General features: G+C 38.0%; 9 protein-coding genes across 14 annotated transcripts in view; 8 read left to right on the top strand and 1 right to left on the bottom strand.

Moving 5' to 3' along the window:
* The window catches only part of LOC116258161 (uncharacterized), an 8433-nt gene extending 4819 nt beyond the window's left edge, over positions 1-3614 (top strand). The window contains exons 7-14 of the mRNA XM_031635311.2: positions 1517-1606; positions 1699-1773; positions 1894-1926; positions 2020-2100; positions 2442-2507; positions 2593-2658; positions 2735-2779; positions 2926-3614. Coding sequence (XP_031491171.1) covers positions 1517-1606; positions 1699-1773; positions 1894-1926; positions 2020-2100; positions 2442-2507; positions 2593-2658; positions 2735-2779; positions 2926-3120 — 651 coding nt within the window. The 3' untranslated portion in view covers positions 3121-3614. The remainder of the gene's footprint in view (positions 1-1516; positions 1607-1698; positions 1774-1893; positions 1927-2019; positions 2101-2441; positions 2508-2592; positions 2659-2734; positions 2780-2925) is intronic.
* A 29082-nt stretch (positions 3615-32696) lies between these two features.
* LOC116257467 (squamosa promoter-binding-like protein 16) lies at positions 32697-37913 on the top strand. Of its 5 annotated transcripts, XM_031634242.2 has the most exons (5): positions 32697-33180; positions 33294-34070; positions 34698-34742; positions 36761-36888; positions 37069-37913. In XM_031634242.2, the coding sequence occupies exons 2-5, from the start codon at positions 33571-33573 to the stop codon at positions 37749-37751; spliced, it is 1356 nt and encodes a 451-aa protein (XP_031490102.1). In that variant the 5' UTR covers positions 32697-33180; positions 33294-33570; the 3' UTR covers positions 37752-37913. The 5 variants fall into 5 exon arrangements, with proteins under 5 accessions (XP_031490102.1, XP_031490100.1, XP_031490103.1 ...); XM_031634240.2 differs by having other exon boundaries at positions 32697-34070; XM_031634243.2 differs by having other exon boundaries at positions 32699-34070; positions 37072-37913.
* A 30995-nt stretch (positions 37914-68908) lies between these two features.
* LOC116257190 (AP2/ERF and B3 domain-containing transcription factor At1g51120-like) lies at positions 68909-69886 on the top strand. Its single transcript, XM_031633801.1, has one exon. The coding sequence runs from the start codon at positions 68909-68911 to the stop codon at positions 69884-69886; it is 978 nt and encodes a 325-aa protein (XP_031489661.1).
* Positions 69887-78519: 8633 nt separating this feature from the next.
* Positions 78520-117279, top strand: LOC116257985 (agamous-like MADS-box protein AGL9 homolog). Of its 2 annotated transcripts, none has more exons than XM_031635031.2 (3): positions 78520-78987; positions 114424-114496; positions 116869-117279. In XM_031635031.2, exons 1-3 carry the CDS (start codon positions 78803-78805, stop codon positions 116968-116970), a joined length of 360 nt encoding a protein of 119 aa, XP_031490891.1. In that variant the 5' UTR covers positions 78520-78802; the 3' UTR covers positions 116971-117279. The 2 variants fall into 2 exon arrangements, with proteins under 2 accessions (XP_031490891.1, XP_031490889.1); XM_031635029.2 differs by having other exon boundaries at positions 78683-78987; positions 116866-117279.
* Positions 117280-120509: 3230 nt separating this feature from the next.
* Positions 120510-126626, top strand: LOC116258156 (uncharacterized). Its single transcript, XM_031635305.2, has 2 exons — positions 120510-121368; positions 126225-126626. The coding sequence occupies exons 1-2, from the start codon at positions 120993-120995 to the stop codon at positions 126227-126229; spliced, it is 381 nt and encodes a 126-aa protein (XP_031491165.1). The 5' UTR covers positions 120510-120992; the 3' UTR covers positions 126230-126626.
* A 288-nt stretch (positions 126627-126914) lies between these two features.
* On the bottom strand, positions 126915-127571 carry LOC116257884 (uncharacterized). The gene has a single exon (XM_031634896.2). The coding sequence runs from the start codon at positions 127318-127320 to the stop codon at positions 127111-127113; it is 210 nt and encodes a 69-aa protein (XP_031490756.1). The 5' UTR covers positions 127321-127571; the 3' UTR covers positions 126915-127110.
* Positions 127572-130811: 3240 nt separating this feature from the next.
* Positions 130812-131409, top strand: LOC116257949 (uncharacterized). Its single transcript, XM_031634973.2, has one exon. It carries the CDS (start codon positions 130831-130833, stop codon positions 131041-131043), a length of 213 nt encoding a protein of 70 aa, XP_031490833.1. The 5' UTR covers positions 130812-130830; the 3' UTR covers positions 131044-131409.
* Positions 131410-136170: 4761 nt separating this feature from the next.
* LOC116258010 (uncharacterized) lies at positions 136171-136642 on the top strand. The gene has a single exon (XM_031635064.2). It carries the CDS (start codon positions 136339-136341, stop codon positions 136543-136545), a length of 207 nt encoding a protein of 68 aa, XP_031490924.1. The 5' UTR covers positions 136171-136338; the 3' UTR covers positions 136546-136642.
* A 3179-nt stretch (positions 136643-139821) lies between these two features.
* Positions 139822-140949, top strand: LOC116257747 (uncharacterized). The gene has a single exon (XM_031634718.2). It carries the CDS (start codon positions 140520-140522, stop codon positions 140727-140729), a length of 210 nt encoding a protein of 69 aa, XP_031490578.1. The 5' UTR covers positions 139822-140519; the 3' UTR covers positions 140730-140949.
* Positions 140950-144179: the final 3230 nt, after the last annotated feature.

The raw sequence follows: 144179 nt of genomic DNA, 5'->3' as shown, positions 1-144179 counted from the left end.
TATGGAAATTCAATGTGTAGATGCATTATGGCCTTGGGGACCACATAATGGCGGCACTCACTTGGTTGAATACGTTCTAAACACTGATGCTTTATTTTTTTGCTTTCATATCAGTAATCAGTTCCTTAGGGGGCATTTGATGGGTGAGGAAATTTCTGTGGGGTGTATTTGCTAGGCAATGTTTATCTCCACCATACACCCAAGCATCAAATCCAGAAGAAGTTTTCTTGAAGATTTTTTTATTTTTCATATTGTATATTCTACAGTTTTTCTGATTTTTTTGGTCTCCACACAATCTTCCAGCTTTTCCTTCTGGATTATTTAACCCATTCTGCAGAGAAAGTCCTTCCTTCCTTTTTTCCCAGCCTATTGGGTGCCCGTTTAGAGTACTCATTGTAAACTGTAGGAAATTCTTAAGGTAGTATTTGATAGCCTCGGATATCAGATCTGAGGCTGAATTAAAAGGTGTGGGTTGTAAGATCCTCAATTTAAACAAACAGAGGATTTTAGTAGCATGGATCTTAAATCCACATTACCTGTAAAAAACCATGGATTTAAGGTCAGATTTTGGGGTTTGGGGAGGAGGGTCTGACCTTAAATCCAATGATCTGAGATCCTAGTGATCTTAGATTACCGTGGGTCTTAGATCCACTGTGAAACAAACACACCCTAAATGGATTGACTTGCTGGCACATCCATAAGGATAGGTTGACCGAGTATTCTGAAGAAAGCACTTTGTTCCTATGTTAGGTTAGCCTGTCTCCACATACCATTAACAGCTGCTTCTAATAAGAGAGGCTGAGTGCCAGCTGAAAGATTCAAAAGCATTATAAAAGTATCCTATTCAGTTAAAGTTAGGATTGGTAAGATTTATATCCTGGCTTAGATGCTGCTTCTAATAAGAGAGACTAAGTGTAGTATGATGGAAGGTGATCAAGTGTTCTCCTTCACAGATGCAGTGAAGATCCATAATAAAGTGACAAATACATTGATTTTGCTCAACTATTTTATGTGGGGTTTGCTGGCATATAGCTATTACATACTAGAAGAGTATGCTATGTAAGATATTTATGTTAAATTGTCAGGACAGTATTTAGGAAAACCACATTCTTCCCAGGAGAAGTTTGAGTGTTGAAACTGATAAGTGTGGAATTAGAATTTTGTGAATCATAATCTGCTCTTTACCTAAAACTTTTGAACCTGCCATGTCGTAAGAAGAAGGGAAAAAAGAAAAGGGAACAAGTTGGGTAAGCCAAAAGAACATTTGTATTTTTCTTTTTCTGAGGGCAAGGGCACTACGTATTGTGAGAAACAGTTACAGGAGTTAATTTTGGCTTTTGACATGGAGCAGGCATTTTCATGTCAATGATTGGCCGTCTTTTATTCTATTTCAGTGGATTTCTCAAAGAATGAAAAACTGTTCAAAGTTTTTCTTTTTTGTTATTTAATTATTCACTTGCCATTTCCCACCAGAACTAGATAGCAGATTTAGTTTGCATGATGCATGTATCTGTAGGCAGCAAAGAGGCACTTATCCTCAAGAATCGATCGTGTTGATGCAAATTTGGATGAATGTACTGCATTGACTGCTGCTACAAAGGATGAGGTATGAATCATTCATTCATGCGCTTGAAACAAATGTCTGTTCTGCTTGTCAAATTGGTTGAATGCTAAAGGTTCATGAGTCCATGATGATAGGTTTCTCAGCTACGGGGAGATTTAAGCACTTTTGTTGTGGATATTGAGTCTGTTCATCATGCTGTCCAATGTCTGGTATGATGCTGTCTTCTTTTTGCACCTCTGATGCTGTCTTCTTGTTGCACATATACGTGAATGATTTGGTACTTTATGAGTAACTAACTGTGCCCATCATCTTTTCTGCCTGGTTGTCAGGAGACAAAGATTGGGAGGATAGAAGAGAAACAGGTAATTTCTGATTATTCTTGATTTTATTGAAGAATGCTAAGTTTTAGCAAAATTTAAGTTAATGCTTATAACTTTTGCTCAAATGTGCTCCAGGACTTCACAAATGACGGAGTACATCAATTATGTGTCTTTGTACAACAATTGGCAGAAGGAAGGCATGCAGGATCGACTCAGGTGTGCAATTTTCTTCTTGAGAAGAACTTTATGGAAGTTTCTCTTGGATGATTACTGGAAACTGTTAGAAATCTGCATTTACATGCAAATTGATGGGCATGCATATGCATGTGTACATGTGATTGACACATATAAGCACACATGGAAATGCATGCAAATTGATTTGTGTGTATGTGTGTATGTTTTTGCTCTGAGTTTACATATATTCTTACAATTGATGCTTGAGGCATTGGTGTTCTTAGTGGTCAGTGGTGGTGAACTAGAAATTTTTTGCTAATATGCCTGTTTTTCTTGATGCATTTTGCTGATTAGATTTCTTGTCCGTCCTTGCACCTCTGCAGGGATCCCCTTCAAGTTCCTCAAGGCCTGCCCTTGAATCTCCTTCTGTCCTCTTATCAACCTCTAGGGTAAAGCATGATTTCTTTTTTCACGTCTTCTTTGTTATGCATTCACTACTTTGGGTAATTTTGCTGTACGATTTTCTTGTTAAAGACTATATCATTGCCATCTCCAAGGCTTGCAATTGAACCAGCATGTACATCTCAGGAGACTCCAAAGGTAATTATGTGTTTGCCGCTTCTTCTAGACATTGTAACTTGTCCTGATCAAGGCTACTCACTCCATTCATTTTTAGATTTCTCGGTCTTCCCAAAATGCAGCTTTAGCAAGTGGTTTAAAGGTTAGTGTGAAGTGTGAACTGACAGTTCTAAAGGAACATTTCCAGAATATGCTCCACCTTACAGCACTTATTGCCATTTTTATCACTATTGCAGCTTGTATCTTTCAGCTCATGGCTGATAGCATCTCTTTTCTTTCCATGAGCAGGATCTACAGGAAATTTCAAATTTGACTATGTCATCAGAGTTGGAAGAAGCTCCCAATGGAGCCGTTGTTTCAGAATCACGGAGCAATGTGCCATCAAATTCATCTTCAAGCTCTGGTCTTTCAGGATGGAGGCTCCCTGTTCTGAACGCATCATTTATCACAAGAACTCGAAGCGCCACTTACTCCTTTAGATAACATACAGTCCGTTTGATCATCCTGGATACCTGCTGGAGCTTACCCAAACATCCTACATTCTCAGAGCAGGGTTGAATTTTGCAGAGTTATAGATTATTCAGGAATGATTATTTATGGTGTATAAATTGTTCCCGTTAGTTAGTTATTCGTAAATATGTATCTGGCATCAGAGAACATAAACAGGAAGAGCCTTCCGAGAAAGAAAACAAGAAGAGCAGAATGAAAATAAGATGAATATAGAAAGATTAGACAACTTCTGTACGTTCTTCACTTCCCCGCTTGCATAATGGCGTGGAGATCTGCAAAAAGCATTAACACGAATTTTGTCCAAGCTGTAAACTTTTATGCCATGGCATGAGGAAGGTTGGAAGTTGGAGTTTCATCATGAAATGGTGAAATTACCCATAATAGATCAAAACTTCTTTTTGTTGAACATTTCAAATGGGTTCACCCATTTTATTGCTTCGAATAAGAAATCAGTTATATTTTTTTTACACTTATTTTAGACTTTTCCTAGGATTTTTAGCTGGATTCTGGCACATTAGCTTTATGAGTCTTACTTTCATATCAACGAAGCAAAACTGAGCCGATGTCATTTGCAGCAGAAGTGGATGGCTGCCGTGGACCTATATTAAGACTTTTTTAAGATTCTAAAAGTTAAATTTCTTTGTTACCATTCATAGAAATTTTCTCATAAAAATTTAGGCGTCATAGGTTTTAAATTTCGATGAATTTTGCATGTCTAAAAATGCTATAGTCACTGATGGAAAACATGCTTCGACTGTCCATTGTTAGCAAATGGGCATCTAACAAATATTTCCATGCCGTTAGGGAGGCCAGCGGGATGCCGGATGCGGGCTTTCATGCCTGCCCCTGGAGGCCGTGACGCATGACCTGCTTCGGCTGTTACCTGTTAAATCTGACCGGAATTCGAAAAATTGAAGTACAAATATGAGATGGAGTCTGAATCCAATGAACAAGAACCCCACTAAGTTGAATTTAGTAAACAGTGAATCCAACTTGACCGAACCGGAAGGTTATATATATACATTCGATGGAAGCCATTCAGCTGTCCATTTTAAGGAGATGAAACCATGAACATCAAACTGCAAACATAGAAGTGAAATTGTTTTTCAAGTGTGTGGAATGCCCCTCAATGTTGACAAGGTTTTATTCAAGGAAACTCACTTATTTATTTTTTCTCTGCTCTTTTTTTTTTAAAAAAAAAAATTTGTCTCTTGAAAAAAATAGTTTGCTTTTTATATTTTTAATTTAATTTCCAACATACAACTTAGAATAAAAAACCTAGATGATTCTCACCAAAGTTTAATACATTATAGCATTCTAGTCGTGCAGCATTAAGTAAGAACCTTTTCCTCTTGTTTTTATTTCAACCATCATATGAAGACCAAAATGATTCTTTACAAGTCTAACACTTAAGTTTGGTGTATTGGTGTATATGTGTATATAGTATTAAGTATAAGACTCTTAAGTGCAAGTCCTATAATAGTTTATTTTGACCATTGACTTTTTTCAAGTTTGATGATTAAGAGGAAATAAAAAACAATTATTAAAATATCCTATCTTCTTTTTTCTTCTTTTATTAGTCTTTCATTCATCTTAGAAATATCCAACTGCAAAATTGATATATATATATATATATATATATATATATATATATATATATATATATATATATATATATATATATATATATATATATATATATATATATATATATATATATAATATATATATATATATAATGTGCAAAAAAACATAAAGACATAACGTACTATGCCTTGTCTTGTCAAGTGACATCAATCAACTGGTTTTTGTCCTGCATGTCCATTAAATACTTGCAACATGCACGTGGAGAAAAAAAAAAAAAGAACGGCCTATTTAATTTTTACTAATATTTATTTATTTATTATTTTATGTTTTTTTTTCCTCCTTTCACTTCCCACATGGATATGCTTTGGAAAACGTCTGTTGGATGAGTTCAAAATGTCGGTGCTGTTCTGTGTTGATCAAAACACTCATCCCACGTGTTCTCACTATTGTACTGGTTCCTTCTTCACTACGATTTTTCAGAATCACGTTCTTCTGCCACTGTCACTATTGGTGGAATAATATGTGAATTGAAATAATTTAAAGGATCGAATCCTTTGACCCCAAAAGGTATATCCTTAGCTGATTCTCATTTGACATAACAAGTGTATTGATTGTTTGGCGGGCCGAGTAATACTACTGTCAAACGATTCTAATGCCGAAGAATTTGCATTAGAAATGGTAAGTAAATCAGATATACTCAATGTACTGATTTAATTCCAAAGTTATTTTGCTAAACACGGTCCAATTGCCAATCAAACTGAGATTCAGTTTCATGGCTCAGTTCAAGTGTGCAGATCAATTGATCGCTGGATCTGAACCTGAGATTGGTTTTTGATTAAGTTCTGATTGTGATGCCGGTCCGAGTTGGAGACCAGATCTGCATCGTCGATTAAGAGTCTAAGTCAAGTTTGGTACCGATTGTTATTCACAAAGACGTATTATCAACTTAAACAGCAAGGCTTCGTCGATCGAACCCAGTTTCGGTGATCACAAGTAAATGTTTAGTAAGCAATGAAAGGCCATATAGAATCCATGGGTTGCTTGGTTCGATCATTTCCCAGCCTTAAGCCCATGGTTGCGTTGTAGGTGAACCATATGAGGATGATCGGAGACTTAGAGGCTGTTTGGCAACAATAACAAACTGTGAGTCTGTCGCAAAATTTAGAGACAGATTCATAGAAAAATGTGATGAAGTGTTGAATGAATCTGCTCCAATTTTTTGAGTAAATTCATTAGGTGGTAACAATCTGTTATTATTACAAAACAATTTCTTAGGAATTAGACTTCCTTAACAAGAACTTACATTCCTAAGCTTGTGAAAGTTCAAATTCACATTTAATGGATGCATATTTGAACTTCTTTGCACCCTTTTGTTCTAATTATTCAGTGTCTGCAGTATAGATACTAACACAGTGTTCCATGAATATCTTAAATGTTCAGGCAGATTCATGGAATACTACAACATGGTGTTGAAAGAGTACTGGACACGTTAATGTTCCTATAACCAAAAATCTCCACTGAGACCGGTTTATATACGCACTTTGTCCTGTCCATTCAATGTGAGATGCTACCAAGATGGAAATTACATCTGAATTTGGAGATTAATGATCCATTAGTAGCCCATAAGCCAACTTTTTATCTTGATAAGTTGTCCTTAAGTCTGCCTAATTACTTACATAAGATTTTGCACATTTTGTATGGCCGCTGTTATTCATAGCCTTTTAATAACGGCAACAGACAATCATGGGCATCGTTAATAATTTTCTTATTTGTTGTCAAAATTTTGCCATAATGGTGTGTTCACAAAGACTAAGTATTTTTTTTGTAGCCTGTAATAATTTGAAACTTGAAATATAAATTTTAATTATACGCATTTAAAAGAATTAGGATGCTCCTTCTAATTAGGGTTTCAAATAGCTAAAGGTGTTGTTTGATAGTTAGAAAATACGTCATTTAACTTACTCTCACCACCCAATTAAATCATAAAAAGAATTTAAAATATTTCACCATCTCATCAAGCTGTCGTTAGTCATTGGTTTACAAGTCATCATCCTTAATTAATCAATAAGGCGACACAACACATAGGGTTGTCACTGGATCATATTCACATTTGAATCAGATATATCCAGACATTCGATTTATCGGATATGCATATATTCAGATTTGGATGCAAATGAAGAAAATTTATACCATATACGGATTCAAACTAAATCCAACTTTTAAATTCACATCTGAAAATGAATACGACCTTTAAATACTCCAAACTGCATTATGACATGTTAAGAATGGAGTTTCGAAATGCATAGAAATGGGATATAAGATGTTTGCGTAAAACCGAATCCAAATATGAGCCCAAACATATATTTATTTAAAATCAAATCCAAATATGAGTGTGACAAAATGTCATTCTTTAAATCTGAATCTGATCCGATTTTGTTAAATGGATATTAATTTTTTTTTCCGTATCCAAAATTTTTAAAGCAATTTAGTCAGATGTCGCATCCGAATCTGATCCATTAACATCCTTATTCAAATCCCTATAAATAAAACATTGGGTTTGGATTCCCTTCAAGACAATCGGAATCCTTCACCCATACTTCTAAGACTTTCTAAGTACCTCCTGCTTGTTATGTTTGTATAGTTCAATTTGTTAATCTTTGGCAATAAAAGGCATAGGAGCCATCTCCCAGCAGCTTTGCATCGGAAATATGCTATACGCGGCAAAAGTTCTTAGAGTTCAAGACACTTCTTCGTTGAAATTTTACGCGGCCAATCGGACGGCCTGATCAACATAACAAGCTAAACCAGCATGGCCAGGTCTATAGCCCCATATAAAGGTTTCATCCCTCTCATAGAAAAACTGACAGTTTGTCAAAGTAGGAGGTTGGCTAACTAGACTCATGCAAAAGGAATGGGCCAGAGGAAGCTAAACCAAAACAATCACGAGGCAAAAGAGACTCTTCACATGCATGAAATAAGATCAAAGGGTCTAAACATGTTGCACATCATTTTCATAAGAAAGTGACCAGAAAAAGGTGCTCAACTTTCAGGGAAAATGATGCATTACACTAAGGAAAGCAATAAAAGTGAAAGTTAATTATTTGCTTGGCCCTTCTGTGGGGAGCAAGTTGGTCCTTGTATGAGATATTGCGAAAAGCTAGTTTGTCCCAAGCTTACTTATGGTGCTTTGAGGGACATAGTGTAGCTTGTTAGACTGGCAGAACGTGAAGGGTTGGACATAGGTTCGATTCCCATTGGTGTTAGTCCAATAAACTGCAAACGATGGTATCTGACATTTAGTTGATAGGTGTCTCACTCATCACTAGGTCCGAACTTAGCCAGGACCAGGACCCAGAAGCAGGAGAAAGGGAGAGGGCGTTCAGGCTCTTAATGTTATATGTCCAACTCACAACTAACTCAGCATTCACTTTTGTTTGCAAAGTACATGTAAAAAATTAAGTTGGCTATTCCAATATCCACAGTTTTTGAGTACCATTGAGGTACTAGTGCTCAATAAATGGGTGGTTATTATGTCCCGCAATCCCAATAAAAGAAATGCCCTTTTTCTTGAAAGTATCCTTGACTTTGATTATAGAGTTCAAGAATCTTACCATAGTACAGCAGTAATGAGAGTTTGTTTGTGTGCATCATATCATGTGAAACCTGACCAAGTTCCTGAATTGTACAGATCACCTTTATTATCCTACCAAAGTTGAATTTCCGAAACTGATGCGAGTCTTTCTTTCACAAGGCCATGTTTGTTTTAGTTACAGGAAATCATAAGTTCAGGAACTATTTAGAACTTTTGTTATCCTCTTCATGGGCATTTCATGAATATCTCGTTTCAGAAAAGGAAAGTTCTAAACAACTGGGACTTTTTTGGAGATTGGGTGGTGTTATTGATTCGTGTTCTGGCATGTCTAGAATGAGAACTCCATTATCAATTCTATAAGAAATTCTTGTGAAAGTGTTTCATTTGCTTCTTTTCAACCGAACTTATATGTTCCCAAAACATATCTTTAACCTCTAAAAGTCCCACTCCAAGGTTTTGAAATATTTGAAATCAAATCCTTCCTACCCCACTTTTCAAAATCTGACCTCTAGTATTTAGTTTTGGCCACATACAGAAGATCTCAAATCATCATTTTTTGCAAAATGGCAATCATGATGTTTGTTTACTCTATGCATGGGTTCCACATAAAATGAATTTCATATTTTAATGCATCTAATTAGTACTATATGTCAATTATCATCTGTTCTCGTCTGAGGGAGCAGAAGAGACCCACTACCTAACAAATAGCCGAAACTTTCACCTAACCCCTTGTCTCCTTAGAGAACAAGTTCTGCTTTCAATGTCCCCATGTGTAAAAAACAGCAATGATGTGAAGTCCAAAAGCTAGATCATGCCCCATATATACAGCAAAATGATCAAACTAACTTTTCTCTTTTTCGGGACCTAACCTCATAGATATATTTCTTAAGAATGATTTGACGGTAAAACATGAGTTAAGTCAATCATTTTTTAGTTAAACGTGTTTTCTGTTCATTAAAAAAACGTTATTTCTATTTTAACACTAAAATTTAATAATAAAACTTCAATAATTTTTATGACAACTTAATTAAATTACATTCTATATTTAAATAATATAATCATGTCTATAATTACCAAAACATTTTTTTTTATGAATAACCTAGGGGTGGGGTGCTAGGTTATTCACTCCCTTTGGAAACAGGTTTTGCCACGAGTCTTTCAAACGCAAATGACGTTGTGAAAGCAAAACCATTTTTCAACTTAATAGTTTTAGGGTGTCATCTAAATACCTAATAATATTTTGCATCAATGTAAACAACTAGTCTCACAAGAAACAAAAACATTAAAAATAGTATGTGAAAACTGATTGGAAACACTTTAAAAAGGACAAGTGAGAAAGTGGATGCTATGATTGGCTCTGCTTCACTGATGAAATGAGCTGGAGCTGAGCTTGAGCTCAGTGAGGAAAGGTCCTTGACCACTGAGCTCGAGGGTCCTGAGCTCCAACACACTTGCATGTGTTACCTTAAGAGAAGACAAAAGCAAGCTGTGAGCCTCTCTATAGTCGCTTTCAAGCATTGGATGTTGGCTCTGCCTCGACAACATGTGATCAACGCTCCTGGTCAGGTGGCTCGCTTAACTAAAAAGTCCGCCATTAAAGCTCCCCATGCAGCTTTCTGGTAAAAACCCATGACACCTTTTTCACCCAAAGTAAATCTTCCCCACTTTTCCTTTCTCTCTTTCTTCTGTCTTTTTTAACTTGGGTATCTTTCTTACTGCAAATACATGAAAAGAGAAAACGTTTATCTGAGAAAGAGAAAGGAACTGCAGCAAAACAGAAAGATGCAGATCTGAAATGGGTGCAGTTGGTACATCCTTTTCACTCCAGAGAGGGTGCATGCACTGCCCTTTCTTGTGGCTTCAGCACAGCAAGTTGCGCTTGTGACATCTGTTGGGTGTTAAATATGGAGAGAAAATTTTCATATGGATTGGAATATTCTTGGAAAGAGAGGGAAGAAAAAAAAAGAGGTGTTATCTATTGCAGTGCAATAATAGTATGGAAAAACTGTACCTGTTTCTGAAATTTATTTTCTCTGCAGTGAGCTCTTCTGCAACATGGTACAGAGCAATGCATGTGGGTGCCTCTGACAATTCATAATTCCGCCTTGTCCTCACCGCCCAAGAAAGAAAAACAGTAACTGTAGTATCTCCATCCTCTCTTATATGTGTGTGTGTGTGTGTGTGGATTGTGATCATGCAAGCACAAGTTTTTATGGAATGACGGGCTAATCCAACTGTCCCAATGAAGGCCGAAGCCCTTCTTCCCCTCATCCTCTTAGGTGTTTTATGGTGCTTTGAAAAATGTACCCCACTATGCACTGTTTAAACACCTCGGTGTCTACCATGCCCCTTCAAGATAGATAGTGGTCTTCTATAATATTCCAAGGAGAAAGAAGATTGGAGAGTTATGGCTGGATTGATTCCAAAGGAGGAACCGACTGCAACTGAGGACAGTTGATTTGTACAAAGCTTGAACATGGTTCTATTAACTTTCCCATTATGATTATCAAAGATTCCTTGTTTTTACTTGCAAAACTGTTGAAATATTATCTTCCTATCACACAAGGTACAAGATTCACTCATGTAACAGTTCTCCATAGATTTCCAAAGTACAGGGCCTAGATTTGCTCTTCTTGGTCTACGATTACTAGGAGGCATATCATATTGAAGTTATTAGCTTCTATTATCATACTTTAAGGTAAAAAAGTGGATAGATCGCTGGTCTTTTCTCCTTTTGAAGCTAGATAGCATTAGATTTTCTTATGATCTGCACTCCCACTCTAAAATACTTTCAAAATGTCATGATGGTAGCTTTGATTTTGTGTTGTGAATGACCGTTCATGTTGAAATTTCAGAGATTCTTCTCTTTTCTTTTGTCGAGAACCAGGACTTGACCGGTTAAGTGACGCGCTGTCTGTAAAAGTAGAAGATGGTTGAGGGCTTTTTTTCTCCACGAAAGTGAGCATAACCGTAGGAGAGGGGGCCAGGAGGGATAGCCGCTTTACCATGCATAAAGGTGTGATATATATATATATATATATATCACACTTATTTTTTGCTAGGGCCCTTGATCCGACGTATCTTGAAATTTTCAAAGGCAAATTGGTCTCTTGACAATGTTGAATAAATGAAGAAAACGATAGAATTTGTTACCATCTCTAAATCAAGCTCACCGGAACAAGTTAGGTTGTATTTGAATGACATCTTCCAAAAAATAGTGTCAACCGTTACCGATCTAAACCCTACCTCGAAGGAAAAACCAAAACGGTGTACTTCAAGGGGGCGTTTGATTATTCCAGATTTGAACTTCACAGATCTGCTGTGCTATGCATTTGCTCATGTCGCAAATTGAGGATCTTAACTCAAAATCCTTATTTTACATATTTGTGTGGAGAAAATATCAGATTTAAGATCGGATGAGAAAAAAAAGGTCAGATCTTAAATCCATGGTCCTCAAATTTTGAAGATTTTGAATCCTAGTCTATCAAACACCCCCTAAAGCTATCGCCTAAACACATCTTTAGGAGTTCTTTTAAGATCTGGTGAACTGGTAGGTATCTTTCTTACCTAATCTTCATTCTTCAGAAAAGAAAAGAATCGTTTACGAATTAAAAATTGCAGGCTGCTTTTTGAGATAACAGTAAAAGCTGAACCAAACTTAAATTCTTTACATTTTACCATTTGAATTAAGGTAAATTAAGCTTTTACATAAATTATTTTTTTGTTTAAATTTGTTCATGTTCATGTGCCAACATAAAATATTAGATGCCCTTTCACAAAATTTAAAAAAAAAAGTTGCAAATAAAGAAAAGAAAGTGTATAACCAACTCCCTGAATTAAGGATAAAATTCAGTAGTATTAATAATTCTTGAATAGCGTTCGTTCTATAATTTCAGGAGTGTTCCCCCTCCAGTTAATAAAATACAGGATAGAAAAATATTTTCCCTTTATTTTTGATATTGGAGAATCTAACATTTTGACGTTATGCTCACATATGCAATTATGCAATTGAGAAGTCATAGTCTCAAATGTGAAGCACATGAATGCCTGGAAGAAGCAGACAAGGTATTTCCTGGAAACCAGGGTAACTCTTAATAATTCATTTTCCTGCTTCTCACTGCTATCACATTCAACCTCCTCCCAGTTTAGGGTTTGGGCACATTAAATGTCCAATATACATACCAAAGGTCTATATTTAATGTCATTTAATTATATGCCATACACCAATGCATAAATTCCTCTGCAAGGAGGGAACATGACTAGTTTAATAGGATAATCCTGGTTTATCTGGGAAAAGAAACTACGTTTTCATATGTTAGAAAATAATTAACATGACTGATTATGAATATGCCAATATATATACCACCTTTTCACGTTAAGTTTAAATTTCAAACCAGCATGCATGTAAAAACTAAAATTAATAAAGTTTCTATACATAAACAACGTAAATTTTGTGAGGTGATGCAGGCAATTGCCCACACCAGCTATAACGTTGGTCCCAATATATACATATACTGGACATTTTGGATGGGATAATGACTTGTCGAGTCTCCGTAAGATCGAAATAGTAGGGATCCAATGTTCGAGGCCAATGCACACATGGAGTACAACACTAAACACGATATGCACAAGTTTACGAGATTGTAGAGATCCTAGGCTAGCGGATCAATTTCTCCATATGGATCCATTTTGGGTCGAAACGAAGAATTTGATGGCATCCAAGGCTGGTATGAGATCCGCACTGATAGATTCACAGTTCAAACAATATGTTATAGATGCATGGTTTTCAAATCTCTTTTACTTTAAAAAAAAAAAACACCATGAATTTAAGAACCAACATGAGGATCTTGTTGGATTTTTGATGTTCCGTCCACGATCTCAACGCTCAAGCACTTAATCCTGCACAACAACAAAACGGGAGAGAAATGAAGAAAAGGAACCAAGAGCAGAGATTTTCATGGGTTTGCTTGTACGATGCGCAGACTTGACTAATCTCATAGATTAACTCTAAGCAAAGGATAAGCTGGGCTTTTATAGACCGCCTCTTAGGTTTTTCCAATGCCCAGCAATGGATGGTTACGGCCAAAGAAAGTAATTTTCTCAATCAATGAATAGTTTTCTTATTTAATCATGTAACTGCAAGTGGGCCCTCTTGCAGTTACAAGATGTAGAGATAGCGCTACGATCTAATACATGATCTATAGTTTTCAAATCCATGGGGATCTCAGATCACCTGGAATGTTAGGTTTCAGGCAATTAAACACATTCGTGCATTCACAGTTAGTGTGTATCTATCGTTTTAAAAATGAACAACAGACACCCAGTTCTTTTTAAAAGGACATTTTGGCAGCTTATATGGCTTCCATTCCAAACTGAAAGCATATTTCATCCTTAACCTATATCAATAGCTCCTCTGCACTTATATAGGTTGTTAATAATAGTAAAGCTCATGCTAGCTCAAACCTCATTGTTCTCTGTTCAATGTAAAACTCTGCAAGGTTAAAAAGAAAAGGTTCACTTCAGATTTTTACGTTATTAAGCATGCAACTGCAGTTATTTTCTTCTGATATATAGAATATATATGAATTCAGATACGAAATAGTTGGCATTATTGAAACCAGCTGACTGCTGGATGTTGCCGGATGATAAAATATTTAAGAACCGTCGCCGTGCAACAGTTTATAGTATAGCGACAGTTGATGGTAGAGTTAGCAACAGTTTATGTTGCATTTAGTCCTAATTTTTAAACCTTTAACCCTCTGACAACATTCAGATTGTTAGATTGTTAGTTTGGTTGGTGAGATTGATAGAACAGAAGACGACGGCGACGATACAGGTCGGCAGATGGCACCAACGGAGGTGTAATAACTGCAATTTCTAGACGAAAGGGAGGCTTGCTTACAAACTTGCCGACTTCATGGGTGTAAACTTCGGCGTTGTCGTGATTTTCTTTGACAGGACAGAGTTGTGGCCCTACAGAAATTGTTATTTGCAGAGAAACGAACAGAACCCACTGTACCCTGGTCCATATACAACATGAATCATCAAAGAAGGCTTGAAAATTTCCTGCAGAGCCTACTGCTGTGTGGTCCTTTTCATTCTTGTAAGTATCGGTTTCCGGCTCGTGTATGAGAAACCTAGACGAACACGCCGTTTTGACTGAGAAATACGGCGCCGATACGATCAGATACGCGTCGATATTTGTAATACTGGTCCTCCTGTCCAGCCATGGCCGGCTCAAAATGCAGTATCCAACCATACACTTGAACCAATTAGGCCATCTTGCTTTCAAGGGAGTCACTGTCAATTAGCTAAGTGATGCCGCCTTCTGTTTCTTGCCCACTCTGTATAGCTTAGGCTGATCTTCTTCTGGGAAGACATACCAGATCATTTCTGTACTTCTCCAGGAACTTCTTGTGACAAATCTGGTTCTTCTTTTGCTTTTTCAAGTTATTAGGTCCGAGTTCCACTTAATCATGATTGTTTGATTACTTGATACAATGCATTGGACAGTGTGTTGTGAGAGGCCTATGATTTATCGCAGTCACATATCAAAATTAGGAATCGTTGGCTGTCGATTCTTGGTAGATGAGATGGTAGGGATTAAGTTCAAAACATATGGAAGGTAAACTACATTTTAATACATTTTAACAAACTGAGATACCCTTGACTAAGGACAATGAGAGAGACAAAAACAATGTCCTTAACCAAGCACATGGCAGAAATGGCCAACTATCATAAATATGGCCCGACATATATCATATTCACATTTATGCCGTTGTCACAAACTTTTTTTTTTTCATGTTTTTATGAGTGAGGAGTTTTCTTCGATATAAAACTTTTGTTGAGGAAGTCTCTCCTCTCTCTCTCTCTCTCTCTCTCTCTATATATATATATATATATATATATATATATATATATATATATATATATGCACAACGGTCAGCCTCTTCCAGTTTCTGTACAGAAAAAGGCAGGTAACTTTGAAATATCATGTTTGGCTTAAACAGCTCAATGTGAGGAAATGTAACTATGCACTTTGATGATCGGGTCTGGATGGACAAGTCCGGAACCATTCAAACTCGGCCTTCACTGAAGAGGAGAATGGATCCCACATTAGGACCTTGCCAGCATTCTCGGATCTAGACCAAAGATCCAAAATCTAAATAAATCATCAGTCCAAGTCACGTCCACAATTTGTTAATGAAATTTGTATAAAGAACATATATCCAATCTGGACCAATTCATGACAAACTAAAGACATAGAATGAGTAGTTATGGCAAAGTTCGCACTAAAAAGAGGCCTTAACGGCGATGGTAGCGGTATAACCTTCAACCTAGGTTCGACACTCCACTACCGTAAGATCCAGAGACATAACGTCTATGAGAATCGAACTAGAAACATGCCTTTTGTCATGTCCCAACCCAATGAGAATCGAACTAGAAACATGCCTTTTGTCATATCCCAACCCAATCAGCTTCACTATGCCCATTGAGTTCACAAAATTCACACCATCAAATTCGTTGGGTTCACAAATTTCACACCATCAACTTCAAAGCTTATGAATGATGTTCCTAGTTTTCTATATCTTCTGCGCACAATCTTCTGAAAATCGTAACAATGACAGAAAAGTGAACAGTAAAGCATTATAGGAGACAGTAGTTAGAAAAATAATAGCAAGACTTTTTGAAATTTATGAGAGAATGAATTAGTCCAGCACAGAGAAGGCCTCATGAACCTCAAGTGGTTGTGGATTTTTTTTTTTTTAAATCAAACTATTTTTATATTGGTACTTCATTTACTTCAATTTTTTTTTATATTATTTCCTTCAAAAGTAATAGCAGAGTGGCCTATTTACTGCTGAAAATGGCCAGAGAGAGAAAGTCTGGTAAAGAGGACACAATAATTGAATCCAATACCAAGTACTTTGTTCACTTTATAAAAAATTTGATAGGTTGGTGCTTCCACAGTACACTATCTGGTAAGTATAATCCCTTTCAGTAAAGATCAGCAAGATCTGGTTTTGGATACTGTGGACCAGAATTTCAATTGGGAATGTAGCATAGTCACAGAAAAATGATTTTTTTTTTTAAATACGAAAAAACGTGATAAATTAACTAGCCATTTAAAACTAAAAAAAACACGTTTTTTGAAAAAAAAAATATTAAAAACGAAAAAAATGTGTTCTTAACACGTTTTTAACCTGTTTTTCATGTTTTTTTTTTCAGTTTTTTCTTCTTTTTCAGTTTTTTTTTGTGTGAAACAGTTTTTTATTTTTTATTTATTGCAAATCTACTTATCTTTTATCTTTGTTTTACTAGTTTCTCATTTATTTTATTTTTAACCTTATTTTTAGTTTTTTAAATTTTTAAAAAAATTTACCATAATTTTCTTATTTTTTCAAGTTCACTGTATTATACCGGAAAAAAACCTCGCTATTTAAAACTCGAGATGTTATTTGTAACTATAGTATCAAACAATCATGATTAACTGAAACTCGGACCTAAGTCACTGGACTTTTTTATTTTACTAGTGCACCAAGTCGCATTGAGTCGGGTGCGCACCGGACATGGGCACACCCATCCCAATTAAAATGTTATATTACTAAATTACTTATGTAATATATATTGTTTTAATTATAAAGTACAATTATTCAAGTATGTTATATGCATTAATAACTAAATTGTAATAATAATATATATATATATATTTATTCTGTTATATATATATATAATAAATTAAAAATAATAATAATAAAATATATTTACCGCGCACTTAAATTTTTTGAAATATACGACTCCAACCGCACCCCCACTATGTAACATAAGCTCGACAGATCATGAGATACCGAATTACTTAATGCCTCTCACGGCACACTGTCCGATGCATTGTATGAGACAATCATGATTGAGGGGAACTCAGACCATGGGATACCGAATTACTTACCGCGGACGGTACGCTTTTGCTGTGAAGACAGACCGAGTACAGGGTGAAAATTAAGGTCAGATAAGGCTGATGCATGGCCCGTTCTGATCTGAATGGCAGCCTTTTTACTTCTCCGACCCACAGCCTTTCGAAACTCACGGGCGACACTGTTCCCTCGCAGCCAAGATAAAGGTTCGGTGTACCTTTCAGTCGGCCCAAGGGGTGTCAATGGGTCCGGACCCAATTCGAACCGGCTTACCCGAGTCTGATGAAAAAATGTAAGATCCGATTTGTAACCGTATCTGGTCTGGAATTTGACTTTGGATTTGAGCCTCAACCTCAACTAAAAACCACACCCATTTTGGTCGGGTTTGATTAAGTTGGACCTTTGTGTTTAACTAGGGGCGGAGGCAGGTGATTGCTTCGTGTAGGCAATTGCTCACACGGATCTTAAAAAAGTTTTTATTTCTATATTAATATTTTTTTTTCATTTTCATATTGGTGCATTTACATTTTATAATGATTCACATGATATCATCGTTACATGATACAAATATGTAATGGAAGCCATCGCTTATCAATTCATAATAGAATTGGCCTTTATATTAGAAATGGCATTCTTTGTTGTACGAAAGGAATAAAAAATGATTTGACAAAATATGGCTATATGGACCACCATCATATATTTGTAGTGAATTTTTACCATTAATGAATTTCGCACGATTCCGGTGAAGAAGAACAGGTACACATTTTTTCAAAGGGTTTCCGGCAACCTGAAACGTGATCAAAAGATTCTTGGATGCGTCTTATTGGCGCTTCCGGTATGAGGGAATTCCGGTGGGCTGTCTGGCGGCATGGTTGGTGTGGGAAAGGGGGGGGGACCGAGGATGGAGACATGGCCGGTGGTGAGGGCGGTGGCCGTTGATGCTTTTCAATGGCGGCCATGACTGAGGACAAATTTCGAGAAGCCGCCAGCTTTAGTTGATGGCGACCATGGACTGAACTCGGTGGGAAGACGAAGAAGAAGGTGGTGGGGGCGGGGCTGTGAGTTGCAGACTGTCGTGAGCAAGAGCGTGGGGGTTCGATGGCGACCTTCGATTGAATTGAGGCCCATGGAATGCAGAGGAAGATATGAGATCAATTTCAGCAGCTCCTTTTTGTTTTTGTTTCTTTTTTCACCTCGGTATTAGTGGCTGTGGGTAGTGTGTTATCAATCTTCCCCCTCTGGCAATCTCCTCTATCGTTGTCTTCCTCTCTCTAAAAATAAACATACCGCTCTTCTCTTTCCCCAGTGCTTATCTTTCTCTAAAGTTTTCTTTCTTTCCTCAAGAGCAAATATCTCTCTCTCTAACAAGCAGTCTTCTCCATGGCCTCTGTTGCTATCTTTCCTTAAATTTTCTTCCTCTTCCAAAACATAAATATATCTCTTGTTCCCCTATTGCAATCTTTCTCTCTCTAAAGTTTCTTTCTTTTACCAAAAGCAAACTTCTCTCTCTCTCTCTCTCTCTCTCTCTCTCTCTCTCTCTCTCTAAGTTAAATATTCTTCTCTCTAAAATGGGTAGGTGTGCCATAAATTTTAGTGCGCCCTAGATTGAAGAATCTATGTTGAAACCTGCATCCACACTCAGTAATCTACTAAAGCGGTCATTTCATTGGTCCGATGCATTTAAAAGAAAGTAAGAAAAAAACGCCATGCTGTTTAGATTTATTAAATCGGTGTGTAATTTGAGGTCAGTGCATTGAGTAAATGAATTCAGTTCTCACTCTAATCATAACTTTCTTTTGGAAAGCTGCAGACTACAATACTGAACACGGTTAAGGCACTATATTAAGTCATGAAAGTATGCGATCCAACTTACTTTTCATAAAATAATTTCAATGTGCATGACAACACGTGAGGCATTACATTTCTTAATATAAATTATTTTATGAGTTGTATATTTTCTTATATATATATATAGATGTTTCTTGTAGATCGCAACCTTTTAGGCATGATCTACGTGCATTTCTCTAGTAGTTTTAAGTATTAGAACATGTGATTTTAGCAGCACTTGTTAATAAGTTAAATCCAACGATATGTGCTTTTCTATAGCTTAAAAATTATTTATGCTTTTATATCTAAATAACATGATCTATTGTACATGTCTGACACTTGGATCCTAGATAAATAAAAAACAATTTCAGCACTTCATCTTTTCCATATTGACCATTGAAAGAAAACAAAAAGAAAAAAAAGTGTGAACTATAATACTAAATGATGAAAATGATTAGTAGAAAATATCAAGGACTAAAATTGTTATATATATATATGACTTAGTTGATACTTTCTGAATGACCCTATCAAGTACCACGATGAAAAAATGTATTAAAAACTAGTGCTTCTCTTAAGTGAAAATTTTGACCACAACATACCCTAGCTCCCATCCCAAAAAGTTTGGCATAGTTGGTTGGATCGATGAGTCTCTAGTTTGATTCTCGTGAACATCAACTTCATGCATAAGCCGATGCGGCCCTAAACCCTACAAGCATAGAGAACTAAAACCCTTGCTTGCCAAACCTGCCATAGGTCTCTTCGAACCGAAAAGAGTCGACAAGCAAAATTTGATGGTAACTCAACATGTAAAAAGGATCATCTTAACATCATTTTTGCATGAAGGGGAGAAAAGCGTACCGCCCTAATGGGAGTTGAAACCATCCCACTTCTCTCCAAGGGTCCAGGCTACGTCAGAGCCAAGTGTGAAGAAGGTACACCTTCAGCTCAGTGATCGGCTCCATCCCATACAGCTTAGCGCCCACAAATCGAAAGATCTTCCACCTTTTTGAAGCCCTTTGCTCACATTTACATGTACCAAAAAGTTCTAGCCTGACCCAAAAAATACACACCAATGGTTTGCCAACTACAAAAGTGAACCCAATTATGGGATTCAATGCTTTGTTGGTAGGAGGGGAGGAGGGAGCTCAAGCCCACTAGCTCACTTTGTCCACTAGAAGTCTATTTCTTGGCCATGAGTTGGTTCACATGTATCAAGAAAGAAAGAAACTCCCTTCTCTTTTGGGGAATGCACTGTTGATTGATCAAGAAAGAAAGAAACTCCCTTCTCACATGTAAAAAGTATGTGCCATGGTCCCTTCAAAAGCAAGGAGCAAGGAATAGTCTCACTTTATCATGGCCCAAGAAAGCGACCACTCCACATGCACACCCTCTTCTTTCACTCCCACTTTTTTTTTCTCCCCAAGCCCCTCAAAAAAGTGAAATTTAATATCAAAGCCAGTTGCCTTTTTCCTCTTTTTCACAAACTTTATATTTCCTTTTCTTCCCCACTTTTTCCTATTAACACCTTTTCTTCCTCCCATCTTTGATCTATTTGGAGTGTGGAGAGGAAGGGGAGAAAAGGAGGGAAAAGAAACCCAACATTTTTCAAAATCATGTGTTTTGCAAAAAGAAAAATTACAAAAAGCAGCTTAAAACTTACTCCTTTTAATCAAAGTGATGGTTTTTTTTTTTAAAGATAATTTTGATTCAGAAGGGTAATGGCTGCCATCCAGAAGCATTTTTCTGAAAGGTTACCTCAAAGGTTGAGTGTCTAACTATTTGATCTCTAAAACTGAGCAGTAATTTGCTATTCACTTAAAAGTCAAGGGCTATCGTGATATCCTTTGTATCAAAAGGAAGTTTGATACATTGAACATCATTGTAGCGTTAAAGGCACCTTTCTCTTGATAAGGACATCCTGTCTGTCCATCCATCTTTCCATGCTGCATTTTCCTATATATATATATATATATATAGAGAGAAAGAAAGAGAAAGAATAGCACTTAGAGAGAGAAAGAAAATAGCACTAGGGGGGACAACCAACAACCCTGTCTGAAAACTAGTGAATAACATCCCTCAGCCCAATTTTCAATGGGATCTAAGGTTTTTTTTTTTTTTTGAGCCAAAAAATTGTTCAAAGAATTTTCATGTCAAAAATATATTTCAAATTTTTTTTATGGGGACAAAATTAATCAACATATGAACTAGTAGATTTTTTTTTATTTCAAAATCCGGTGGCTTCCGGCAGCCTCCTTGGATCCACCCGTCTTCTGTGGCTTTTTCATCAAAATGTGCAGAAATATGCAAATCAACATAAAGATCACTTTTTTTGACATGTACAATTAAGTTTCAAATTTCAAAAAAGTTTATACTATTGATTGACAAATCCTAACTAGAGATTCACAAACATAATTTTGTTATTATGTTTGCTTTAAGGGTGTATTTCGGCCCCGGGCCCGAGTCCGGCCGGGTATCGGGTAACCACCAGCGGCCCAACCCGGTACCCAGCCTTATGTACCATCCACCCCTAGGGTTCGTAAAGCATATTTTGAAACTTATTAGGTTATGGTGTAGAGGAAAAACACACTATGACATGATAGTGACCACTCTAAGATTTGAACACAGGTTGTTTTAAGAGGAGAACCACCTTGTAGCCCGGTGCACTACAACCCCTTGGGAGCTATTATTGAACTATGTTTTAGACCGAAAATTACATTCATAAATTATATCTTAGCAAAATGAGTGAAAGTTGTTGATATATTTTTTTTAATGATAAATTACTTTTCCAAGAAAACTTTTCCTAAGGAAACATTGATCAAAGTCAAATCCCCTTTTTTGCACAGTGAAAGTGTTATCTGAGTGGGTTATTGAAAAGTGAAAATACAACTTCTTTCATTACAAAAGGCACTAGTGGCTCAATCATTCCAATGACCATAGAAACTGAGAGAGATTAAACTACTGACTTGAAAAGATAAAACTAGCTTTCATAATTAATGTTCTATTTATGCTTAGTTTCCACTGCTTGTGAGCTAAAATCACCCACTTTTTTAAGGCAATCTTTTACTGCTAGTTGCATAATAAGCCTTATAAATATGACTAATACAGCCTGACTTGCAAGAAACATATTTCAATTTTTAGAATAGAAAATACAAGTTGGTTTCACAAGATTTCAAGAGACTAATAGCATATTAGTTCGATGGCTCTCTGCTTGGATTTAATATTTTAACAGGGAAACTGTACCTGAGCTAAGAGACTTTGTTGTTTACCTCACGATATAAACTCTAATAATAGTACCCCAAGGCAATGTTGTAAAAAGCGTATCATAAGCCGTATTGGCCTGGCTTTAAGATAAGTTGTATTGTAAAATATCGTAATGTATCGTAACTGTATCATATTTTTTAAAAAAATAAAAATTAATCAGAAAAAATAAAACAAAAATTAGTGTATCGTATCGTACGTATCGTACCTGTATCATAATTGTATCATTCTATATCGTAGTTGTATCATACAATATGGTGCCTATATCGTAACTGTACGATATGGGTGGTGTATCGTATCGCATTTTTGAAACGTGGCGATATATATCGTACAATACGACCCATATTATATGATACATACAACACTGCCCCAAGGTCTATACAGGACGTTGACACCTAAGGGGTTGTTTGATAGCAAGGACACTCTGTGAGCGCCCCATGAATATGCACAAAAATTAAGGTAGATTCATGGTATATTAGAACTGATGGTCTATGAACCTAACCCAATCTTTAAGGCATATTTATGAAACACTCATATAGTGTCTATGCTGCCAAAATAACCCCTAAGAAAATAAAAAACATTGACTAGTATTTCATTGACCAGCCCAACCGACTATGCTGAACCCTTTGAGGTGGCTCTCAATTTGGTTTGAGTGATAAAAGTATTTTTATCAGAGTTTTCAATGTTTAGTGTGAGTCCAATGTATGTCAACCAGTATAACACTTCCATCTTATTGACAGAGAATGACGACAACATCAATTTGAGGCTCGTGAACTACAAACTATATAAATCCAAAAAGTAATAACGTGTAAACTTAAACCAAAAAGGCTTGAGAGCAAAAATTTAAATTTTAAATTGAATTTTGTGAATACCACGACTGCACCATGAAAACGTCATAAACCTATGCGTTTCTGCATTGGAAAGCAAGTGTTCTTAACCCATGATTTTGTGAAATGTTTCTTAAAGATTATATCATTATATGGTGTTTGTTATGTTAGCTAGACCAAATTATTCATTTTAATATATTTTGGCATTTTTGCGACCCGGTTCTGATATGAAGATGCTTTTCACATCTATGTGGTTGTGATGTTACATTTTAAATACTTAATCAAGGGTCTATTATGATCCAATATACAAAACAAACCAAATCTGTATGAATTGGATCTAACCCAAAAGAGATTTTTAAAAAGCATTGAAATTTTTGGAGCTATTTGTGCATATTTTTAAAATAAAAACTTTAATGGGTTCCAGATTGGAGGAAATGGGAATAATAATTTTTCTTTGTTTGCTTGCCATGCTTTTCTCATGGTCAAGCTGGTGGGGGGTCCTTGAGGTTGACATCAAAAGATTCTCCCTGAAAAATGTAAGCAATTGCTTATTCTATTGACAACACATTTTGCTATTTAATTTGCTAGTAGGCATCAGATAGCAACATATCACTTATTTATTGGATTGAGTATCTCTATTAGCTATCTATTCTTACTTTACATCCAAGTCTTACATCATCAATTTCTTGAGATAGTAGCTTGAGAAACACAGTTTACCAACCAATTCCCAACATATTTTTATAGTGACTTTCAGAGAGAAGTACTAAATTCAATTTGGAGTGACCTTCAATTTCCATGAAAAGTAGGTGAATGACAGATTAGATGAATTTTAAGCTTAAATCAGCATATTATACAACGGAAAGGTCCGGGGCATGCTTGCTCCCCGGAAAAAGGGTAGCGTACAGGCAAACGTGGATCGATTGGTAATCACTAGGAAATCCACCCCCAATATGCCCAATCCATTGCTTCCCTGTCCTGCTTTCGCTTCTTGTGAAAGTGCGGCCAGAGAATGGCATTTGGAGGTTTTACGGCCCAGGCAAGCAACAAAGTCTCTCAACCCACAGTGGTTTTCTCCAAGTAAAATAAGGTTTCCCGTGTTGAGGGGACTACATCGGCTTTCCTGGGAAAATTTTTTCCATATTTTCTCTACGAAATAAAACCTCAAATAATTTCATTGAAAATTGGGAAATGGAATCTCAACTAATGTTTCGAGGTATTGAGTTGTAAGCTTGTTCACCTAGAAAAGGTGCTGACCAGTGGCAGAGCCAGAAATTTTTAAGCTACGGGTACTCTAGTTTAAATTTCAAACTGTAAGTTGCATTCATACGTAAAAAACTGAAAATGATGAAATTTCTATATGTAAATAAAGTAAATTTTGTGGGTTGGTGTAAGCAATTGCCCACACCAGCTACAACATAGCTCCGCCACTAGAGAGTCATGACTGCTCCATAATTGAATAAAAGCTTTCGAGTCTAGTGAAGGACTAACATCATATCGCTTGACCTAGGCCCAACCGCATTATTAATTTAAAACCGGCATGGCCGTGCGGCAATTGCCGACATTTGCCCACATGTCACTCCACCACTTGGATCCCTTTTTTCAGTCATTCATATTTCCCACCTACTTCCAATATAAGCATGATCACCTAGAATCCCATAGGGTAGATTGAAATGACATATCAATGAGAATACATGATGTCAAAACCTTTCGCTCGCCCAATTTTTTGTTGTTTCTTTTATCCTCATTTTCAAAGAAGAATATACATTTGAGGGGGCATTCGATGAGGCCGGAATTGTTGAATTCTAGAATTATAATTCTCATTTTTTATGAAATGGGAATTGCGTTGTCAAACAAAGAATTTTGATTCTGAAATTACAAGCTCATTCTTGAATCAAAGTTTCAGAGTTGTGATTCTACCCAAAAGGCCCCGCTTGATGCACAGGAAGGAAGAATTTTTCTTCGTACGGATGGAAGAATTTTTCGTGGAAAAAAGTCAGACCTCTTTTGATTTCAATGAAAAAATCAAGGTAAAATTCTTTATGTTCGGCGTTGCAAGGAAAAACCGTATAAAGTTAAAAAAAAAATTTCACGTTGCACAGTATTTTTCTTGTGCATCAAATGGGGCCTAAGAGGTAGAATTATGATTCCAAAATTTTAGATTTTTTTTCACCTCTCTTCAAAACACCTGTCGTGACGGTTTTAGTTCATCAATTCTAGAATTTTAATTCATCTTTTACCACACACATCAGGCATCAGAATCAAATTTCTAGACTATCAAACACAAAGGTAAATCAGAACTGGGATTTTCATTCCAATTCCAAGTGAAATTTTGTTCAAGGAAAAACCGTACAAAGTTAGAAAAAAAAGTCTACGTTGCATAGTGTTTTTCTTGTGCATCAAATGGGGCCTAAGAGGTAGAATTATGATTCCAAAATTTTAGAATTTTTTTCACCTCTCTTTAATATACCTGTCGTGATGTTTTTAATTCATCAATTCTAGAATTTTAATTCATCTTTTACCACACACATCAGGCATCAGAATCAAATTTCTAGACTATCAAACACAAAGGTAAATCAGAACTGGGATTTTCGTTCCAATTCCAAGTGGAATTTTGTTCCTAGGATTTCAATTCTCGAATCAAAATTCAAGGCCGTGAAATGCCTCCTAAGGGAAGAAAAAAAAAATCATGTTTCTTAAAGAACCAAAATGGGGTCTACCATGCACAGTTGATCTAGACTAAGTACATGACAAAATCTTGTTCACTCAGTGTGTGAGACCCTACAAAGTAGGTGACCCATCACTTCCTACTCATCAACCATGGCCTCTATTGGACCAGCAATGGCCTAGTTGGACAAAAGAGAACAACTTGCTCTTTTGTTCAACATCTTTGTGTTGGCAAAGTTTGATGAGAAGAAAATTTTTTAATCAATAATCTTACTTAATCCAACTTCTTAAATAAGAAGGGAAACCACCAACCTTTTTTGCCATTTTCATTTTTCATTAACAAGTACTAATCCACTCATAATTGGGAAATTTGCTATAGTAATTTCGTCTTAGGGCGAATTGCACACGTCCCGAGAAAGTTTCTTTGAACGTGGCGGCTTCAAGTCAACCCACTTAGCTATCTGTGGAAGGAACAAATGATCGATTTCGAAGAGTATTTATATTTGTCATTAGCAATGTAAAGCTAGTTTTTTACGAGATAATTAAGAGAAGATTAACAAGGCTTGCTATTCAAGGCTTGTTTTATATAAAAAGTTGGGGGAGCCAATCAGCTCATTCTTTAAATTCACTTGGGAAAAGTGAAATGCCACAGTATTCGGAGCTGTGCCCGAGGTTCGCTTGGCTTGGCCCGATTAAAATAATTAATATATATAATAAATTATAACAAAATATCTATAATTGCATATATTTAAATAAATTAATATTGAAAATAAGTTATCTGGCCGTATCGGATTAACTCATGAGCCGGCCCAATGCCTCTTTCTAGGGCCTACGCCAGGTATGGTTTACTGGTCAGGTACGCGGTCTAATCGTGACAAATTAATTTGTGTTGTTTATATGGTTGAGTGTGGTGATCTCCATGGGCGGAGCTAGAGTTTTTTCATACAAGGGACCGCTATATAATTCTGATGAATTTTTTTTGTAAATTTTATATTGGTAGGTTTGTCATATTCTTGGGCCCTAACACGGGGTTGCATGTTAGGGCATACAATTGTAAGAATGCCCTTAGTAAAATGACAAAGGAGGACTTCCCTCTTTAGGGAAAAATCCCAAAAAAACTAAGTGTTACTTTTTATATAATAAGTGAAATATCTATTTCTTTTTCTAAAATGACAAAACTACCCCTTTCACCGGGTCTGTGTTGGCCACCAACCACGTCGTTGATCTTAATTGAAGGCTTTAAAATTTTGATATTATATATATAAATCTAAAAAAATTATGGATTTTCTTTCGACTCTCTCTGATATTTTTTCAAAATAAACGTGAGCCTCCCCATGAAAAAAAAAAAAGGTTCTTACTCTGCCTTGTTCATAGAAAAAAATTGCAAGTTGATTCATTTGAAAAAAAAAAAAAAGTCTTGGTTAAGATTAAAAAAGCTGGTCCAGTTGAGGATCTCGAGGGTCAATCGCATTTAGTGTTTGCACTCACATATCTTGTAATTTACTTAATATGGCAAATATATAACTTGGTTGCCCGATCCGATCCTGGTTTAAAAATTAAGAAAGAAACTAATTAAGCATAACCATATTAGTTGTGCCGATGGAGAAATATTTTTATGATGCAAAGAAAGTACCAAGCACTTAATTTTCCGCAATCTTTGCTTAAACAAGAGTAAATCGTCGACAACTAAGATTTCTTAGTGTGTGATTGTGATTCTTGGTCATACTAAGCGCATATTTTGCTTAATTAAACTGAGTTTACCTCAGATTTCACATTCCCTTCCAGTTGTTTAAACAATAAGAAATTGAATCACAGGTTATGCAAACGAGGACAATAAATAAAGAAGTAGTACTTGAGGAAGGGCCCTTGTGAAAAAAGCAAGCAGCCTTTCAACTTCTGGGTCTCAGTAAAAGTGAATCGCAGCCTGTGGTTCTTGAGCACGTGATCTCAGAATCGGCTGCTCAAAACAACGTGTGCTTTTGCATGCCTTTACCTTTTCTATCCAGGCTCGTTACAAGTCATTCAATTATTCGATTACAATGATAGATGGTTATTGCATAAGCATTATATATACATATATATTCAGTGGAGATTCAGTTAAAAAATGAAAGCCAAGTTATATTTTGAAGAGACTAAAATACCTTTCAGGCAAGGAAGCAAATGGGTATTTGAATCTTTTGAAAATATAACTAGGTTTTTATTTTTTTAAATTTATTTGTTATCATTTTGTCTTCTTATTAAAAATAATGGTTTAGAAAATTTCATCAAATCTGGTATATAAAGATCTGATAACTAGCTATATATATATATATAAAAGAGTGAATGAACAATGACTTTATTTATCTAGCTGAAGTCATTCATCTATATATATATATATATATATATATATATATATATATATATATATATATATATAAGTCAATGAATGATGATTCTATTTATCTAGTTTCATCCAGCTATCTAACTAAAGTCATTTATCTAAACTACATGAATGGTTATATAATCAAATATTAAATGACGAAAATACCTATCACTTTGTTTTTCTTTTAACTGTTCATCGTGTTAGAAAAAATTAGAGATGTCATTCAATTTTCTTTGATATATATATATATCCAACTAAAAAGTATTTGAATGGATGGACAACCGATGAATTTGGACGGTAAATTTTATGAGTTTTGTATAATATAAACATTAACAAACATGAATATGAATATGAATATGAAGGCTGGCGACGTCCAAAGGGAAAAAACAAGGTGGCTGCCAGCTCAAAACCTTTTTAAAACGTCACTTGACAAATATCCATCTACAAATTATCCGATCATGGGAGTGCATGTTACTTCTGACTGAAGCACGCTTCTTTCTCCATAAGTCAAATTTTGTTAGCAAACAAACTTAAGGTCATTAATTTTTTCAACTATTTTAAATATTGATTTATATTATTAAAAATTTATATTTTGCCACTTGCATATTTTTGTGCAATGTAAAATTCATTTGGTCAATTGGATTGGTCAAGTTTGGATGCCTATACATATATATATATATTTATGTATAAACATTGCCCTCCCTCCACCCTTTTCTTTACTGGCATAGTCAATATAAGGCCCGCCCACCTCAATATTTTTTTAATTTACATGTAAATATTAAAAAATTTCATTTGATTTATACAAAAATTTTGAAAAATGATATTTCGGTGCTGGTCAAAATTTAAAAACTTTAATTTGGCCTCCTCACCTTTACCTTTACTTTTCTTTCTATTCTGACCTCAGATATAATATTTTAGCCACATACATACAGGGAATACCAAATCCTCCTTTTCACACAGCAGTAAAATTTAATTACTAACAAGGTTGAATCCACATAAAAACGATTTCAAATCATCAAACACACTCTTAGTCCACATATTCAACATTGTAAAGCCTTGTGGCTTGTACCTATTTTCAAGATTCGCATTATATGCTTCGGCTTGTGCAAGGGGTTGACTACTATAAAACAAACTTTTTTCGGAGACTTTTAGGTTCCGCAACGTCAGAAAAAAAAAATAGTGACAAGTTTTATTTTTTTTCAAATAAAGGAATCTTAAGATTCTGCTCAACTCCACTTGCCATTAAAAATGAACTATTTGGCATATAAAAAAATTCAGCTTCCTCTATGTGTGTGTTTGTGTTATGGATTTATTTAGCTAGTTGACATGGAATGTAAATTAAATTAAGAGGTGTATGAAAGGGTTTTAACTTTTAACACTTGCATCAACAACACTGTCCTGAACCAGCATTGTCCGTATCCGAGTCAGAAGTAAATCGTTTTACAGAAAGGAACAAAGAATCAGCCGATTTCCTCGGTAAACCTGTACCTCAGATTTCAAAAAAAAAAAATTACACTTAAAAAATGCAAAAAAGTAATAATAAATTGTATAAAAGAGAGAGAGAGAGAGAGAGAGAGAGAGAGAGAGAGAGAAAACAGTTTTTTTTTTTTGAGGAGTTAGAGGGTAATAAAAAAATTTAGATTTCAGGGTCATTACCATGCAATAAATTAATTATATAGAGCACCAATATGTAAAAATATTGAATTAGGTGGTTCTACGAAAGCAACTACCCACACCAGCTTACCCAATTACACATACATGTCCAATCTTTTGAAGCAATGCCATCTGCAGTGGGGGAGCCAAAAATTTCTAAACGAAGGGCACCAATAATATGTAAGTAACTAAGTATTCATGAAGTATTAGTATATAAATGTGTAAATGTATATGGGTCTGTACAAGCCATTTTCCACACAAACACACATGTGCCTCCGCCACTGATCTTACCGCATCCGAGCCGAGCCGAGCCGAGCCAAGTCAAGCTTCAAATGACCTACATTGAGCTCGCTGAGATCTAGTTCAGTTACTTGAGCTCAGCTTGATTCAGCTTAAGCACAAAACACGAACCAGTATCTCAAGTTTGGCGCCAAAAAACAAAATTTTTGTACACTTAGAATGTTTTTGTGCATTAATATTTTGAAAAATCTAGCATATACATGTTTTATAAAAGGAGTTTAAGCGACTCCGAGCGAATCAGAACTCACCTCACTCAAGCTCGAAGAAAAAGTTGGGCTCTTAACTCAAACATCTGCGCCCGAGACTTTTTCCGGCCATTCGCCACCGTTGGTCATTTTCAGAAAAGTCAGGGGCAGAAACGGGGAAAGGGGCTGCCGGTAGAGAGGGAGTGAGAGGCTAATCATGCCTGCGTGCGCGCGTGTGACTTGACTGTGACCGTCGCCCTCAATTAAAGACTCGTCGGACGCGGCCACGGCCAAATTTTCTCCATCCCGAAAATGCCCTCCCATCGTTCTCCTCGTGCCCGTCTTGGGCCATCGAGGATCGTCCACGAAAAAGGCACTTCTGTCAGGTGCCATCATTAGTCCCTGCTTCTCCTCCTGCAACTAAATCTCCTTCTACTTTGAGAGGAGATTGAAGAATCGAGTAAAGGGGAGGGGGAAGGAGGCCTCAATTATGAGGATGGGTGCTTTTGGCAGATGGGGGGAGGAGCTCAGAGCCTCAGATGGCTTGCTATTCTTGGGTCGGATTTTCCAATGTACCGCTTTATCCAGAAAAGTAGGATAAGTTGGGATTCGAGCATAACTTACCAACTTGGCTTATTCTCTTTTCTCTCACTTTTTTTGGGACAAATTGGGGTGCTGCTGGCTGCTGCCCACTGCCTTGTCCTCAAATAAGGCTGGAACTTGGGAGGTGTGGTTTTTGCAGGCCCTTCTTAAACGTAAAGGACCATGAGAATATCTGGTTTCAAGGCAAAAGAAAAGAAACTCTTTTGACAGGCTTTGGTGCAGAGAAAAATTGCTGTTGGAAGCAAAACAATGCGATGCTCTGTTTGATATGTCTAAAACCCAACTTCTCGATCAGCCAACGTATGTGTGCATAGAAAGATATTGTTTCGGATCTTAAAATACAGTAAAGATGGCACAATGACCATAATATGATTCCTCTTTTCTGCTGGTTCGTTGTCATTGTTTAAGCATTCCTTTTTTTTATAGCTTGGAAGTTCCAACGGATTGGATTCCTCCATTTCCAACATAGCACCTGCGGGCATTAAGAGCAGAAATTTATTTCCCTTGTCGCAGGAACTCCATTGTGGCATCTAGAAATTAAATTCTGTGTTCTTGATGGCATCAGATGGACTACTATATAAAAGTGAAGCTCACGTACGTTTTTTTTTTAAGGTGGGGTTGTTATGGCGTAAAGGGCTGTATTCAATGAGCACTATAGCCTTGCAGGTTTCCTCTCGCTAGACAATAGGTTGAGAACTTGATTGCTGTTGCGGGTGCCCACATATGAGTGCTGAAGTGATTAAATGTAGGCGTCTCAGATTCCATAAAATACGTTCACAAGTTCAGATTCAGTGGGTGGGAATCTCGAGGAACTCGAAAGCACCCTGAAACAAGCAACAACAGTCTTTATTTTGACCTCTGTTTTGCGTCTCCTTGTGCAGGAATCGTGTTGGAAGCTTCACAGAGGTTGCAGATTATGCCGAAGGCCATTAATCTTCTCTAGAGGATTAAGCTGCAATCAGGAATAATGAGTGCCCATTTGCGTACAACTTGCAAATATTATCGCCCTTCTTCATCTGTCAATCGCTTACAGTCATGATAGTACATGCTTCGAAGGAGCAGATGGGTCCGCAGAAGGCCATCTGGAACATTAATGAGCGTGTTAATGGCTGCCGCATAAGAAATGATTCCACGAAAGCTATAACCCAGAAGGAAAGGTAAAATAAACAGAATCTTTTCAGGGAAACAGAAGATTGGAAAATTCTCACCAAGTTTTTGAGCTGGATAAAGAGAGAATGGTGGGCCCTAAGATGCGTGTGGCTCTGATCTCTCAGTTCCGAGGCCATCATCGTGCATCTGCGGAGGACCTAAAGTCAACAATGGTAGCTGCGGTGGACACTTTGGTCATTACTGAGACAATTATTGGGGGATGCATGTTGGGGGTTGATATTTTGGAGGTCATATTCCATTCATCTCCCTACCATTGAAGGGGGTGACAGGGTTGGGGCAGGTGAATGGGACACCAGTTAAGGGCCATGAATGAGGGACAGAGAGAGGTAAGGAAGAGAGCAATGTGGGGGTGGATTGGTTGGGTGTTTGGTCTGCCATTTGAGAAAAAAGAATAAATAGGGAAAGGGGAAGGGAGGGCTACAATGGCTGGGAATTTTTCTCTTCTGGTTGGTGTCTTGCCCTTTGGCACAGTAGTGGGCCGCTTCCAGAGGAAGCAAGCACAAAAAGTCACTGAACGTGAAAGATATATCACCTGTACTTTGCTTTCTCTCTCGTGTGTGTGAATGTATGCTTTAGAGGGAGAAAAACAAATGTTGCAATAAAATAAAAATAAAAACCCTAAGAGAGAGAGAGAATCCTTCTTCTGCTCTAGAAATTTACTGCCTACTCTTTGAAGCCTAAAAAAGGGAAACCCCAAACTCCCCGCCTTCCGAAACTCCGAACTGCATCAAGCCAGCTTGTTGGGTGTTGCATCTTTTACCAGATTTGGTTCCCCCACTTTTCAACATCATCCATTACTTCCACTGTTCATCCTCTCAATAATTTCACGGCCAACTGTTTTCACTGCTTTCTTTCTTGTAAGGGAGAAAATAATCGAGGAAAGCAACCGTTTTAACCCTTCAGCAGTCTCGCTCTCGCCCTCTATTCCTCCCCAACCAAGCTTCCTCTCCTCTGCGTTCTCGCTCTATATAGACAATTATTTCTTTAATGAGTGGGAACTGGAAAGACATGTAAAAAGGAGAAAAGGAAAAATCCACTCAGGATTTCTGGGTTTGTTTGAAGTTTCAACTATTCTTTGTCAGAGGAATGAATGGTCGTAAACCCCACTTCTGTCTGGTGCTTCTGTTTGCTACAGTTACTGTATGCTAAGAACGCCCTCCTTTTATTGTTATCTTATTTCTTTTCTTATATATGGGCTTTCTTCAGGAATGGCTGCACTTGGTGTATGAGTTTGTGTGAAAACAGAAAAAGAAAAAAAAAAAGCAAAACGAAAGAGAGGAGTAGAGTACCCTCTTTAATTCTTGTTTTGAGGTGCCTCCATACTTGAAGCCTGTCCAGCACTGGGAATTGGGTTGTGAAAGGAAAAGGATCCCCATTGTATCTTAGCGTTGATTTTGAAGGTGGGTTTTCCCTTTTCTGTGAAACAAGAGTTTGGGTGTTCCAGAAAGTTGGTTTCTTTTTTTGATCCTTTGTGGTTTCATGGATGTCAAATTCTTCCTTCTCCTTTGATTCTGGGCTTGCTGGGAGGAGGGTCTCAGGGACAATGGAGAAGGAAGGGGTTGTCATGAACTGGGACGTCAAGCCCCCATCCTGGGATGTCGAAAACTTGGTGTTCCTCTCAAGCGCTGGTGATGGTGAGAGTGTGAGGAGCCAGATCTCTACTATGGAAGGGAAGCAGCAGGGCAAGAGAAACTGCATGGTTGACTTGAAGCTTGGGAGGTTGGGTGATTTTGGTGATGGGTTTGGCGATCTCAAGACGCCTGTAGCAGCTGCTTCAATGGCCGTCTCCCCTGCTGCCTCAAGAAGGAGCAGGTCATCAAACAACAGCAACCAGGTAGCTGCCTGTATGGTCGATGACTGCAGTGCAGATCTCAGCGGGTGCAAGGATTACCACAAACGGCATAAAGTCTGTGAAGCTCATTCTAAGGCCGTTAAGGTTACCGTCGAAGGTGTTGAGAAGAGATTCTGCCAGCAGTGTAGCAAGTTCGGTGGCTCTTTTTTCCTTTCTCTGTTTGCCTTAATCTCTGGTTTTTGTTGGTTCCGTTGACGCATCAAAAGTCTCTTTCCTTCTCTTTGTTCTATCGGATGTCTTTGGTGAATTCTGACAGTAGCCTATTATTTTCATGGTTATGCTTGATTTAAAGAGTCCTACTTAAGATTCCAAGGGTATCGTGCATCATTTAAATTGAGTATCTGTTCGATATGATGCTTGGCTTGCTCGTATTTCTGCCGCTCATTTCATGAACTATGGTCGGTCGTTTGTTAAACTGGGAATTATGGATTTATGCTGAGGTTATCGTCTGGTTTTCCTGGGTACTTCCCTCGACTCTGTAACTTTTACCGAACTGTGTTAAAGAGTTTGCTTTGTTTTTATTGCTTTATCTTGTTTGTGTTAGGTGGAAGTACTGATGAACATCTGAAGTCTCCTTTTCCCCTATAGTTGTCGTTGTCATCATTAGCAGCAGGACCATTATGTCTATTATGGATAATGCCGTTCTCCTGTTGACAGATTCCTTTATGATGAAGTTGGTTAATTTGCTGCTAGCTTGATAACTGATGCATTTTAATTGTTTAACGTGTTGTGACGGAAAGTTCTCATAATGGATCTAGGCAGCAGAAGAGAAATAGGGGAGAAAAGGAAAAACTGTGGAGAAGGTACAACTTTATCTCACAGGACGCTGGCCTGCGCGCTCGTTTGTGTTTGAAAGCTTCTTCCCGTAGACTGAAGCCTCATTACTGGGTTGTGGATTTTTCACCAAGTTAACGAACCTCTCTCTCTCTCTCTCTCTTCCCCATCTGATAGGGAGAAACAACTTTTGGGCTCAGAAACCACTTTGTGAGTGGGATACCTGGTTGCGCTGATTTACCTGCTGAACCTATCGTTGCCTCTCAAGAGATTAAAACTGTGATGTGAAGGCATTTTAACCAGTACCTTCACCTGGTCTTGAAACCCATGACCACCCACCTCTCAAGTCTCTCCTCTCTCTCTCTCTCTCTCTCTCTCTCTCTCTGCCCAAAGAAAAAAACCAAACCCAGGGAAATTATTGTTGATATTAGTCCAGAATTTAACTCATAAAAGTTTAAAACATTTTACAACTCAATGATGGGTTCTTGTACTCACAAGCACTATTGGACTTTTTTTTTTGGCTGAATTTCTTGATTTATTGCTGTGTGCAACTGGTGAAACGAGCCTGAGAGAATCACATTGTTTTCAGAAAATAACATTTTTCTTAAGTATCTGTAGATATTTCTTCAATATTTTGGTTTATTGCTTTATGCAATCTTTCATGGAAGCCTGAATAAGTCTCGCTGTTCTCAAAATATCACTTTCTTTAAATACATGAGTTATTATAATTATAATACCTCGTGCATGTATATATTGGTTTTAAATTTTACCATTCTGGGTCTTCCAAAAATGTTCCAGAAAAGGATCGTGTATTTGGAGATTCTGTCTTGATTAGGAAACTCCTTGCTCTGTCTAGAGGTTTTGGATAGGGGGCTGTGGTGCTTATGACGTTCAAGTTAATGGTGGTCAAGCGTTCAGTACCTGGGGTGCATCTCTGGATATAAGTGCTTATTTCCTGTTGGAAGTCGGAACAGGAGCCTGAACACAAAAGTCTGATGTTATCTTTTATAGGAAGCTGTCATTTTAGTTTTATTTGTAATCATCTAGCATGTCGTGAATCTTTTGGATGGCACAGTTATGGTGTACAGAGAAGGCTATCTGGAAAGTAGAACGAATAGAGCCAGACCTAAGCTTGTGATGGGCATAGCATACGTTTTTAGATGCTGTGTTGATTTTTACACGATTAGCTAATGAATTTGATGTGGTAGTTAGGCCTTTTGTCTTTCTCTGCCTTCACCTAATCCCAAAATATGCTCTGTTTTAGTCTTTCTTTGGTCTTGGTTATTTGTCTGTCATGCTACTTATATGTTCCAGCAAAGCTATATCGCCAGGCACTTCTTGTTGTAAGTGTTTAGAAGTTTTGGTTGTTCATACAATGGATCTTTATGTTGTAGCTATGTGTATCATTTGCTATAAGTTGACAAGTACTTGGTATAACAATGATGGATGTAGTTATTCCATAATTGCTGTTATATATTTTGTTGATGAATTTTGTGCAGTTTGTTTGATGTTCATTTCACAGTTTCATCAACCAAATAGGATATGAGGAAAATTAAGTGCACCATTTTCTAGTTGATAAGTTACATGACCAGGTTCTCTGTTATCAAAGGTCAAACTTTGTGTGTATCCATGAAGGTCATATCTAAGCTTCAACATTCCCGAGTTTAGTTTTTTTATATTTTTTTCATTATTGGTTATTGTTTATTCCCAAAGTCATTTCTGCTCCTAGCCAATGGTTTAGATGGATTGTAAGTTGTAACTGCTTTTGGTGCCTATCTGTCCATCTCTATCATGCGCAATTATTTTGTGATCTTGTTGTCCTTTTCTGTTGACGGTCCTTTTGCTTGCAAAATTTTGTTCAAAATAATCTTTTAGTTGGCACATAAGTTTTTGAAGGATGTTCAATTAAATCTCTCGTTTTTCTTTTCATGTTTAGGATCTAATTTCTATTTCAAAATTTAAATCCTGTGATTAATGTTGATTGTCGTCTTCAAATCCAGTGAAAGTGTGTCCGGTAGCCACATTGTAAATGTATGCCATTTTGCAGATTTCATGCATTATCAGAGTTTGACGAGGTAAAACGAAGCTGTAGGAAGCGTCTGGATGGGCATAATAAGCGCCGCAGAAAGTCTCAGCCGGATATAACATCTGGGAATCCTGTTGCAAGTATCCAAGGTTTATAGTTTGAGATATACTGAATCTATGCTTGTTGAGTCAATATCAACTGTCAACCTGTCATATGTTGAAATGGATCTGTGAAATTGGGTCAAACAATTTTTTCATGGTCTGCTGGGTCTTTGGACCTTGCCACTAAAGGATTAACCTTTCCTGATGTCTTGGCTGTTTTTTCTTTAGCAGGTACAGGGTTCCAGTCATTTATGAATCAACACAACTTTCGGAACACCATCCGGGAGCATAGCTGGACCATGGGGTTTGTAAAATCTGAGGAAGACAATCTGTACAACCACCAGCCACAAATGCTGTCCATGAACAGGCAACAGTCGTTCCTTGGCCAATCCTCTAGTTACTATAAAGGAAGTAAACAGTTTCCTTTCTTGCAGAGTGGTGACATAAAAATTGGGAATAAACCTATTGAAACGTCTGTTTGTGAACCACTTGTTACCACAACAGCCGCACCAGGAAGCAGCAGCAGAATTTTTTCAGATAGTTTGATCAGAGTGATAGACTCTGATTGTGCTCTCTCTCTTCTGTCATCATCGACACAGTCATCTGGATTAAGTCTGAACAACATTGACCACCAAATTCCCATGGCTCTTCCTCTTGTCCAGGGTTTGCAATTCAATGGTATTGATCGTTTTCCCTCAGACAAGGTTTTAACAATCAGCTGCTGCTCCTCTGATGCAGTATCACACAGTGGTTTCACTTGTGCTGGAATGGTAGATGATCAGGTAGGACCCCTTCTAGTTTCTGATGCTGGTCATTCTGAATTCCATTCCCAGGGAATGCTGCAGCATGCTAATGATGTTGCAAGTTCGGGAAATGCGGTTGCCCAGCACCTCCACTTTTCTTGGCAGTAGGCTGACATGCAAGCATGGCAAATGCCTTCCATCTGAACCTTTCTTATTCTTGCTGGATTTTGTAATGTTTCTGATTTTGTTATCATCAAATTCTTTATTCTGCTGATGCCTTCTGTTTTTTTGAAACCTTTGGTTTGTCTATGGATAATGATTTTCTTCTTACTTGCCTTTGATCTGAATTTAACCTGTTACTTTTTGCATGCCTTTGCTTTTGGTTATATTTTGAGTTAGGCTTCTCTCGGTTTGTGGCTTATGGCGTTGAGCTCCATTACAATCTTTGCTTAATGTAATGATGGCCTTGGAATTCAGGGCTCATGTTTCTTCTGAAATGTGAGAATCAGCTGCTGTTTAGAGTTCATACATGTCTATCTGTGATACCAAAGTTAGGACACTGGATAGTAGAGTTATAATTCTATGGTAGCCATTATTTCCAATCCTAACCGGGAGTAATTTGCTAGAGCTAAGGTGGCATGCATCAAATGATAGTGAACCACATTATTGCATTTGGGGCTCTAAAGAAAATGTGGGTGTATTCATCGCCGTGGTGGTTCTCAATGTTTTCAAGTAGAGCTGTCTTCTGCCATACATCTAAGCAGATAACATAAGCTTTGAATTTGCGGATAGCCTGGTCAGATTAAATCTTTTGAATCTAATATCAGTTCGAGCTACAGTTGGGTAGATCCTTTACAGTCGGCAAGGGTTTAGCTGTGAAGTTTGAGGATTCTCAAAGTAGAAGAAAATTCTGTAATGGAGTGGATACTTCCCTTTTACCTCTTGGAATTTGAATAGCTTTTACATTGATGAACATGTGGTTGATGTCTGGTCCATGCTGTACTTTCCCATTGACATGGGACCTTCGTCTGCAATGTTGTAAAGTACTTTTCACCACCTATTAAAAGTTTGCTTACTTCCCAAGCTGGTGGTCTTGCCTGACTGCGGCCTGGTGTGTCGGCAAGAATTTTCAACTGCCACTGACTTAGAAAATTGTTTTTTGAAAACCTGATGATCTGCTAGTGGTGCAGCAGTTCGATGGCGGGCCACTGGTTGAACGCCTACGATTTGAGGGATTCTTGATGCGGCAAACTAGTATATGCCCGACTTTTTTTTTTCTTTGAAAATGGACCATGCCTTAAGATCGAAAGCGACATGGAATTTAGTAGCACCCACTTATTCTTTCTTGTCTGTGGAAACGAAAACCCTGATCAACGGATCTTGTTACTAAGAAGTCTGATAACGCCCATTAACAGACTATTCTGGTCAATTTTTTACGCTCATTTCCATGTTGGTAACATGCAGAACAGCGAGCATCACATGCTATTTGCTGAATAAGAAGTGATAGCGATCGATGGTTTTGATTATGGACAACAATTATTGCATGAGACAAGTGATAAGATAGATTGAGTGCGGGCGGGGGGTCCCATCTATGGAGCCGTTGAATTTGAGCTTCGTGGTCTGGTCGCCGTAATAAGAAGCTTGTCCTGCTTGTACAGTTTCGTGTCCTGTCCACACGTCGTTCTTGTCCAAACATGATGAGCCTCTTGATGCTGTGTCGTCATCGTGGTCTTCGCAGTCACTTTCTGGTTTATCAGTCTCCTTTTCATTGGCGTCTGCACTTGATGTGCTTTCCCATGTAGTGGAACTCATAATGAGAAACACTAATACGTCTCTTTGTCCTTATAGTCAAAGCATTGCTTGAACCCTAATGATATGTGAGAGAGAGAGAGAGAGATTGACAAGCTTTTCTGAGAGAGAGAGAGAGAGAGAAACTACCCTTTCCTTTTCCCTTGTTTGTTTTGTCTCATCTGGATCATTGTCTTATATATCAATCAATAATGGCGTGCTGCTTGGCCATGCAATACCGCTGGCTCGGAGACAACGCGACTTAGCATGCTCATGTACAACGTGATGAATCATCTCAATACCTTTCATCTTCTTCTCAGGCTCAAAAGTTTGTGCTCAATCATGTTATCTACCCGGTTGACTGCATAAGAATCATCCCTCTAGGCGTGCTTTTGATGACAAAATAGATTCCAAATCATCACATAGTGACACTTTCATTGTTTGCGCTGGATTATGTGATTCAGAGTTGATTCTCATCATATCAACAAGCATTCACCGCTAGAACCATTGCCCCCTACAGACTATGCTTGCTTTTGCTTGTTGATTGTGCAAACCTTTGTTCTCGTAGCATCGACAACGGTGAAAACCTTTCTTTCACTAATGGTTACATTTAATCATATTTTTAAAGATTGTCTGATAGCAGGAACACTAACACTCTATGAGTGTTTTATATTTTTGCCGCAAATTCATGAAATAATAGAACTAATGTTTCATGAATTTGACCACATTTTTAAGGCAACTTTATGAAACATTCACAAAGTGTCCTTGCTGCCAAATGACCTCTTAATAATATTATTGTTAGAGGGCAGGACCCTTAAGTATATGCTTGCTTTTGTTTGTGGAAGAGATTAGTGTCTATCTAGGATTCCAGTGCCAACTATTTGTATGATGGCGGAGGGCTTGCCCCACAACACCGACCACACCAGCGACAAATTTGACTAAAACTATGGTTTAGGGTCGCGTAAATATACATTTATAAACCATATGCCAATGAAGATTATGACTAAAGAGGATGTGTAACGTGCTACCTTACCCAACCGGTTGTCCTACATTTCATATGATCTAAATTTATAAATTTCGAGGTGTTAACATATGAATATAGAGTATAAACTATGCCAGTTCGCACCCAAAGAAATTAAGATCTTGCAAACTATTAAAACGAGAGAAAGAGAGAGAGAGAGAGCGCGCGAGAGAGAGAGTTCTGCATGTTAAAGATTCATGAGGTTAAAAACGCTTGATTTTGAAGTTTTACACGGTTAAGGAACTGACTACACATCATTAATCCTTAAATAAATGAGGAATGTCGCTTATATGCTGCTATCAAATTAAGAAGAATGAGTAAGTTGGGTGTTTTTATTGAAGGATAGAAAAAATAATTAAAAAATGATTTTTTTTTTTTTTTTTTTTAAAGGCTGATCAGCCACACGTCTCTACGATTCAATGGTTGAAAGCTAGTTGGCACAACAAACACATCAATTAAGAGGTTGTATATGTCATCCCTTGGGTGAAAGGTATGGAAACCCACCACCCAGAGAAAGGCTGAACGAACCCAACATCCATCTTCGGGTCCAGGGCTACGTTGGGATTTGAAGTGGAGGAGACAGTATACCTTGATCCACTTTCATACCTCATCCAACCTCATTGACTCGGGAGCATAATGACCATGGGAATTGAACTGGCCATTAGGTAATCACAATATGCATTTGATGGCATAATATCTGATGTTTTCCTATAAAATGATTAACAAGATAATATGTATGTTTTCTTTGCTTCTACTTGATTTCGCAAGACATGAAAAATATTGACAAAAGCTGCCAATTCAGTGATTCAACTGAATCCTTTTGAGATATGCAAACATGTTATTATTTTTATTTTTGCAATCCCATGATAAATAGATGTGATTAATTAAAAACAAAAAAAAAAAACTTTAAAGTATATAAAGAATAAAAATTGTAAATAGTATCTATAACACTGGGTGCCCCATATTGTTAGGTGGATCTTAAAAGAATGAAGGGAATCGAATTGCCATTGATTCAATTAGAAAATGACATGTTATGCTCCACTTCACCTAATTCTATATTTTATGGGGATTAGGTATTTTAACATGACGCATTCTTTTACATCCTATGGTCCATTAATTTACTAGAATTTTAATTTAAAACAAAAAAACGTTTAGGCATGAGTTGCTTTCAAGAAGGATCTTTATGTCTGGCATGTGTGGAAGCAAGTGGACATATGGTATCTCATGCAAATAATAATAATACTAATTTCATTAATAACATTATCGCTGATATTATTATTATTATAATAAAGCCCACCTTCCTACGCAACCAAGTCCTTGGAACATCATGAGTTTGGAGGACATCCCTTTCCATAAGATAAAAAGCTCGTACCTTTTTCAATGATATATATATATATATATATATATATATATATATATATATATATATATATATATATATATATATATATATATATCAGAGAGAGAGATTGGTAGAAATCAGACACCTAAAAACTAGACCCATGATTTTGATGATTACAATGTTTTTTTAACAATCTAACCTTATTGATATGATCGATACAAAACATGTATTATGTTGATTCTTTGTTAGACTTTAATAGTGTTTTATAATAAAAAAAAATTGAATGGCCCCCATAGTATAAACATTTTGCTAATAAAAAGATCCATATTTTTCATAAATAAACAACTTGAATCAAAACATGTTTTATACCCTAGTTATGATAAATATATTAAGATAATTGTATTTTATTCCTGTCTTAAGCGCCAGATTAATTTCTCTCTCTCTCTCTCTCACTATATATATATATATATATATATATATATATACATATATATATATATATATATATATATATTCTCTCTAAATGCATACCTTGAACTTGAACATAGAAGCTCTTTGATTGGGGCGTGTTAGGAAGCAAGAAAAATTTTTCCCTGTTCAAAATATAACCCATCTTTTAATTAAGGAGTTTTTGCACCTCAGTGAAAACAAAAGGTGACATCTTCAATCGTAGAAACATGTCTCTCTTGGTAATTGGATAAAACTCCGACGAAGAAACTCAATACTTTCTTTCATCTTTTTACCTTAAAATTGATTGGAGAAAGTCGGCGTATGAGGTTTCACTTTCTTCAGTTGTACCGTCTGGCATAGACGGCCTTGGGCTACAGGGATAAGTTATCCAATATAACTTGTCTTAGATAACCTGTTCGTAGAATCAAATTACAACTTTTTAAGAAGCCACAGGGCATAAAAATATTTACGTAATGTTCTACGAGAAAATAATATCGGTTGTAAAAAAATTAAAATCATTGTGCAACTTGTGGTCTCGTTTAACTTGCTTTCAAGCAATATTTATATGTTTGCCCAAAAAAAGCAGTTGGCCAACATCAGCCAGTTGGAAGGATATGACCCATGATCCGGGTGTTCAACCCTTCAGTGAGTATTTCTGTCCTTTTGAAAAAAATATTTGTTTTTCCTTTCATTTTTTTGTCTTTTAAGGCCCCGTTTGATGTACAAGAAGTTTTTTGCATGGTAAAATTATCAATGTACGAAAAGAAAGAATTTTTTGTGGAAAAAAATCGGACCTAGAGAAGTCGGACTTTTTTGAGGTGAAAGCTTTTCTGATTTCAATGGAAAAAAGCAGGGTAAAATTACTTATGTTTGACGCTATAAGGAAAAACCTTAAAAAGTTGAAAAAAAAAATCCATGTTGCAAAGTATTTTTCTTGGGTATCAAATGAAGCCTAAAAGTGACCATTCTAAGATGTTGACACAATGAACAGAGTGAAGAATAATAGGCAGCCAGTCTTCATTTTAAAATTATGTGGTTTCAATTTTTTGTGTTGTGAAATAGATACACCAATATGTAAGTTGAAGCATAAAAGGAAGGTTGCCCCAAAACACCGAAAGCAGTCTTGGACCTTAGTTTAGAAAGAAAGATGAAAACTTTGGTCTTTACTCGAGCGGTGAGATTAGCTTCCGGATCACTTGAAGATATATACCTAACCCTGCCCAAAATTTACAAAGGAACATCCACCCTTAGACCCATAACCAATAGACCCTCAACCTTTGAACTACCACAAATAAGCCCTCAACATTTTCATAAAACTCACAAAAAGCTTCATTTATGAAAGAAATATTAAAATCATAGTCATAAATAACGTCTTCGAGGTTTTAAATAGTGATGTTTTTGTAGAGTATAATACGATGAACTTAAAAAAAAAACGGAAAAAAGGAAAAAATAATGTAAATGTTTAAAATTTTTAAAAAACTAAAAATAACTAAAAAGTAAAATAAGTAAGAAACTAATAACACAGACATCAAAAGATAATTAGATTTGCAATAAATAAAAAATAAAAAATGCAAAAAAACTGTTTGACATTAAAAAAATAAAAAAAATGAAAAAACGAGATTTTTTCGTATTTAATGTTTTTTTTTTCAAAAACGCGTTTTTTTTACTTTTAAAAGACCAGTTAATTTATAGCGTTTTTCTCCCATTTTTTTCGAAAAAAACAAGTTTTCTATGACTATGACTATGATTAAATTATATGCCTAAATTATAAATTTACCCTTCAATGTCGACATTAATTTTCAGAAACATCAAAATGAAATAAATAAAAAATCATGATGTCTGCTGGTGGAGATGGAGCATCGACTCTGCCAAATGGGGAACATCGCACCGGGCAAGAGATGTCGGAGGAAAAAGGTTGAGAACGCTGTCATGTGAGAGATGTGCCTTGCTGTCCATAGAATGGGTAGACGAAGAGATTGTAGAAAAAGAAATTTCTGGACAAAATCAACTCAACACTCAAGAAACTTGGTTCTAAAATACTAGAGATCATACCTAAACAGAGATAAACCAACCAAGAATTGATCGATTTAATGTTAGAAATTTCAAGTTTTTTCCTGGATCTTGAGGAAAATCAAAATGGTGGTAACAGTGTTCGGTTTTGCCCCAAAATCTAATCAATTGTTGTTTTTTAATCAATTATTGATTAACATCATTCCAAACCTAATCCTAAAATGTCTTCAAGAAAAAGCACCTATTTAATCAAGTTGGAAACCCACATTCAAGAAAAAGCAAAGATTTTGATGAAAACCCAGTTGATTTCTCAACATTTTTTTGCTAAAACTCGTTTCTGAATCTTGTAAACCGTTCTAAGACTCTTCGAGTATGAGTTAAAAACCGACAGAAAGTCTTGAGCCTTTTGCTTTGGAATCGCCGTTGCACAATTTTCAGGCAGGTTTCTGGTTTATCCTACGCTTAGATCTGGTTTTCTGATAAACTTCCGAGGCAAACAAAACAAAAACTAAACATCTTGGTTCCCAATTGCTTAAGAAACGATCTTAAATTATAAGTCGATGCCCCTTGCTGCATAGGTTTCTTTTTTGTATTCTTTAAAAATTTTATTTTAAATTTAAAGGATTATATTTTTAAATTAATCTTATATTTTAATATTTCTTCATGCAAAAGGGCTGTTTGTGAGTTTCCTGAAAAACTTAAGTGCTTATTTGTGGTATTTGAATGGTTGAGGGCCTACTTGTTATTTGGCTCAAACGTTATGTCGACTTTTGTAAAATTCTCAAACAAATATAAGCCCAAAGGATTTCTTTATTTAAAAAGTCACATGACTCAGAATGATGAGACAATATAGTAAAACTCTTTTGCTAATAATTATATTTAAAACTTTTTTAAAACAAATAATAATCACACTTAGCAGTGTATTGATGAGAATACACCAACAAATCCAACTAAAATGGGCTTTTAGTCAAGGGCAGAGTCAGAAATTTTTCATAATTAGAGCCAAATTAAAGTTTCTAAATTTTCGAACAACTGAAATTTTCTACAATTAACATATAAATTTTAAAAAAAAAAATCTTTTGAGGTGGGCCTAAGGCCCAAGTAGACTCTACCTTGGCTCCGCCCCTACATCTAGAGACATATCGAAGAGAAAGGTGAGATGGGCGGTGATTTTGATTTTCATCCAATGCGGATCAAAAAGAAGATCTGTGACAACGTTAAACCTAAAAAAGTGGGTGGAATGAGACAAGTTGGGCTGACATATGGGCCATCATGGTTCAAATTTTTTCAAAAAATGTCTTGAAGTCATGACCAACTCTCATAAGATTCTTGCCTGCTTGTTTATAGGTTCGTCCCTGTGCATGCATAGGGTTGTACATGTAACGGGTTCGCGCTGTTACTTTTTTTTTTTAATAATGTTCGTTTAAGGGAAACCGCCTCGGCATAAAATCCTCCATGGCCATACTCTTATGCTTCCAAGGTTGTGGTTTTCTTCAAAGTCTACATGAACCTACGATACATCTTTCAACTCAGATATTGCATACTGCATAAACAAGAGAGGGAACAACTAGGGTTGTGCTGATGTAACTATTTCTAGGAGAGACTCTATGTCTTGTCTGCTCCAACTAAGAGCTAAGCTGAAATAAAATATGCCAAGATTCAAGCAAAGGAAAAAGTATCATTTCTCACCAACCACTACAACCCAAAAATGAAATTAAAATGCTTTTGTCATTCTTGGCTCTAAGTTGGTGTTCATGAAAGAAAGGGAACATGCAATTATTGGGATCTTTCCGTTGTTGAAGGAAGATTTGGACGTGCCAACCAATCCCTTTTCTGCTTGCTCTATTTCTATAGCAGTGGCAACAACTGTTTCTCTCGATCATCGAAACGCTTCATCGATCTTTTTCTGACCTTCTTCGTTGGGGTTTCAGATTAATGGGGGCATCAAGGTGATGTTGGGATGGCTCAATCAGACCAGAAGTCTCCAATCAAAGGCCGGAAAAATTGGATCTCGTGATCTGATTGAGCCGTGCCAATATCACGTGGCTCCGATCATTAGTGTCTATCTAGCTACAAGGCGCACGAGAGGTCATACGATAAGGGTAAGTCTCTCTCCCTCTCTCTCTCTTTAGATCTTGAATGGTAGAAATATGTGAGAAATTTACTCCCATTGCTAACTTTAAAGGACTTAAACAACCACTAGTTTGGTTTGATCTCTCTTTCTCTCTCTCTCTCTCTCTCTCTCTAGATCTTGAATGGTAGATATAATTGAGCAGTTGTCTAATTGCATGTTTTCACTGTTTTGCATTTATTAGGAGGACTAATTTGGCTTCATCTCTTTCTCTCACGGTTGGGCATGGCGGATCAATTATCACTGGCCATGGCTTTTGAGCAGTCTCTCTCTCTCTCTCTCTCGTGGCAGAAATACTGAAATAGTTGAGAATTGAGTTTAATTGCATATTTTACTGCTTTGCATGGTAATGAATTTATTACAACCAGTTGCTTGGTTTGATCTTGCATGGGGTGTTTGTTCCTTTTTCTAGCAATATTAGTTTTAAATGGTAAAAAAAGTACGTTCTACAAAGTTGCTGCCTGTACATGTGTATTTTCAGTGTTTCCATGGTTCTAAACTTACTGCAGCAACTTGTTTGGTGATTCAGATCATTGTTGGTGCTGGCTGTTCTTAGCTTTCAGGATTCTTGGTTTTAAATGATGAAATTTTTGATTGTTTTAGTTCTGTCTGATAATGAATGTTTTCCTCCCATTATATATCATGATGCTGGTAGTCGGCTCACTTAAAAACACTTGGTGCATCGCAATGACGGTTTTTAGAAACTCTTCGTGTGTCGTCAATGGTTCCCTTACAAATTTTCGAGATATTAAAATATGATATGTTAAACATTTCAAAATATAGGTAGACATCGAACCGAGCGTTCGACAGACATAAAATTGATGGTTGGACCCGGCTAGATAACTAAATGGGCCGAGCTTGGGTCATTGGTAAGGGCTTAAAGGCATGCCTAGCGTTATTCATGATGTCAATATTATGTCAATTGAATTGCAAATTTGTGGTATGCTATAATACAAGATTCTGTCTCATTTTGTTGTCTTGTTTCTACCAATCCATTTTGCTGCCTAATTACTTGATGTTACTATTATAATTGAATATCATTCTTGTCTGCATTTATCAAACCTTATCCTGTAGATTATGTAGGCGAGGCTCGTTTTTCTTCCAAGTTGATAGAAATCACAAGTTTTTAAACGTCTCGTAGCACTGGAGGGCCTAAGAGGTGCATGATTTTGATGCATTATTGTTGTATTTGTACTCTTGAATGCGACTGCGATAGATCTATCTCCTGACAAGAATTCACGTTGGAGTGTGACTTTGAAGACATTTTTGATTGGAGAAGGATGAAATGATGAAAAGTCGGACCCATTGAGGTAGAGATGTCATTGGATGGGATTCGAATCTTGCTTCAAAAAAATGATATTAAAAAAAACATTCAATTGAGAAATCGGATTAATTTGATATATGAAATGCTGCCCAATTGGATTAGGATTCAGATTCTATTTTGAATAAATTTCTGCCCATGAAATTCGAACTGGATTCAGTTTTAGGTAAATATCACCATATTCAACATTCATACATTCTGAAAAACAAGTTGTTAACATATCATAATGCATTTCGGGTTTGGTTGTGTATTTAAAAGTTGGATTTAGATTTCGAAGTGCGAATAAAAGTCAGAATATTAGATCAGTTTCACATTGAAAATTTTGAAATAAAATTTGAAGATGGTATAAGTTTTTCTTGGTTCGCACTTGAATCTGAATATAATCAAATAAAAGTCAGAGCATTCAGATCAATTTCGTATTGAAAATCTGAAAGTAAGTTTTGAAGATGGTATAAGCTTTTGCTGGGTCGTATTTGAATCTGAATACATGTACATATGATAAGCCGGATATGATAAAAGATGTTTCTAACACAAAAAAAAACTGCAGACTGCCGTAGTTATCGGTGTGTCGGTTGCGAATTCCAGCCGCATTTGATGGCCTCAGGGGGCTTTAAAGATGGCTTCTGTATAGCAGGGAAGTTTTTCAGGCAATTGCCCACACAGGCTTACGAAAAAGTTTCTTTTCATATAGCCATTTATGGCAGTTTTTTAAATGTATAAGTGCTTTTTAAAATTTTAAATTATATAACTAGTGCCTTTGAGTCAAAATTTTCTGGCTCCGCATTACTAAGTTCCACTTGAGGTCTTTTGCTAATATATATATATATATATATATATAGAGAGAGAGAGAGAGAGAGAGAGAAAGAGAGAGAATGATAAATGTTTAAAGATGCCCATTTAAATAATAACCTGATATTATTTAAATGATTAGCTTGGAAGTGATATCCTTGTAACAACCTGATCCACTGTGCTCGAGTCCCTGATCAGCGGATCCCAACCTGCTCTTTATAGTTTCAGTTCCAACCCAAAAAAGGTTAGAATCAGGACAACCAATCACTTAAAAACCCTCCTTTTATAAGCCGGCCCTTGAAGATTTTTTATAATTTTCAATACGAGATTAAACTTTGAAGGTGGGGCATTACAGCCCGAGGACTTCTAAAATCCTAACAGTCTGCATATGTGGCGCTTTGATTCCGCCAATGTAGAGATATCACATCTTATAAACGTTCAAAAATCTATGGTTTAACTTCAATATTAATCGGCTTAATTATAAAATCTTACGCAGATGCATTCAGAGAACGTACTTCTTATGCTTCTTGTCATTATTTTGACATGCTTTTATGAAAATCACGTTCTTATATGTATGAAAGACAACTGAGGTGTGCTCAATAAATGTGCGCCAACACAGCTTCCTCTTTCAATGAACAGTAAGTAGAAAAGGAAGGAAAAGGGGATTTTGATGCCACAAGCCATGACTTGTGGGTGGCATGCAGTTGACTGCCATATATGACCTGCTTTTTTCAAGGATAACTGGATTAGGGAATCCTTTTCCTCCAAAAAGCAACAACTGAGAAATGCAGGAACAGTAAACTGTTATGTTTAGAAATGGATTCTTTGCATCAAAACAAACAAAAGAAAGAGAAAGAGAAGGAGAAAGATCCAAAAACAGTGAATGGGTGACCCACTACGGAAATAAAGAGTAAAGATGCAGTATATTCCTTGTCTCCCACTTCTGGGAAAAGAAAAGTGGGCTTGGACATTTAAGTAACAGCAAGAGAGAGAAAAATTGTGTTTCATGAGATTTTCAAAGGTGGCAAGCACAATATTTTAAGATCATATCGAATAATGCAACTCCCAACAAACTGTTATTATTTTAATTTTTCATGAAATTGCTGAAACTAATCTTTATCTAGCTCCCTAGTTAGACAAAAGAAAGAACAATATGTGAGTGTCTCATAAATCTGCCTTAAAGATTGGTGTAGGTTCATGAAACAGTAGTTTTAGTATCCATAAACCTAGACCAATTTGGTAGCAAATTCATGGGAGTCATTAGGTGTCCCTACTGCCGAATAACCCCCAAATAAAACAAGGTTGGAGAGTCCAGTACCTATGACATCGCACCAATAGGGACCTACCTAATGCTAGCTTGCCTAAAGGCTCATTGACATTTCTGGTCTGAATGTCAAAAACTAAAAGTGTATTGCATGACTAGCTCACACAATTTATTATCTACCTAGTTCTCTTGGTGACTTACCCATCTCTCTCTCTCTCTCTTTCTCTCTCTCTCTCTCTCTCTCTCTCTCTCTCTATATATATATATATATATATATATATATATATATATATATATATATATATTAAAACAGATAAAGATCAATCTGAGTCTTTGATATTTTTTAGATAGGCGGTTTAGAAAAGAGAGAGAAAGGTTGTTTGCACTTTTGCCATTGCACACCATTTTATTATTATTTTTTCTCTCAACAAACTCTTGGTGGTCAAAAGAAAAATAAGGAAGAAAATGTATGAATTAATACTAATAACATCTATTAAATTTGTCTCTCACGGCACACCACTCAATGCATTGCATTGTGCGGCCGTGATTCGATGGAACTATATATATATATATATATATATATATATATATATATATATATATATATATATATATATATATATATATATATATATATATATATATATAGAGAGAGAGAGAGAGAGAGAGAGAGAGAGAGAGAGAGAGAAATTGAAGACGGGCAGCTATCTTTGTGGCTGGAAGGTTTTTTTTATTTGATGGTATTACTATTATTGGCAGTAACACTTGCTTTACCATGGTTTTTAGCAATGAAAGACACCTTTGTGACTGTTTTTAACAACGGAAAATGAAAAAAAAAAAACCATCCGGTTACAAAAGTAGCCGGCTGTTATATATACACACACACCCCACATAATATTTGCATAACCATCCAAAAGGGACATCTTATAGGAAAAGGTGACTCCCAGTTTGGGTTAGGTGTTTGGCAAGCAATTAGGCTATCCAATAAAAGAATTAGCAGATTTATTCTGTAATAATGGAATTGACTCCTCCGTTGGGATTATAAGTTCATCCCATACTGGATCAGACTGGAATAGGGCTATGTATATTCCATTTATGCTATTGAGGGGGTCTACCAACATTATTAAATAGATACAGGTAGGGATATATTCTCTCTCTAAATAGAATAATGTTCTCTTTCAGGTTTAACTTCACCTAAGATATGGAGGAATCTTCTTCATTTCCTTTTGTTTACTTGGCAAACTCTGGCTGCCCTATGAGTCTAGCTAGTTTAGTTTCTAGTTTCTACCAGCAAATCTACCTATTATATAGATCAAGATCATTTATATCTGCAAAGAATATGCTTGTCTTTGCTAAGCTGTGAATCGGTTTTCTTTGTTGTTAATTAGTAATTTGATTCAATTCCATCCAATTATTTTTCTGACTTGGATCTTCAGACTAGGAACTGAACATATATCTGGAATGGCCCGTTTTGGTTCCGGTCTGAGTTGGAAGTATATGCATAAAGTGAACCTTGTTTGATTCAGATGATACTGAATCCCAGTGCGTAAATTGACGGCCTGGATCGCAATTGTTGCTGGATTGGATGGTAGAACTTATATTTTTGTATTTTGGGATGGATACCTAAGAATGGATGTTAGAATTTCGGATTCAGATTCAGATTCAGATCTTCGGTAAGGATGCCCACCATGTATATAAATAGACTGGAAATATCCAAATCGGAATGTAATTTTGAATCCATTTTGGCAGCACCTGACAAGGAAATTTAAATCCTATTCATTTAGTTGCACCCGTAGTCACAAAATATGCTTCTTCTTCTTTTCGAAAAACATGTGTTAAAAATGCCAAAAATAAGTAAAACCAAAAACGGGGGAAATGCTGTTTAAAAAAAAAACGCCAAGATGAAAAAAATGCATTTTTATTTTTTCTTGTCATTTTAGACTCATGATTTTTAGTACAAACTGCTTATTTCCATTTTCTAATTTTTTATTTGTTACTTATCTACCTAGTTTTGTTATGTTGTCTTATTAGTTTTTCATTTATTTTATTGTTTTCTTAATTTTAATTGTTTTTAAATTTTAAAAATTTTACCATATTTTTCATATTTTTTTCTGTTGTTTTCAAGCTTTCTGTATTGTATCCAAGAAAAACAACTTTACTTAAACTGTGAAAACAATATTTGTAGCTACGGTTGTGCCAGACAAGGAAATTGAGATCCAATTGTGAACCAGATTCAGATACATATGATATCAAATATGTATATACCTGAGAACAAAATTATTTAGATATGAAACCTTTGCTAATTTATATGTGGTCGGCAAAGTTTCAGGAAGGTCAAGTCAATAAACGTAAGGAATATAGTCCAAAAGACCTAACTCCTTGCTCGTGTTGAAGAATATAGTTATTATCTTAATCTGTATCATCAAAATGGTCGACGATTTGAGAGGCAGAAGAACAATCCTGTTTGAAATTAGACTTCTCCGGTCAAATTTGGAAGGTCCAAAATTTTGTTAAAAATTTCGATATTTGTGTAGATTTCTGTTCACTTAGATTCATCTATTGATCGATGTCATTTAATACGCATTATGTGCGGTAATGTATGGATCTTTTGTGCCTTTAACTGGTTATAATTCCAAGTATAGCTTTATGTTTTGATTTTGCTAATATAAGCTGAGTTTTCTTGATCCCAATGAGTGCCAGGCTTTAGAATTATTGCATATAATTATTTAATTAATGAGTTATAAGCATTAAGAAACTGCGCTTGTGCTAAGAGACTTTCCCACTCATCCTCACCCTACCTCAATTTTTTTTTCCTCAATTTTTTTATTTTTATGTAAATTTTATAAAATTTTATTTGTCCTATATAAAAATTTTGAAAAATGATATTTGGGTTCATGTCCAAATTTAAAAACTTTAATTTGACCTCTCTCATGAAAAATTTCTAGCTCCGTCCCTGCTCACAGACTAATAGTTTTGTAAAATATTTCTTGCAATACAAAGTGTAAGGACAAAAAGCCTCAAGGGGTGTAGCACAGTAGTCAGTGGTAAGGCTGTTCGGGCCTAAAAGATCTGAGGTTTGAATCCGATGGTCGTCATCACTCTCCAGTATATTAGTAAGCGCAACATCTAAATTGAAAAATATACTATAGATCCACCCAGACTCCAAAGTAAGCCAAAACCTTCTAGGGACTTGAAGAAAATTGGAAAAACTTGCACTTTTTTTATGGAAAAGTAAATATCATAGAGAAAATTGGAAGAACTTGTACTTTTTTATGAAAAAGTAAATATCATTTTAAACTTAAAGTGGGCATTACTAACGCACGAGGTATCGTGATTTAACTTCAGGTCTTTTTATTTTGGCAATTGTCAGCATAAGTGAGGCCTATATCAGAAAATTTAAACAAGTGCTGCTCTTGTTTGACATTAGGGCCAAAGAGTAAGCCCCTAATGGAAATTTCCTTGTTCAGGAATCATATATATCCATTAAGTAAGTTGCCTGTGGTTGTCAGTACTTATCTTTCTCCGATCCTTGAAAATTATGTGGCATCTAGGAATAATAGTACTACTGATATTGATGTAATGTTCACAGTTGCATATATATATATAAATTTTGGTAATGTACATGAACATGATAATAATAGAATAAAGGAAAGCTAATTTGTTTTTAATCAAGAAAAATAATATTTAAAGAAAAAATGATAGGCAATTTGTGTAGATCACATACATTGGGATGAAAATGTACTTGAAATTCATGAACTCGGTCATGCCAAGCTTTTAAGTGACCATAACTTTTTTTTTCTTTTGAAAAAAGATATATATGATTCGAGGAGGTCCCGTTCTTAAGGCGTCGGTTCTCACCAAACATTGATAAACTATGGAAAAGTGAAAAAGAAAAAAGTGCATAATAGTGGGTGGGGATTCGGTGGTATTGTAATTGCAAAAAAAAAAAAAAAATGCAATTGTATATATGACCCAAGTTTCAATTTTTTTTTCCTAAAGCTGGAATTATGCAAGTCGTTGCATTTTCCAAATTTGTTGAAATTTTATAGCAGCCAGGGCAATATGAGCCTGACCCCACTTCAAAAAAAAAGATTAAAAACCTACATGTAAATTTAAAAAAAAAATCATGTATTTTATATAAAAATTTTGAAAAATGATATTTTAACTCTAGTTAAAATTTAAAAACTTTAATTTAGTTACCGAAGAAGTTATGTGTAATGTACATATTTTAAAAAAAATGAGGCTGATTAATAAAAGATTAATAAGTGTTCTATCAGGTGACAGTAAACTGCTATTACAAGTGCTCTAGAAAATGAAACAGATTCATAAAGGATTAGATTCATAAAGGATTAGTAAACATGTCATAAATTAGCTGTGCAGATTCATAGATAATAACATTTTGTTACTGTTGTTGTGTTGTTGCCAAGATATGAGTTGTCTATCAACAATTATTCGACCCGATGACACAACTATGTCATGTTATGAGACCGGCAACAAAAATATCGCGTTCTTAAGAGGTGGCAATCCATGGTTTTCACAAACCAGGGGCTAGAAAACCATGCATGGATCCGAGATCGCCTTTATGCCCCAAATTCATAAATCAAAACAGAGGGGACTGACTTGGATATCCATAGATTTCCATTGAAAGATCTTAAAAATTTCGAGGATTTAAGATGTTAAGATCTTAGAGAACCCTGGATCTGAGACACTCTTAATTACATTCCTCTTAGATGGGTGATGATATTTTTTAATTTTTTTGACCAGAAATCACACCTGTGCAGCTAGAATTCTGGGAGAAAAATTAAAACTTAAAAAGAACTCTAACTTAACTCGCAAAGGAGCAGAATAAAGCGATGATGCAAGAAAAAGAGCTAGAAGGCACATTTTTGTACCAAGAGATTTGCCCATCCCTCGCTTTACACATCAATTGGAAGCATACCACTTTGGAAGCCAAAAGGGCGATGAACAACACTGGTCCAGTCAATGCAGAAAATGGCTGTCGATTTCAGCAGCCAAACACATCTAGGAATCTTAAAGATCAACCCACTTGTTCTCTCACCTGATAAGAAGTAGAAACTATTCCCTCTTACCTCCATGGCTGAGACCATTCCAGAGTTTGGTGGTAATTGCCTGATTGGCATTACACCACTGTCAAGCATATCTTACTGCAGCAGCAGCAGCAGCAGAGAGAGAGAGAGAGAGAGTACTGGTCGTGGTGGATGGAAATGGAAAGAGACACGATTCTTATCTATCTTTTTCTATCTGTTTCTGCTGCTCTCTGTCTGAGCTGTGTATCTTTTCCTTCTTGCTTTTTCTTCTCCGAGGGACAAAAGGCCAGGAAAGGACGGACAATAGTAAAGATAGAGGGAGAGAATCCTTCAGTGCAGTGCAGATGACGAGAGAGACATGGATGACATATATGCCTTTTCCTTAATTTCTTTGTCATTTGAAAGTTAAGCACACTAAGAATGATAATGTATTAAACCCCCATTAATGTGTAGAAAGTCCTGGCAAAGAATGGAGGACTCTGGAATTAACATAGCATTAATAGACAAGTTTTGGTAATCTGAAATCCATTGCTTCTTCCAATAATAGTAGCTTGGTCATTCGGAGTATGGAGCGACTCCCTCTCTCTCTCTCTTTTATATATAGCTAGTTTTTTCTGGAGTATAATACGGCGTGCTTGAAAACAATGAAAAATATTGTAAATTTTTAAAAATTTTAAAAAACTAAAAATAAAGGAAAAATAAAGTGAGAAACTAATAACACAAACATCAAAGGATAAGTAGATTTGCAACAAATAAAAAATAAAAAAAAACTGTTGGCATTAAAAAAACTGAAAAAATTTGAAAAAAGTAAAAAAAAAAAGATTAAAAACGTCTTTTTTAGTTTTTAACATTTTTTTTCAAAAAAACACATTTGTTATAAGTTTTAAAGTGCCGTTTAATTTATTGCGTTTTTTTTTTTTTGAGAAAAAACTTTTATGTGACTACTAACTTTTCAAATATATATATGGAAAGATACGTATAGGCTATAGCCCAAGGGGTTTAGCACAGATGCATGGCTGGGCTAGGGCCATATGAGGCAGCAGTTGGTTTGTTTCCTGTGAGCGTCAATTCTATGTGTTTGTTACCTGTGAGCATCCAAGTCTTTTAGCTTCGGTTTGGTTTCTCTAATTAGAAAAAAAAGAAAGATATATGCAATTTTAACAAGTTTCCAAGAACGCAATTCATATTGTTTATCTTACTGCTGAAGAAATAAAGGAAAAGAATCTATGCCCTGCCCTTCATGCATGAGCATTTTTCTCCCAACTACGTAAATTGTTTAGTTTTTTGCGTTTTATTTTCTAGAATAATAATGCACCTCCAAACTTTACTCTATAATACAGGCGACCGTCTAGAGTTAGTTAAACCAGAGGGACTAGGAACTTATCCGGTAGTGCTTGAAATTATATAGAGATTGCTTCCACTGCTTACTAAGAAACAAATTTCCCCACTTGAGGAAAAAATTTCGATGAATATGTTAATAAGAATCAATATCAAACATACGGTTTCCCATTTCTCAGAGGGAAAAAAAAAAAAAAAAAAACTTTGTGTACATATGATGTAAGGATGTCAATTGATTGGATTTGAATCGGATATGCTATTAATTGTATCTGCTTTTCCAATATCCACATATTCGGATTCAAATACGAATAACAAAAAGTCATTTTAATCTGAATATGAGGATTTCACAATCTAAATCCGATCCGAATCTAATTTTTACATTCATGTCTAAGTCCGAATTTTCACCGAATCAATCTGAAACGGTTCGGAAACGGTTCGGTCAGATGTCTTAAAATCAGATATATTAACATCCCTAATATGATCTTGCCTACCTCCAGTTGGGAAACAAAGTAACATGCTTGTTATACTTAGGATGTGACAAAAAGAACTGGCAATAAAGATTGGGTCTTTACTAAAGCGAAAGGACAAGCGTCAGATACACTTTCTCTTAAATGATACGAGATAGGGAAATGTCTGTGAAGCTGTCTTATATATCCTTATAAGATGTACTAAACCCATTCATGCATATTGATTTCACTGAAATATATAAGCAACATTGAGTTTTTCTATTGGGTGCTTTTAGATTTTTTTTTCTTTTTTTTTTTCAAGTAATACTCTTGCCAAATTATGCAAATAGAATTGCAAGAAGTTATTGAATTGTTAAGGTGAAAATATCACATAGTGTGCTGAACTTATGCTATCAAGAAAAACCTATACTATTTGAATCTAAACTTTGGATTCACATCGAAATCCGAAACCAATTTTACGTCTAATACAAACGGCATTACGATATGTTTAGATTCAATTTTCAAAGTGTATGAACATTGGGTATAAAATGTTTATTTAAAACTATCTGATCCAAACCAGAATCCACTCGGATATTACTTAAACCAAGTACCATTTTCTAAAATCTGAATGCAATCTGATTTCTTAATTGGACATCGTAATTTTTTTCATGTCCAATCTTTTCAAGTGATTCGGTTGGATATCCAATGTAAATATCTGGAATATTTATTGAGATCGCTGTCTCTAATATTAAATTATTCGTATTTTTTTCAGTCCTTGACACTCCAAGTCGGATCACCCTATCAGTATATATTCGTCCTATATATGCACCCTATAGCCCAATTCTTTATTACTGCAACCTGAAGAACTAGGTCTTAAAATTGCAATAGAAAAATCCACCTTTGTTTGCATGCGAAGAATCATTCAGTATTAGACCGTGACTCGCACTTCTAGCAGCAGAAATTTTTTACCTTCGAGAAGTGGTGAGATATTTGGGTTTTGTTTGACAGAGCCAGAAATTTCTAATTGCTGGTGTGGGTAGCTTAAAAAAATTACATTATTTACATACAAAAATTTCATTAATTTTCAGTTTTTTTTTTTTTTTTACATATGAGTGCCCTTTAAGATTTAAAATTTAAATGTGGAGTGCCCCTCAATTAGAAATTTCTGGCTATGCCACTGCCGCCGAGATATTTGGGTTACGTTCGATAGATCCGGGGCTACATAAAATTGTGTGTTTTTGGAGATTTCCAGTTTAAACAAACTGAAATTCACATGCTATATGTTAAAAACCATGAATTATGTTAAAAACCATGAATTTATGGTTGGATGGAGGATGACATAAGCTTAAATCCATGGTTTTGAAATCTTAGGATCTCAGATCCCCATGGATCTCAAATCTGCGGTGAAACAAACACAACCTTAAGGATTTTAAAACCTGAGATCTCTAATCTGACATCCCTCTTCTCATAGGATTTCAATTCTATGGGTGTTTTTCAATGAAAAATGGATTCAAATCAAAATTGGTTATGTGCACAATCATGTATTTTAAAAAATATATATATGTACGGCAGCATGTGGTGACTAGAATTCCTCTAACCAGTAAAAAGGAGAGCCCTTTACAAAAACAAAAACAAAAAAGTATTAAAAAGGTTGAAGGTCAAAAAAAAAATATTTTTCTTTGAAAATTCTCAAAATACCCCAACTCCCTCTTTTTTTGGGTGCTGCATGTAAAATCTACTGTTTATTTAAACCGTAGATTTCTCTTAGTGTGAATTTCGTACCAGATCTTCAAATCTTAGTTCCAAAGCTATCAAACATGGCCACCATGGAATCTCAAGTTTGCAGTGACTTAAGTAAGATCTAGCAGGACATGAGGAACCCGGCTGTTCCCGATTCAATGGCTTAACACTGAAGCTTGCAGTAACTTGAGTGTTTGTAATTCGTACGATGGGACAAGTTGTTCCCTTACAGTATCGAATAACGAAATTAGGGATGTCAAAGCATCCTCCCATGTATTCAACTGCTCCAGATCCTGCCCATTTGAGCACTCAAAGTTTCTCACATGCAACAAAGCAAACAAAAATAATGGGCAGCCTAAAGCGGGATACCTAAGGCATAGGCATATAGTCTTTTCTCCCGCAAACTGGCATTTGGAATATCAAAGAACATAATTCTCGTTTCCATGATTAATTCATGAAACCAAGATAATCTAATCATAGGAATATTAAACAACACATCCATACGCCATAAAGCAGCGGCGATCTTGCAGATATCCAAAAAAGTGTTCTCATCGCAAGAATAAAATTTCCACGTTACATCAACTTCATCCCTCATGCATATCTTTCATGATCGCCTAAAGTTCTCTGTCTAAAGCGGTGGATGGACACAACTCCCCAACACGCCCTTCGAATCCGAGCGCCTCTCTTTCAGCAACAAGGGGAAAAAGGAGAGATATCTCCTCCCACTGCGTATCTGTGGAGGATAAGCCAAGGCCATGGCCCATTTGGAGCCCTCATCCCTATCCAACCAGGCCTTCTTCGCTATAAATACCCATTATTCACACTCCCCACAACCACAAGACCTCTTTCATTTCAACTTGACCTGCTTTTGTTTGGAGTTCGATCTTCTGTTTTCGGTTTAGTCATGGAAGCCCTGAACCACAAGCGCAAGGGGTTCATCAAGAGCAAGCTGGTGATGAACTTGTACCGGGCGGCCAGGCCGGCAGCCGCAGCTCCGATCAGCGGCAATATCAAGCCCCGCCCGGTTTCTTCGAACGCCGCCGTCGGCTACATAGTGGAGGCCAAGGCCGTCGCTCCCATGGCCAAGCAAGCGATGAAGAAGGGTGTTGATCATGAAGCTGGCGTTGAGGCAGTTGGGGAGGGAGAGGAGAGTGTCGACAAGAGGGCTGCGCTCTATATCTCTTATGTTCAGGAGCTTATCAGGTTGGAGAGGTGAATGAATTGCCATGGAGGAGCCAGCTGCTGCTTTGTGAAGAGAAATTAGTATGGTACTAACTAGCTGCTAGCTAGCTCCCATGGTCAGGCTTAATTTTGGGAGAATAAGATTAATAATTGGGTGTAGTTGAGTTAAAAACTTTTTCCTTCTTTGTTCTTTTGTTTGTCAAGTTAAAAATAGATTAACACTCTTCTTCTTCTTCTTTTCTAAAAGTGTGTTGCATTGATTCTCTATGATATATTGTACAAATTAACATGAATGCTTATCAAGTTAATAGCAAAAGCAGAATCTTATGAATTTGCACTCTTTTTTTGTTTTTTTTATGTATGTATACTCTCTCTCTCTCTCTCTTCTATGTTCACCACCCTCTCTTGAGCTATGCATCTTTAACTACTATCTGAGTGAAAGATTTGAGAAGAGCGCAACAATTGGATGTTCAGACCTCAAGGTCATCAAGTGGATTCTATGTACTACCTGTTAAAGAGTGACCTTCACTTTATTCTCTAGGTGAGGAGTCGAAGAGAAAAAAAAAAAATCAAATGGGTAGTGCGTGTACTGCTACTTACACGAACGTTGTACTGCCATAAAAGTGCAATCACAATCTAGAATTTTCAAATTTGTGATCGCAAAGATTAATCTGGATGAACCAACATGGTCCGATTAAATCCCAAAGTTCCTTCAAACAAGTTTCATTGCTCTGATGTTTAAATATGATTTTGCAAGAGCATATTAATATTCAACGATATAAAAAATAATATCTCCTAAATTTTTAAGTTACGAGTTTTTCTTCACATACGTGTAGAATCTATTTTAAAACATGAATTTAATCATGGAGTTTCTTATACGCGAAAACGTATGTGTTGACTCACTTGTCTCCTAGTTTCTTTCATTTGGAGACTCATTCTTTTGCAATGCATGGGAGTATGCACTGCCCGACTCAGCTTCGTATTGGCGGGTTATAAAGTTACGATATTATTCATAAAAACGTTTTTAAAAGTTTTAAAAGCAATTCAAAATGGCCAAGGTTTCTTAAATTGCAGAGTGATATATTCTGCAAGAATACTAGGTCGCCCGTAAAGTCTTGCAACTCTTGCGATACCAATGATACCATTGTTGAGTCTTGTGTTTCCCACAATGAAAGTCTTCTTGTACATTAGTCTGTAATTTTTTGATTCCTCATGCTCGACCCTCTATTAACATATTGGCGAATCCAATATGAATGATGACTTAGATCAAAGTGATTTTTTTTTAATATCTATACGTGCAATTCCTTCTAATATGGGCTGGTTGATACTGACAGTGAGAGAGAGTTGTATATATATATATATATATATATATATATAGATATATATATATATATATAAAACTTTTACATTGCCTTTTTTATCCTTATAAAAGGCTCTTCTTTACACTAGTCAGGGTGGTGCACAAGGGCGGAGGGAGGGGGGCCGCCTAGGCCGTGGCCCGCTCCGAATTAGCTGGAAAAAAAAATTACAATAGAAAAATAAAAAAAATTTTAGTTGTTCAATGTATTTTTTTTACTTAGGTTCAGTTTGGCCCTACCCAAATTTGAGGTTGGATTATTTGGCCCATCCCTAAACGAAATCCTAGCTCCGCCCTGCATATAACGAGCTTCACATCTAGCCTGAATCGATGCATGTTCGACAACACTGGCTCAATATGCTTAGAACTGGGTTAGACTTAAAGATAGATAAGGTGACGGAATATTGGGGTAACTTTATATTAATGTGCTTCACTTTTATTATGTTTCACGTTACTTTATTTACATACTGTTGTTGCTTACCGTTAAATATTTTACTTTTTCTATTATTTTGCATAATACTATTATTATAGACCAAATATATATCAGTACTAACAACCAAATATGTTTCTCGAAGTGCAATCGCTTGCCGGACTCATCTACTTCTCGTATCGCTTCGGGCATACGCGATCTTGTACAACTCTGCAACTATGAATCAAGCTCTTATGTGTTGTCTGTTATCGCCATGAATGTGCTTTCGGTATACCCCACTGATCAGCAGTGGTTCATATCTTTAAGATTGATGCTAAAAGGAAAAAGGAACGGTGGAGAATCTAAAAAAGGTTAGATGTCCTCCAAGGGTTATTTAGGAATAGTAACAAACTATTGTTGTCCTCTGAGCCGATGGGGCAGCTTTATAGAACACGATAAATATAATGCATTGTTTTATGAATCTACCTCATTTTTTGAAACAGGTTCATGTTAAATCGATAATGTGTTCCTGTAACCAAACAGTTCCTTGGTAGAGTGTGCGCTCTTGACTTAGCTCATACCTTGGTCATGCAAGTTGCCAAACTTGGTAGGGCAAGCCATTCTATCCCCATGAATGGCAGTAGTCTACTAATTGAGAGCAACACACTTTTGAATTTGTGACTGGTGAGGATGTTTCATTTCATGAAATATAGTTTTCAATTTGGACCTAAGAAAAATATTACATGAACACAATAATTAATTCCTATATGTGAGCAGCTTAAGCTATATATCATTTGTATGTTAACACTCGATCGATCATTGAAAATGGTTATAAATGGCATTAGTTTTTCCTTTTCGGTAAATCTTGCTAGTATCGTACTACACATTTGTCTCGAAGGGCGTAGCGTAGCTAGCTGGGGCAAGAGATTTTCAATTTCTGTGAGTACTATTCCTTTGGGCCATTAAAGGTAAGGTGCTGTTTGTTGAGTTAAGTTAAAGGCAGCGCAGCTCGCTGTCCACCCAAGCCTCGATGTAGCCCTAGACAGCAGAAGCATGAGGAATTGAAGGGAGGGAAGAAGCCTTTGAGCCTCATCCAGGCCGTGGATAACCTCTAGCTCACTGGAACATTGAACTACACATTGTACTTGTTAATTTTATCTTGCTTTGTGACTACATTCCGGTTGCCAGATTTTATATATATATATATATATGGATCAGTTCCTTAACCAAGGTCAACATGTTAACCAACTAAGTTCCTGAGATTAATTCCCATTCGATTGAGTACATGATCACTCAAATCAAGCACAAAGCTTACTACATGGAATAAATTTTCTCAACAAGGAAGATCATAACTTCTTTTCACTGTGTTCTTCATTTTAATTTAATTTGGTTATATGTGTTCATATTTGAAGATGTCGACAGATCGGATTCATATCCGGTACAATTACTCCATATTTGGATAACCCGTTTAATTGGTTTTGGCTTCCAATACAGGAAGCACCAAACCATATATATGAATATTAATGTACATGTAACTAAATTTTTTGTATCCATCAATATCAGATTTCCATTGGATTCAAGAAGAAATCCCAACACAAATCCAAATCTGACTATTGGAATGTGAATTTTGTATCCAGATCTGACTGCTTGAATTAGGGTTCAAATTGAACGTTGGAAGACATCCGGACCATTGGCATCCCCATCCATAATGTTCTTCATTCCATGTTTAATATTTTTCTGCTTGAAAAAAAAATTATGTTATTTTAGCACATACACATCACCTTTATAGTGTGATCGCTCTGTTACGTGCCCAAGTTGTCCCACCATTAAGTTGTGAATATTCGTAACGTATTCTTGTAGAACTTGACTTGAATATTTCAAGAGAATTGGCCTTTTATACACATCAACTTTATGTTTCTGGTATCTTGAGCCCTAACATCATCACTTGTCTCCACTTCTAGATCATGATGTTTCCAACTTGGTAGATTTTTTCTTCCACGTTACTAAACCATATTCGTTGTAGATTCTTTCTTCCATATTATTAAAACAAGTTTAATTTAAAAAATTTTCCATTTTTTATGGTTGTGCTTAACTTGGTATGAGAATGCATCAAGGATGCGTAGCATAACTGGACGGGCACGCAGATTTGTTAGATTCTCATATGTGTTATTCCTCTCGACTATGAAAGGTGAGAGCACGACAACATAACGAACTAGTGTATTGTACACTGTAGCGGAGCTACCATGGGGCTGGTGTGGGCAACTGCCCACCTCAGCCTGTGTAATTCTTTATAAAATTTTTATTTATCATGTGTTGGACTCAGGCCTAGCCATACAGGTTGCCCACACTGGACCCATGTCAATACCTTGTAGATCTACTTGCACCAAATCAATTGTAATAATAAAATGAATCAATGTCCTTGAACTAAAATTTTCTACCTCATCACTGATTTTACCCTACCTAAATCTTAATACTGATAATGTGGGGGCTTTTGGATGTTTTTTTTAATAATCTATTGTTAACCTTCTGCTCAGGAGAACTTGGTATGAGGTTGATGTAGATCTTATCATTTCATATATGAAAATAGACATGGGCGTGGTATCATTCCTTCTGGACGGTCACAATCGATGGATGAGCACTAGTGTTTCTTTTTCTTTAGATCTTTTCTTATAATTTCTGCATCATTAAATATAATTTAATTTAATTTTAGATTTTTTTTTCTCATGATTTCAGGGATCTGCTTGCCCTGAAGTTGATGTAGATCTTATCATGTCATAGAATGGACATGATGCAAGGCATGGTATCATTAGCTTTATGGGCAGTCACAATCACTTTATCTAATAATTTTATTATTTTTCCGGATTTAATCATTTTTAATGTTTTTGTTGTACTACATTGCAATATGCCAATATGAGAAATTTTATGCAGCAGTCATGATATTTCTTTGTTATCTCAAAAGGAAGCCCATGCTTTTGTAAAATTCTACATAGGTTGTCCAAATCACTGTCGACGATAAATGGTGAGCCTAATAACTTCGATTTCTAATTAATTTGTTGGGTTGGAACAAGATTCAATGTGGGCTATTTATAAGAAATCATCCTACTTTTTCTGATTACATATATACAGCATGGGCACGCGTAGCATAAACATATATTTTGTATATAAGCATAGTTTTCCGCTATGTACTATAAACAATATTGCATAATGCGCGGCATACATTACACACACATACTACCAATATGATAGATCATAGATACTACCAAAGTACTTTTGAATAGTTAGGGGTGCACAACGAATCGAGCTATTCGAGCTACAGGTGAATATCTAGTCAAGTTCCAGCCAATGTAGTCGAGTTATTTTCGAGCTCGAAGTCTTCTTTAGTCGAGCCAAGTTCGAGCTGGCCGAGCTCGGGCTCGACTTGGCTCGTGTTCAGCCCTATGAATAGTATGAAATCCTCCATGCATCTCTATCCAAGTGAGCGGGAGGGAACCCCATCGTTTGAGTTGGAGACCCGCGATCAGTGGCGGAGCCACATATAGGCTGGTGTGGTCCGTTGCTCATGCCAGCTTCTCAAATTTCTTTTATTTTTACATTAATATTATTTAATATTTATTTTGTTGTACATCTAAGTGCCACTTCAAATATGAAAACTTGTAAATCAGTGCCCCTTCAGGTATAAAAACTTACCCCTCCAAAAAGTTTTTCGCCACTGCTGACGATAGTCGATAGGGCTGTTCAACACAAATGAGCCGAGTTGGAGCCGGCTTGTGAACAGCCCTAACTAGTCTATCAAATAGTTTAATGTATGAGCAAGTGAATGCTTATTTAATGGCTCCAAACAACTTCTCTTCTAGTTTCTTTCCATTTTCGAGCAAGGCGGCTCCAAATGTACGTGTATGAGCCGTCTCTGAGAGAGAAAGAGAGAGACCTTATGTTATTTAAGGCCATGTCTTATATAACGTTATTTAACATCAAGCATGATTAGGGAACCAGATCTGAATTAGACCTATAAAAGTTGGGACCAACTATGAGAGGTGAAGCACTGGAGGAAGCAATAAGTTAAAATGCACAAATAAAGTACGCGACATTTGGTTAATTACTTAATTAGTTCATAGTCTTCGCAAAGTGTGAATTTCAAAACCACGGATTTGAGATGCTCAATCTATCTTAAATCCATGGATCTCAAGTTTATAAGAGGAGTCCAGAACAGTCTAGCTCGTGATTGGTAAATGTAAGATACAAAGATTATAAACTTATGATGTAATCCATGTTTCATTAGATGCAGCTCCGTTGGGAGTAGGCTCTCCATCCTTTTCTAGTCCATATTTCTTTCAAATAAAGGATTTTAAAGCACCCTTGTAAGAAATCAATGAATTGAAATCTTGAAGTCTAAAATCCTAAAGTTTTAAATTACCTCAAGGGGTTGTTTGGCAGCAAGCAAACTATGTAAGTTTTTTGTGAATCTGTTTATAAATTGTAGCAGATTCATAAAATTATAGTAACCAATGTTCTATAAATCTGACTCAATCTTTCGGAGAAACTAATGGAGCATTGACAGTGTGTTCTTGCTGTCAAACGAGGGAGTGAATTGCATGTGCAACTCATATAGGCCATAAGAGCAAATGGGACATTTTGGTCATTTTCTTAAAAAGAACGTCCTTTTTATTTTTTTTTTACTTTTTTTTATTTCCATTTTTTGTCTTTACAAAAAGTTTTTTTTCTAATATTTCCACCATTAACCATATTGGCGCACAAAAATTTAATGCACTAGCATGGTGCATTAATCTCAAATATAATCAAACACAGCTGTAAGTCTGGAAACAATAAGTTTATAAACAGCCTAATCAATTTCCTTTTTTTTTCTTTTTTTTTTCTTTTCTCTAATGGTACAGATCGTAAGAATGAGTATATAATCCTAATCAAATATAAAGCCTCTATGTTGAAACGATATCAAGAGAATTATATTAACCAATTAAACTGACTACATATAACTACCTACACCGGCAGCAGAGCTAGAAAAAGTCTTAAACTCTTCAATACATAATAAAATGATCGAATATCCAGAACACTAAGCAAGAAACTTATATATATATATATATATATATATATATATATATATATATATATATATATATATATATATAAATGGTTGGAAACAACTAATAAATAAACAAATAAATCTTGTGGGAGATGCAGTTGCCCACACAATCCCACATGTGTCTCCGCCTCCGGCCACACAAAAAAAATCTAATAAAATTTGTTTAAATTTGACAAGAAAAACTATATATATTTAATTTGAAATAATATCAATCAAAGCATCAGCGCTATGGATATTATCTTTGCCATTCTTTCGTAAAAATAGTAAATGTTACAGAATTTTTTTTTTTGCTTGGAGATGAGGTTGTGCCCTCCCACCAAGCCTTATGAGTCCAACACTAAAAAAGAAATACTCAATCAAAGAAATAGAAGGATTAATAACACTGATAATTGCAGGTTTAATAGCACTTAACCCAAAGCTTTTAATTTGACCTGATTTTCATATTTTCCTATTTGTGGTTGTCTATAGAATGGAAAAATCAAGAGTAGCAATCCATTTTCTGGGTTTAGGTGAGTGGGGGCAACCCGCCACTTGGCAGAGAGCCGAATCTCTAGCCATGTTCCCATAAGAGTGTAGGGCATATTTTTTGTGTCTAAGTGCTGCTTCTGTTGTGCTTTAATCAATAATCTCACATTCTCACTCAACCCCCTCTATACACTTCCCTCCCTCCCTCTTCCCCCACAGCCGTCTTGGAGATCGGGTCTTGTACGTCACCTTTGTGTATCTAAAATATATATCAGGTAGACTCTACTACTAATCTCCACATTTACTCTAATGTTCAAATATTGTATATGTATGTGTGTGATATAACAAATACGTATGAAATAACAAATAAATATGAGATAATGTTTATAAGATAAAAAAATATTTATGAAATATTGAGATAACAACGGACAGATGTTTGAGATAACGCGAAATATAAGTATGAGATAACACTTATGAGATAACAAAAGATTTATGAGATAATGAGACAATGGACTGATGTATGAAATAACGCTAAACATGACATAATTAAATAGATAGATGTATAAGATAACACTAAACATAAGTATGAGACAATGTTTATGAAATAATAAAATATTTATGAGAGAAAAAGATGAAAATAATTTTTTACTACTTAAAGAAGTATGTTGGTCATAAAGATATGCTTAAATATTTTTTATGCAGTTTTGTTTTTTCGTACCTACAAAAAGTTTTTTTTTTGTATTAATCATGGACATTTTTTGTCATTATTAAAATAATGCATGAAATTTCATACACAGGAACGACCCGTATAACCAGCTTCATCAACCCTCCATAGAATTATTTATAGAAAAGTTTTTTTTTTCAAATGTAGATGGGTGCATTTACGTAGGAGTCCTTTATTTTACAGGAAGAAACAACTAAAACAATTGTGATGAAAGCCCCATCTCCTGGACGGCATTTATTTGACATGTAAAACAAAACCAACCTTGCAAAATTTGGTAAGTGCTCAATCGGGCTGTGAGTTGCTCGGTTCATCCAGAATTGATTAAAATCAAGAATCGGCAAGAAAATATTATTACACTTGTTTAAAAAAAATTAACAAAACAAGAAAACTCAATTTCAAAATATTTTTAAATAAAAAGGAAACAGTATGTAAAAATCAGGCTGATTTTCACTGGAAAAAAGAAAAAAAAAAGTTGAGTTTGCTCGTTATCCAAGAAAAAAAAGTGCCAAATTAAATTTGATGATGATGATGATCATTTGGAAAAGACAAGCCAACGAAGCGAAACTAACCAACCTGGACTGCCCAACTCAGGGGCTAAATTATAGAGAAATCCTTTGACCGCACCACCAGACCTTTTTCTTGGTACAAATTAAATGGGTTCAGCCCGTCAACGCTTCAAAAGGATGAGAACGTTTATTTTTGGAGTCAGGGTTCGTTTACAGCAGTATCGTCTCAGGAATGTTTGTCCAATTTTTAGTTCTTACAGCAAAGTTCCATGCAGATTTTTCCTGAAAACTTTTCAGATTTCCGCTATTTTGGATGGTCTTAGTTATGGAAAGAGTAGGTTTCAGTTATTCTCGTCGCTCACATCCTCCCCTAATTTGGAAAGCTCCTCTCTTCTTTCTTAATAGAAACCTTCCCTGCCTCTTCCCTCCCCTCCATGATTCTCAGCTCCAAAATATTCTACCTGCTCTCCGTTCATCTCTCTCTCCCACTTTAGCTGCTGGTCTTGTTCGTTTATTCAATGTAAGTACCTCACTTGGTCTCAGAATTTCAATCTTAAATGCATGTGAAATCAACCAAAGAGCAGAAACCTTTGAAAATGTTCAGTTGTCTTGCTTTGTTTTTGGTTATTTATTGGTAGTCGAGTTCGGATATTAAATACCAATCTCGTCTTTCTGAGATTGCAATCGGTTTTTGGTTCCGTAAATGGTTTAGTTTGCGAGAATCCATTAATGGAAGTGGTTCAGGTTCGGACAACGCATGTGTTTAATTGCTGCATCTGCATGGTAATGGAGTCGGTTGAATTTTGCAGAGGAGGAGATTGTTTGTCGCTGCCGGAAGAATGTCGGATGGTTTTTGGAGAAGTTCGACGGAGGGATCGGACTCTAACAGCGGCTGCATGCCGGCGGCGAAGCGGCCGAGGCACGAGAACCCCGCGGCGTCCGTGAAGTTCAAGGGCGTGGTGCTGCAGCAGAACGGCCATTGGGGAGCCCAGATATACGCCAACCACCAGCGGATCTGGCTGGGGACTTTCCGGTCAGAGCGCGAGGCGGCGATGGCGTACGACAGCGCCGCGATCAAGCTTCGGAGCGGCGACTCCCACCGGAACTTCCCCCAAACCAGCCTCTCCCTGGAGGAGCATAACTTCCAGGCCCTCTACACCACCGAAGCGGTGCTCGACATGATCAAGGACGGGTCCTACGACACGAAGTTGGCCGCCTTCATCAGGTCCAAATCGACCGCCGACGGCGAAGGCGACGGCAGCTGCGCGGAGCCGGAGAGTGTCGGCAGCGTGCGCGGCGGTGGCAGCGTCGTGTACCAGCAGCTATTCCAGAAGGAGCTCACGCCAAGCGACGTGGGCAAGCTCAACCGGCTCGTCATACCGAAGAAGCACGCGGTGAAGTACTTCCCGTCGGTCATCGCCGCCGCCGGCGGCGGCCAGGAGGACGAAGGCGAGGAGGATGAGGTGCAGCTGCTGTTCCTGGACAGCAACCTCAAGACATGGAAGTTCAGGTACTGCTACTGGAAGAGCAGCCAGAGCTTCGTGTTCACCAGAGGGTGGAACAGGTTCGTGAAGGAGAAGGGGTTGAGATCGAAGGACGTGGTTTGCTTCTACAAGTGTGGGCTCAAAGAGGGCTTCAGCGACGGGCAAGCATTCTGCATGATAGATGTGCGCCACCATTCTCACGAAGGTGTTAATCACAGTGGCATTGAGATCTTAGGGAGAAAGATTCTACAGAAAGAAGAAGATGATGCAGAGGAAGAAGAAGAAGCAGGAGTGGGGGGATTGGAAGAGGGAGATCAAAAGGTGGTAGGTCCTGTTACACAAGAAGTAGAAAGAAAAGGAGTGAAGCTCTTTGGAGTCTTAATAACATGATGCAGTGCATTGTTTAGAGCCTCTCTCTCTCTCTCTCTCTCTCTCTCTCTCTCTCTCTCTAGGAGAACCATGATCACCTAATTAACAATTTTTTTTGGGGCTTCATTTCACTTAAGTGTTGAGCAAGACATTATTTTTTCTCATTTATTTGTTCAGCTTTGGGTATATTACCTTTGGTCTTGGATCCCTGGATGATCTAAGATCATCAAATCTTAGATTGTCAGATTTGATATCTTCGAGTTCTAACAAAGATTTGAGATCTTTTACTTCAAAGATGCATGAATGACATTTAAATTTGTATCTTTTGCACAACTATACTTTGTGAGTTTGAGGCATACTGAAAACCTTGACTGAAATTCAGAGGTTTACTGAATCTATAAGTTTAAGTAAGATTAGATCTTCAGATCTAAGATCAAGGATAAGAAGACCTAGAGATAGGTGAAGAGACTGTGAAGTTGGATTGAGCTTCATTGTAGACCACAGCTGGTTGGATCCACAAACACATTAATTTCGTCCAAATTGAGAGAAGATTATTTTTTCTAGCTTTTGCATGAGAGATTCTTCCTTTGAATCTCTTACTTTTTTGGTGGTACAAAGCAATCTCTAGTTAATTTTAAGTGTAAAAATGGTGAGAGCTGTTATTAAAGGATATGACATATTTTTTTATTCTTTAATTGCATGGCTATTAATTTGGCAATTATGCTCTAAAAATCAATGTTTATAAGTCCTTTTTTATATTTATGGTGGCAGAACTTCTTTTGGTGTTTTAGGGTACCACCTTCAATGCATTTTAACTCATTTTGTCTTCTTCTCTTGGGGGCGTGCATAGGAGATTGATGCCCTTGACAATCTTTTTTTTTATATATTTCAACCACAAAATGATAAAAATTACCGATCCATGCAGGGTTTTAAGGTATGATTGTAATCTCGTTCTTTTTTAACCTCTAAATAAGAGTTGGTAAATTAGTAAAAATGCTAGAATAAAACATTATAAAAAGTCACACAACTGCCCAACTTTTGTGTCTAACAAATAGGCGCTCAAATTTCCTCATAATTCTCAAATTAATGCCTTCAAGAAAAAAATAAATTAGAAAAACAATTTACATTACCACTCTCAGGGTGAGCATAAGAAGAGTATTTAACCCTACCATTCCACTTAAAGGCCAAAACCCCCATCGCTACCCTCATGTGCTTTGAATAAGCATGCTTTTAGTGCATCAAAGGAGATGCCTCTACTATGCTTCAACTTACATATTGGTGTAGTTCTTTTTGTAGTACAAATAGAGTTGATGCCACGAAAGCTCGAAACAGAAATTAACTACTTACTAGCCTTTATTTCATCCATTATCCCAACCCCTTAAAATAATTTACATCACTGCTCTTAAAGCACAAAATATAGAAGGAAAACAATATATATCATGCCCACCTTGTTCAAGTTCACCATCCGGTGAGGGTCAAGGTCGAAGTCGAAGATTTCCATATTTGTGGTAAATTTTACCGAAAATGTTTGGATTTTTGTTTTTCTTTTATAACAATAGGAGAACCATGACTGCCTAATTAACCATATTTGTGGGGCTTCATTTCACTTGCAAAGTGTTGAGCAAGACATAATTTTTTCTCATTTCTTTGTTCAGCTTTGGGTGTATTACCATTGGGCTTAGATCCCTAGGTGATCTAAGATCATCAAATCTTAGATTGTAAGATTTGACATCTTTGAGATCTAACAAAGATTTGAAATCATTCTCTTGAAAGATGCATGAATTACAATTAAATTTGTATCTTTTTCACACCTATACTTTGTCAATTTTCGGCATATTGAAAACCTTAACTAAGTTAGGAGGTTTATTGAAACTAGGAGTTCAAGTAGATTTTCAAATTTAAGATCAGGGGTGGGCCACCTAGGCCATGGCCCCATCCCAAGTAATTTAAAAAAAAACATTGAAAAAAATAAAAAAAAATAGTTGTGCAATGTATTTTTAAAATTCGGGTCTAGTTTAGTCCTACCCAAATCCGAGGTTGGACTGTTTGGCTCGCCTATGAAAAAATCTCTGGTTTCGCTCCTGTCTAAGATCAAATATAAAAAGACCTAGAGATAGGCACACTGACTGGGAAGTTGGATTGATGCCCTTGACCATCATTTGTTTATATATTTCAACCATGGATTCTTAAAAGTTACTGACATGTACTGAGTTTAAAGCCTACGAATTTAACCTCAAGTTTTTTTAACTTCCAAATATGATTTGGCAATTTAGTAAGAAATTTGAAGAAAAATTATGAAAAGGCATACAACTAACAACTTTTAATGTCCAACAAGTAGGAGCTCAAGTCCCCTCGTAATTCTCATAATAGTCAAAAAAAATTAGAAAAGTAATTTTACATCATCATTTTTCAGGTTTGAACTTGAGGGTCGATACCATGCATGTTTATGGTCCTTTTATGTTTCAACTGCATGTCGGCGTTTCTTCTTTTGCAGTATGAAAAATTAACGCTGAAAGAATTCGAAATAAAAGCTAACTACTTAATGACCCTAATTTTGTCAGTTGCATCAACGTTGAAGATAATTTGCATTACCACTTTCAAACAAAAAAAAAATCTAAAAGAAAAACTATATGTATGATGCCCACCTTATTCAACTTTACTATTGGGGAAGGGTCTAGTAAACTGTACCACTATTGGATCCATATCAGATCCGGATCCATTGTTGTCGAACACGTTAACCCAGAAAAGGATACAACGTTCAACGCAGTACGGATCTCGATTTTAGAGTGCTGCAGCTTTATTTGGATCCACTTGCTTCAGTGGACGCGCAGACTTAACGACGACGAAGAGATTTTGTAATAAATTGGATTTCTTCGGTCTTACGAACAGAATTATGGACTCAGATTGTTATCCTGGTGTTTTGGTCATGACTCTTTCCAGAATCCGATCCAGAATAGAGATCCACTCTTAATTACATGGTCATGCTGAATATTGAGGTTTGTTATCTTTTGGATTTTTTTAAATATCACAAACTTTACTAAATATTCCTAAATACTTGTATTACATGTTATTCAGTTTTAATTGATGAAAAAAATCAAACGTTAAATCCCTATAAACTTATCTTATTCATTTATTTATAGAATAAATACGATAATCAATTTTATGATTTGACCAGGTCACCAAGTCAACTCTCTGAACCGGTGATCGAATCTTTAGTTGATCCGAGTCCAAGTCACCATTTTATCAACCATAGTTTGTTATTATTTCACCAATTTGACTTCAAAATTGATGTAGATTTATGAAAACTATGACAAGTGTTTCATAAATGTGCTTAAATTTTAGACTGCATTTGATTGTAAGGAAGAATTTAACGTGGTAAATTTACCACGGTAAATTTTTCTGGAAAAAAATATAGGATGAAATTTAACCTTCTTTCGATTTGAGGTCCTGTTTGATTGGAGAGAAGTTTTTTGTAGGGTAAAATTACACATGGTGCTAATAAACATGTTCGTGTAGTTTTTATAAACATTTTTTTGTGTTAGTAAAAGCTCCTAATTTCCTTTTTTGCCCGAATTTTGGTCGGACACAATTGCCTTTTTCGATGATACGTAATCAGAACTAGATCTGGGCTTGGATTTAAATTCCCTTTCAAGACCAAAATAAATTGAATCCTACTTTTATAGAATATGACATTTACATGTTCTCGGATATGTCTTTATCGGATATCAGTTCAATATTTGATTCAGATTCGGTTATAAAGCTGTCCGCCAAATCCCAATCCAATTAGCAATTGGACTTGAATTTATTCATGAGATACAACTAAATAGATATGAAACTGGATCTGTAATCAGATGTATCTTGGATGAACTTATATCCGCGTGTGAATTCTTGAGTTTTTCAGAAAATCAACATTTCACTTGTAAATTTTAAAAATTTTAGTTAACTGATATAAAAAAAAATTGAATAATTATATTTCAGTCCTTGTCAAATTCTTTTGAAACTATTTTTTAGTCTTTACAATAAGAAATTCTTACCAAAGCCAAAAAATGGCTAAAGGGCACTCGTTATATGATTTTAAATTTTTGATGAGCATTTATATGTAAACAAGAAAAACTACCATCAAGTTTCAATATGAAATTAAACCCTTTTTGAGTCTATATAAACAACTGCCCACACCCACCTCTGCCTTTAGCATGATCTAAACCTCATAAATCAGCAATGGCGTAGTCACATTGTGACTGGTTTGGATAGTTTCTTAAAAGTTTTTTATTTTTAAATTAAAATCTTAAATGTTATATATATATATATATATATATATATAATATATATATATATAAAAGTGCCCTAACAAATTTAAGTATTTTTAAACCAGTGCCGTTTCAACGAATTTCTTGTACGATCTAACTTGCTTCACATGGAATGGAGATCTCAATTATAAGAATCGATAACTTATTAATGTGAAATGTTTAGATGCCTTATTCGTTAAATCATATCTTTGCGATCCAAAAAAAACAAAACCATGACCGAATCTGCTCTGCTGCAGGCGTACCCGGACCCGAGTGGGGACAACCCCGCTCCACTCGGGGGGCCACCAGTAGGCCGTACGGCCTAGAACGAGTGTGGTCGGCCAAGTTGTGGACGCCAACGTCCCATCCCACAAGTGTGGGGCCAAATGGTGGGCTCGCTAATGCAAAGTGGATCGACTCTGACTTACGTTCCTTCACTGGATTTGACTAAATGGGTCCAGTTTCAGGTGGACAATTAAATCCTACGCACCAACTGGTGGACCATACTGTTTGCGTCCAGATTCCTGCGCCTGAGGACAAAAGTGTGCCTGCCGTGTCTGTTTTTTACTTGTTAGAACTCGAATTTAAGGGTTAGCACATGGTCATAGTGAAAGTGGAAGCCCTTTTTATCTATCAGGTGGTGGTGAGATCACTGTGTGCTTCAACTCGTAGGTCCGGCTCACTTCCTTACGACACAAGGAGCATAATTGTATTTCGAATTTAGATACATATGCTCCTTCGACACTCCCCCAAACCTACCCATTTGCACTATGCCCTTCGGGAACTTAGAACTCGAATTCATATTCAAATTTAGTCGCTTGAATCTTATCCAAGTCGAGTTTCAACTTAAGTTCTTTCACTAAAATAAACGAAATCAATCTAGCTTTTGGTCCATAATTATATCTTAAGAGCCCTATTGACACACTATGCCCCTTGCGCCCAAAACTCCACTTGTGTTTGCCCTTGTTGGGTTGTCAATTGAATCATGTGAACTGGATTTCAACTCATTTTCCTCTACCATATTCCACTAAATGAATACAGTTTCAGGTTATAACTAGATCTTGCAAACCCATGGACATTTCATGCACCTCTTGTCTGGGACTCCTAAGCATGGGTACAAACATGTTGCCTGTGTTTGACTTATTGGATCTCAAATTTAGATTCAAATTTTGTCGGCGCTTGAACCATGTACTTAGTTAGAAATAAATTCCAACTCATGTTCCTTTACTGGGTTCGACTAAATGCATTCACTTTGAGGTCAACACTTCCATCTTAGGAACCCATTGAGATGCCATATCTCTTGTGTCCCGGACTCCTTAGCCTGGAGACAAACATGTATCCAAGGAAGGAGCCAAAGAGGGCCTGCATGAGCCCTGACCCTACCTTAAAAAAAAAAAAATTACATGTAAATTTTAAAAAATTTCACTTATCCTGTATGAAAATTTTAAAAAATGATATTTAAGCTCTTATCAAAATAAAAAAACTTTAATTCAGGTCATCTCATAAAAAATTTCTAACTTCGCCCCTACGTGCACCTATCCCCTATCGTTGTCTTATCAAACATTGAACGCATTTGATCGTATACTTAGTTACAGTTAGATTCGAAGCATTTTTCTTTACTAAATTTGACTAAAGGCATCGAATTTCAGGTCCCAATGCCCATCCCACTCACATAGCTCAGCCTTTGTGTTCCGGACTCTAAAGTTTGGGGACAAAAACGTACCTTCCCCTGCCTGTCCTTGTCCTCAGGTCCACCACTACCCTTGGCTATGGCTGGTGAATGGACGAAATCAAGCCTCAATTTCATGTAGCTTGGAGCCTACATTATTAACAAATAACTATAGAGCAAAAGGTACATTTTTAAATATTCTCGCTTTAACATATTGGTCCGTGAGATCATATGTGTCATTCGAGAGCCTTTCTAGCTACGTTGATAAAGTGCAACGAGGCTGATACTAATGACACGCTGCTTGAGAATATTCTCCTAAGTTTTCTTAGGTGTATATGAATTGGACATGAAATAAAATCTGAATAAAATAACTGATGACAGAGAAACTACATTTATGGGGTCGCTTTTTCCCACAAGTCCAAAAACATATCTCTTGTGTCTGGGACTCGTTAGCCTGGGGACAAACATGTACCTGCCCATGTCTTTGTCTTATCAGATATTGAAGGCTTTTGATCGTAAACTTAGTTACAGTTAGATTCAAGGCATTTCTTTTACTAAATTTGACTAAAGGCATCGAATTTCAGGTCCCTTTGCCCACCCCACTCATATAGCTCAGCCTTTGTGTTTGGGATTCCAAAATTTGGGGACAAAAATGTGCCTGCCCCGCCTGTCCTTGTCCTCAGGTCCACTACCCTTGGTGAATGGACGAAATCAAACCTCACCTTGACGTAGGTTGGAGTCTACATAATTAAAAAATAATTATAGAGCAAAAAGGTATCGCATTACCATATTGGCCTGTATGGAGATCATAAGTGTCATTTCGAGGGCCTTTCTAGCTTGGTTGATAGGTTGATAAAGTGCAACAAGGCTGATACTAATGACGCTGCTTGAGAATATTCTCCTAAGTTTTGTTAGGTGTATATGAATTGGACATGAAATAAAAGTTGAATAAAATAACTTGCGACAAAGAAATTACATTTATGGGGTCGCTTTTTTCCACAATTCAAAAAACATACCTACCATTTATGATTATTGTCATGTGGGTCAACGACTTCCTTCCCCCATGATACCATCACAACTGCTATTTTAACTGACGTACCTTTTTGTAATTTTGGAAATTTTTTTTGCCCATGTGGTTGGTTACCCAGGGAGCGTAAAATCAATCGACCACGCGTCGAGACACCGTGACGATCAATATTATTAAATTTAAATAGCGAGAAGTCGGCGTCATAAAAAAAATAAACAAAAAAAAAGGGTGCGCTCTTCTAAATTACAGGTGAAAGTAGGGGGCCACATGAAAAAGAAATTTCAAAAGGAGATTCATACGAGGACGTCCGCCCCAGCCTGTGGGCGCGAGCGACTCGATTCACGCGCCCCCCGCCCGCTGATGGCGACTGGATAAGACGTCCGGATAAGGTCGTCCAGAACGCCTCGGCTTTCGTAAAACCTGCTTCCCTCGGCCCCGCGACGTGAGAGAACCGGGAAAAATAAAAAAATAATGTAACCGCAGATCAAGTCGGTGGCGGTGCGGACGTGCAAACGCCGCCACGATCACAGTTTCACTTGGCGAGGAACCGCCATTCGATCTACGGTTCTACAGAGCGCAACTGAAGCCACTGACGTAACCGAAATACGTAACGCGTGACAGCGAAGTAACCCCACGCCTTCGCGTGTTCGTATTTATATAAGTACCAAGAATCAGGGAGGGGATACCTCGAGACGCCACTGTTCATAGAAAGAACTGAGCGTTGCATTTATGATTTCTCTAAAAGTTTAATGAGCAACACTGACAAAAAAAATCAAATTAATGATGAACCTTCCACTGTTCTGCCAATTCAACTACACCTCCTTATAATCAATATTTAGGTGAACTTCATGTTTAAGGCCATTGATCTCACGACCCTTGTAAGATTCAATATGCATGTAAGATTTTAAATGTTCTTTGTTTTCAATATTATGCAGCCAGTTATGTGGTTGGATTTGTGGAAACGGCTAAAAGTTAAGTATGCATGCAGTATAATCGAAGGTCACTGTATGAAGATGATGCCTTGTATATGAGTCGGCCCACCGTTTATACTTGATATTGATAGTTTTACGTAAACGCTGTTAACAGCGTATGAGTATAATTTTGGACCTATCTTTGATTAATGTCAGGATTTTGTGTGATTAATTAGAGTATAGTGTACCTACTATTTACAATTCAGATTTTTACCAGCTTATAATCCGGCCAACTTAGTACGTTGAAGTATTCGAATCTCCTATAAACATAAAGGAATCTTCCTTGTTTCTAAAAGTAACTGAAAATAAAGGTTGATGGTAGACGATGGCCAAGTCCCTTTAGTCCCTATTTTTGAGGCCAGGGGTTATGAAAAAAACGAAGAAATAATTATGAGCAAAACTTTTAGAAAAACAAAAAGAAATTACAGCTGCAAATGTCCGTGGCTTCAAAGTGGATGGAAACTGAAGTTCGATTCGATTTGGAAACTGATTTCTGAAAAAACAATTTGGAGTTCAGTTAAATTGGAATTTATACGATTGCGGTGGGGCTGATCCGGATCCTGTATGGTGTGAGACCGACACTGGGTGTGGCCGGTAGTTGGCCACGCCGGTGAGCTCCCGGGCCACGAGGGTCCCTTCGTTGAGAGTTGTGAAGGAGCTGGAACGTGCCTCGGCGAGGCGCAGCGCCAGCCAGTGGCGAGCGGCCACGGCGGCGCGCCCACCTCGCCTGCGATCGGCGCTTCCGCTGCCGCTGCAGAAAACCGGGTGGGGCCGGCCGACCCCACCGGCCGTACCAGCGATCGCCTCAGGCTCGTGGGGGACTAGGAGGACGTTGGGAGGGCGTGAGCTTCACTCGCCTATATAAAGGCCGAGCCTGTCCCTCCCCCCTATCTATTCGCGGCGGTCTTTTTCAGTCTGCGACCTTGCCTGGTTGTCATCCGCGGGGGAGAGCGAGAGAGAAAGGGAGGAAATTTTGGGAAGGAAATGGCACGAAGGAGAGTGGAGTTGAAGAGGATCGAGAACAGGGCGAGCAGGCATGTAACCTTCTCCAAGCGGCGGAACGGGTTGATGAAGAAGGCGTACGAGATCTCGGTGCTTTGCGGGGTGGAGGTCGCGCTCATCATCTTCAGCTCCAAGGGCAAGCTTTACGAGTTCTCCAGCAATCCCAGGTACGTCGCTGTGCTTGTCTTTTTTTTGTCGTTGTCCGTTTGGCTAGGGCTCCCTTCCCGCTGGTTTAGGGAGCGGGAGGTTTGCGTTTTGTTGATTTCGTCCCTCTTTTGGGGGTTCTTGATGCGATATTTGTGGTTAAAAGCGAGCAGCAGGGTTTATGGAAGGTTTCCGGTGTGATTCATTTGGCTTCTGGCAACATTTCGTGGAGTTCTTCTGCCGTTGATTGCTCCGTGTGTTGTACCTCCTGCGTTGTTGACATTTCTCGGGGAATTTTGCCTTCGATTGTCGTTTTAACCTGTGGATTGACCCTTTGTTTGGCTTCTGGCGACATTTCGTGGGGGTTCTTCTTCTGTTGCTTGCTCCGTGTGTCATACTTCCCTGAGTTGTTGACATTTGTCGCGGAATTTTGCCTTCGATCGTTGTTTCGGCCGGTGGATTGACCCTTTTTTTCATTCTTTTCCTTTTCAGTTCGGTCGGAAGACCTTTTCGGAGAGCTCTTTCTGTTTCTTTCTTCTTTGATGCCGTCGATTTGGTGAACGTCTCGGCCCGGTGCCATTAGGATCGCGTTCTTTTATTTTATTTTCTTTTCTTTTATTTTCTTTTCTTTTCTTTCCTCGCGTGGCTTCTGCTCCTTTCGCCGCTGTCTTGATTAACTTTCTTTCCTATTCAGTGGCGTCGTCTTGGGGAAGCTCTCCCGTTTCTTGGGCTTCTTTATCACGTGATGTTATCAATGAGACGAGTTGCTCGAGAAACGATTTCATTTTCCACTCCTATCCACACGTTTTTTTCTCTGTTTGAATATTTTTTTGAGCCCATTGAATTCTTCCAGCTCGGCCTGCTTGTGCTGTTATCATCCTGTCCACGTCATCTCGTGTATAAAGAAGGCTTAAAAGAATTGCTTGGTTTCGTTGGAAATTTCCGCGTTGAGAATAGTGCTTTCGCTCAGGTTCGGTCTTCACAGACGTCCATTCTGCCGTCCTCTTCAAAGAAGCCACCCAGTGGAACGGAGAATGGGTTCGAGATACTTGATCGCAAGCTTCTGAGCGAGGTTTTATTGTGCTGACCTTTGAACCTCCTCGCACTGCGTGTCATCTTTGTTATTTCTTGAATCTCTGGTCCTTTGATGTGACGTTGCCCATATCGGGTGCCCTTTTTCTGTCGACATTCCGGATAAGTCTTCTGCTGACAAGTAGTGCTTTGTGATTGGATGTAACTTATTTTTCCTCCCATGTATCTCCTTGGTTTCTGGGTTAGCTCTTTTGCTATATTTTCTTCAGAAATCGCCTTTTCTCGCCGCCTAGCTGACAATATTGCTGTTCTGCGTCTGCGGTCGGCGTTACATCTCAACAGACCACAGCCATCGTTGAATCATATGCTGTTTCATCTAACAAAAGCTCCCAGCCAATTGCTATATATTCGGGAAACCTCAAAAAAAGGGCTTCATCTTTCGTGTGATCAAGTGCTAGATAATTTACTTATAAATTGGTTATTCTATTTTATCTTAGTATTTTATGTTTCAGATTTATATGTATTTGCTTATTTTATTGAGTCTAATTTTTTATTTGTTCTCTGAATGTTTTTTTTTTTCGGGTGCCACTGGTGTTGTGCATCTTTCCATGGAAAGCTCTCTCCATCTGCCATCTGCGTATGAAGGGAATGAGCTAGTACTTATCCTAGGTGAACTTCAACGCTATTCTATTTTAATTACCCTTGCTGCTTTTATTGTATGTAGTTCCGTAGAAGGCCAATATGGTCTGTTGGGTGGTCATAATGATTTACAGATGCTGTAGTCTATGATCAGCCAGTTCGGATTACTAAAATCCCAGTGTCGTAGTTAGAAAAGGAAATAGCATATTTGGAAGAGGCTTTACTGGAGTCATGTGCTAAATGGTCGTGCTGACTCAGTGGTGCTATATTTGATGAACCTAACATCTGTTATGTTATGTTGAGCTGCAAGTCAAGTAGGTTGTAAATGACATCTTAAGCAAAGGGATCAAATTATTTGGGAAGATAATTTAATGAAGATCATGAACATCAAAGCTTAGTCTGCATATTAATTGTCCATATAAGGCAAGGTTGAAGAGACAAAGGTGTCCCTTTTTAGGCCACGAAGGGAAGTCCATGAAGCAAGTTATTTCTGACGAATTGATGATTGAATCAATTTAAAAGCGTGCATGAAAGCATGGGTAACCGACAGCGCCTCAAGGATGGACAAAAGAGAATCGGACCGAGTCAATGGGCATCTGTAACTACTAACTAGTATGAGGACTCATTGGCCTTCAGCGCATGTACTCTTTTGCATGGGCATTCAAATTCGCTTCTTGTATACCACTATGGATCTTCTGAGATTCGACATTCGATTTGGAGATACATTAGAAAGTTTTGACAGTCCAAAAGTAGGACTTTCTGGACTTAGTTCAAAAGTAGGACTTTCTGGACTTAGTTCAAAAGTAGGACTTTGTCCAAAAAGTGAATGCACTTTAATATATATGCATGTACAACTTCCCTTTTTCAAGTTTGATTCATTTAGTTTTGAATAGCAGTTATCAGTTGGCAAGAAAATTATTTGTATGTAACTTTCTTTGTAGCAGACGTACTTTCTTGGTCGTTTCAAATTTACTCATTTGATCTACCTTATTATGGAGAAGAATTGCTACCCGGGAGATATTTTGGTTTCCCATACCACTCTAGACTCACTTCGAACGTCTTTTACCTATTCTATTACATAAAATATGGGTTCTTTTTTTTAAACCATCTTAAACTTGATTCATCTTATCCGCAAGGAAGAATTGCTTTGCAATGAAGAGAGAGAGAGAGAGAGAGACTGCTCCCTCTTCACAGAAAAAAAGGAGAGAAGTTGCAGGCGTACTTTGTCCGTTTATTCCTCCATTTTCTTCAATATAATAAAGAGTTGGGAGAAAGTTCATGAAGGGAAGGCACATGATGACGGAAAGGTAGATCTCTTGGATCTTTATCCATTTCTGATTAGTGAATTTTATTTCTAGAAGAATATTTACTGGTCATTGTAGAAAGGAACTTGTATAATCCGAACCCTGAACTCAATTAAGTCTGCAAAGCTGCCCTAATGGGGAATGTCTGGTTCCTAGTTTTCCCTGTTCCACTTACCATGCAACTCTTTTGAGTTTAAGGGATCAAGTTAACAAAGAACAGGCAATTGGACCTAAATTTCGTCTTTTCTTGTTCTATATTTTGTTACATATCAGCAACAATATCTTCTTTCTGTATGTTGGCTTGAATTCACTAACATCTAAATACTATTTTTGATGCATATTGCTTAGGAACATAAATTTGCGAGGCTAACAATAATTCTTCTTTCTGTATGTTGGACTTATATTCACTGACATCTAAATACTATTTTTGATGCATATTACTTAGGAACATAAATTTGTATGGCTGACAATAGTTTGTTTTATGAGCGGCTAATGTGGGCTTTCTTTTTTTTTTTTTTTCCTTTTTCCCTGTCATAATCGATATGTCTTGTATATGGTGGTTTTATACCCGACAATAGATAGGCTGACGAGGTTGGACTGTCTCTCTTTCTTTCTATCATCCTCGTTCTTCAAAGGTCTCTCTCTCCCTTCAGTTCTTCATCTGTTTCTTGTTGGCCTCACCCTTTACAATATCCTCACTCTTTACAATATCGTTGGTTCATTTTGTCTTTTTTTGCCTCTTTCTTTTTGCTTAGCTTTCTCTCTGTATGTATGTATGTTTCTTCGTATCCTTATTTTTATTTCAATTGTTCGTTTGCACAAAATTATATTTTTGTTTTGTGCCCTTAGAATAATTCTCGTCTTTATAGTTTGGCTTTCATCTTACGCATTGCAGCTTAACTGTAAACTAAGTGTAGATAGTATTGACGGCATGAAATTGATTTGTCTTTCTCTCTGTGTGTATGTATGTTTCTTCATATATCCTTATTTTTATTTCAATTATTCGTTTGCACAAAATTATATTTTTGTTTTGTGCCCTTAAAATAATTCTCGTCTTTATAGTTTGGCTTTCATCTTACACCTTGCAGCTTAACTGTAAACTAAGGGTAGATAGTATTGATGGCATGAAATTGATTTGTCTTTCTCTCTGTGTGTATGTATGTTTCTTTGTATATCCTTATTTTCATTTCAATTATTCGTTTGCACAAAATTATATTTTTGTTTTGTGCCCTTAAAATAATTCTCGTCTTTATAGTTTGGCTTTCATCTTACACCTTGCAGCTTAACTGTAAAGTAAGGGTAGATAGTATTGACGGCATGAAATTGATTTGTCTTTCTCTCTGTGTGTATGTATGTTTCTTCGTATATCCTTATTTTTATTTCAATTATTCGTTTGCACAAAATTATATTTTTGTTTTGTGCCCTTAAAATAATTCTCGTCTTTATAGTTTGGCTTTCATCTTACACATTGCATTTTAACTGTAAACTAAGTGTAGATAGTATTGACGGCATGAAATTGATTTGTCTGTCCGTGTCTGCATGGACTTTCCATATTTGCATATGGACAAAGCAATTTTTCTTTTTTGATATATTAGTTCTTAGAAACAACGAATGGAGTCTATAAGAAGTTGTTTTAATGGTGTGAACATGGTTACTACCTAATAGATCTCTCTTTGTGTGGTAATTACAGAAAAAACTGGTAGTGGTAGTCTCTGTTAATGTTACTTAGTAACATATGTCAGATTTTATTTATATAGAATCTTTCTTATATGCATATATCCGTGTATATTTGATTACATAAATATTATATTATTTTATGCGTATTATGTCTTATCACTTATATGTTTATAAAATGTTAATACATTAGTAGGTTCAATGTACTTTATGCTTTCTTTTTATTTTCCATGGTTTATCTTTATTTTTCTTTTGTTTTACCAATAAGCTAGCTGTTGGACTAGTCAACAGCTCCTTTGGATGAGATTTTCCATTAAGTTAATGCAGATTTTCTGAGGTGCGAAACCTGTGGTTCGGACTGGGTTGGGCTGGGTTTTGTTAACCATTATCCTCAAAATAAAGACAAAACATGACTTGTCATTTGAATATATAGAAGTTGGAGAATGACCTTATTTTGTGTATAACTGAAGAAATAAGTCAACGCATCAAGTATAGTAACCACTAAGTTGTGTTTACTTGTGGTAATGGTAAAAGTGGGTGACTAGACTACTGCTGTTACTCTCTATTTGCGCACATTAACAGCGGACATTAACATAACGAAGTAGCAAAGTTTAACATATCAGTGATCAACATTTCGATAGAAAAAATGTTATACATTTAGTATTTAAAGTTATGCAAAATTTGACATGTATATATATTATTTAAAACTAAATGTTCAAATTTAAGATCAGTAGATGACTATACCTGAATAAATAATAATTCTAAACAGGATCAATTAAATGAATTTTCTTTATCTTTCACTCAATAAAGTTTTGAGTCACACTATTGTTGTAGATGTCATGGCTCGATATTTATATTTTATATTGTTGTTGTAGATGCCATGGCTCGATATTCATCTTCGGTTGATAATAGGGATATCTGGAGATAGGATATTTAGTTCTGTTTTTTGTATTGTCAAGAACTTAGTGAATTATCTAAGAACACACAAAAATCAATGGTGGAGTGCTTGTTATTAGGATCTCTATTTTATTCAGCATCCAAGTAATTAATTTTAATTTACATAAGAAAAAATAAAAAAAGTTTTTGTTGATTGTATGTTTGACATAAGACACAATTCTCATGGTTGCCTTGGTGAGTATTGAAGTGAGTTTTGTTGATTTTATTTTCGACATAAGGCACAATGCTCATGGTACTCTCATGGTTGCCTTTGTATGTATTGAAGTGAGTTTTGTTGGAATTGACTTATAACTTTATCTAGAAATTAATGAATTACTTAAGGAACTGTATTTAGAAATTAACAAATTACTTAAGGAATTGACCTATAATTTTATGTAGAAATTAAATGAATTACTTAAGAATATACAAAAATCAATGGTGGAGAAAGATAAAAAGAACCCTTTCTTGATTGTGTTCTTGACTTAAGGTATTAATTCTCATTGTTGCATCTATATGTTGAAGTGAGTTTTTGTTGGAGACTTATAATATGAATCGCATGAGCCATATCTGGTTTGATGATAGAGAGAATCAACAATTTGTCAAGAGAAAGATAAAAAGAGTTATTTGTTGATTGTGTTCTTGATATAAGGTATAATTCTCATTGCTGCTTCTATATGTATTAAGTGAGTTTTTGTTGGAATTGACTTAGAATATGGACTGCATGAGCTCTGATTTAATAATAGAGTAAAAAGAGATCACCAACAATTTGTTGAAATGGAATGAAGGTTTTTAGTATCTCTTTATCATCAATTTTCATTTTTATTTTTAGAGTTTTTGAGGAATTTATAATTTTGTCATTTAAAATTATTAATATATTTCACTAGTAAGTTTCATCTGTGAAAGCAAAGAGCTTCTTCAAAGCTGTAGGCAATTTCAAGAAAATAATTTAGGTCCTTTCAAATTGAAAGTAATTTTTACGAAATTGTTTTACTTTTAATGGTTCTTTTATCATCGTTGTTTGACAATCGTGATTATCATGTCATCGACATATAACAACAGTACAATTATACATATAACAACAATACAATTATTTTCATATTACAGTCTTTTCAAATCAGTATTCAAAAGCAATTTTCAAGAAATTGTTTTAGAAAATGATTCTTTTTTGAAATTATGTATCATCAACATATAACAAAAATATAATTATTATTATAAGTATTTTTCATAAATATGGTAGTATTTGAATAGCATGATCGAAAATTTTGATCAAATATGGTAGGCCTGGGACACTAGTTTTGAGTCATGAGGTGCTTTTTTTAGATGTAAAACTTTATCTTAAAGCAAGCCAAGTTTAGGAAGGGCGTTCATATAAACTTGTTCATTTAAATTGTCATGGCCTCATGGGTGCTGGATGCAATAAGGTTCAAGACATTATTGTATAGATGCATATATATATATGTATATATATATATATATATTATCAGAAAAATTTAAATAAAATTTAACAAATAACCACTACAAATCAACAAGGTAGCGCTTGATGGGTCGGAACTTTTTTGTAGCATAGGAAATATGTTTCGATTTTTAAAATTTTTTCAGTTTATCAAACGTGATTTTTTTTTTACCATTAAAGGTGGAAACAGAAATATATTTTTGGAAAAATGTTTCCAGCTGGAGGAATGGAAACATTTTTTCGGATTTTTTTTTTACTAGTAGGAGGAAGAAGGGACCCAGAGAAGAAGGCAAGGAAGGAGGGAGGAGGAAGGAGGCGGAGGGAGAAGGGATGCGGAGGAAGAAGGGAAGGAGGGAGGAGGAAGGGAGGTAGAGGAAAAAGAGAAAGAGGGAGGAGAAAGAAGGGAAGGAGTGAGGAAGAAGGGAGGCGGAGGAAAAAGGGAAAGAGGGAGAAAGAAGGGAAGGAGTGAGGAAGAAGGGAGGCGGAGGAAAAAGAAAAAGAGGGAGGAGGAAGAAGTGGAGCGAGGGAGGAAGAAGTGGAAGGAGGGAGAGAAGGTTAGTCTTCGCTTGGATCCCCCTGCTTACCGATTTGGGTGTTTCTGATATCTCACTGGAATCCGGCGAGAAAGAGGGAGAAAGAAGGGAAGGAGTGAGGAAGAAGGGAGGCGGAGGAAAAAGAAAAAGAGGGGGGAAGAAGAAGAAGGGAGGCGGAGGAAGAAGTGGAAGGAGGGAGAGAAGGTTAGTCTTCGCTTGGATCCCCCTGCTTACCGATTTGGGTGTTTCTGATATCTCACTGGAATCCGGCGACCGGAGGACAATCGGCGCCAATTTGGGTGTTTCTGATATCTCACTGGAATCCGGCGACCGGAGGACAATCGGCGGACGACGACTTGAATAACATTATCGCCATCGCCGGAAACCTTTTGTCTTCCTCCAGCCACATCTTCTTCTTCCTCCTCCTTCGCCTCCCTTCTTCTTCCTCCTCCTCCTCCTCCTTCGCCTCCCTTCTCCCTCCTTCCTCCTTCCCTTCTTCCTCGCTCCTTTTTCCCTTCTTCCTCCCTCGCTCCCCTCCTCCCTCCTTCCTCCTTCCCTTCTTCCTCCCTCGCTCCCCTCCTCCCTCCTTCCCTTCTTCCTCTGCCTCCTTTCTTCCTCCCTCACTCCCTTTTTCCTCCTCGAGCCACATCTTCTTCTTCCTCCTCCTTTGCAAAGGGTTTCAGAGCAACCCACCATTTCCATTGATAAATTTCTGAAAACTTCTTGTCGGAAACATATCTCCAGCCATCAAACGCTACCCAATGAATTAGATCATTAGTGTTTTAAGGATTGTTCCATCAATTGATTCAACATTTAAAAAAATAAAATGAAATTAATCATTTTTGTCTTAATTTTTCATCATTCTAATTTTCATCCATCGGTTTCTTGATTATCTTCAGTTCTTTCACTAAAATCTATGTCGTCAGCAAAATCAGCAAATTCATCAGAAGGAAGATCATCTAAATCCAAATTAGCAGTTTGTAAGTCTTCATTAAATTTCTTCATTAAATTCAATTCTTCTGCATATATTGAGATGATCTACAGCTGCATTTAATTGTAAGAAGAAAATTAAAGAGTTAAAATATTGAATTAACAAAATAACATAAACAAATATAGAATCATAGATGCACCATACCTATTTTTTTATCCTTTCTGAAAATAAACGCAAACTGGAGTGTACATAAACTAGAGTGTACACAAACTGGCGTGCCAATCGACCCACGCGCCTTGCTTCTTTTCTTCTCTTCCTTGCCTTCCTCTTCTTCCTCTCCTCTTGATGTGAGCAGCCACAAGAGAAAACCCTCTTCTTTTTCCCCAAATGAATTAACGAGAGAGAGAGATGTGTGAGGCGTCGTAAGAGGGAGGGGCACCATCGGGTGGTGCCCTCTCCTTCACCCGCCCGTCACTTAAGTGAGGGGCCGGGTCGGGTCCTCTTTTGAGGCTGGACCCGACCCAACAACATGGTCGTACACAACACACAATATATATATATAAACAAGATTTTAAGTGAACAACACTATAGAAAGTTCTATTAATGAAAATTGTTGGGTCGTACACAACACACAATATATATATATAAACAAGATTTTAAGTGAACAACACAATATAGAAAGTTCTATTAATGAAAATTAAGTCAGTGGAAAAGCCGGAAAATCTTATCGGAAAAAATATTGCTGAATAGGTGGAATTGGACCATAGAGAATATGAACAGGCTAACAGCCCTTTTGTGTTTATCAAGGGATCTTCATTTCTATTATATAAACATGATTGCTTAAAAGCAAACCTAATTAGTGGACAAAAATGGAATTGTTCAACTTTGACCGAGTCCAAAAATGGATAAATACAGCCATGGGTGTGTTGACCACACCTGATACTGGTTTGACTGTGTCCAGGCCGTGTCCAAGGGTATACCTGTTGTTGTACCCTGGTTGACATAGGTATCTCACTCGAACAAAGTACACATGTGGCATGGCGTACCTAGCATTCTCCTTAGCACAATGGATGAAATTATGCAAGGGAAATTATGCAAGGGGCCAAAACTCATTTGGCGATCGTTCAAAATCAGATGCACCAAATAGGAGATTGGGTTTTTATCAATGCTTTGCCTTTGTGGTACTTGCTGAATGCCATAAACTTTCAACTACATATTTAGACCCTGTTGAGTTATGAGGCAAATAAAGAAGGACGTTACGAAGTTGATTTCCAAAGTTTGCACCTTGTGAGCGAGGTGCTAATAGTTGAGTTTTCTTTTTCTTGCAAATATTCAATATCTTAAGTGTTGATTGATGTTTTGGGATTATTCTCTTCTCATTGCTTTCTTTTGATACGGATATCTTCGGTGTAGCTTAGATCTATGGCTGTCTTGCTTGAGGTTCCTGACTATTGGCAGCATGTGGTGGTAAATATATGCTTGAAGAGCAGGTTTGACTAACCTCCCTCCTATCGGTATACATACATATATATATATAGAGAGAGAGAGAGAGAGAGCGCTGCAACTGTGAGCATGCGAGACAGAGGTACACAAACGTCCGAAGAAAGGAGGTTGTTCTTTGGTAAATACTAGGGAAGTTTGAAAAGTGATCATCTGTAGGAAACAATACTTATTCATAGAAATTTGCCAAAGTGTCAATGAGAGTCTATGTGATTCCAACATGTGGGAAGCTTAGTAATAGTTGCCTATTTCTGAGTTTGATAAGAATCTGAATCTGTTGAAACTTGTAAATTTTACAAGAATTTGATGGACAGATTCATCCTCAGCGTGAGAATCACACTGTGGCAACATATCATAAATAAGCATTGCATATTCCTTTCTAGTCCACCCTACAGTCAACAAACTAACCGAAAGCAAACCCTTCAAGTAATTGGTTATATCTCATCTAAAGTGTTAGGCCAATTGAAGGAGCAATGAAAAAAAAGGTGCCAGAGGCTTAACATGGTTATATCTCATCTAAAGTGTTAGGCCAATTGAAGGAGCAATGAAAAAAAAGCTGCGAGAGGAACACAATCAACAGGGAGCTGCACGGAGGCTTAACCTTCTGCTCATGAGTGCAGACATGGAACATGCCTTAGAGGCTGTGTGCAATGTGCTTTCAATGAAATGAAGGAATTGAATTGTCATTGCTCAATTTTTCTTTCTCAGATTAAATTTGAGTTTGATGAACCCTACGAGAGAGAAAATTATATTCCACTTAATCAACAAAACAACACTTAGTGGGATTATAAGGGGGAAACCCGCCTAGGGTACCGAGCCACTCTCGGTTCCCGTGCCCATGGGACCGGGTCCATATCCAGACCTGGTTCCCTTACACACGATATTCTAACACTCCCCCTCAAGCTTGGCATACATGTCAAACATGCCAAGCTTGCTCACATTTTTTTCAAATTGAGATGTACATAAGGCTTTGGTTAAAACATTTGCAATTTCATCTTCAGACTTCATATAAGGCAGGATCAACTCCTTTGAATCAATGCGTTCCCGTATGAAGTGGCGATCAATGTTCACGTGTTTGGTTCTGTCATGCAGGACGGGATTATTTGCAAGGTTAATCGCAGATTTGTCGTATGAAGTGGCGATCAATCTTCACGTGTTTGGTTCTGTCATGCAGGACGGGATTATTTGCAAGGTTAATCGCAGATTTGTTGTCGCAGTACATCTTCATCTTCTCTTCCATTTCAATTCCAATATCTGAACCGCCCTGTATTCAGCCTCAGCACTGGATCTAGAACAAACTTCCTGCCTTTTACTTCTCCATACAACCAGGTTACCCCCTAGAAAGATGCAGTACCCTGTGGTAGACCTCCTAGTATCAGTGCACCCCGCTCAATGTGCGTCAGGGGTCATTTTTCAGATACCTCAACACTCTTTCTGCACTCTTCCAGTGACAATCAGTAGGAGCATGCATAAACTGACTCAACACATTCACAACATAGGTGATATCAGGGCAATCTTCACGTGTTCGGTTCTGTCATGCAGGACGGGATTATTTGCAAGGTTAATCGCAGATTTGTTGTCGCAGTACATCTTCATCTTCTCTTCCATTTCAATTCCAATATCTGAACCGCCCTGTATTCAGCCTCAGCACTGGATCTAGAACAAACTTCCTGCCTTTTACTTCTCCATACAACCAGGTTACCCCTAGAAAGATGCAGTCAGTGCACCCCGCTCAATGTGCGTCAGGGGTCATTTTTTAGATACCTCAACACTCTTTCTGCACTCTTCCAGTGACAATCAGTAGACTCAACACATTCACAGCTTGCATCAGTGCACCCCGCTCAATGTGCGTCAGGGGTCATTTTTTAGATACCTCAACACTCTTTCTGCACTCTTCCAGTGACAATCAGTAGACTCAACACATTCACAGCATAGGTGATATCAAGGCGAGTGAGGGTAAGATAGATGAGCTTACCAACCAACCTCTGATACCGACCTTTTCCTTCCTCATCCAGGATGTTGTCAGTTAAGAGATCCAAAATGTACTTCCTTTGGCTCATAACAAGCCCTGTCTCTGATCGAGCAATCTCTATCCCCAGAAAGTACCTTAGTTTACTTAGATCTTTTAGATCAAATTCAGCAGCTAACCTCTCCTTCATCTTCTTTTTCTCTTCTTCATCGTCACCTGTAACAATCATATCATCAACGTATACAAGATGGAGACTCACCAAACCATTTCTCTGCTTAATGAATACGGTGTGATCACCATTTCCCTGTTTGTATCCATTAGTCTTCATCACTATCCTCAGTCTTTCAAACCAAGCTCTAGGAAACTGCTTTAGTCCATACAAGGCTTTCTTGAAATGACAACATTTTCCGCTTTGAGCATATCCAGGGGGCATACTCATACAGACCTCTTCTTCTAGATGGCCGTTCAAGAATACATTCTTGACATCAAGTTGGTCCATGCTCCACTTCTTTTGCACAATAAGTGCTATTAGGATCCTCTCTGGCATCTTCCACACACCTGGGGATCACAGACTTAGACAAGGATGTAATAAAGCATTTGTAATTCTTACTAAGTTTCGCATAAGAGACAAATCTGTGAATAGGGTGAGAAGTACATGACCTGGTTCTCTTGCGTAAGGCTATGGGAAGCTCTTCATCTATTGGACTTGGGTCATCCGGGGAACTCACAGGATTGGGATTGGTTACATCAACATCTTCAACCACATCTGTCTTCTTTCTGATGTACACCTGGCCGAACAGATGATCACGGGCTGTGGGCTGATCATCCACAGAGTTCCCTTCCACACACCTGGGGATCACAGACTTAGACAGGGATGTAATAAAGCATTTGTAATTCTTACTAAGTTTCGCATGAGACAAATCTGTGAATAGGGTGAGAAGTACATGACCTGGTTCTCTTGCGTAAGGCTATGGGAAGCTCTTCATCTATTGGACTTGGGTCATCCGGGGAACTCACAGGATTGAGATTGGTTACATCAACATCTTCAACCACATCTGTCTTCTTTCTGATGTACACCTGGCCGAACAGATTATCACGGGCTGTGGGCTGATCATCCACAGAGTTCCCTTGCACAGGGCTGTCGCTATCACCTCTGACTGTCTCTGTCACATTGTGGCTGACCTTGTACTCTAAAAAATCCATAAACTGAACCAGCTGGTCTGAGGAATACTCTTCCACACTTTTCCCTATACACTCCCCCTGAAGATGATTCACAGGAAAATACGCCTCATGTTTATGAAAGGTAACATCCCCAGAGACATAAATTTTGGAGGCTTCCACACTTTTCCCTATACACTCCTCCTGAAGATGATTCACAGGAAAATACGCCTCATGTTCATGAAAGGCAACATCCCCAGAGACATAAATTTTGGAGGTAGTAGGGTCAAGACACTTATATCCCTTCTGAGTTGGAGAATACCCCAAGAAGACAGCTTTGACGGACCGAGGATCAAGTTTTTTAAGGGTTGGACTATGGTCATGAACAAAGCAAGTACACCCAAACACTCGAGGAGTAAGAGGCCAAGGGTTATGAGTGGGCCTAAGGACAGGGTAGGGAGAACGACCATTCAACACACGAGTAGGCTGATCATCCACAGAGTTCCCTTGCACAGGGCTGTCGCTATCACCTCTGACTGTCTCTGTCACATTGTGGCTGACCTTGTACTCTAAAAAATCCATAAACTGAACCAGCTGGTCTGAGGAATACTCTTCCACACTTTTCCCTATACACTCCCCCTGAAGATGATTCACAGGAAAATACGCCTCATGTTTATGAAAGGTAACATCCCCAGAGACATAAATTTTGGAGGCTTCCACACTTTTCCCTATACACTCCTCCTGAAGATGATTCACAGGAAAATACGCCTCATGTTCATGAAAGGCAACATCCCCAGAGACATAAATTTTGGAGGTAGTAGGGTCAAGACACTTATATCCCTTCTGAGTTGGAGAATACCCCAAGAAGACAGCTTTGACGGACCGAGGATCAAGTTTTTTAAGGGTTGGACTATGGTCATGAACAAAGCAAGTACACCCAAACACTCGAGGAGTAAGAGGCCAAGGGTTATGAGTGGGCCTAAGGACAGGGTAGGGAGAACGACCATTCAACACACGAGTAGGCATACGGTTAATCAGATGGGCATTAGTGAGAAGAGCATCACCCCAGTAGCGCTTAGGAACATGCTATGGAACATATGTCTCATGAATAATACCCTTGTTCCTCAAGAAATCATCTAGAGATTGGGAGACATACTCCCGAGCATTATCGGTGCAGAAAGCTTGAACAGAGGTCTGAAATTGAGTCTCAACAAATGCAACAAAATTTTTGACAATGATGGGAACTTCACTACGTTCTTTTAACAGGTACACGAACGTACAACGGGAGAAGTCATCAATAAGAGTCATAAAATAGTGAAAACCACGACAAGTGGGTACTCCCGAAGGACCCCAAACATCAGAGTGAACCAAAGCAAACGGACGAGTGGTTTTATTGAGAGAAGTAGGGTACGAAGCCCTGACATGTTTAGCCAACTGGCAAACTTCACATGAGAAAGAGTCAATAGAAACAGAAGTAAAAAGCCTTGGAAACAACTTCTTGATCAACTGGAAAGGGAGATGCCCAAGACGCTCGTGCCATCGCATAATGGTAGATCTGTCTTCCATGCCTGACAACCGTCTACTAGTGGCTGAGATCAAGGTAGACGCAACTTGCACGGGCAGTCTGTAGAGTCCATCAATAACCGAACCAATCCCAATCTTCTTCCCCGTCACCAAGTCCTGCAGGGAACAATGATCAGCAAAAAAGATTAGATTACAATTGAGTTCTCTGGTAATACTGTTGACAGATAACAAGTTCACAGGAATATTGAGAACATGGAGAGCATTATGAAGATGATATTTATTCAACAAGGACAAACTCCCTTTTCCAGCCACAGAAATAGAAGACTCGTCAGCCATAGACACGCGTTGCTGCCTTGAGGACAATTGAGAGATTACCTTGATCGCTTGTGGCTACACAGGAATATTGAGAACATGGAGAGCATTATGAAGATGATATTTATTCAACAAGGACAAACTCCCTTTTCCAGCCACAGAAATAGAAGACTCGTCAGCCATAGACACGCGTTGCTGCCTTGAGGACAATTGAGAGATTACCTTGATCGCTTGTGGCTACAACAGCTTGAGCTAATTTAACTCCTTCGGACGTGGAAGTTTCCTCTTGCGTAGTAGACAGCCGACTGATATAAGCTTGTAATTCATTGATTTGATCGGAGGAAAGTTTTGATTTTTCAACAGTTGAGAAACTACCCTGACTAGCGTCAGGAACAGAAGAACCCCGCCGACTAGAAGGAGGGCGACCACGAACAAGTCTCTTCTCAGGATGAATATCCCAACAAAAATCCACAGAATGCCCCAACTTGTTACAATGACTACAACGTCGAACAGGACGCTGTCCAGTCCCAGAGGCACGGCTAACAAACGCTGAGGGGGAACTACCCTGACTAGCGTCAGGAACAGAAGAACCCCGCCGACTAGAAGGAGGGCGACCACGAACAAGTCTTTTCTCAGGATGAATATCCCAACAAAAATCCACAGAATGCCCCAACTTAATCCACAGAATGCCCCAACTTGTTACAATGACTACAACGTCGAACAGGACGATGTCCAGTCCCAGAGGCATGGCTAACAAACGCTGAGGGGGAACTCCCATGGCTGGAGTCAATATGCATAACTTGACGACGTTGTTCCTCAGATTCCACCCAAGCATACACCTCCTCAATCCCGGGGCGGCTAACAAACGCTGAGGGGGAACTACCCTGACTAGCGTCAGGAACAGAAGAACCCCGCCGACTAGAAGGAGGGCGACCACGAACAAGTCTTTTCTCAGGATGAATATCCCAACAAAAATCCACAGAATGCCCCAACTTGTTACAATGACTACAACGTCGAACAGGACGCTGTCCAGTCCCAGAGGCACGGCTAACAAACGCTGAGGGGGAACTCCCATGGCTGGAGTCAATATGCATAACTTGACGACGTTGTTCCTCAGATTCCACCCAGGCATACACCTCCTCAATCCCGGGGATCTCGTCACAATTGAGAATTTGGCTCCTAATGGATTCAAATTCATCGCGTAAGCCTCCAAGGAAAATAAAAGTCTGGTCCATCCATTCTTTGTCCCAGTACAGGGCATGATCAGAACCACAATGCCAGTCATCATTCACATGGTAGTCTAGTTCCTCCCATTTAGTCTTCAGGGCTGCAAAGAAAGAAGCTACAGACAAGTCACCCTGTTTAAGAGAGTAGATGCTACGTTTGATTTGGTATGTACGCAATACTCTCTTCTTACGGCCATACATCCGCGCAAGCACAGTCCACATGCCGTATGCAGTCGATTTACGCAAGATCAGAGGCTGAATATCTGCGGAAACAAAACTAATGATCCATACTTCCACCTGACTATCCTCCAATGCCCAAGTCGCCCATCGCGGATCCGTTTCAATTTCTCCCCAGTAATATAGGGCAGGCGACCACGACTGGTTATCCCGATTTCTAGGGCAGCAGACCAAGAGAGATAGTTGTCCTTGTTCAGCCGGATGGAGGTGACTTGAACAGGCAAGTTCTCGCTCTTGGTATTGCTGCCCGTATCTAGGGCATCATCGATCTTGGGAGTCATCGCTTCGGCCATCACAATCACCAAAGAGAAGCAATACCCAGCACCAGAGACGACAGACAAGAGGTAGCGGAGGCGGAAGAATTACTGGCGGTGATAGCGACGGCGGCAGCAATGATGGCGGCGATGATGACGCCGGCGACGCAGGAAAGGCGACGGCGCTGGAACAGGCGGTGGCGCTGGAACTGGCGGCAGCGGCGGAAACGATGGAAGCGCACGATCACAGAGCAAAACCCACACACGGTAGCTCTGATACCATGAAGAAATACGCAACAGCAGAGTCAAGAAGAGGTGAAAAACCACGGAGAAGCTGTAACCTAGGGGCAAAACCGCAACCCTAGGAAAGAGAAAATTATATTCCACTTAATCAACAAAACAACACTTAGTGGGATTATAAGGGGGAAACCCGGTACCCTATAAGGGGGAAACCCGCCTAGGGTACCGAGCCACTCTCGGTTCCCGTGCCCATGGGGCCAGGTCCATATCCAGACCCGGTTCCCTTACACACGATATTCTAACATCTCTGATGGGATCTATGTGTCTTTTTGGTTTCTTTTTTAGGTGAGGTTTATATATTGGTTCTACTCTTCCTTGGACGACTCAAACACATTATTGTCACTGCGTCATATCTTTTTCTATACAATCTGTGCAATTGGAATTGGTGTTAGATTGCAACAACCATGCTTTATCTGGGTCTCCAGCTCAATTGAAATTGGTGTTAGATTGCAATAACCATGTTGACTCCTAAATCAGATTCAAAACTTTTTGTTCAACCCAAGATTATCTTCAACCCTAATCCTATCCAAGTTATATTCACATGCATATTGTGGATCAAACTGTTTCCTTGGCCTTCAATTTCAACATTTGGTTCAAGGATATGTCTGTTTCAATTTGGATCCAATGTTTTAGCTTAAAAATTGGTTGACCCAGATAAGATCCATGTACCCGTGTCGTTGTACTTGTGTCCAAAGTGGGTACTTGGACACATTTGGGTACCTTTTAAATTGAAAATGATCCAAACTGCTTAGTTTTACATTATTTAATTTTTTCTAACTCAATTTTTATTCTGTTTTTAGAGTTCATTCCTGTTGTACCCCCCATATACCCATATTTTTTAAAATTGTCGTGTTTGTACTTGTATCTCTATGCCTGAACTAAACCCGTACCTATGTGACTTAGACCCAAATTTGACACTATCTTGTTTCAATCCATAAATCCATATTGAAACCATGTCTATATTCGAACACACAATCTACCCAAGCCCAACATTTCATCACAAATCTAAATCCGACGACTACTAACCTGTTGAATAAAAAGAACACAGGGAACACAAACTATAACATGGAAAACCCTCAACATGAGGACAAAACCACGATGTTGGGAGATGATTTCGGTGCTCACCAGCTGCCAGTCACTCTCTCTGTTAATTCTTGGTTACACCCCTAAAGTTGACCATACAAGTCGAACATGCCCAACTTGAATACATTTCTACTACTAACCTGTTGAATAAAAAGAACAGAGGGAACACAAACTATAACATGGAAAACCCTCAACATGAGGACAAAACCACGATGTTGGGAGATGATTTCGGTGCTCACCAGCTGCCAGTCACTCTCTCTGTTAATTCTTGGTTACACCCCTAAAGTTGACCATACAAGTCGAACATGCCCAACTTGAATACATTTCTCTCTGAAGTAGATGGCAAGGCCTTGGTCAGTGCATCAGCGGTTTGATCTTCGGACTTCATGTAAGGTAGGACAAGCTCGTTAGCATCAATTCTATCTCGAATGAAATGACGTTCAATCTCAACATGCTTCGTTCTATCATGTAACATCGGATTGTTAGTCAAGTTTATTGCAGACTTGTTATCATAATGCATTTTCATTAGACCCTCAGTTTCGATTTTGATGTCAGTCAATAGCACTTTCAGCCACAACATCTCAGAGACTGCCATGGCTACAACCCTATATTTAGCCTCAGCACTGGAGCGGGAGTAAACATCTTGTCTCTTCTCCACACCACGAGATTTCTTTCCAAGTGAATACAGTAACTTGAGGTGGATCTCTTGGTATCCACACATTCTATGCAGTCACCAGTCAGCATCTGAATAAAAAAAGTCTTGCTTAACATACAAGAAACCCTTGCCAAGACTCTTCTTTAAGTAACATAAATTCTTGTCAACTGCCTTTAAGTGAACATCAGTTATGACTCATCACATTCACAACAAAGGAAATATCAGGACTAGTGAGAGAGAGATAAATCAGGTCATTCAATCCAGTCAAGAACATAAACATCTTGTTTTTCCATTCCTTGGCCCAATACCGCATCTGGCCTTGTGGACAATTGCAAGTATCATCAGAGTAGTAGTCAAGTTCCTCCCATGTGGATTTTAGTGCCGCATAAAAGTCGGCCACAAAAAGCTCTTCTAAGATAACCCACATATCCTAGACAGCCCTCTTACGTTGAAGAATGAAGAATGAGAGGTTGAATATTAGAAGACACAGAGTTGACAACCCATGTTTTAACTTGGTTGTCCTCAAGGAACCACTTCCCACGCTGGGCTAGCCTTAGGGGGTTTAGTCCTCTTCCCATTGACATAAGCATTCGCCTGCGACCAACAATTCTCATAGTGATGGCAGCTGACCAAATGCAAATAATTATCCTTGATGAGTTAGTAGTAAATTGAACATGAATGCTCTCAGTTCTTGTATAAATAGGGGTTTTCCTCTTATCTTCCATCCTAATACAACAGTAAATCAACTGAGAGTATATGTTTCACTAATGGCCGATGCTACTAAGGAGGAAGCACCAACGGCTGCTTCGTTGCAACAAGAAGATGCACCACAATCTGCTATGAGTACCAGGGAAAAAACAGAGAGGTGTGCGTCCAGTGTAGACCATGACGACAACAAGGAAGACGATGGTGGAAGAGTGGCAGTAGAGGCAGATATCCTTCGATTGTTGCTGGTCAACAATCAACGAAAAATACAGCAGGTGAAACTACAGTGAGTCGATGGGGGCAACGCCAGAGCTCCACAACAATAGTAGAGAGCGATTGTTAGCAACAACAGTGGTGATAGCCGCGATGCTGGGAATAGCAGAGGCTACGTCGGAGCTTCATGGCAGTAGCAGAGGTGGCAAGAAGAGTCGACGAGCTTCAACTAAAAGAGGCGACGGGCAATAATAGAGAACACTGGGAACGACGAGCGCCGGGAGCTTCACAGCAGTAGCAAAGGTGGCAGAAAGAGGCGACGGACGACGGGCTATAGCAGCGGTGGAACTTCACGCCAGCAACAACACGAGATGGGAAGCGATGCCGACAGGTATTGTGCAAGTTCGATCTTGTTGTCGACGCCAAAGTACACCATCGGCAATGGCTGGATTCTCATCCAAAAAGAGCTCAAAAATTCGGCTCTGACCCCAAAGTGCACCATCGGCAACGGCTGGATTCTTGTCCTAAAAGAGCTTAGAAGCTCGACTTTGATACTATGTTGAACAAAAAAAGCACAGAAAACACAAAATATAACATGGAAAACCCTCAACACGAGGAAAAAACCACGATGTTAGGAGATGATTTCGGTGCTCACCAGTTGTCGGTCATTTTCTCTCTTAATTCTCATTAACTCACTAATTACGGTTTCATAGGTTACTCAAATAGAACCCAACATGGACTGCCCTTTTAGAATCGGTTGGATCGTGTCTAGACCTAAACCCAGTCATATATAACACGTCAACATAACCAAAACCCATACTCAAGTACCCTCGCTTACCTAAAACACCAAAGCCAACCTAATTAATGCTCATATCCAACATCCTTTTCCTATCGCCACTCAACATGCTATTCACAAGTTGCCTGCTGCTAGTCTCCCCACTTCATTGGCTTCACAAGACACTTAGTGATGTGAGCTCCGCTTCGAACCTTTTTACAACTTCAAGTTGTTTGAAGTAAATGTAAAATGCAATAATGACAAAGAAAGTATATCTGAATCTAGTTAAGGAGCACCCTCGAACCAGTACCGGGTTAAAAAGGCAGTCCATTATGGTTTGGACTCGGATTCCGATTCCTATAAGAATCGGGCGATGTGAATATGAATCGGGTCCGAAACCCGATTCGGTTAGTACGGTCCCATAAGGGACCAGCCTGAACCGTTGGGCCTTAACAAACCCTTAAGATTTCTCTCGAGGGTTTGCTCGTGGTTTCCCCTTTCTACCTCAGGCAAAGGTGGAATGAGAAAACCGACGAAGGGGAGTGGGGCACCACCATCTCCCACCCTTGATCATGTTGGGTGGACGGCGGCGGGAAGACCCATTGCCTCCCACTCTCAGTCCGTCCTCACTAGATGACGGCCAATCTATGGGCAAAGGTCGATCAGATGGCAACACCGCTAGGTTTCACCTACTAGTTGCAGAAGGAGCGAGGTGGATTTTGTGGATGTGAGCAACGTTTTTTGCATCACCACCAGCCGATGACGTTCGTCATTCTTCTTTCTGGCCACCCAAAGTGACAGGAAAACCCGGCGCCAACGATGCTTTCTTCGTCGAACAGGGCATCTTTGCCTGCTCATTGGTGGGTAGACCACTGATAATCAAATCCAACCATACCCTCCCCAATCCGATGATGGTTGAATGTCCCTCCGCTGTGGTTCTCAACCACTCCACCAGTCGAAGTAATGAAGGTCGGATTTCTCGCCTCCAGTCTATCTATAGTTGTACTGTTGTAGCAGCTAGAATGGAGCTCCAGCGGGAACCCCTTTCGATGCAGTCTCAACTAAGTCACGGCTCCATGTTCTGTCCAAAACCCTAACGTTTCTTGCAAGGTAATCTGACTGCTCTCCTCCTTCAGCTTCTGATGCATAGATGGCCAAACGGTCGTTTATAGTAGGAAGCACATGAAGTTTTTGTGTGTTCTGCAAAACAGAGCATAACAATTCTCTGAACTCGTCAAGCCTTTGAGCGATGAAATCTACCTTCCTGGTTGTAACAACAATATCATGTTTGATGTGAGTGATCACAGAGTCATGTTTTGTTAGGGTTTGTTGGACGTGTTCTTGATAGCTGTCACCTTCTTTTTCAGACTATACAGTTTCCACTGCTGTGTTTTCTTCATTTGCAGTTGTTGGCTCTACAGCTTTCTTTTATGTAGCTGCACAGTCCTTTGCTTTTTCCTTATCTTTTGCAGCCATGCGCATAGCTGGGACAATGATATTGGAAGCGCCACCTCACTCTGATATCAATTGATGCAAGCTCTTCTTGCAGAAATGACAATCTGAACTGAACCTTTTTACAGCTTCAACTAGTTCAAAGTAAGTGTAAAATGCAATAATGACAAGGAAAGTAAACAAGAACTGAACATGCAAGGACAAAAGCATTAAAGAAGAAATATTTACTTTTCTTTCAACTATTTTCAACTTTGAGCCATCACCACTAATGGTGAAACAGTAATGCCCGTAAAGCATCACTGTGATACCATTTGAGGTCCATAAAGCATCACTGTAATACCAATTGAGGCAAGCTTTGCTTGCAAAAACAACAACATGAACCTTTTAACAACTTCAACTTGTTCAAAGTAAATGTAAAATGCAATAACGACAAGTAAGTCTGAATCCGGTTAAGGGGCCCTCGTAAACTCGTACCGGGTTCAAAAGGCAGTCCAATATAGTTTGGACCTGGATTCGGATTCCTATACCAGATAATCAAGCAATATGAACCCGAATTGGGTCCAAAACTGATTCGGTTTGAACTGGTCCCTTAAGGGACCGACCCAGACCATTGGGCCCTGGCGAAGCCTTGAGATTTCTCCTTAGGAGATTTCTCCTTAGGGTTTGCTCGTGGTTTTCACTTTCCGCCTCAGACAAAGGTGATGGTGGGTAAACGATGGCGGCGGGTAGCCGCCCCTAGGTCCATGCTCACCGGTGGGCGGCCAATCCGCAGGCAGAGGTCGATCGGATGGGAACTTCTCCAGGTTTCGCATGCCAGCGAGATGGATTCCGTGGATGCTGGTGACGGCAGCAATGACGTCTAGGTCCTTCTCCTCCTTATGTAGGTTCCTCTATAAATAGTGTAGTTGTTCACTTGTTTAGGACTGGGCTTTTAGGCCTGATATTGTGTAACTTTCGAGATCAGTATATGTTTCTTTCACCTCTCGTTGAGGTTTGGTTTGTGTGACTTATTGAAGCAGCTAGTATCTTCAAGTGTATCTCTTGAAGTAGTTTTATCCGTGGTTTGGCTCTTCGATTTGCTGATTTTCAAATCTTGAAGAATCAGTTCATGCTGCCTTTTGGAGCTATGAAGCACACCAACTGTTCGACGAAAGTGTTGGCTGCAGTTTTGCACAAGATGTGTTGTTTTCTTGCTGGCCCTTGGTGATTGTTTCTCGTGGCTCCTCGGTGATCTTTGTGACTGGCCCTTGGTGATTGTTTCTCGTGGCTCCTCGGTGATCTTTGTGACTGTTTTGATACTATCGTCTCAAACTTCCTTGGCTGCTGTGCTTGTGACTGATTTCCTTTTGTTGTTGTGATCATTTTTTTTCACGTGGCAGCAAGCTTCTCCAAAAATTGTAAGTAGATTATTTTTGTTGTACGTGCTCAATGGATGACAAAGTTTCCGCTCTTCCATTTCCTAAACTTTCATCACATTTCCTAAATCTTCTTCTATGCATCGTGCCATTGTAACCGCCTCATCCAAGTCACGAGGTCTACTTGTCAACAATTTGCTTCGTAGTCCATCTCGCAGCCCACGCACAAACTTGCCCGCTCTGGCCTCATCTGTAGTGTAAAGGTGTGGGCAATACACCTCCAAGTGCCGATATCTCGTAATGTACTATTCTACTACTTGTCAACAATTTGCTTCGTAGTCCATCTCGCAGCCCACGCACAAACTTGCCCGCTCTGGCCTCATCTGTAGTGTAAAGGTGTGGGCAATACACCTCCAAGTGCCGATATCTCGTAATGTACTCTTCTAAGCTCGACTGATTCTGCTGCAAATCTAGAAATTCTTGTATTTTCTTGTCTCTGGCATACACTGGAAAGTATGTGCTGAAGAAGGAATCTTTAAACTGCTTCCATGAGATTGACCCTTGGCCAGCGAACCGAATTTCACTAGTAGATTGCCACCAATTCTTGGCATCACCCTTCAACAAATAGGAGCCATAGTTCACTCTATCTTCTTCTGGCACCTTCAGAAGCCCAAAAATACGTTCAACCTCTTCAATCCAGTCCTTTGCCTTGTCATGACTGCCCCCTCCTGAAAAGATAGGCGGCTGCATCGCCATAAACCGCTGATAAGACACTGCCGTTGCCTTCTCCCGAACTGGAGCACTGGTGTCCCTCGAAGGAGATGCATTACTCCTCTGATTACCGACCATAGACTGCATTAACGTGGTCAGCGTCTGCAACGTGGTCAGCAATATAGTCTGCTGATCCACTGGCGGAGTCTGTCTCGGTGGGGTTTGGGCACCCCCACCTAGCTGGGCATACTGGGGCTCTGACGCACTGTCACCCCGCGGAGTATGCGCATCAGAATGGGTTGGGTTGGGCTCTCTATGTGCCTCTGAAGACGGCCCAGCTCGCTTCTTACCCCTACGATGATATTCCATCTGTACAAACAAGATCCTTTAATCTCAAATCACGATTAATACCAAACTCACAAGTCAAATCACAATGTGCGTTAGCACGAAGTTCAAAACATAGATCACATTACATACTTATACTTGAAAAATCAAAACTACAATAACCAACTAATCAAACAAATGCGTACCTGGGCAACACGGCTTCACAGATAGGCTTTAACTCACATCCATAATGGGGTTTGCCATGGCTCTGATACCAAAATAACAACCCGACCCACTCCCGGGCTCGGGCCCCTGGTCCGACGGATCCCAACCCGCCCCCTAGCAGTTTCGGTTCCAATCCTAAAAAGGCTAGGAACCAGGACAATCATCTCATTAATAGCCCCCATTTATAAGCCCTTGAAGATCCCTCACAATCTTCGATACGGGACTAAACTTCTGGGGTGTTACAAGAATTATGAAACATTTCATTCATAGTAAAAAGCCTTTGGGGACTAGTTGATGAGACAAAAATTGAACCTCAATTATTTTTGTTAGAATATCTTGTGTAAGGGAACCGGGTCTGGATATGGACCCGGTTCCATGGGCACGGGAACCGAGGGTGGCTCGGTACCTTAGGCGGGTTCCCCCTTATAATCCCACTTTGTGTTGTGTTGTTGATTAAGTGGAATATATTTTCTCTCTCCTAGGGTTGCGGTTTTGCCCCTAGGTTAGAGCTTCTCCATGGTTTTTCACCTCTTCTTGAGGTTTTCCACGTATATCGTGTGCCTCTTCTTTTTCCTCTCTTCCGTTGCATATTTCTACATGGTATCAGAGCCACCGTGTGTGGGTTTTGCTCTGTGATCGTGCGTTTTCATCGTTTCTGCCGCTGCTCGTCTCTCGTCGTTGCCGCCACTTCCAGCGCCGCCGCCTGTTCCCAAGCCGCCGCCTGTTGCAGCGCCGCCGCCAGTTTCCAGCGCCGCTGCCGGCGGTCTTTTTTCAGCGCTGCCGCCTGTTCCAGTGCCGTCGCCGGCGTTATTTTCAGTGCCGTCATCTTTCCTGTTTCGCCGGCGTGAGCCGTCGCCTGGCGTCATCGTCGCCGTCGCAGCCGTCCTTGCTATCACCGCCAGTAACTCTTCCGCCTCCGCTGCCTCTTGTCTGTCGTCTCTGGTGCTGGGCATAGCTTCTCTTTAGTGATTGTGATGGCCGATGCGATGACTCCCAAGATCGATGATGCCCTAGATACGGGCAACATTACCAAGAGCGAGAACTTGCCTGTTCAAGTCACCTCCATCCGGCTGAACAAGGACAACTATCTCTCTTGGTCTGCTGCCCTAGAAATCGGGATAACCAGTCGTGGTCGCCTGCCTTATATTACTGGGGAGAAACCTGCACCTTCAAAAACGGATCCGCGATGGGCAACTTGGGTATTGGAAGACAGTCAGGTGAAAGTATGGATCATTAGTTCTGTTTCTGCAGATATTCAGCCTCTGATCTTGCATAAATCGACTGCATACGACATGTGGACTGTGCTTGCGAGGATGTATGGCCGTAAGAAGAGAGTATTGCGTGCGTATCAAATCAAACGTAGCATCTACTCTCTTAAACAGGGTGACTTGTCTGTAGCTTCTTTCTTTGCAGCCCTGAAGACTAAATGGGAGGAACTAGACTACCATGTGAATGATGATTGACATTGTGGTTCTGATGATGCCCTGTACTGGGACAAAGAATGGATGGACCGGACTTTTATTTTCCTTGGAGGCTTACGTGATGAATTTGAATCCATTAGGAGCCAAATTCTTAATTGTGACGAGATTCCCGGGATTGAGGAGGTGTATGCCCGAGTGGAATCTGAGGAACAACGTCGTCGAGTTATGCATATTGACTCCAGCCATGGGAGCTCTCCCTCAGCGTTTGTTAGCCGTGCCTTTGGGATTGGACAACGTTCTGTTCGACGTTGTAGTCATTGTAACAAGTTGGGGCATTCTGTGGATTTTTGTTGGGATATTCATCCTGAGAAGAGACTTGTTCGTGGTCGCCCTCCTTCTAGTCGGCGGGGTTCTTCTGTTCCTGACTCTAGTCAGGGTGGTTCCTCAACTGTTGAAAAATCAAAACTTTCCTCCGATCAAATCAAGGAATTACAAGCTTATATCAGTCGGCTGTCTACTACGCAAGAGGAAACTTCCACGTCCGAAGGAGCGAAATTAGCTCAAGCTCTTGTAGCCACAAGCGATCAAGGTAATCCCTTACTTGGTGATTGGATTGTTGACAGTGGGGCTACGCATCATATGACAGGGAATCCTAAGCTGTTTCAAGAATACCAATTGTCCTCAGGGCAGCAACGCGTGTCTATGGCTGACGGGTCTTCTATTTCTGTGGCTGGAAAAGGGAGTTTGTCCTTGTTGAATAAATATCATCTTCATAATGCTCTTCATGTTCCCAATATTCCTGTGAACTTGTTATCTGTCAGCAGTATTACCAGAGAACTCAATTGTAATCTAATCTTTTCTGCTGATCATTGTTCCCTGCAGGACTTGGTGACGGGGAAGAAGATTGCGATTGGTTCGGTTATTGATGGACTCTACAGACTGCCCGTGCAAGTTGCGTCTGCCTTGATCTCAGCCACTAGTGGACAGTTGTCAGGCATAGAAGACAGATCTACCATTATGCGTTGGCACGAGCGTCTTGGGCATCTCCCTTTCCAGTTGATCAAGAAGTTGTTTTCAAGGCTTTTTACTTCTGTTTCGGTTGATTCGTTCTCATGTGAAGTTTGCCAGTTGGCTAAACATGTCAGGGCTTCGTATCCTATTTCTCTCAATAAAACCACTCGTCCGTTTGCTTTGGTTTACTCTGATGTTTGGGGTCCTTCGGGAGTATCCACTTGTCGTGGTTTTCATTATTTTATGACTCTTATTGATGACTACTCCCGTTGTACGTTTGTGTACCTGTTGAAAGAACGTAGTGAAGTTCCCATCATTGTCAAAAATTTTGTTGCATTTGTTGAGACTCAATTTCAGACCTCTGTTCAAGCTTTCCGCACCGACAATGCTCGGGAGTATGTCTCCCAGTCTATCGATGATTTCTTGAGGAGCAAGGGTATTATTCATGAGACATCCTGTAGTTACACACCTCCTCAAAATGGCGTGGTCGAACGGAAAAATCGCCACTTATTAGAAGTCACCCGTGCCATTATGTTTCATAGGCATGTTCCTAAGCGCTACTGGGGTGATGCTCTTCTCACTAGTGCCCATCTGATTAACCGTATGCCTACTCGTGTGTTGAATGGTCGTTCTCCCTACTCTGTTCTTAGGCCCACTCATAACCCGTGGCCTCTTACTCCTCGTGTGTTTGGGTGTACTTGCTATGTTCATGACCATAGTCCAACCCTTAAGAAACTTGATCATCGGTCCGTCAAAGCTGTCTTCTTGGGGTATTCTCCAACTCAGAAGGGCTATAAGTGTCTTGACCCTACTACCTCCAAAATTTATGTCTCTCGGGATGTTACCTTTCATGAACATGAGACGTATTTTCTTGTGAATCCTCTTCAGGGAGTGTATAGAGAAAAGTGTGGAAGAGTATTCCTCAGACCAGCTGGTTCAGTTTATGGATTTTTTAGAGTACAAGGTCAGCCACAATGTGACAGAGACAATCAGAAGTGATAGCGACAGCCCTATGCAAGGGAGCTCTGTGGATGATCAGCCCACAGCCCGTGATCATCTGTTCGGCCAGGTGTACGTCAGGAAGAAGACAGATGTGTTTGAAGGTGTTGATGTAACCAATCCCAATCCTGTGAGTTCCCCGGATGATCCAAGTTCGGTAGATGAAGAGCTTCCCATAGCCCTGCGCAAGGGAACCAGGTCATGTACTTCTCACCCTATTCAGAGATTTGTCTCTTATGCGAAACTTAGTAAGAATTACAAATGCTTTATTACATCCTTGTCTAAGTCTGTGATCCCCAGGTGTGTGGAAGATGCCAAAGAGGATCCTAAATGGCTACAGGCCATGACAGAGGAGATGAATGCCTTGGCAAAGAACAACACGTGGGAAGTTGATATCCTCAAGGACACTCATTTAGTTGGTTCCAAGTGGGTGTTTAGTGTGAAGTACAAACCTGATGGTACTGTGGAAAGGTATAATGCTCGCCTTGTTGCAAAGGGGTTCAGTCAGAAATATGGTATTGATTATCTTGAAACTTTTGCTCCTGTTGCCAAACTGAAAACCGTGAGAGTCATCTTAGCACTTGCTGTGCAAAAGAAGTGGAGCATGGACCAGCTTGATGTCAAGAACGCATTCTTGAACGGCCGTCTAGAAGAAGAGGTCTATATGAGCATGCCCCCTGGATATGCCCAAAGCGGAAGATGTTGTCATCTCAAGAAAGCCTTGTATGGACTAAAGCAGTCTCCTAGAGCTTGGTTTGAAAGACTGAGGATAGTGATGAAGACTAATGGGTACAAACAGGGAAATGGTGATCACACCCTATTCATTAAGCAGAGAAATGGTTTGGTGAGTCTCCTTCTTGTATATGTTGATGATATGATTGTCACAGGTGACGATGAAGGAGAGGTTAGCTGCTGAATTTGATCTGAAAGATTTGGGTAAACTAAGGTACTTTTTGGGGATAGAGATTACTCGATCAGAGACAGGGCTTGTTATGAGCCAAAGGAAGTACACCCTGGATCTTTTAAAGGAGACAGGTAAACTTGGATGTAGGCCCTTTCTAACTCCAATGGAGTCTGGTACGAAGATAAGCATCAAGACTGGCAACATCCTGGATGAGAAAGGAAAAGGCCGGTATCAAAGGTTGGTTGGTAAGCTCATCTATCTTACCCTCACTCGCCCTGATATCACCTATGCTGTGAATGTGTTGAGTCAGTTTATGCATGCTCCTACTGATTGTCACTGGAAGAGTGCAGAAAGAGTGTTAGGGTATTTGAAGAATGACCCAGGGAAGGGATTACTGTATAATCAGCAAGACCAACTTAATATTGAAGGATACTCTGACGCAGATTGGGCAGGGTGCACTGATACGAGGAGGTCTACTACAGGGTACTGCATCTTTCTAGGGGGTAACCTGGTTGTATGGAGAAGTAAAAGGCAGGAAGTTTGTTCTAGATCCAGTGCTGAGGCTGAATACAGGGCAGTTGCTATGGGAGTTACAGAAATGCTATGGTTGAAGATCCTTCTAGCAGATATTGGAATTGAAATGGAAGAGAAGATGAAGATGTTCTGCGATTAACCTTGCAAATAATCCCGTCCTGCATGACAGAACCAAACACGTGGAGATTGATCGCCACTTCATACGGGAACGCATTGATTCTAAGGAGTTGATCCTGCCTTATATGAAGTCAGAAGATCAGATTGCTGATGTTTTAACCAAATCCTTATGTACATCTCAGTTTGAGAAAAATGTAAGCAAGCTTGGCATGTTTGACATGTATGCCAAGCTTGAGGGGGAGTGTTAGAATATCTTGTGTAAGGGAACCGGGTCTGGATATGGACCCGGTTCCATGGGCACGGGAACCGAGGGTGGCTCGGTACCCTAGGCGGGTTCCCCCTTATAATCCCACTTTGTGTTGTGTTGTTGATTAAGTGGAATATATTTTCTCTCTCCTAGGGTTGCGGTTTTGCCCCTAGGTTAGAGCTTCTCCGTGGTTTTTCACCTCTTCTTGAGGTTTTCCACGTATATCGTGTGCCTCTTCTTTTTCCTCTCTTCCGTTGCATATTTCTACAATTTTTTACCAAAGTTGTTGATGGAAAGGCTGAGGAATTAGATGGTATAGAAAAAGAAAAGGTTGTGGTTGAGTACAATAAAAAGTGGAAAGAATGGAATGTAGGTCATCACAAGATTATTACATGGATATTAACTGATGTTGACAATGCTACTAGTGGGCAGATTTCAAAATTAAATTTTGCTCAAGAGAATTTGATGGTGTGTTAAGACTTCCTTGCTCTACCATTCTAAAACACCATTTATAAATGATGCGATTGCTGAATTTCAAAGGGAAGAGAATCGACTTTGTCTTGATCGGGAAAAAGCAAACAATGTTCTTGCTACATCTAGGCCGAGGGCCTACTAAAGCCTTATCGACCTCCACATGTCAACCGAACAAATGAAGGAGGAAGAGGGATAATTGTTTATTACCATTGTCAAGAAGAAGGACATATGAAACTCAAATGTCCAAAGGTAAGAAGTTTTGACAAGATAAGTAATGTGGCTGCTCCTATCCAAGTAGAAAAGAAAGAATTAACTTTCTTTCAACTTGATCAACTCAAAAGTGCTCTCCAACCAAAACCTATTGAAACCATTCAACCTTTGCTTAAGGGAGGAGGCACACCTTCAACATTGGGAGCTACCGTTGCGTCTACTTCATCAAGTAAGTCTTCTTAGATGATTGATTTGGGTGCATCTTTTCATATGACTCCTTGTGGATCCCTTCTCATCGAATGCACTAAAAGATGATTCATATTCTTTTGTGAAAATGGCTGATGGAACTCCTCTTGAAATTGACTTTATTGGAAATCTTGATCAAACATTTGAATCCAAAATTTTAGAAGTGCCCCAAGTTAAGATGTATTCCTAAACTGAACTTGAATTTACTATCCGTTTCACAAATAGCTGACCTTGATTTTGATATAGTTTTCTCACAATGTAAATGCTTGATACAGGGCCGTTTATCCAAGAAGACGATTGAGGAATGTTTTAAAACAAACGATCTTTACTACATTGAATTTTTGGACCTTTCAAGACCTTCATGCAATATTGTCAAAGAATGTGATATCCAAACTTGACACCAAAGACTTGGACATTCAAATTTAGAGAAACTGTCTTATCTTCCCTTTTTGGAAAAACATTGTCAAAAGAATTTTTGTTGTAATGATTGTATCAAAGCAAAAATGAAGGTCTTACCTCTTGCTCAAAGACTCCACAACAAAATGGATTGGCTGAACAAAAACATAGATACATTATTGAAACCACAAAAGCACTTCTTTTATCCAAAAAAATCCTAAAAATTTTTGGGCTGAAACTGTTTTGACATCAACCTACTTGATTAATAGAATGCCTACCAAAATTTTGAAACATATTTGTCCATTTGAAAAATTATATAATATTAAGCCAAATTACGATAGACTTAAAGTTTTTGGCTGTAAATGTTTTGTTTTAAGTAACAAAGATGATAAACTTTCCTCAAAAGCTATTAATTGTGTGTTCATTTGATACTCAGAAACACAAAAGGGTTGTAGATGTTATGCTATTGAAGGAGATAAAGCCTATGTTACTAGAAATGTGATCTTTTTGGAAGATGAAGATGGTTTTAAAAGTAAACCCAAACAACTAGAAGATTATGTTTTTATATGGACTGATTTCGATGATGATGATGATTCTAATGATGAGGAACAAGTTAAATGAAGAAGTTTTCTTGAGCGCCCCTCATGGACTTGACCTACCTCAGGACAAAGTGTTACGACTTAAGAAAGCTCTTTATGGTTTAAAACAAGTTCTGAAGCTTGGTTTGACAAATTTAGTAGTGTTATGTTTGATCAAGGTTTTCAACCTTGCTATTCAGATACTGTCATGTTTGTGAAAAACACTTTTGTAGGCATAATTGTTTTGTTGTATGTTGAAGATATGGTAATCACTGGCAGTGATGATAAAAGAATCATAGAGATAAAACAATTCCTTAAGAATTGCTTTCAAATGACTGATTTGGGAAGACTAACATATTTTCTTGGAATTGAAGTTGCCTATAGCAAAAGAGGTTATTTGCTTTCGCAAATGAAGTTTACTAGTGAATTAATTGACAGAGCAGGTATTTCAGACAACAAAATTGTAGAGACTCAAAAGCTCTAGGATTAAAAATGAAGATTGATGATTGAGAGATATTAGAAACCCTACTCCTTTTCGACAAATTGTTGGTGTTCTCTATCTCTCTATCACCATACCAGATATTGCTCATGCGGTTCATGTTATAAATCATTCCAACAAAGACCCACTTCAGTACACATGGAAGCGGCAATCCAAATTGTGCGTTATGTGAAGAACACAGTCAACAAAGGACTTTTCTTATCTTCCTCTTCTACATTAGAATTAATTGCTTATATACATGCTGATTGGGGTGGAGATCCTAATAATGACTCTACCATTGGCTTTTGTGTGTTTTAAGGTAATTCGTTAATTTCTTGGCGATGCAAGAAACATAACGAGGTGTCTCTATCATTAACTGAAGCTGAATATCGAGCCATGGCATCTACAACAATAGAAATTATGTGGCTCAAAAGTTGTTTGAATGATATGGGAATTCATCTCGCGGATCCTGTCAAGCTTTGTTGTTACAACAAAAGTACAATTTATATTGCTAGTAATCACATATTTCATGAAAGAACAAAGCATATAGAGATGGACTGTCATTATGTTCGTGAAGAGTTTCTTCAGAAAAGCATTGGTCTCTCTTAAATTCCATCTGAATATCAACTAGGACCTTTCTTTATCAAGGCTCTTGCTGCTATCAGGTTACAATTTCTTCTTGGCAAACTTTTGGTCATTACACCATAAGTTTGAGCGGAGGTGTTAGAATGTATGTATCCCAATCTATATATATATATATCTATATATATGTATATTAATATTACATATATTAGGGTACTTAGGTTGTTTATGTAATTTTCCTTTCTTTGTGTATTTTTCTTATTTTGTATTTGTTGATTTTCATTTTTACCCTCTTGTTTTTAACTTATTGACTAGAGGTGGACTAGTCCGAACGGCTAGATTTCCAGCCGTTGGAACTAGTCCAACATCTAGATCCTTCTCCTCCTTATGTAGTCTCCTCTATAAATAGTGTAGCTGTTCACTTGTTTAGGAGTAGGCTTTTAGGCTTGATATTTTGTATCTTTTGAGATCAATATATGTTTCTTTCACCTCTAATTTGGGGTTTGGTTTGTGTGACTTATTGAAGCAGCTGGTATCTTCAAGAGTGTATCTCTTGAAGTAGTTTTATCTCCAAGTTTGAGCCTGGTTTTCAATGTCTGATTAACCTTGGAGTTGGGTGTTTCCTGATCACTCGTTTCATTCAGCCTGTGTTGAAGCGAAGGCTTCAAGCAGCTCTATCATGATACATTGCTCCGCCAGCATCTTTCGCGACTTCTCATCCATGCTGTTCAATGTCTGATTAACCTTTGCAATGGTACTCTCCACCTTTTCATATCAACCAACCAGACCTGCCGACTTGCGTTTTAAGAGGCTGGTTTTGATACTAGTTGGTGGCTCCACACTACCTGCTGAAGCTGATTAAAAGAAAATGCTAATCTCTCTCTCCCATACACACAGCCCTTATCCCAGATTAGGATTCTTCCGCCTAGAAGAAACACCTTCAAATTCTGCGATAGTTCCCCTATTAGAGCTCTCGACCTCATGTCAGTCCATTGGACCTGACCCGAGACCCCAAAATCCAGCGAATGTTACTTACATTCTTTTTCATCAAGTGGTCAACAAGCTTCCCGAAAAGCTCTAGGTTACACTCTAGGTCATGTTCCTGAGCAGGTCTTTCATTTGGAAGTCCTCAGCAGCCTAGTGTACCATTTTAACAACCGCCTTTTTTACACAACTTAGTAGGAGCACGGTTCCATGTTTTGCTTCGGGCGAAGTGTAGGAAATTCCTAGGAAGCCCACACTGCAACATATCTGCATAGGATTACATGTATGTTATTTAGTTATTTATTTACAATGTTTGCAATTAATGGCTTTAACAATGAATAGCTCTGGAAACATGTCACATATATATGGAATGTATATGCTACTATTGAGGGTTTGACATTTTGAACTTTTAAAGTTGCTCACCTTGGATAGGCAGATCTGTCCAAGATATGTAGTTGTACAGTGTATCAGTTGTATCAGTGAGCCTGACCCCATTAGGCACATATGTGCCCATCCAAGTGTTGGTAATCTCCGAAGTGTAAAGTAATGTGGGTTCATAATATAACATGTTTGGCATTCTCAATCTTGCTCGTCCTGTACTGCATCCACTTGCAATCTCTAGCCCTGGCACAGTTTTTCTTTTCATCATATAAAGTGTTCCACTAATTTTTCTTTTTCTTTTTTCTTTTTTGGTTTTCTAATGCAGTTTTACCTTCCCTGGCTATGAGCCTGCAACCCGCAATTGGCTGCAGGGGCCGAATCGAAGGCAGCCGATTTTTTTGGACTAATCTTTTTGAATTGGGCATAGGTTGGAGGTTTCAATGCAGATCACACTAATTTGGCGGAAAAAGAAACAAAAAAAGCAAAAAAAATTATGATTCCTTTTTAAGGTTTTCTTTTTTCTTTTCCATCACACTTGTCGTTTGCCCCATACTACCTGGCTATCCCTTCTTTTTAGTTTTTTGCTTGAGACCTTTGATATGATGGTGTTTTTACAACTTTTTTTTCCCTAATATATATCATAACGCTTGAGCTCCCCTTTTGGTGCTTCGTTGGTTCTAACTATTTGTTGGAATACAAATCATATAACAATATAAAAGTTAAATTTATGATAATGAAACCTTGGTTTAGTGTACATTGATCACAAGACCTCTATATTCATCCCAATCTTTGGTGTACAGAAAGTTCTGGTGTTATCAGACGTTAAAATAGTGCTTTTGACAAAGTTGGAGGTAATTGGTTTGTCACTGCATAATTTAACTTGCTTCAGTACAATAGATGCTGGAAAGACTCACATTAGAAATTACTATATTTCTACTTGTTCCTTACTCTCACAGTTCATCCACAAGTGTGTGCATATTTCTTGTTTTTATGCACTTCCAATTATCACAGTCGATTGCTGTAGTCATTGTGTTTCGTTGATGGAGATGGCTGAAAGGGCTATATATCATAACTTGGTCTGTATGGAGGAGGTAGATAGGACAGTCTTACCTTTTAGCTTTTAAAAGAAGTTTCATGCAAAGGATTGAACTCACTGAACAGAGTATGAATGGGATCAATTTTTTTTCTTCCCATAAAAGTTCAATTTCTTTGTACGTATCTTATTCTCTTTGAGAAAAAAAATGCCGTCTGTATGAACCATATAGGAGTTTTCAAACATATTATAGGTGCAATTTTTCTTCATATTTTGTGCGGTTTTAAAGTAATTGAAATAGTTGACATTTTTATTCTGGTTTTGATTGGAAAATTAGCTTAAGATGTTGAAAAGAGTTAAGGAACTTGCATCTATTTGTTGCAGTATGACCAACACGCTTGACCGCTATCAACAGCACGTAAACCATGCGAAGGACTTGATCAGCAGTGAAGAAGTGGTAAGACTTTAATGGATTTGGTTAGTGAAATAATGCTAGTAGCTGTACTTTCAAATTTTTTGAACTCCTGGATTGCGTTTATGTTAAGGAAAACATTGTGCATTTATATAATCAATTTTACAAAACTATCTACCTAGCACGATTCATGGCATGAGGCTAAATAAAACCTTTTTATCATGCCTAGAAGTTTGGTATGTAGACTCTTGCAGTATTTCAGCACTGCAATAGCGTGAAACGAGGATGTATTGCATTATTGCGGTACAAATTTGATGAACTTTGATCTACTCTGTAGTAATGTAAACGTGAAACAAAGCTTGCTTGCTAATCAGTTATGAAATCAGTAAAGGAACAGGAACAAAGAGTTAGCGTATTGGTACATGCTGGGGCTGACCTCAGAATATTATCTGAAAGAATTCAAAGAAATAATAAGGGAAAGATTCTTATTGAAAGCAAAGACTCTATCTGTGGCCGGAGTATGGCCTGAGACCTGTGAGACTAAAGGGAAAGATTCTTATTGAAAGCAAAGACTCTATCTGTGGCCGGAGTATGGCCTGAGACCTGTGAGACTAACCTTAATTTTCTTCATTTTGATGAATTAATAATGTTTGCAACTGGGTTTCATTATAGGCAAGTACTTTAGTTTAAGATGTTGCAACAAAGCACACTATCATCCTATTATTAGCAAGTACTTTTCCATAACATCATTACAGGAATTCTCTCGTCACAAGTTTAACATGTCCAGGTTTCTGCAGAATCTAGGAAAACGGTTACACACTTAGCCTTATATTATTCTTGTCTGATTATTGCCTGTGATTTTGGTCTTACGAGTTCAGATGAAAGCAGAAAAGTCATAACTCAAAGGCATAATTGGTTAAGAGCCTTTCCAGTGGCAGACAACTCATTTAACTTGATTAACTTAAAAATTATTAATTAGTTTACGATGGTATGGCATAGCTAATCCACTTGCTATCTGTTGGTAATTGAGTACTTTAGTATGTATTAGTTCTTGGGTGTTTCAATATCATGCACACCATCGTTGCTTCAACCAAATTGTCACGTGAAGCATTCGTTGTATTGAACTGCCTTATTTATTTTGGCTTGGGAGCTTCAATCTTGAGTACCCACAAAGGAGATGAACCAACAGTTTGGATCATGATGCTTTTGGACCTTCAAAATTGAGTCATCTCTACCTTGTAGCTATTGTCAAATGCATCCCGGCCTTTGTTAGTGGTTTCATATTAGTCCTTGGAGGTTAAATGTTCCAATCACAAATTTTTTTCTGTTGGAAAATGTCATTAATACCCTTCAAACTGGAGAAGAAGGTCGTTGATGGAGTGGCACACTTATAAAATGTGAAACTTGTTTTGTGTGGGCTAAGCAACTACAATAAGCTCAAAGCTGCAATCCAAGCTAAAGGATGGATCTCTTAAAAGTGCAAAGGTCCGTTACTGACAACAAGGGATAAGTCCGGAAAGAGACCCTCGTACTAAAGTGGTGTAGGTGGAGTTGAATTCTTGATATTTTAGGGCATGGTAGATAACAGATTTTTTGGCACTGATATATGACATGTTTTTGGGCAGTCTTGTAATTTACTTATTTAAAATGGGATATGGCTTCTGTCATGCTTCAACCGTGTAACTTGTACTGATCTTAGACTTGAGCTAAATTTAATTAGTTTCTTTTTGCTAATCTTTCATTTCTTGAATGGTCGGTCTAGCATGACCAATTGGCTGCCAGCCTGCCAGTTGAGTGTACTTCAGGACTTCTATCCTAGATTTTATTTGTTTCTGTTTGTCACTATTCTCTCTCCACCGTCTTTCAGATGCTTTTGTGCTTCATTTCTCCCTATTTTGGCATGAATAAGATAGGCCATCTTTGTGGCACATGAAAAATGTCCACTCAAATATACTTTGTTTCTTCTTTCATTATAAGGTTAAATTGTTTATTTTATGGTGATTGCTCAGTAGTATGAAAAAGGAGATAAAAAAAAGTCAGGGTTTGATAACAAGATGATGGCGTATGCATTTCATGGCTGTGTTAAAGCACTGCAAGGTTAACCTTGTCTGAAAGCTTATAGTTGGTGGACTTGCTGTTGTTGAGACTTGAGAATCGAATTTGGAATTCAAGTGCCCTTTGTTTGGCTGGCTTTGCGTGTGTAGTTAGAAAACATACAGAACATGGGAGAGAAGCAAGTCCTATTTTGATTGCAGATGGCGCTCTGCTATTGGTGGAGCTTAAAGCTGGGAGTTTAATAGTTCATTGTTTGAATTGCTTTCACACGTCTAAATATAAAAAAAATTGCAAAAATAAGAAAAGAAAGAGACAAGTTTTGTGCAATTAATTAACTTTGTTTGATCTCACATAATCAGAAGAGGAGGGCAGAGCCAGAAGTCCCACATTTACCACAATCAGCACAGAAGGAGCCTCTGGATAACTTCCTCAGCCTTGGGCTCCCGCCATCTGCATCTCCTTGACGGTGCGCCTGATTTCAAATAGCAGTGACCCTAAAAGCTTTCATGGAAGTACGGCAAGTATGCGGGAGAAGGAGAACAAGCTTGCAGCATCCATCAAAGTGTAGGCTTTGGCCTTCCGATATCACTGTGGTTATTTTGTGACTCCACGAATAAGCTGCCTTGTGTACTAGTACTCATTAGTCAGCATTCTTAGTGTTCTTCATTGCTGAATCCTTGTAAGATAGCTTAGTAAGCTCTTTATCTACTGTAACAATTTCAAGTTAGATGAAGATTATGCCTTTACCACTGAATAACCATGAAAAACCTCAAGAGTATAGTGCATGCCCTTGACTTGAAGATCAGTGGCATTCAACATCTTTTGATGCCATCTGATGGGCACCGGAACCATGGCACGGTTTCATAGCCGTTCGACCGTGCTAACCATTTAAATGGGATAAAAAGTCTGAGTTACCTCTTTAGAGCATGTTTGGTTGCCTGGATATTTATTTTTGGTTGGTTGATCTAGTAATCCTATATTTTTAGTCAGATCCTTTGAGGGAGGACAAAAAATCCTGAAAACTGTAGGTTACATGTATTAAGCCAGGAGAAAATGTTCGGGATGTTGGACTCTTCCGGGGAAACTGTTTGCATGACTCTTCTATGACGCAGACTTCTGTCTTCACAAACAAGTTAATTTTCCAAGCAGTCAAGCTTTCTCTCAATATGAAATATCACCGGGACGCACACCGGCCTTTGTCCATTATTTTGCTGGTGGACGGTAGCCAGGAATTCAGGGATTCTTGAGTGTTCCTGTTAGTGTTTCGCGTTAAGAGGGTTGCACGTCAGATAACTTCATCTACTTTCAGTTGTTAAGCTAGATGTTGCATTGCTGCCGTTCTCTTCAATATATGTGGGCAGAAGATTGATGAAACAACGTCTAGTTACGTAGTCGTCTTCTTCTTAAATCTTTTTTTAATGAAGTAAATGTGTTTTCCACCCTCCACTTAGGCAGAATGACAAAGTTTGTTTATGGGAGATCAGAAGTGCAAGCTTTTAGAGGTCTTATGCAAAAGGCGAGATGAGATTCTATTGACTTTAATTAGCTATCAAAGCATGATTGGTTTATCAAATGATTGTACCACCAAAAACCATTCGTAAAAGTCCTTTGATGAATAATCAATTCAGTAAATCCTGAGCAACACCAATATGCAGAAGAAAGGATTTGAAATTCAAGGTTCCCGCTCCTGGAAATGGGTATGAAACAAATGACACAGTGGGTTAGGTAACATCTCTTTTGATTGAGAGGAAAGTTCTTTAACTTTGTGGGATTTATCTTAGCTGGTTGGGTTAATTGGCTGGTGTGAGTCTGGTCGTCCGGTTTAATTTTCTTGGAGTAGAAAAAGATGGCTATTCAACATTGTAGTTGATGGGTGTATCATGAGTTTACTTGGGTTCTGCCCTGAGGGTGGAGGGAAGGAAGGAGGGCTTTGGCCACCCTTTGACGACTTCTGCCCATCCAAAAGATAAACACTTCTTACTCGTTATTAAAACAACTAATTGTTCACGAATACTCTGAAATAGTTGTGGTCCGATCAGTCCTGACCCCTTCTAGGGACATTAAGAACGAGATAAAAACTAGGAGGGAGCACACATTTAGAAACTACTTATATTTAGTGTACTTGAAAATGGAAGTTGACCATGATGGTGTGCACGGTAGGAAGAGTGTATCCGCGCCCGTCTACTACATATAAGGAACACAAGCCTCCAGGACGCGCTCGCGGCTGATTGTGAAATACACGATGAAACGGACTTGGTTTCTAGTCCTATCCGGCATTCTTCTACCAAGCCAATGGCCAAGCATATGGCTGATCGCCAATAAGTATTCGTTAAACTCTGTTAAAAGTTTCCTACAAAAGCTGCAACAACAACAATTTGAAGCGTTTTCCTGCTGAGAGGAAACTAAAAGTTGCAAAGATATAAGCGCTATGCTTGTAAATCATTTTTGGATAATGAAGGTGTTTCTTGGAGCTTTTAACAACAATTTGTGGTGCTTTCAGTAATGAATTTTTATTTTTTAATCATCCAACAACATTCGGCATATGGCTGCATAGAATTCTCCTGTATAGGACAATGTGCATTCAATGAATAAGTGAATAGGAATAGTCTAACTTGTTAAGGTTTTATTAAAACTGCAACAAAATCATGTATTGCCACTTTATCATTACATCTATGTCATGCTCATTTTTATCTAGTTGACTACTATTGCTGGTAATGTCAAAACTACTAACATAAGCCTAGTATGACAACTGATACAGATCCCTTTCAGCATGTGATTGTTCCCAGGGGCAGAGATAGATGGGGTCTCAATGTGTCGCATAAAGCTACTATAAAACCTTAAATTTAGAGCTTGAATTTAGGTGAACTTAGGTCCAGTTATATGGGATAGTCTTAGTTATATGGGATAGTCTTATGAGACCCATATACTGCCCCATAAACTTGTGTGGACTTGGTTTTTAACTTTAGTGCCTTATGAAATTTTTTTAGCTTCGCCCCTGATTCTTCCAAACCTCAACTTTGAAGAAAACATTACACCGTTCAATGCATGTCGGTTCTAACTCTGCTTGAGGGTCATGCCGAGGGACACTTGTTATTGAACCTGCCAACAACCCATTTCCATACTGTTGCCTTTGGAAGACAACATGAACTACAAAGCGACACGTTTTGTACACTTGCCTAAAATGGTTTCATTGCTAGAGTTGAGAGTTGGTAATCAATGAAAGCATTTAGAAGAAATGAATAGAAACTTCATTGCTAATCAAAGTATGATGATATTTAAGTATACCTTAAATGGCCAAGCATTTATTTAACCACAACTTGGGGTCTCTAAGGAATCTGTGAAATGAATCATGGGGTAGGAGTCAGCGGTGAAGCTAATATTTTTTTTAGGGGTGGGTCAAACAGTCCAATGAACTTATTTGGGTAGGGCTAAACTAAACTCGAATCCAAAAAATACATTACACAACTAAAAATTTTCAATTTTTTTAATGTAATTGTTTTTGGGTAGGCAGGCCTTCCCTACCTCCGCCCCTCGTAGGAGCACCAAATTTGGAAAGAAAAAAAAAAGGATTGATAGACTCCATAGTTATGCTCGACAAGAATAGTAGAACCGAAGAATTTTTTTCTCTCACCTTTTTATCCCTCTCTCTTTCTCTGTCTTAATTGATCTAGCTGCTGTTAATTTTGAGCTACTGAAAGACATACAACAGCCATAGAACAGCTTCTGTGTCCACCTTTGAAGAAGAAATGGTTGCTAGAAATGGTGACTATCTTGTTAGTTGACCTTGGTTCTGTTTAAGACAAGTGAAACCAATCACTGTCCATTTCCCAGCTCCGCCAAAATTCATGTATTTGGAAGTGCTTGCCGGCTATTTATTAGATCTCTCACTCTCTCTTCATTTGTTGTTTTTTCTGCTGATTTTGGTAACAACTCTTTCATGCATCTTTCCGTCTTCTCTCTCTCTCTTATCCATAATCATCCACTAGACCACTGGCCACGCATTATCCGAATAATCAAATTATCTCTGATTCTCTGTCCTCTTCCAAAATTATCCTCTTTGAGAGAGAATTGGCGAAAATGCTCACGTACCAAAATCGTTTTTAATGATATAGTTCCAGACTGTTATGACCTCCAGATTGGATTCTGATGTGGATTCAAATTAGACCCATCTCAGCATTACTGGCATGACCTGAAAGAACCCATCTCCTCAGTTCCCTAAAAATAGGATAAAAGGAGAAGAAGAGAGAGAGAGAGAGATGTGATGGTGGTGATCTTCTGTGTTCCGTCCAGATCCACCACCGTCTAACGCCGACTCGCTTCTGTACAGATTCATTTTTCTCCCCTCCGACCTCCGTTGTTGAAAACCCAGCAGAGCTTTTCTCCCTTTATCCATTTTGGGTGTCTCATCCTTCTTCCTTCGCCCTTTATCCTCCTTTCCTGGGGTTAGGGTTAGGGATTTGGGATTTCAGTTTTGGGTTTCGGGAGGATGAGGAGCCAGGATCAACATTTCAGAATCCTACGCGACCTCTGTTCTCTGGTCTTCAGCGTTCTCGGATCGCCGATCTGCCCTCCGCACTGCGCCTCATCGCCTAGCAGACCGCTTTCTATTCCGGCGACGTCGGGCCGGCAGCCGGCTGGAGTCACTCCCTCGGGGCTAGCGTCGCTTTTGCTCGGGGTCTCGCTTACCCTCATGCTCTGCGGATCGCTCACGTTCATGATCGGGTTCATCTTGATGCCGTGGGTGCTGGGGTTGGTTACCGTGCTCCACATGATCGGATTCGTGTCGAGTTTATCCGGATTGGCTCGACTAGTTCTTGCTCCTGGAGCGCCCGGGCCCTCGAAAAGGGGGAAGGAATTATCTGGTAAGATGGGTTTCTTTCTGAATTCCCTAATTTTGAGATCGTCATTTGCTGAAGTGATCTTCTGTTGTTCATTTGTGCTTGATTGATTCTCTCTTGAATTGAATATGCGGCTCTCTTGTCCTCTTCCTTTGATTTGTATAATTGTTTATTGTATTCTTCCCAAGTTTGCTTTGAATCTGTGGTTGCATATTTTTAGCTTGGCGATTGCAGGGTATCGTATTCTTTGTTTTTCTGTGTTTCATACTCGAGAATTGAGGTTTGTTCATGTGAATCTTGAATTGGAATTTAGATTGGAAATTGCGGGATATGTCATGTCATGTTTTCACACTTCTATAGTGTTTGATCCCGCGGATTACACTCTTAGTGGGAATGCAATCAGCGGATCGGGGACCTTACCCGCAAGACAACTAAAACATCCTAGAAGCTATCTGCGATTTCTTTTGTAAGGACCCTACACTGCATAAAATGAAGCGGAAAAAATATTATCTCTGGGTTCGAGGTTAGATCTATGGTACCCAGTTCCTGCATCGCTTCAAAGGTTCTTCTTTGTTGATTATCTTAATGTCGTTAATGATCTTCTCATCGGATAAGTTGACATTTATTTTGCTTCTGGAATTGGTACGTGGAAGCTAAGAAACAGAAAATAATAAAAAAAAGTTAAAAAACATTGTCTCCGATTATTTACCCTAGAAATTAGATAACAGTTCTCAGTAGCAGATGCAACAAATATGGAAACATTGGCTTAAGAGCTATTTGAACAAATAGATGGGAGGGTTGAACAAGAGGAAGAAAGGAAGAATCTGAACAAGAAGCAACGAAAATTATTTTTGAGGAAGTGAGGGGGTGAGAAAAAGAGAGATCCGGTGTGCACCCAAGCTTCCATTGTTTATAGATTTGTTAGTGGATAGAGGGAAAGGAAGGTATAGTGATATTTATGCTTATTGTTTGGGGGACGGGGTGGGGTTCTTTCTTCTCAAGAAAGAGATTCAAGGAAGGAGATTCAATAGAGAATCTTCCCCCATTTCTTCATTTCATTTTTTCTTTGTTTTACCATTTTTTGGTCTGCTTGACCGCTAGACTTGTATTCCTCTTTGTGGTGCTAATATTTTCCATTGATTTGGAAAACTTGCTAGTGTCTAGTTTGTGACGGTCCGCTTGGTAATACAGTGCCATGGTGCGGTGTTTTTTATCACAAGGTGCATGTGGTTATCCTAACCCATCCAATACTAAACATTTTCACCATTATATTATTTAATCAGGATGGTAGTACTGTGGCTAAAATTTTTGAATAAATTTACCATGGACAAACACGTAGAAGCCATTACCACTAAATTACGTTTCAGAATTAAGGTTGGTTCACATGACTTGATTTGGAGTTTAGGTTGGATATTGGAGGATATAGCATGTTGGGTGCTTTTTCCGTCCATTAAATTTGGAAATTGTGGTTGGCTTATGAAAATCATGAACTTGGAATTTAGGATCCAGAGATGTTTAACTTGGACGCAAGGTATAAAAGAGTCAAGAGAATGATTGCTGGTGTTCTTTAATCTGCAAATTTGGAGACATTCTTACTTGTTCTTTCCTGTTGGAGGGTGTTACTGGTTTACAAGGATGGACAGTTCTCTCTCTGTCTCTCTCTTTGCTGTAGGTATACTTTCTATGCAAGCAGCAGCATTGTTAAAACTCTATCTAGAGAATCAAATTTTAGACTAAGTCACACGGGTAGGGGTACAAAGATACAGGTACAGACACGGCAACTTTGGGAAATGTGGGTGTGGTGGTATGGTATATATATATATATATATATACACACGCAAAATAACACAAAAAAAATAAAACGAAAGCAACATGCAAATAAACAAGTCATTTTAAATAGAAATACTACATGTTAATGAACAATAACTCTAAAAATAAAATGAAAACTGAGTTGGAGAAAATTAAATCACGTAAAATTAAACAGTTTGGATCAGTTTCGAATCTACCCAACTATGTCCAAGTAGCCACTTTGGGTACGGGTATGCTGACATGGGTACATGGACCTTATTGAGTACCCATGTGACCTAGATTTTAGATGATGTGCTCCAACTAGTGAAATGGCAAATACCATTGTGAAGGATTAACATGACAAGTTTTCTCTCTCTCTCCCCCCCCCCCCCCCACCCCCCCCAGTGCAACCCCCTCCCCCTCCCCCCTTCCCTCCCTCTTCCTTGCTGCGGGTTTACTTTATATGCAAGCAGTAACTACTAGTTAGGTGCTGCAGGTGCACTTTATACGCAGCCAGTAGGTAGGTGCTGCAGGTGCACTTTCTAGTTTATATGCGGGCAATAGCTTTGTTTGAATCTATCAGAGAACCAAATCTTAGGTGATATCAGATGTGATTCAATCCATGAAATGTCTATTAGCATTGTGAAGGATTGATATAGCACATACCCAACAGTTTTGACGATGAGTCCATCTAAAATTAGATAGAAATAGAATGCAGTAAATTGGGATATGATAAAAGTTAAGGGATTTATGACAGTTCTGCATTAACTCCTATTCCTCATCATAAAAATTTGGTCATTGTCTAACTATTTTGCATATCAAAGCATTTTTCAGTTGCAACTAGAAAGGCATTTCTTTGTTGCATAATATCCCAGTTAGGGGATTTTTTTTTCTTTTTTACCATTTCTCCCCATCTTTATCTTTTAAATCTTTATCAAGCAAGAAGATCGTTGACTTTATTGTCAAAATTTTATTGCAACCGCATGTGATTTTCACTCATAAACAACTTGTTTTCCTTTTAAAGCCAGAATGTATTAAGATATGGGGAGATTTTCTCCCAATTTTGTGCTTGCTACCTCATAAAATTACTTCCTGGCTTTCACTTGAGTCATAAAAAGTTAAAATTACATGTTTGTAGAAGTTAGTTATGGTATTAAGAATATATTGAATGGAGAAAGTAAAAGGGGGATGGCTCTGTGAAGAAATGAAATTCCAGAAAGGGACTTGGCATCAATCTAGAATGTAAATTGTTTTTTGAGTGGCATCTCATTAAATGTTATCTGATGCTTGATATCTGGTTGGTCGGTATAGAATGGTTTTGAGTATCATTATCTACATCCAACCATCTTGTAGTTTATTCTGAGAACATTAACAGAATCTGAAAACTCCTCATAATCAGCCGGTGTTAAACAGTATGGCATTATAAAACCATCCTTTTGAAAGGATCTTGACAGGAGCTGCATTCCGTGAGGTCCCATCTAACGGACATGAATATATGATTGCTGAAGTAACTGGTTAAGCTCAGTTTTCACATGGTTGATGCTTTAATATGCATGATTGGATTGTCTGTTGTGTGGTTCTGAAGTGTTCACGTAATGAGAGGTCTGTAGCTTGTTCAATGGTTTCTGTGGATGATAAGTATTGGTATCCATGAATGTGGTCCTTGAGAAATACATAAAATGTCTTCAAGACTTAGAACACTTTTAAGAATTTGCGAAAAGACATAATTTATAGCAAACCTGTAGATCTTCTTTGAAGTGAAGGTAGATGAAAATTTTCATCCTATGCCTCTAAAATGACCTATATAAGAATGGGATTAAGCCAGGAATTGCTTGTCCTGACACATCACAACTGAATGTTGTTGACAAGAAGTATGGCATTATGGAAGTTGAGCACTAAATGTCAAGCAACTGCGTGAGCTGTTTGTGAGGAAGACCCCTCTGTGCAAGGGGTTAAAGAATCAGACTTACTAGTTAAAAACTTAAAACACCTTCATAGTCTTCCTGGTCGTAAGTGTATTCTCAAGCATCTAATAACGTTGGTCTTATATATGCCTTAGCACTTGCACCCTTGATGAACTGGTCCTTGTGGACAACATTATAGCTGTGAATTTCATCATTTGGTAATCCTCTTGTAAGGTTGTTGTGGTATAGATATTATCAGGTCGCTTCACCGTAATGCTTCTAATCTTTTAAATACTAACTTAAATTTTTTTTTTTTTCAATGTTGTTCTGCTGCCTTTGGCACTATTAGTGTTGCACGCACAAAAAAAATGGGGCTTTTACATTTCTAACTGCTGAAGCTGATCAACGCCTTTATGTTGCTCGTGCGCTTAATGTGTTTGAGCTTTGAAGTTATACAGATATGTTCGATATATTGTTCTGAGCCAGGTTGCTATGATCGCATTTCTTTATTGGAAATCTTAATTCTGCACCGTCACGGTCACATGCATCCACGTTACCTTTGTTTTCTTTCTAAGTAAGGAATATTTTGTCTAAAAAGCACACTCATATGATTATTATTTATTAATATTCAGTTATTGAAATTGAAGAAAGCCAGTACATCCTCCTCGAAGTCGAAACCAAATTTGTCAAATTTTCCTTCTACTCATAAGTAGTAATTCATCAAAGAAAGGGATGTCTTGATTGATTTTGAATGAAGTCGTAAAACGTTATTGATATATGGGAACGTTATATCTTCATCTAGCATATGTTTGCGTATCCTGGATGATAATTTTGGAGGATTTCTTCAATTGAGATTAGTTGTATGGTGATGGGTTTCAACTTTCATATCGAAAGATAAGACCCCTGGGGCTAAAAGGGTTTTGACAGAAATTTTTTGAACACCACGGAGACCATATGCAATCTAATAATACCCTTGTCTCAAGTTTCTAGAAGTCTAATTGAATGCGATTCCTTCTTATTGGTGATCTTTTTAATTCGCGTCTTAATATACCCATCTTATTATTTTACTTTTTCTGTTGAAGCAAAAAAGAAATAAGGGCAAAAAAGGACTAAAAGAATCAAATCTCGTCTTCTCTATGCCGATTCCATTGTTTATTATTCTGAAAGCCGCTCTGTTTTCTTCTGCAGATTAAGCACTGTAAATGGCTATAGGATGTGGAGCTTTGTTTATTTTCGTTTCCTTGAAAGGTGGAAGTACGCTCTGCAGCATACGGTCGAAGGTGAACCATTTCCCATTCACCACAAGCATTGGCGCTCACCATTTGATGATCCAAGGCGAGGACCTAAATTTGCTTCTCTTTTCTCGTGGTTTAGAGTTAAGACACATTTGACCTCTGCTTGAAGCCGGCTACAATCAATACTCCCCTTATGGTTTACTTTTGTTTGGGAAAGCCACTCGCTTGTGTATATGTAACACTTGAGAAATGAATTTTATATACCTTACAAGGATCAGTGCCTAAAGAAAAATTCCAAACTGGTGAATTCCATGTACTTATTTGATTGTATATGAAGTTTCTTTCAACTCGCCTACACCCATTTCTCTATTCGAATCAACGAATTGTTAGCTGGCTTTATGCCGTCATTCATGTACACTCGTAATGCAGGACGATCGAATCATGGAATTGACATCCAAGCGTTTTGGACTGTCATTTTTGTTGTGGCTGTCTGCTTGAATATTAACACCAACATCTAAGAAAGCTCTTATCGTTTAAGGGGTTGCTTTTGAAAAACAAGCAAATGGTTGTCCCGCTAAACCCCTACTAACCCTAAGCTTGCTTAATGTCGAAATCAGAGACAATAGATGACAAGAACAAGAAATAAACACCGCTAAAGCATCCTTATAACATTTAACCAAATGTCACAGAATCGGTAAGAACATCACGGCACACCACAGGACCCAGAATATAAGTCACAGAAAGAGGTAGACAGGAGGAACGGAGACAAGAACAGAGAAACAACAGTTCACAAAAGAAAGATCAAGAAACGAGACTCTGCTTCATGCTTCCTGGTGCTTCTATCCTGTGTAGATATGAACCCCGATGGCTACCAGGAATATGGTGACTAGCCCAAAGTAGATGATGGAGTGAATCAAGATGGAGAGCCCACTGGTGTGCAGGCTTGCGAACTCCACCACTCTGTTCCGGCCGGGCAACTGAAACAGCAAGCCCGGAGTCAGCAACACAAACAGCACTGTTGCTATTATCACCGGACCCCAGTCTGCCATCTTTAGCCTCCCCACCAACAAAAAGCCACCCAAATGAGACCCAGAGGCAGAGGAAAAGAAGGCTTCGCAGAACCAGGCGTAACAGGAGAAGAAAAGGGGGGCAGCAAGAGAGAGGGAAGGAGAAAGGTTTGTTTAACCGGGCGAGGAAGAAGGGGCGGGTGGTTGTAGAGAGAGAGAGAAAAAGAGAGAGGACGGCATATATATGATATAAATCTCCCTCTCGGTTTCGGCTTCCTGTTTAATTTCATCGAGAAACGAGAAAGTATTGAGATCCAAAGCAGCAGACGTGGTAAGGGCACCTGGAAGTAACATTGTGTTTACACGTGCATTTACAAGATTCCAAGAAAAGCCACACCGACAAGCTTCTGAGCGGGAACAGGCGTTGATCAAACCGCTTGAGCGGGAACAGGCGTGGAGATCAAACCGCTCGAGTGTCATATAGTAGAAATCAAACGGTTCAGACTCTTTAATTTTTTATTAAAAATTATTTTAAATAAAATGTAAACATCTTAATATATTTATAAAAATTATATATATATATATGCGGTCAGATTTCAGATAGTTACATGTGACTAAAATTCATTACTAAACCACCTTATGTTAATGCCAATATAATGATTGTTTTAGTAATAGATTTTTTAAATTTTAGCCCTTCGACAATATCGGGCATGTGGTATAGATCTCATCTATCCTTTAGTTGACAATAATTTATTTGGAGACCCTTGATAATATCAAGACCGCAAGTAGCAAATACTCTTACAAGTAGCTGCACAACAATATTGAACAATGTTCTAAAAATTGCATGTAAAGTGTAGTAAAAAAACCAAATTTTGAATAATCATCTTAACCTCGTGGTGCCATTTAAAAAGTAGTGTACTAATATGCAAATAGCAAATAGTGTATAGTGAAGTGTTTGCCTTGACGTACCATAAAGCGGTCCTAGATTCAAAGGGAAGGAAAAAAAGCTTCCGCTTTCACTCGAACAGTGGGATTAGCCTTTCATTCACCCGCATAATCGTCTTAAAAGAAAGCAACTTCTACTGCATGAGGGAGTATAGTTGAAGCCAAACTTAGACTTGAACCTGACAAAGGCCAAAAGCCGCACACGGTTCAGTCAGGTAAGCAATGGTCTGAATGCGTTTGAAAGATTCAATTCAGGCACCAGTATCAACTCCTTTTACGTCTTCTACTAAAAGATAAAGAGTTATTTCCTTCTCAATCTCTTCATTTTGGATTTTGGGAGGGATTCTTCTTTCTTTTTCCTTTCTTTGCCCTTCTTCCTTCTCATCTGAACACTAATTTTTTTATTTTTTTTCTCCCTCTTTAATCAACCATCTAAACACAAACGCAGCAATTTTTTTCTCTTTTTTCTTTCTCACTCTCCCACCATCCCAAACAAATTGCTAATGAATCTTTTTCAATGAAGTCCGTTGATTAGGAAAAATTGTATCCCCTAAGGCAGAAATCGGAAGATAAAGAGCGAATATCACCACCATATAAGCGAACAGTTTGAGAGTTCTGGGTAGGCGAGAAGGAGGTTCGATATCATTAAGTGAAATAGTGGAAAAAATTACCATATAAGATTACCAAACTGGTCCTCAGATGACAAAGTCTGGGAACATGTCTTCCACATGTTAATGGCATAATATGGGAAGGAGCTTTATTTTTAGGACAGTAGATTGAAATATGCCCCAACCGCATGACAAGAATTTTTCATTAGAGGAACCAAACTGTAGTTTTAAAAATTTTAATGGGGTTGAAATATAATTTTTTTAATTTTTATATGAGCTAAATGAAAATTTTAAAATTACATATAAATATATTTAAAAAAAAAGAAATTTGAGGTGGGGAATGGCCCCTGCCGGCTCTTCGAGCCGTGCTGCTGCCTATACCTTACATTCTTGAACTTGAAGTATGTCATTTGAAAGTTACAAAAATGTTATAATTTACCAAAAACTGCTCGTTAACTCTCCTAAGAAAGAATAGTGTGCAATTTACTTACTTTAATTGGGTTTCAAACTTACTTAACGGCAATGATAATGTTCATGTCGAGTTTTGTTTAGAAAAGAATATAGCAGAATCCGCACTGGTTGTTTTTCAGGACTTTCACCTCTAAAAGTTTTTCTAAGAGGGGTGTTTGATGGCATGAAATGTTTCTTCCATAGAAGTATTTCATGTTGTACCAGGTTGACATTGTGCCAAAATTGCTTACATAACACTTATAAAAAAGAAGAAGAAATGGATCTTGAAGCCTTTTGCAATATTTGATCACTTTCATACAGCGGTTGAACTTTTTTCCATAAAAATGCTTAGAAAGATTTCAGCAGTCTGGCAAACACTACATAATTTCAAAGCAAGGAAAACTGATATGAAGAAGGTGACTTGGGTCTCTCTCTCTCTCTTGTTCTCTGGGTAGATGTTTTTTCATTGTCTTTTGCTCCATGTCGAGGCTTTGGTTTTTTTTGGAGGTTTTGACTCATTTCATGTTCAGGATCTATCTAAGAGGACCGTCGCATTTGTGTTGTTAGAAATACCAGTGCTTTTTTCACTTCCTTTCATGCAGAATTTGAATCAGTTAGTATTAAATTGTCGTAAATAGATGACCCTTTTTCGATTGTCATGAGTGTTACTTGTTAACAGTAAAAAAGTGGGAGCACACTATCAAGCTGAAGGCCGCCCACCATCTATTCAGGCTCCGATGCAACTCAGGACTCCAAAGGCAAGAGGAATTGAGGGTACCTTTGAGTTTTTTTTTTTTTTTTAGGTAATAGATTATTAACCTTCTGTTAACTCCAAAAACCATTTTTCTAATATTTCTATTACATCTATTGCCAATCTCAAATTTCTATTAACTAAACAAGGTGAAAAACAAAAAGAATGTTAATATCCATCTAATATTTCAATGGCCCGAGCACTATTACACTTTGTTCAAGCCATTCAGAAACTTGACCGTTGAGAGACACAGGTGTAATACACAAAAGCATTGGTTTGCCTTCTCAAATAAGCTTACTCTCTCCCTTTTATTCCATTTCTTCATGGTCAAGGGCACTTTCCTTTTTCTAATATATATATACTTTTTCTTTGGGCATATGGTCTCCTTTATCAAAGAAAAAGGTTAGAAAAATTTCCATTTAAGGTTCTATTTTTTGCCACAGTTTGAAAGAGGGGCCTCACCTTTTCTTACTTGTGCTGGCAACTGTGAATCATGTGACATTAGAAGCTAAAACACGTGAACATTTTATTCTTTTTCAATATTGTTCATATAAATTAAAAGTTGCTTCTTATACTTTCGTCCACCAAAAAAGAGGAAGAATAAAAAACAACATAGACGAAGGTCTTAGTAGACAACATAAACTTGTTGGCACAAGCGAAGCCCGTATCAAGAAATTTTAAAACATAAAAGCCTATTTCAACATTTTGGCCAAGAGATGAGCTCCTAAACGAAAACGTACAAGTATTTAGTCCTTTAGAGAGAGAGAGAGAGAGAGAGAGAGAGAGAGAGAGAGAGAAATGGCTGCTGACTGGGGGCCTGTGGTGATGGCGGTTGTGCTCTTCGTTCTGCTGTCGCCAGGCCTCTTGTTTCAGGTTCCTGGTCGATCGAGGATCGTAGAGTTTGGTAACTTCAGCACCAGCGCCATGTCCATTCTGGTTCACACCATCATCTTCTTTGGTCTTATCACCATCTTCCTCATAGCTATTGGCGTGCACATACACACAGGTTGATAACGTGCACATATAAACGTGCCTGTGTGCACATGCATGCGCGCAATCATCTCCGTTTCATGTGGAGACATGTTTCCTTGCACGGTAGCCTGTACGTGTGTGTGTGTGTGTGTGTTAACTTGGTTATGTTGAGTTTATGATCAAGTCTTGGTCCATAGATCTTTCTGGCTTGTTGGTGTCAAAGTTTTTTGGCTGAATAGCTACTTGAAGTAGCATTTGTATCTTAATCATTTTGTCTTGTTGTGATTTCATTTGGATTTTTAGGACATGTGTATTTCTTTAGTAGTCAAGGTGTGATGATCTTGAGTAAATTAGTAAAGCAAGGTGACTATCTTACGATTATAAAGATCAAAGTTAGCACCCCAACCTCCTGGCTAAACAGTTGGAATTCAGAGTTTCAAATTGAAGAAGGTCAATGGTTCAATACTCAGGGTGCACCTCTTAGCATCAATTGCATTGTGGAAATTAAAACGTTTGATTTGCAAGTCTCTTCCTCTCTTTTATAAACTCTTAGAAGGTGATGCATGAGGAGAGAACCCCTCCCTTTTACAAACTAAAGAGCCTTTGTTTGCTCAGAGGGATTTAGTATAGCAGTGGGCCGGTGAAAGTCCAGTTGTCAATTTGATTCCTATAAACATTGCTCTTAAGTATTGCAAACCTTAGAAATTGCTGATGGGTATAACATTCCCATCCAAATCCCGAAGCAGCCCTAGATTCTAAGGGCGAAGAACACTTGTTTGAAAGCATTAACAAAAATAAAATCATTTCCCTGCATTCTTTCGGTGCATGGCGTTTGCTAGTAGTTGATTTGTTAAGATCATATTAATAACGTCCTTGTGGTTTCGTATAAAACAAAAAATGAAACAAACAAAAGGCAGGTAGCGCTTCTCTAAATCTTCCGTCCCACCGAAACATCGTATTCTTTTTCTTGAAAATTCTCAGCTACCATACACTTGAAAAAGTTCACTCCTTCTTCACTTTATCAAACCATGATCTCGCCACTTGGTACCAATGTAACTCTGACCCAGACAAGTGGGCGCTCATAGAACTCATTCTCTGGAACTTTAAATGAGTAGTTGAATTTGAACTGATCTGATTCTAGTTATATAAGACAGCCTCACGAGACTCAAGCGACTGTTTATGGCCAATTAAAAATTTGTTAACTACATGATTTGTGCCACATAAAAAAAAAAAGTTATGACTTTGCACCTGCTAGCCTCATACCAATGTAACTCTACCTCAAACCAAGGGGGTTGAAGGGGCTTCGACTATCATTCAGATGGTACAATTAATCCTTCCACTCATCCCCCTTCTCAGCCAAATTACTACAGCATGCACACATAAAAGAAGATCATATATTTTTGGATACAAACTTCCTTCTCTCTTTAGAAAGAGAACATAAACAAGTGAGAGCTATTGTCAATTATTTAGATTGTCACATCCCCTCTACACATACACACTCATATATATATATATATATATATATATATATATATATATATATATATATATACTCAACAGGATATGAATGGTTGCTTTATATACCAGCAGAATTCACCGGCCATGTAAAGGAAGACGCGATATGTAAAGGAAGACGCGATGTTCCTTTTACCAGCCTTTAGAAAGCAGAGGTAATAATCAAAGCCAATCGCACGCTAGAGAAACATTATTTCACAGGAGAGATGAAGAGAGTGTTACAGTTGCAGCCATCTAAGGGAGCAACCAAACAGACATAAAGACGAGCAATTTAGACGGCAAGGGGGGAGGGGGTGTTCAGCCGGAATAGATATGGACGCCGAAGCCGAGGATCAGAACCATGAACACGGCAGAGAAGAGGACGGCGTGGACGGCGACGGCTTTCCCATTGGTCTTGAAGCTGCCGAACTCCAGCCCCTGCTCGTGCCCCGGCAACTGGAATATGAAGCCCGGCGAGAAGACGACGAAGAGGACGATGCCGATCACCACGGGAGCCCAATCCTCCATCTGGGCTAGAGGAGGAGTAGACCGGAGTTGAGGTGAAAGTCCCGCCGCCGGCGGATGGGACGACGGAAATTTGCCCTGGGACTTCTTGTCTTCTGCCTAATAAACTTACAGGACCTTTATAATTACAAAATAACTTTCACCCGCAACCAAAGGCCGAAAAGGTAGTTTATTTATATTGAAAAAGCCATAAACGTAAATTCATCTGTCAAATAAACTAATTAAAAAAAACTAATAAAAAGAAAACAAAGTGTCCTAATATATGCGAAGTTGACCGCATGTATGACAGTAATGTTCTAAACCAGTTAGAAAGAAACTTCAACTTAAACTCTTAGAGGGCATTTGGTAAAAAGAATATTATGTTCTTGAAATATATATCCTTATTATAGCATATTCTTGTTTTATGTGATTATATATAATATTTAATTGTTGAACCTAAGAACAATATCTATGACCAGATCATCTTTCTTGAAACAAGAAAAATTCACTTTTAGAATATGTGTTGCAACTTGTAAGAGTAAGTGGAAAATAATTATGAGAATTGAAACATGGTTGCCAAATCATGTCCATTCTCGCAATGCTTACTCTTTTGGTACTTGCCAAAAATATAGTTGGCAGTTGAAAGTGAGTGTCAAATGGAGCTAAAGGAGCACTATATGCGATTTTTATATAAAGTAAGATGAACTCATGCGCTAAGCACTATATGCGACCTTTATATAAAGTAAATTGGGCTCATAAGCCAAAGAATATGATACTCTTCACCCAAGAATATATATGTATGTGATGCATAAAATCTTATTGCAGCTTTACCTTTTCCTGCTTGTGCTTTATTGGAATTCTCAACAACCCCTTGTTTTTCCTCTAATTTACAAAAATATGTTTATTCTTATCAATGTTGTCAGAATCTGTCTGAATATTTGAATCAACATACAGATTCGAATCGAATTGACAGCAGCCCAATTCAACTCGATGGCTAATTTGAGAGTCTCGTGTGCGCATGTTATTTTATATTTTAAAATATTTTTGGCAATGCCGTTTTTTAATTAATGTTAAGCAATTGTTCGCTTATTTAAAAATGAACATTTTCTTACTGAATCACATTCGATTTAGTTGAATCACTAAATCGGCTGATTCACATTATTTGATTCCAAAACTGGTTTTTTTCAACACCAATTATTACTGAACTTTCAAACAAATATATATATATATATCCTTTTTTCTTCATTTAGCATGAGGAAGGGAGGCGCAGATTTCTTCAAACTGTATGTTAATCTGTTTATATCAGACAATTGGGCCTAGTTAACCAAAAAGTCAACAAATATTTGGCAGCAAAATGAAAATTATGAAAGATATGCCAGTGATATTAATTACAACTAATAACTTGAGGGTACTTTTTCAAAGCTATGCATGACAACGTCTCCCATGTGACATGGTTCCAAAAAATTTGCACACTAAATGACATGAAGTTAGACTTTCTTGAGGACATCAGCATCTAAAGATGCCCTGGAATATGGCATGACCCACTAAGATGGTCACATTTTATTGGATCATGATGCAAAAAGATAAAGTTCAGTTTGTTCTGGCAGGGACATGATGCTTCTTTGTACATAAAGAAAGGTTGCATTTATTCTGTCTTGTAGCTTGCTTTTATAGATTGTTTGAGCAATGTTTTCATATATATATATATATATATATATATAAATTGGACCCTCACTTATAGTCAATTGATAAAGTCACAATTGTTTTGTAGCCATTGACAAATTCATCCTTGCCTTTTTTTTAAGTTTTCATGATTAGTCCTTTAAGCTCTATTTTATTAGGGCCATTAAGCTGAGCCAGTTTGAGCACACATAGGTCCTAGCAGGCGCAGATGAAGCTCAAGCTCAGTTCATGCTTAAGAAAGAGATTATTTGAGCTAATTAAGGAGATAAACCTATTGAGGGGGAAACATCTCGAGGAGGCCAAAGCTTCTCCTTCTTTTTCCCCCTGCCCCGAGGTCCAAGGCTACTTCGACACTTAGGTGGGAAGCGATACACCCGTTAGTTAGAGTGTTGTGTCTGTACTATTTGTAGTACAGAAGAGTAGCGCCCACAGGACTCAAACAAACGACTAGATTTTCACTGACCTGCTAGTCCGACTAGCTATTCTTGCACATTAATGCCTAGCTCTCTGGAAACATTGGGAAAGACATTATGCCCTGAATTAGGATCCAAAGGTTCTATCCCACATGCGGATTTGTCTGTGTCTAATCTTCTGTTGAATAGTGTGGATTTGATCAAATATCTTCGCCAAGATATCCTGATCTTAGGTGGTGTGATGTTGAAGGCTCAAGAGATTAATTGGTCTAAATACAGTATTGATGTCGAGGATGTGATGACAATATCATCGCTTGCCTTGAAAATCTTTCGTAAGAATTATTTTGAATGCTACGTCATTGGGACATGAACTAAGCCTATTGGATCAGTTTGAGCTTAGCTTGTCTAACATACTTTTAGCTTGATCGTGCAATAAATGATTCGAATTGTGAGCTCGAACACAGATTGAGTTACCTGGCTTGTTGCTTAGCCTTATATTGTGTCTATTTCAATTATTTCATTCTTTCAGTGGAATAACAGGCGTACTCATGAAAAGGAAAGAAAGAAATGGTTCAGCAGAACAGCTGACTGCTAGTTTTTTTCAAGTACCATAAATCCATTCTTTTATTAAACATATAAACCATTGTTATGCTGCTATGAATATCACTAAAATTCCAAATTAAGGATGAACTAAATGTGATTGACAATAAGGCAGGAATTGATGAATATTTCTATAAATGAAAGATGAATTTAGGGGAAACAGAAAAAACCTTTAAGAAATTTCCAACATGTTGAGAACACCAATAATCCAAGTGCAAGTGAGTATATAATCTGCACTCATCAGATACAGAAACAAAAAAAAACAGTTGTACAATGAGAACCACGTTGCATTCACGAAGAGACCCAAATCAAAAAGTGGTGCATCTCAGCCATCCTTTCCAAAAATCCAACGGTCCGAATCACATGCTTATTCTAAGCACAAGAGCGTAGCCCTTGCCTGATCATGATCCACTTTATCAGATTCCAATCTTATCACCTTCAATAGTGCAATTCCTTTGGAGTTTCAATATGGGTATCGATTCAACCGATTGGTTAGCTAGTAAAGATCACTCTCTTTCAATCCCACTCACCGCCATTGCTTCTCCACTCCATTATTTCAGAGAGAGAAAGTGAGAGACAGAGAGAAAGAGCTATGACTGGCCTCGGCAAACCAGCACAGTGACAGCACTTGAGCAGGAGAATGAAAGATTTGGCGTCTTCCATTGCTGCACTAGTGCTCTTTGTGCTGATAACTCCGGGGCTGATCTTTCAGTTGCCGGGGAAGCGGCGGCCGGTGGATTTCATGAACATGAAGACGAGCTGGGTGTCCATCCTGGTACATGCCATAATTTTTGGGCTCCTCATGACTTTGTTTACTGTCCTCTTGCATCCTCATCTGTATGTTTAGCCTTAGCAGGAGGCTCAAGCAACAACAGTGTTTCTGTAATTCAATTGTGAGTTTTCAATTAACGACAGTCAATGCCCCTGGTTCTTCCTTTCCTCAACCTTTTGGTATTATCCATGTATCAATTACATGAATATTATTTTCTCATTTTTTAACAAATTTTAAGAGGGCATGTTTATGGTTTTTTTACATTTTAAAGGATAGTTGAGAAAGATTGAGTATAAATTTCAAATTTTTCAAAAATTCAATAAATTTCAAATTTTTCAAAAATCCAACGGAGGTAGCGGCCTCTGGCACATGACACTATTTTCTCATCTTTTACAAATTTTAAGATGGCCTGTTTATGGTCGTTTAGAGAGCTTTTTTCTTTTCTTTTTTTTTTTAAAAATTCTTGTAGGTGCTATTCGTTGAAAGTGGCGCATTATCTACCTCAGTCTTAATGCAATCCACGACCCTAAAGGCAGCTGGAATGAGGGGCGCGTTATCTAGGCAATTGTTATTTCTCTTCATCTTTTTTTTTATTGATCAACTCAATTAGCGCCCTACCGCCTTAAGACAAAGGAACATAATGCATACGGAAATCGAAATAGTGACCTGTCTTTTACAAGCCTCTAGCTTCTAGCTCGACTAGCTCCGGTATGCCCCTTGATGCCAAAGCTTGCTCATCATTGATAATTGTGTTTGGTCGCCTTCGAATTGGATACTGACAATGAGGATGTCAATGAGAATAATTTGCTTTATGAGTCTGAATCTCTTATGATATTTTATGGCCATTTTCGTGTCATTGCCGTGAAGTCCGATCAACTTGAGTTAGAAATTAAATTCACTAAATAGACTTAGAAGGAGTGAAAGTTTCATATAGGTAAACAAATAAGTTACAAGGTGAGAGTTAGGTTTAATAGATACGAGTGGAGCTAGAAATTTTTGATGATAAGGGCTGAATTAAATTTTCTAAACTTTGATAAGGGCTGAATTAAATTTTCTAAACTTTAATTGGAGCGGATCCCTTCTTAGCTCTGCCCCTTCAATACATAATAAACAAATTGTGTGGGTCCCTTCTCACCTTAAAATTTATTGGGTTTTAACTATAATTTTAAAATTTAAGGAAGGTCAAAATATAATTTTTCAAAATATGTATATATAAATTCATTTTTCAATAATTTTAATTTTTTTTTCTTTTGAGTACGTTTATTGCATGCAGTATGCACCGAGCGTGCACGCAACTCAAACTCCATGCACACAGGCCGAGTCATGAGGTTACTTTTATTATTATTATTATTATTATTATTATTACTCAAAAATCAGTGCTTAGAAAATTTAATGAGTCTATTGAATTGATTGGACTAATGTCGGCCGATATTTTTGAAGGTCGTTTTTTGGACCCCTCAGTCTTTATTACGAGGGCCAATACACAGCCGTTATTCCAAAATAAAAAGTCTTGTACGGAAATTTCAATAAAAAAAAATTTTGTTAAGTAATTCCCTTTTCTCATTTTGCCAAATTATCTGGAACAATGTGAATTTTTTACTTAAGGACTAACTTTTTTTAACATAATTTAGAAACTTCCTCAAATTTTTCTAATTTTCATAAATAGGCCTGCCTTCTGCCGTGACAACTACGGCGAAAGCGCTTACCATTCATGCAAGTAAAACGACAAACTTCTATGGAGCAAACTAACTTTTTGAACTTAAAGAGATATTAAAACCTGCATTTATGGTAGAATGTCATAATACTAAAGTTACTCTTTTAAGAAGATCCCTTAAATGAAAATCTGTAAATCACATGAATCTCCTTTCTACCACCCTAATGGTGATTTTTATTTTCTTGGGGAGCGTTTGATTTGCCCCAAGCATTCACGCATTTTTTGGTACATGTTAGATGATGTAAACTTCAAGTGCTCTATTACACTAAAATAGGGTTGAAATATTTTAAAACATTAATGTATTGATATGGGTGTGTCTGTTAGTTTTCGTATCGAAAATCTCGAATCTCAAATCCATGAATTTAAAGTCCTTCCTTCTTTCCTCCTCCTCCAATTTGGCGATTGCTTATGCACAACCTGCGGTCTGCGCCTCGCATTTGTTAAGCTCTGGTGTGGGCAAGTTTAATATATATGTCAGTGTTATACATGTCACAAACAAACTAAAGGTATTGAATGAGTGCCCCACCAAAAAAATTTGATGGCTCTCCTAGTGTCCATGTACGATTGGAGACCCAACATTATTAAAGACCATTTATCGCATTTGATGGCCCTTGAACTACCATGATTTAATATGTTTAGGATTAATATTTTGATCATAGATGAGACCTTTTCTTAATGCAAGAGCCAGCAAGTAAAAATGAAGAATTCAAGCGTCAGATCTGCAAAAGCATGTCACATTAATTTTATAAATCTAAAATATGAAATTATCAAACCCCGTCTTAATTGATAGGACACAGCCTTTGAAGGAATCATTCTTAGGTTGTGTTTGATTACCGCAGATATCATATATATATATATATATATATATATATATATATATATATAATATATATATATAATATATAATATATAATATATATATAAAATATATATATTATATATATAATATATATATATATATAATATATATATATATATTATATATATATATATATATATATATATATATATATATATATATATATATATATATATTATATATATATATATATATATATATATATATATATATATATATATATATATTATTATATATATATATATATATGGTTTTGAGGTTCAATCCTTGTTTTTTTATAATGTAGCATAGACTTGAGATCCACATCGAGGGTTGGTGCTTAAATTCATAATCTGTTAAAATTTTATAGTTTTAAGGGGACCTGAGATAGATCCTGAGAAACCAAAGACAACTTTAAATCTTAAAAAGGCTATTCTACTTATGATGGTCGTGTAGAAAACATCTCATAAATGCAAACAAGGAGCATCTTGTATCCAATGTAAAGAGTTTGAAGCAAGATTTTCAAATGAATTGAGCAAGGCGTTACTAAATTTGGCACATAATGTGAATATGATAATTTGTCATTTAGAAAGAAAAATATTGAATGAATAGATCATAAATTTTGATATTTTGCTTTTTTTCTTTCTTTATAGGGAAGATAATAATCGCACCAAGAATAGAATTTTCATAATTAAAAAAAAAAAACCCAGAAGAGCCCAAAGAACCAGGTTATGGTTTGCATTAACAAGAAAAGAAAACAGGGACTCTTGTCCTTTCCATCATCACATTTGCGTCGGCTCACCCTCAGTGGAACGCGGAAAACGTCCTCGTCCAGTTTTTCCTTTTGAGTTAAAGAGGAAGCGCCCGGTAAGATCCTCTCTCTCTCTCTCTCTCTCTCTCTCGGCAAGTAGTTGCAGTAACTTGCTTGACCCCTCCGTTGTCTTCTTCTCACTAACCGCTAAAGACTGGTTACCGGTTGGCAAGTTCCTCCCCGCCCTGAACTCAGGTACCTTGATGCTCAAGCGTGGGGTTCACGTGGAAGACAGCCGTTTCTTCTCCTTTCCTTCTTGCTTGATTCCTTCGCCTCCCCTTATTCCGCTTTCTTTCCGCCGCACCTCCATCGCGTCTGCTCATTTCCTTCTCCAGTAGAACTGCACCTTCCCCACTATATTTTCCTCATCACTGTGCCATACCCACCAGTCATCACCACCAATCTCGTGCGAAGGCTCTAATCCCTTGTGGACCTTCGCCCCTGTCTTCTCACCTTTACAACCATTGTCATTTTTTCATAGACCACCCTTTTTCTTTTCGCCAGAATTGGAATTACTGGCATTCCCCACAGGCCCTTGTCGTTACTTATTCCATCAACATCATCATCACCATCGCCTAACATCTGTCTTCTTTGCGTCTTTGAAATTTTAACCTGACTCCGTTTGCCGTTATCGTCTCATCTCATAATCTCTCTTGTCCCAAGGGAAGGAAAAAGGGGAAAGAAACATGGCGGACTGGGGACCTATTCTTATTGCTGTTATATTCTTCGTGTTGCTGAGCCCGGGACTCCTATTTCAGATGCCTGGCAGGAGCCGCTGCATCGAGTTTGGCAACTTTCAGACGAGCGGGATATCGATATTGGTCCACTCTATTCTGTATTTTGCAATACTGTGCATCTTCCTGTTGGCTATTGGGGTTCATATGTATCTTGGTTGATAAGGGGGGAATCTGGTGAAGATAATGGGGGACAGGGGAGCCTTTTTGTATGTCCTCTGTGAAGGAAAGAGTAGGGGTGTGTTCCCGTAACAATAAAAAAGTCGTTTCAATATGTTTGGTTCTTGAGGTTATTGAATGTTTGGCCTAATTAGTCAAAATGTATAATTTGAATTCCCTTTGTTTTGGTTTTTGTAATATTGAAACCGTGTTTTTGCTGTGAGTTGCTCTGTTTTTCTTTGTTCTATTGGTATTATGGGAACTTGGAGTATGATGCAAGTCCTTTGGCCTTCTCCTGGTATGTAGATACCTTCTTCTGTTGGATGTTTTTGTTCTTTTCTTCCGGACTCTTGCCTCGACTCAAAGTATGGATTCTTGGTTGGTGTCATTAGGGCATTGAACCTTAATAATCTGTATTAACTTTTCTGTTTCAGTTTCACCTCTCAGGAACAATATTGTTGTCGTGCTTAAACCAGAAAGTGACGAATAAACAATTGGAATATCCGGTTCTTTTGTTTCACCTTTCGAATTCGGGATCAGTCATGCTCTCTCTCTCTAGCATCTAGACAAGAAAAGAGTAAATACACCGTTGGAATTTCCCGGCTCGTGCAGCCCATTGAAATCGTGAGAAGTGGTTCTCTGGCTGGCTTTGTGAACGAGGTTCTCATCTACAATCTGTGACCAAACTTTTAACTCAGTGGTAGTAAGTTGAAGACATGATTCTCCTTTTTCTCAACCACTTTGGTGTGGTTCAGTTGAGGTTAGTGTAACTGATTGCGTGAGAAACTGGTCCATCACCCGTCAGTCACTAAATCTTTCAGCAAGGACCCGTATTCTATCCCATTTAAATAACTTCTGAGCAATGCAAGCTTCATATGTCACCATATGTTACTTATTCTCTATGAAACCAATTTCATGGCATTCATTCAACTGCTAAATTTGTTTAATTACATTAGGAAGCATTTCCATATTCAGTCTGATGTACCTGGAACAGGTGACTCCTTCCATGTCACCATATGAAACGTATTGTCCTCTAAAGGTATTCCACTCATCTTCGTGATTAATTCATATGGTTCTCTAATAAGTAATGTACCTTCTCTCTGATACTGATTCAAACGTTCAACATCCCTTGGTCAATCAGCATTGATGGAATGAGCTTTTTGTATGGCTGGGGATAGGCTTTGTACAGTAAAGAATGTGTCGAAGATACATGTTGGCCAGGGCAATCTGTTCTCTTTTCTGTGGATAATTGTTGCGTCCATTGAAAAGTTTGAGTATAAAGAGATCAGCTGCAGGCATCATACCATACTCCATCAGATAGATACCAAAAACCATTATAGTTCTGTGCTGACTTCCAAAATGATCGTGTGGATTCTGCTTGGCTATGTATAAGAAGCATAGGATGCGGCGGTCCCTTTTCATGACATCCATAAAGTATATGAACAATACAGGATGTGTATTGTAGAAGATAAATGTTAAGCCAGGCCTATCTGCTCCATTTTCTGTGGATAATTGATGCCTTACGGCTTACATTGAGAAGTTTTAATATAAAGTGATCTGCAGCAGACATCAGGCCAATCGCCATACTCCATCAAGTAGATAACATGAAACCATCATATTTCTGTTCTGTCTTGCAAAATGATCATGTGGGTACTCGGCTATGTAAAAGAAGTATCTCATGCAGCACCCTTTTCATGACATCCATAAAATCCATTAATAGGATGAAGGATCCCATTCCTAACATGTCTGGCTCTTGCCTATGCAATATTAATGTGGTGGGTTTGTTTTTTCTTTTCCATGCTATTCCAAGAGAACATGTTCTCATCACCTGCTGCATATCAGCATGCCTCTACCAAACTCTTGAGATCCGCATATGCACTGGAGCAAAACCCAGCTTCATTATTGCTGCAAAGATCACCCCCGATTGAGATGGACCCTTGTGGATGTTGAAAACACTTTCTGTTTTCCACAAAGATGCAACATGCTCATTCTGATGCTTCATCCAAAGGTTGACCTCATTACAAGAAAACTTTCTTTCTGCTCAATTAGTATCAGTGAGTTAGTGACTGACGTGAAAACACCTGAAAAAATGCAAGAGTGAACAGAGAAATTCGATAAGATTTTCTTCACATCAAGAAAATGATTAAGTCAAGAAAGGCTGTTATAGCATTCAATAATTGGAAACTGATGCAGTTGAAGAATGTGTGTGGTGTAAAGAGTAGTTTTGGAGTCCTCATTGTCGATTTGTTTAACAAAGCACTATAAGCTTATGTAACACTGAGTTATTTTAAATAAAACTACAAATATATACTTTACACCTTCAGCCAGTGTTGCCAACAAGAGCTCTATCCACCTAGCTAAAGGGATTTTGACTTAAAAACCTTGAAAGTTGAAGAAGGTTGTAAGTTCAATATCAAGTGTACACATCTGTTGGCTTAATATCATGCAAATCTGTCTGAACCCAAGTTGCCTGTCGGAAAAAATAGAACATTAAAATGCCACTAAAAAAGTAACAACTGGTAGAACCCCACAGTGCTGGATGTATATGTTATTAAAAAGGCATTTGGTAACTCTTAGATCTTCCTGGAAAAGTTTCATGATTTTCAGCAGGAGGACCTTTTATGGATTTTGAGCCGTGGCTATACCATGTCAGGTGTCAATCTCCATTGAAAAGCCATTTGGTAAAACTCTTAGATCTTCCTGGAAAAGGAAACTATTTCATGATTTTCGACAGGAGGACCTTTTATGGATTTTGAGCCGTGGCTATATCATGTCAGGTGTCAATCTCCAACCAAAATTGTCAACAAAGCTTTTCAAGCAACTCTGTTTCTGCTAGAACTTTCTGCTGTATTCCTAAGGCAGCAAAAGCGAAACAAGTGTGCAAAGCAACTTTAAAGAAAATAATTATCACTTTGCACCCTATGTTTTTCTCATAGTATCATCCTCATAAGAGGTGGTTTTCTATCTCGAGAAGCAGGCTCCATTAAGTGATTACTCTTTTAAATGTTCCTTACCACCCAGAAAACAAAAATAATACAGATGAATATACTTTTGATAAAGTGTGGAAGCGATAGTTCTTTGCTAGAAAAAGAAAGATTCTATGTCCTTTTCTTATGAACCAAGATATGGCAAGGCATAAGGACCGATTTCATGGGATCAGAAGGTAGTGCTAGAAAAGCTTGCTTCTTCTGAGACACACTTTAGTTGCCATTTGCTGCAGCGCTGCTGCTTCCAATAGTCTTTTATTCACGATAACATGCACAAGCAATAGTGGCTTGCTAGCAAGAGAAAGATTCTGATATAACTTCTTACGACTTATGACTTATGAGCCAAGATATGGCAAGGTATAAGGACCAATTTCAAGGTGTGAGAAGCTAGCGCTGGAAAAGCTTGCGTCTTCTGAAACAGACTTAAGTAGGAAGCTGCTGCAAATTAGTTTTCATGTGGTCTTGA

The sequence above is a fragment of the Nymphaea colorata genome, chromosome 7, assembly GCF_008831285.2.
Source record: "Nymphaea colorata isolate Beijing-Zhang1983 chromosome 7, ASM883128v2, whole genome shotgun sequence".
NCBI lineage: Eukaryota > Viridiplantae > Streptophyta > Magnoliopsida > Nymphaeales > Nymphaeaceae > Nymphaea > Nymphaea colorata.
The sequence above is the reverse complement of the archived record's forward strand: the minus strand, read 5'-3'. Positions and strand labels throughout refer to the sequence as shown.

Excerpts from the sequence above, each read along its gene's own strand:
- LOC116257747 (XM_031634718.2), top strand. The coding sequence starts at position 140,520 with ATGGCGGACTGGGGACCTATTCTTATTGCTGTTATATTCTTCGTGTTG.
- LOC116258010 (XM_031635064.2), top strand. The coding sequence starts at position 136,339 with ATGAAAGATTTGGCGTCTTCCATTGCTGCACTAGTGCTCTTTGTGCTG.
- LOC116257949 (XM_031634973.2), top strand. The coding sequence starts at position 130,831 with ATGGCTGCTGACTGGGGGCCTGTGGTGATGGCGGTTGTGCTCTTCGTT.
- LOC116257190 (XM_031633801.1), top strand. The coding sequence starts at position 68,909 with ATGCCGGCGGCGAAGCGGCCGAGGCACGAGAACCCCGCGGCGTCCGTG.
- LOC116258156 (XM_031635305.2), top strand. The coding sequence starts at position 120,993 with ATGAGGAGCCAGGATCAACATTTCAGAATCCTACGCGACCTCTGTTCT.
- LOC116257884 (XM_031634896.2), bottom strand. The coding sequence starts at position 127,320 with ATGGCAGACTGGGGTCCGGTGATAATAGCAACAGTGCTGTTTGTGTTG.
- LOC116257467 (XM_031634242.2), top strand. The coding sequence starts at position 33,571 with ATGTCAAATTCTTCCTTCTCCTTTGATTCTGGGCTTGCTGGGAGGAGG. Across the intron at positions 34,071-34,697 it reads TTCTGCCAGCAGTGTAGCAA|GCAGCAGAAGAGAAATAGGG; the intron begins GTTCGGTGGCTC and ends TAATGGATCTAG. Across the intron at positions 36,889-37,068 it reads TCCTGTTGCAAGTATCCAAG|CAGGTACAGGGTTCCAGTCA; the intron begins GTTTATAGTTTG and ends TTTTTTCTTTAG.
- LOC116257985 (XM_031635029.2), top strand. The coding sequence starts at position 78,803 with ATGGCACGAAGGAGAGTGGAGTTGAAGAGGATCGAGAACAGGGCGAGC. Across the intron at positions 78,988-114,423 it reads GAGTTCTCCAGCAATCCCAG|TATGACCAACACGCTTGACC; the intron begins GTACGTCGCTGT and ends TATTTGTTGCAG. Across the intron at positions 114,497-116,865 it reads TGATCAGCAGTGAAGAAGTG|AAGAGGAGGGCAGAGCCAGA; the intron begins GTAAGACTTTAA and ends TCACATAATCAG.